This window comes from Lutjanus erythropterus, chromosome 9 (genome assembly GCF_056507025.1).
Source record: "Lutjanus erythropterus isolate fLutEry1 chromosome 9, fLutEry1.hap2, whole genome shotgun sequence".
NCBI lineage: Eukaryota > Metazoa > Chordata > Actinopteri > Lutjaniformes > Lutjanidae > Lutjanus > Lutjanus erythropterus.
The window spans coordinates 10,436,456-10,580,634 of NC_139325.1; the positions used below are offsets into that span (position 1 = coordinate 10,436,456).

General features: G+C 39.5%; 4 protein-coding genes across 8 annotated transcripts; 1 reads left to right on the top strand and 3 right to left on the bottom strand.

The window, feature by feature from the left end:
• Positions 1–21,066: 21,066 nt before the first annotated feature.
• Positions 21,067–97,703, bottom strand: bckdhb (branched chain keto acid dehydrogenase E1 subunit beta). 2 transcript variants are annotated; one of them, XM_084726127.1, is made up of 11 exons: positions 97,475–97,703; positions 94,702–94,779; positions 91,075–91,143; positions 84,652–84,785; positions 81,285–81,440; positions 76,134–76,242; positions 70,552–70,649; positions 66,877–66,987; positions 36,033–36,119; positions 23,909–24,060; positions 21,067–21,480 (listed from the first exon to the last, which is right to left on the bottom strand). In XM_084726127.1, exons 1-10 carry the CDS (start codon positions 97,668–97,670, stop codon positions 23,920–23,922), a joined length of 1,179 nt encoding a protein of 392 aa, XP_084582253.1. In that variant the 5' UTR covers positions 97,671–97,703; the 3' UTR covers positions 21,067–21,480; positions 23,909–23,919. The 2 variants fall into 2 exon arrangements, with proteins under 2 accessions (XP_084582253.1, XP_084582252.1); XM_084726126.1 differs by having other exon boundaries at positions 21,067–21,543; positions 97,475–97,702.
• Positions 97,704–98,619: 916 nt separating this feature from the next.
• ttk (ttk protein kinase) lies at positions 98,620–109,128 on the bottom strand. Of its 2 annotated transcripts, none has more exons than XM_084726130.1 (24): positions 109,002–109,128; positions 107,507–107,594; positions 107,193–107,415; positions 106,939–107,045; positions 106,707–106,847; positions 106,435–106,549; positions 106,264–106,345; positions 106,017–106,132; positions 104,996–105,074; positions 104,541–104,857; positions 104,073–104,179; positions 103,671–103,814; positions 103,393–103,568; positions 102,931–103,076; positions 102,710–102,836; positions 101,839–101,931; positions 101,251–101,408; positions 100,882–101,033; positions 100,664–100,788; positions 99,876–99,950; positions 99,611–99,787; positions 99,156–99,252; positions 98,974–99,050; positions 98,620–98,896 (listed from the first exon to the last, which is right to left on the bottom strand). In XM_084726130.1, exons 2-24 carry the CDS (start codon positions 107,592–107,594, stop codon positions 98,828–98,830), a joined length of 2,991 nt encoding a protein of 996 aa, XP_084582256.1. In that variant the 5' UTR covers positions 109,002–109,128; the 3' UTR covers positions 98,620–98,827. The 2 variants fall into 2 exon arrangements, with proteins under 2 accessions (XP_084582256.1, XP_084582255.1); XM_084726129.1 differs by having other exon boundaries at positions 98,974–99,059; positions 109,002–109,127.
• A 730-nt stretch (positions 109,129–109,858) lies between these two features.
• Positions 109,859–117,666, top strand: ebag9 (estrogen receptor binding site associated antigen 9). The gene is made up of 7 exons (XM_084726131.1): positions 109,859–110,185; positions 110,707–110,801; positions 112,195–112,276; positions 112,473–112,628; positions 113,759–113,869; positions 115,196–115,287; positions 115,731–117,666. The coding sequence occupies exons 2-7, from the start codon at positions 110,719–110,721 to the stop codon at positions 115,846–115,848; spliced, it is 642 nt and encodes a 213-aa protein (XP_084582257.1). The 5' UTR covers positions 109,859–110,185; positions 110,707–110,718; the 3' UTR covers positions 115,849–117,666.
• A 2,438-nt stretch (positions 117,667–120,104) lies between these two features.
• sybu (syntabulin (syntaxin-interacting)) lies at positions 120,105–137,966 on the bottom strand. 3 transcript variants are annotated; one of them, XM_084726133.1, is made up of 8 exons: positions 137,797–137,966; positions 129,721–129,768; positions 129,297–129,483; positions 127,349–127,495; positions 125,240–125,339; positions 124,679–124,834; positions 123,212–123,367; positions 120,105–121,946 (listed from the first exon to the last, which is right to left on the bottom strand). In XM_084726133.1, exons 2-8 carry the CDS (start codon positions 129,742–129,744, stop codon positions 120,761–120,763), a joined length of 1,956 nt encoding a protein of 651 aa, XP_084582259.1. In that variant the 5' UTR covers positions 129,745–129,768; positions 137,797–137,966; the 3' UTR covers positions 120,105–120,760. The 3 variants fall into 3 exon arrangements, with proteins under 3 accessions (XP_084582259.1, XP_084582258.1, XP_084582260.1); XM_084726132.1 differs by having other exon boundaries at positions 127,349–127,549; positions 137,797–137,965; XM_084726134.1 differs by lacking the exons at positions 127,349–127,495; positions 129,297–129,483; positions 129,721–129,768; positions 137,797–137,966 and adding an exon at positions 126,709–126,839.
• Positions 137,967–144,179: the final 6,213 nt, after the last annotated feature.

Here is a 144,179-nt window from a genome sequence, read left to right on the forward strand (position 1 = left end):
AATCAAGATTCTGTCACTGTATTGCCTATTTCTTGCCTCAGATGTTTTCAGAAATACATTTTAGTGTGCTGTTTATTTGTTATTTGAGAAAGTTTGTCACCCAGCCAGCATTTATTCCTGCTTGAAACCAGACTGAGCACTGCCCCAGTGTTTTGTCACACCTTTTCTTGTAGGTCTAACCAGTTGCGTCCAGACGCGTTTTTGTTGGAAATAAAAATAAACTGAGAGATCCAAGAATAATTGAGGTTTGTGAATTAGTCAGGTGATGCCAGGCTGTGACAGACCATCATTCTTTTGCTAACGTTTGTGTCTCTCTGTTCGGCTCTGTCGGGGTTGATTGATCAGGTCTTACTCTCCTCAGGTCTATTTGGGGCAGGTCTGACTGACCTTGAGTCCTTTTACGACTGGGTCTTTTGTTAGCCGTATAACAGCAGCTGGATGGATGTCAGTCTGTCGGAGGGTCAGTTCATCACTTTGGTCCAGACTGAAATATTGTACGAAAAACTGTTTGATGGATTTACGCAGCCAGCTGAATCCTACTGACTTTGCTGTTGTTGATGTTGACTCTGGTGCTAAAATGCTCACACATACTAAACATTATATTTGATCAGCATCAGAATTTCAGCCTTGTCATTGTGAAAATGCATACTGACATAAGTGTTAAGCTCAAAGCTCTGCTGTAAACATGTACAGCTTCACAGTGCTGGCTGAGGACTCTTGGTCTTGCTTTAAAAATCTGTGGACATCAGATTTGGGGATTGTTGAGTTTCCTTTCCTGGTTGCAAAACAGTTGCATTTTGGGAATGAGACTGAACTTACCTGTAGTTGGCCAAAGTCTTCTGTCACGGGCTTGATTTTCTAAAGACTGAAAAAGAGGCAAGAAGAGAAGCAGAAGTTGAGTTTTCTCTGAGACCACTTGAATTACATGACGGTTATTGTGGAACTTTTTTTTAAACTGCTTTAAGACATAAGGGATCAACCCATGTTGACTCCATGACAAATAGTCTCCCATGCAGATTATTATTTTGGATGCTCGCCACACAGTTGTGAACAATGACTGAGCTTAGCAATTACTGCCAAGAGAGCGCATGATTATTTCTAGATCTTTTAGAACCAGTATAATGCTTTTTTTAATGGAGTGATTTTCCAACAAATTCCTGTAGGAAAACTAAAAGGAAAGATAAGTAGTGATATACTCTAATACGTTTTTGGTGTGGTAAGCCAAAGCTGTGGGAAAACTCGTGGGGCTGCTGAGTGAAGAATTGTGTTGTCATGCCACCACCTACACATTGCGTTGTTATTTTGACACCCTTTTATTTCAGGCTGAAATCTAAGCTCTCACTCGGGGTATCATTTACTGCAAAGCTGCCATACGGTTTTCAGGAAAATTAAAATTTATGTGAATTAATTCCCCCAAATTATAGTGCAGAAGAAGTGGAGTCCCCTACCACTTACTCATTTGTGGACCGCAGACAAGTGAATGTGTAGAGGCTTTGATTCAAGTTTCACTTTTTAAAGAGTCTCGGGGTGGAGGGGGGGGGGCAGAGGAGGGCAGGGGAAATGTCGCCAGCCGCACCCACACTTCCTGCACAAGTCTGCCTCCATGGAGGACCGAAAAACCCAAAACAGCCATCAGTATTAAGACACAGCTTCCTCTTATCAACACTGCCACAGGGAGATTAAAATAGTTTGTTCCCAAAATGTCTATTATTACGCCTTAAATCACCCATGTCACCCATGATTGGGGGAACAAACACTTGTCTTAATTACAAGCAGCCACACCATTCATAATTTAAGCTATGATTCATTATTATTTATGCAACGAATGTGCCAAAAACATTTGCTTAAACTAAATCCTTACCAGACATGGTACCACAGCTATTCATAATGTGTGTAAAGCCCAGCAGCACAACAATCAACTCCCTGTCACTGAAGAAAATAAAGCCTCTGCAATGAGTGGGTTGTTTTACAGTATCTCAATTTGAACCGGACTGTCACAGTGAAGAGATCTGCACCGAGTCAGTGCTGTGAAGACCTCGCCTGGTGCAGGCGGCCATTGTTTCCTCCATTGTTCTCCCCGGTGACTTAAATAAAGAGAGTCTCCAAAGCCACACAGCTCTAAATATGTATTTCTGCTGTGCTAATTAGAGACTGTCTGTCAAGCGGGCACTGAGCCCAGGACGAGGAATGGCTAAATATACCAAAACAAAAACAAAGCTCCCAAACGGAAAATTATAAACATTTAGACAGAAGGTCATAGAGGAAAAAAAAAAGAGGCAAATATAACTGGAAAGGTGACTTTGTGTGTGTGTTTGTTTTATTGGAGGAGTAGCACGGGCGGCGGTGACGGGAGCCGCGTGGTCATGAGCTTCGAGAATGTGACTGCGGACGCTAATAGTGATTTTAGAAGGCGAGAAAGGTCACGCTGAAGCAGATGAAGCAGTTTGGAGAAATTAGACACAAGTGACAGTCATCCTCTTGTTTTACAACGGCTCAATTTGGATGTCCAGTTTCAGATGTTGGCCACACTGCAACAATGCAGCCTGGTTCCATTTCACATCTTAAACTCTCACATTACTCAAATAAATTGAAGAAGTACATTTTAGCAGAAGAAACAGAAACAATATTACACCCTGTCTGTAAATTATCATAATGTGTATAATTTTAAAGCAGTACTCATCATTTTATCACTTGTGGAAAGCAGAACATGCTGTAATCATAACAATGACATATTGTCACCTTATGTTTGCAACGTGTTAGTTTGCAAACATTTGCCTATTTACACATCCAGCAGACACTAAGCCTCATTTATCTAGAGGCTATCTGGATGAATATACACTAAGTCAAATATTCTCTCTGATTTAAGCTCTGTTTTGGTCTTGTGTTCCCTCAAGGTAAATATTTGTGCCTTGTTGTATAGAACCACTAAGGCTATGGTTAAATTTTCATCTAAGGATGCTTTAGAAACAAAATGTGTTTCTCCGTAGTTGCTGAGGTATTCCTTTATGTGATGCTGGGGGGTCTACAGAAACAATTTTCCTTTGAGGAACATATACCAGTCCCTTGAAAATAAAATATTCAATATAATAGATAACTTTGTGGTCCCTTCTTCTGCAATCCCAGCGTTAACAGCTGGTATATTTATTGTCAACATTATATTGTTAACATTGCAATAACTCTCTCATATAGTGACATTAGCAATATTGTTTTATTGAAACTCACCGGTTTTTGTTGACTTCTGTCGATGTTTTCTCTCCTTTTCCTTTGGCATTTCCATGTTAGTCACTTCTTCTGCTTGTGCATAGTTGTTCCTTCCATATTCTTCTATCTTCTGTCCAGTTTTGCGTTCTTTTTTGATATTCTCTTTGTTGTCCATTTTAGAGAAGCTAGCTAACATTAACAATAATGCTATCAAGTGACGTCAAAAGATGCCTCTAAACACTTCAGCCCAACTTAATGCAATACTCCTCAATACTGAAAATATTTTACATAAACTAAGCTTTAGCTAGTAGACGTTCCACTCCATGGTTCCACCCTTTTTTTAATAAAGAAACATTGATTGTGCAGCTTTAAAACTGCAGTTCATTCAAACTCTTGTGAAGTGAATAAACACAATCCTGATTATGCCTGTCAGCACCAGTTCTCTCTCTGTATTTCTCAGTATATTGGCATTTTTTAAATCTACTATATGTGGCTACATTCGACTGACATGACGGCTGTGATGCATTTTTGGTTTGACAGAGCTGAAGGGAGGAGCAATAGTGATGGAGTAGGCTGCAGCATGGCGGACCCTGAAATATAAAATTGCAAAGAGCACTGACAAATGTTAATAACAATGATGAACCTTGTGTTCTTTTCAGTACCTGTGACAAAATAAATGAAAATAAAAAAGAAAACTGACACTGGGATGCACACATATGACATTTGCGCAGGAGGACTGCTAGAATTGGTGGAGTTCGCAGGAAGCTACAATGATTTGCAGAAAAGTTACGGAGATTGTACAGAATTGCAAGGTTGTGCAAAATTTACAGGAAATGGTCGAATTTGCGCTAATGATTGTGACCGCAAGGAGGGACTGATGAGCACACATTGACAGTGTTTATATAATTACTCTCACCGGCAGAAAGTTGAGACTTAAGTTCTGCAGCGCAGCCTTAAAAGCTTACTTATTTTAAATAGTGATACTGAATGAATTGCGTTTAATATCCATATATTTAGTTTTGCACTAATATCGCTCTACTTTTTCCCCAGACAAAAACGAAATAATTCACATGCTATCATGTGTTTTGAGATATCAAGTAAATTATGAAAGTGCAAAATTCTGTTATGCTGGAGGCAACCCTGAAAACCAGTGCCAGATTAAAATTCATATGACATGCCTCTGAGGAAAATTGGCGCTGCATGATAAAGAAATTCTTAGCAGGAGCATACCAAAGTATGTCTGGAGGTCTACTAATTTGTTCAGCTAAATTGAATTTCCAAACCAATACATTATTCAAGTGAAACCATCAACCCTGGGAAAGATTCAAATTTCTGGCTAAAATATCTATCTGCAAACATTTGGATGCCTTCTCACCCAAACAGCAGCTATATATGGATCTCACTACTACACCCAAAATCCAGCAGTAATCCTGGCATCTCAGACAGTAAAGACATGCAATTCTCCAGCATCTCTCCAGGAGACTCGTGTTCACGTTTCTGCCTGTGAGTAGTAGCAGAAGGGTAATAATCTCATTTAGTCCTCCAGTGCGATCTCAGCGGTGTCACGGGTCGGTTGATTGCCATCACTTCTCCTGTCTCCCCCTCACTCCTGCCTCGCTCCCGGCTCAGATAGAAAGGCTCTGACTCAGCCGCTGGGAAGGTGAAATGTTTCACTGTTCACACATTTCCCCCTCGCTGACCTCGAATGGCTCCTCTCTTCTTCCCTCCCTGCAAAATAGCGTTCCTTGAGATCCTTCAGCACCACCGCTCAACGGCACATCTGACACATCTGGGAACCAAGAGTGGATTAAGTGCTCTGCGTCTACAAGTGTATTTGAAAAATGAGAGTGTGTCAAGGGCTGAAGACTGGAAGCCATACCGCATGCCCCGACTGGCATGTTCAAACGTTGGAAATATGTCAACAGTCAAAAATTAAAAAGCATATAAGCACATTTTTGAGTTTGACTGTGAGGCTAACCCTGAGTCATATGGTGATATTAGGCTGTGTTAATGGTCACATTAACCAGCCTGCCAGTGACACTTTATTTGAAAGGGTGTGCATAAGACTGTCTTAACAATATCATAACCATGTCATGGCACCTGACATGAACATAAATGAGTTTTTATGAATGTTTATGACTGCTGTCATTAGGTGTCATTTGCTCGGTTATGTCACTTTTAATGCAAAGTTGACAATAATTGAGATATTGTTATGACAATTTGACATTAACCAAGACAAAAATTTATTTGTTATGACAACTACACAATAGCCAAGACAAAAAATGTTCCTGTTATGACAACTTGACATTAACCAAGACAACATAACCTGTCAATGTATATGTTATGACAACTTGACATTATCAAACTATTTAGCTTTATGTTTTAACATCACATTACTTTACAACAGTAATGTCATGAATATCTTCAGTGACCTAAAAAAAGGTGGTACATTTTTAATTTTTCATAAAGATGTCATTAAGTTTTTTTACACTGTCAAATGGTTTTGTAATGGTGACATGAACAATTTCCTGGACTTCAAGTAAAGTGTTACCATTTGGAAATGTAATAACAATGTCATTAAATGATATAAGGCCAGTTTGACAACAGAGCGCAGTACCAAAGTGATTTAGCATACAGAGTTAGCTGATGGACAAATCACAGTTACCTAGTTTGTATGTTGCTTACCTGGTTTTAAAAAATCTGGTTAGTTAGCTTGATTAGCCGTGGGACTAGCCAGCTTTGTCAGTGTAAGAAAACTTCATTATGACAAGACCAAAATGTACCACTTTACTTGAGGTCAAGGAAAAGATTCATAACACACTTATAATTGTCTCACAATGGCCAGACCACCAATGATATAAGGTTAAAACATTAAGCTAGACAGTTGTCGTAACAAAGACATTTTTGTCTTGGTTAATGGCAAGTTGTCATAACAAAGACATCTAAAACACTTATAAACATTAAGAAAATGTAATCTAAAATAACATATAAAAAAAACTCCTTCATTCTTAACAGGTGTCATGACAAGGTTATGACAGTGTAATAACAGTTATATGACCACCCCTTTAAATGGAGTGTTACCAAGCTGCCATCACAAGCTACTGATTGATTCGAATTATAATAAAGTGCTGCTATAATAAATTCTGTGCAGTGATGTTGCTGGGCATTGTTAAAATATATCATAAAACACTTACACAGTGAGAACAGTGCAGTCTGGAGCTGCAGCAGCTGCATATGAAAAACAGAAGGCAGTATCAAATAAGACTGATGGTTTGAATACTAATGTAAATTGAGCTTTCCACTCCACCTTTTCCGTTTCTGTAGATAACGTCTGAACTGATTAACTACACACTCCGAAATGAGTCTGTTTCCCTGAGGAGGCTTTTTATCTTCTGGAATGCTCCAGGAAAAAGACAAAAAAAAAGCAGATGCAGCTTTATTCATCTGCAAATATAAATCTTGGACATGCAACTGAAATCAAAACAGCATTTTGCGAAGAGTGATACTCATGGTTTACACTTGTCCTTCTCATCGTGAGCATTTCCACAGATGGACATCAAAGTGTTGGACGGAGATGAACCGTACGGGATCCACTTGATAGAGCATTTCCACACTCTTTTACCTATCTCGAACTTCGCTCCAAGCAGCTGCTGAGCAGAGTCAGGCACCAGCTGACCACACACAGCAGATAGTATACTGATTGAGACTGTATACACACATAAAACACAATATACTTAAAACCTGGCAGCGCTTCATTCACAGACATTTGTTCACTGAGTCATAACCCCCAGCTGAAACCCCAGACCCGAACACACACTAGCATTTTACAGCTGAATCCCAAAAGGAATCTCACATAGGACCAGACACCCCCACTCTATCATTTGACTGAGTTCAGTTCATCAATCAGCCAAAGCGGAAACGGTGGAAACGTCTGCACTATGTGTTCTGGTGGAACCATCATGTGTCTAATAAAAATGGTGGAAGAAGCCAGAAGGGAGGACGAAACAATATGGGATAAACTGACTGTGACAGCATCAGATTTAAAGCCACTAAGTGAGAAATTTGAAAAATCTGAAAACTCTGGCTCGTCCCACTGTACCTTAAAAGACTCTGAGGTGACAGTGCTGAAGCTAACACATAAACTATGCCAAGTTGTCTGACTTTTCTTTAAACAAAAATCGTTAAAGATGAGAGATCCATCTTGCAGCAACTTTTACTCTCAAAGATGCCCCTCCAGCACTTCATGTCCTCAGGGCAGAGCGCCCCAGGCTTTAGAGGAAGCTGCAATGGTCAACGGGATGAGTGGTTAATACACCACACACATACACACACACACACACACACACACACACACACACACACACACACACACACACACACACACAGACCATTGTCCCCACTCAAAAGTTATTTTCCATCATGCCTCTTTGCCACTCTCTGATATGAGCATCATGGTTTCAAAGATAATGAGCTCAAAACTCCCTGTGGAGTTCACAGATGTGTTTTGTATATCATGTCATTGTAGTCAATAGGGATATTGGAAAACTATGAATGGTTACAGGATTTTCTGGAGGATTTTTCTCCAGTGAATGAGGTTTTTACCATCTGAAGGGCCGTGCACGTGCATCTGCAGTTGTACAGCACCCAGTGGGAACACCCTCTCTGTGAAATGACTGGTGGCTGGACAATGTCTCCCATCATGGGCTAGATTTTCTAAAGCCTGGAAATAGAGCCAAGAGGAGGTGCAGATGTCTTGTTTCCTGTCAAACCACTTGAATTATGCAGAAAGGTTATGGAATTTTAACCCAGTGACAACAAAAACAAATGGCCCACATCAGCTTTAACGGTAACCACAGCTAAATTGTTATGATGATATTTGACATTTCAATCAATACTCAATAAATCCAATAAAAGTGGTGGTCAATTCCATTTAAAAACCAGAGGAGGTCACTCAGCAGAGTGCAGATCCCCACTAGGCAATAGATGGTGAAGCACTTACTGCAATGCCATCACAACTGTCAGATGCAACCAGCAGAGATTTGCAAAGTTACACCAACATTAACATATTAACCTCCATATACACACTGTCCCGAGCTGAAACAAGATGTTCTGTCCAGACTCAAATAATGTATGTGGTGAAAGAATGTAATATGGAAATTATCAATATATTGACTTGTACCTTTGAAGGAATTTAATAAAAGGTATTAAGTGTATTATTTGGCTAAATGGAAGTTAACATCAGTACAGAGGGCTGATAGAGAGCTTCAAATGTAAACCTTTTGGATATAAAATGCAATCACCTCATGTTATTTGTGTGTAATTTTGTCATAATTAGTGAATGAATTATTTGATTTATAGCAAAAATGTGCACCAAGTTTGAAGAAATTCCTTCCCAGCATTCCTGAGATATCACCTTCACAAGATGGGAAGGACATGAGGTCACAGTGACCTTTGACCACTAAAATCTAACCAGCTCATCCTTTAATCCATGTGGTCATTTATGCCAAATTTGCAGAAATTTCCTCGAAGTGTTTTTCAGATATTGTGTTCACAAGAACCCGGTATCCTCTGGCGTCCAGTAGCATTTGAGATTGGCTTTGGACAAGCTATAGGTCCGCTGATCACGCACTCAAACATGTAGATGATCACATGATCCCCTCTCCACCTGGTGGGGATAATGACAAGTCTGCTAACATTAGCTGAAAGTTCTGTAGGCTTATATTACTTCCTGCTAATTGGGTAAATAAAAGATTCAAGATGAGCATTGGAGCTTAGTTTTTTACCAGCCAATCATCACAAAGTGGAATTAGCTATTGAAATCCTGCTTGTTTTAAAGTGGAAAGTGGAAAACACCATGCATTGAGCTCTGTATGTAAAGACTCTTTAGCCATGTTTCATCAAAGTATTTGTATGCACAGGTTGATGGAAATGACGAGATTGGACCTCAGTTTCACAAGAAATAATAAATACAACTTGCTCAAATGAAAAAAAAAATAAAATCCTGGAGACCTCTCCACTTTTCTGTCATGGATGACCAAGGCGACTGGATTCACTTCTTCTTTGAGGTTTATTGGTGGGTGGCATACAACTGGTTTTGTTTCTAGTTTGTGACTCTAATTCAACAACTGTCTTTATTACAGCCATGTGCAGCATAGCCTATACTGCCAATTTCTGACAAAATTCAGACTCAGACTCACTCAGACCACCAAAACACAATACACTTCTCAAAATAAGCTGCAAACTGACAGTTTTCACTCAAGAAGACAACACTGTCACTGATAACAAACCGACCTAAAAACACTAACAGGCAGCATTACATCACTGATGAACTTTTGTCTTTGACATTTAAGTAAATTTTCATTGAAAGCAAATCAGTATTTCATTATAAGATATATATATAATATAAATATAAAGGTATGCAGAGTGACAGCTGCTGCTCCGTGCCACGCTCTCATTCAGAGGCACAGGACACAGCCACTAAGCAGGACCACGAATACTCTGAGCTGGGTGAGGAGTGAGACGTAAACAGCCTGCGGAGTCAGACTCTTTACAGACAGACTTTTCCCCCAGGAGTTAATGAGCCAATTAAGCTTGTCTTAGTTTGGTAAAAGAGAGAAGGAGTTGGTGTACGGTTGTGTTTCCCCGTTTTAAAGGGAAAACAAGTGTGAGTATATTTAATTTCTTGATACTTTGTAAGTTTATTTTGTTTATTGGACATAACAAATGCACACAGCGTGCGTAACGCAGTGAATTTGCTGTTTGCACACATCTCCCAGCTGAGGCCCGAGAGGACGGGAGGAGGTGGGGGAACGATCGCCAATCGCTGATTACTGGACTGATGATGGTCGGTTGGGAAATTTTAACCAGCTCTACCACACAGGCTTTTGTTTCGCGGAATGTATGAGGAGTTTTGACAATGTGACTTCTGTGAGTTTTGACCAATGCATATTAGCAATCACAAAAAACTTTTTTTTTACCATCCTTCAAACATTGTGATGACTTTTTCTCCACACAACTCAATTCTGACAAGACTTAGGTTTTAGTATCCATTTTTCTCATAAGTGCATTTAATAGATAAAGTAAAAATACTGGGGAAAGGAAATATAAAAGTTGGAACTAACTTTAAGAGGCTTTGCTTGAAAAGGTGGCTTTCAAGAAGCAGGCAGGCAGTCAGAGGCTCTGCCTGTGTTCCTTTGTACTGTAGGTAGTGTATACAAGAAGTCTTCTGGCAAAACATCCATCAGTTTTAATTAACTGTCCTGAAGAAACCCTGTTCAAAAATAGACCCAAATCTGTTTCTATTGCAACCAATGATGACATAATCTCACCAATAACTATGATGTTTCCTTCACCAAAAGCCTTTTGGGTCCACAAAAGTCAACTCCGAGCCGGAGCTTTACAAACATCATGTTCCCCTCACAGTCAGTTGGACTTAGACAGATGGTACGCATTTGTGTCGTATCAACTTTCACAGACAATGATGTGTTGCTCCCCCTGAGCTGGAGAATAGAAATGCTGCTCTTGTTTTATGAGGAACAAAGTTTCATCCCTGACTTCGAAACAGACTCCCTGTTTGCCATGGAGGGTGCAAGCGTGTGAGCCTGACATGCAACGCTCCTTCAATTAGGGCTGGAAATTATTTCGTTGCCACACAAACTAGAACCACTTACGTCAGATGAGACTGAACTACCCTCTGTGTCGAACAGGATGTCAATGGTACACAAACACCCCGTCAAGCCGACAGCCAGGCAAAATTACCTCCGTTGGACCAAGAGTGTTTTTGTCTCCCCCCCACCCTCTCGCCTTAGCAACCATTTGTCTGCCCCAACAGTCAGAATTAAAACCAACCCGTGCCTGATTTTCCTTTTTAAAGAAGCGAATGCTGATGATGAAGGGAGAGAAATTCAAAATATCCAGCTCATTTGTGTGTGAGGGAAAGGTCTGACAGTCAGACAGGCAGATGTACATGTGTTTTGTGTTTTAGTGCAGTTGTGAGCACTCTATTTGGGCTTAAAGAAGCAGTGGACCACAGCTTGGAAACCCAAACAGTATATGTTGTGCAGTGAACTCTTTCCATCTTATGGCACCACTGGACTAATGTACAGTGCATACTTTATGTGTGTGTGTGTGTGTGTGTGTGTGTGTGTGTGTGTGTGTGTGTGTGTGTGTGTGTGTGTGTGTGTGAAACCGTGAAAGCACGCTGCTTGAAGGTAAATGTTTGATGGGGTAATGAAGCTTTGGATAAACGGAACAAAAACAGCCACTGTTCTCCATCCGTCCCTTGTGATTCTAGAAGACAAACACAGCAGTCTGTGTTTTTGAAGGCAAATACACGTCTCGCATAAGAGCAGTAGTTTATAGGCAGTAAATATGCCTGAATATTCAACATGGTAATAATCTTCCCAGGTTATAATTCTGCCCTTAAGGGTAGGATTTGTATCAATAACACATCATAAGCTTCAGTTCTATAAAACACTGTGTGAATAATTGACCACAACACAACTTAACTCAAATTCCTTTATTCAAAGTCCAAGAAAGGCTTAGCATCAAATCTCCTCATCACAAGGAAGTAATAATATTAATGATATACTTCCTGTATAGCATTAGCATGCCCTAACTGGGCTCCAAAACCCTCTGAATTTGGTGATGCTGAATGATGGGAACCTAAACCCTGTGACCATGAGTCTCTCTGGGACAGTTTTGGCCTAAAGGTTGGCAAGACCCCCAACCTTAACAAAATAAAAAAGGTCAGACTCCAGTTCCACATAGTAATAAAAAAGAAAAATCAGTCAAAAATCCACAAACTCAGCTTTCTTAGAGAGATGTTGTATTAAAGATGACAAGGTTTGGTGTGGTGATGGTAAGTTTGCATCATTATAAAGTTTGCATGTGAAGTTCTACATTTTTAGTAAGGGGTGGAAGTAACTAATTACAAATACTCAAATGACTGTAATTAAGTAGTTTTCTGGAGTACTTTTATGAGTAAATGTTTAAGTCTGTACTTTTATGCATACTTGAGTATACATCACAAGGTGTAATCTACTTACTTACTTTTAAAAACATAGTTCAGTACAGAATTTGAATTAATAGTAGCCAATCAGGTGGTCTGATCACAAACAAGCCAATGAAAAAAATGACATACAAACAAAGAAACAAAACAAAATGCTGCAGTGTGAGTAAGGATGTTAATGATTAATCATTAATCGATTGATTGCCTGTAAGAATTTAAATGTATTCATGGATATGTAATCAATAGTCATGACAGTGACTGCACCTCATTTGACACTGTTTTGTCTGGCTGAGCCGTGTGTTCAATAAGGAAAATGTGTATGTGTGTATCTTAAAAATCAGTCATGATAAATCACTTGTTAGTGTTTTCTACTATTTGTTCATAAAAATGCACAAAATTTGCAACCCTAGTTTGGAAACGTGACTGTGACATCAACGCTCAAAAGCAACTAATACTTAGTACTAGTTTTTGCAACAAATACTACTAATAGTACTTTTACTTGTAATTGAGTATTATTTTAATAATGTATGAATACTTGTACTTGAGTACAGATTTTCAGTACTCTTTCCAACTATAGGTTACTACTTGCTACTTTCAAACTAGTCATTTAGTAAATTGAATTGATTACAAACTTGTCTTAGCTAGTACAGTTTTTAGTGATGTGTAAACTGGTTGCTAGGAAATATCTGTAGCTGTTCAGTCAAAAGCCATAAACGGTTTTATGGGGTAAGTGATATATTCCTAAATACATAGCTAAATGTCCTGCCTCATCACTGTTTATCACCAGAAAAAAACATAACTTAGCTAACTAGCATTGCGAGCATCACTTACACTTAGCTTAGCTTTCTTCATGCTTCCTTTACTGATAAAAGTTGGACATGGTCCCCGCTGGCGTCGCAGTGCAGAATTTACACACTGCTTTGTGTTTTCTTTTGGAAGCTGTTTTGCAGATGAACTGTTTGTGGGTTATGTAGTCAGATTTTATTACAGAAGACTTGGCTGACATCTCCTCCCAGACAGCCAAAACTTTTTCTCCTGTCTCCCATATTCACTTTCTTGGAGCGTGTGCACATGGGAACGGGGAGGGGTGTCAGCCAGTACCAGTCACAAAAATCTCAAATAGAAATTGGTCACGTTATTGGTTGCATTTGAAGGAAGCTTTACATTCGATAACAATAATGACATTAACAAATAATTAAAATTGAAATAAAAATCAGAGTCCTTGTCTAAGACAAGATTTTAAAAAGTTGTCTTGATCACTACAACAGTTGTTTCTTAATACGCATGCAGAGTTTGAGAAATATTTTGTTTTCCGAGTTTATATAATGCAGTCCAGAATGAGCTAACCTAGCTAACATTATTAGCTCATTTATCAAAATGTTATTGTCATAACGTCTTATAATTTGAAATAAGTTGTTCTACTTTTTTGAAATAGTGTTTACCTTCAGTAAATTCAATTGAATATGCACACAAGTTGAGTTACATTAGAAATATTGTTGGTTCAGTGTAATCATCACCAAACCAATTATACCAATATATTGCTGAGCTGCTGTTAAAATGTTAAATGTTAGAACTTTAATTGGCTCAGCTGTTGCAGAGTGATGAAACCAGTAATGTGACTGGTCAGAGACAGACAGAAAACAGAAGGTGCCCAGATGCACAGTCCATGCGTCAGATTTACCAACTTGCGCTTGACATTTATTATTCTAATTTCAAGGCTGCAAAATATGCAGAAACGTCGGTGGGGCACAGTGCAGGCTTTTGCACCCTCACAGCCTCTTTAAATGTGATGAAAACTGGGACACTTTGGTAGTGAATGTTCAAAACCAGGACATTTTAGTGGGACTTGGGACAACCGGCTTGAAACCAGGATGTCTGGTCACGTTAACAAACTGTCTGCTTTTTGGTTCACACTAAAATGGGTCACGTATTAAGTAACAAGCTAACAGAGGTTTTGTCAGTTAGTGCAGTGAGCTGCGCAACAGTTAAACCTGGCAATTTGAAGAAACATATGAGCTAGTCTCTACATAAGACATGGGTTGTGTGGTGAAACCTGTTTTAATTTTGTGATGCATGAACCTCTACTTTGTGAAGGCGTAAAAATAAATAGGATAAGTATGAACTTACAAAGAGCTGGAGCAGCTTGCTAAAACTGATATTCTCTGGAGGATTATGCAGGGTGACTTTTTATTTGACACGACTGACTGAGTCAGTGCCAGCAGTCATTACTGCAGGTATGTTGAACACAAATTTGGTCATGTAAATCTGAACAGTCGAAAGCTGTGGGTGTGATACGGTGTACTGCTCATTTGCTGTTTTCTCACTAGCGTTTCTCTTATCAGTGAGAATGAACATGTTTTTCAGGAATGAGCTCCTAATTCAATTACTGCAACACTGTAAGTAAAAGGCAGACAGCCTTCAGTGATGCTGAACTGAAATAAACTGACTCGGTATAAAACTTTAAAAGGTATTTTTCTGTTCACCACACATCATTTATTTTATCGTCATCATAATTCTCCACTTTAACCTCAAGACAAACTATCCCAGACTGTATCTATCATAATTACCAATCAAAATAAAATATCCAAAGGAATTTTGTCTAAATACAATCATAGCAATCCAACAAATGTGTAATGATGCTGTAAAACATGCCCCAACAACCATTAAAATGCACAGCAGGCCACATTACAGGCTGAGTGGTTCTACAATCTTCAGTAATCTCTGGTTGTATGGTTCGACATGCACCAGAGCATCTTCACCCCCCGTAGCTTCACGTCGTGACCTACCACCCCGGGTTTTTGCGTTTCATGTAAATATAGTGTGTAATGACACACTGTCAGAGCACAGATGCTATTATGGCCTTCCTACCAAGCAGAGGTCATCTTTGCCACCCCGCCCAAAAAAGGGGCCGCCTCACCACCGTGGTTTAAGGCCCTGCTTTCACCCAGACCAAAATGACAGACATGATTTTATCTTTACATTTTGACCAGGGTTTGTGGTGCAGAGTGCTGAGAATCCTATCTGAAACTTTACAAGGATTTAGCAGATACTCGCTGATTAGTGGAATTGTTTCAATTTTTTTTTTTCACAGGGTAAACCATCCCAATCTTTGCTCTCTCTTTCGCCTGGCGCTGATAATTCCGGGTGCTGCAAACTGCCCAGATGTTAACATAGGTGTCACACTGGTGAGGAGAGAGTGGCTCCAATGTATTTTTTACTGTACACAGGTGGAAAAAGTACACACATTCCATGCTCAAGTGGAAGTACAGATACTACTGTAAAAAAAAAAAAAATCTGTTAGAAGTAGAAGTTCTGATTCAATTTCTTTGCTCCAGTAACCAATCAAAGTACAGGCTTTAAAATGAACTCAAAGTGTTGTGTTTTCTGCTTACAGCTGACTGAACCTCACATTTCTACCATTATTGAGTCTCCTTCTCTGTCTCCTGTTTTCATCTTTCATGATTTTCATCATGTTAAGTCTTTTTTGTCTTGTTACCTCTTTTATGTTGTTTTTGTCTTGTTAGTAATTTTTGTCTTTTTTTTGCTGTAACATTTTTTCTGACGTGTTACATCATTTTTCATCATCTTTTTCATCTTGTTTTTTCTCTTGTTGCTTCTTTTACGTAATTTTCATCTTGTCACATCATTTTCATCTTGTTATGTCAGTTTCATGTTATGTTATCTTGTCTTATTACACCTTGTTAGTTTGTTTTGTCTTGTTAAATTATGTCCTTTTGTCTTGTTATGTCTGTTGTGTGCGATACACACTGATGGATACACCAATGAATTGTCTTTTCTATGTTATTGTCTCATCCGTTTAGATTGAAATCACTCTTGATGTTGGGAAGGTGGTTCACAATGATGCAAGATAAAATAATCAATAAATGCCCTCAAATGCATTAAAAATAAAATAATGAGCCTGTTTTGAAAATGTAAGCAGTAGAAAGTACAGATATTTGTGTTAAAATGTACAGAGTAAAAGTAAAATAAACTCATGTGAAGTACAGATATCTGAAAACTCTACTTAAGTAACAACAAAGTATTTGAACTACGTCTCACCTCTGTTACTGCACATATGATCATGAGAAACAGGAAGAAGGCTTTTGGTGCAGACGCATGAATCTGCATTCCAGCTTTGGTCCAAGAAGACATTTACAAATGTCTCCCTTTGAAAGTTCCCATGTTGAAAAGCCGTGTATGTACTTCAGAAGGGGCCTCCTCATTGTTACCCTGAAGTACAACAGTTCAGTTCTATCACAACCATCCCCAAAGTATTTATTTTTACAAGTCACAAGTCAAAATACACGCTGCCAACTGGTTTCATTTAGTGTATTCCTTGGATACCCAAACTTCAGAGACGCAGTTTTTCTCTACTGCACACAAAGCCGTTTCCATCACTTTCACAAATTGTTTACAAAGTGACATATTGAAAGCAGTTGCTCCGAAAAATAGGCATGGTGTGCACACTGCAGCGCACATCTTGATCTCTATACTTTAAAATATTTCCAAATAACACAAAGAAATAGCCAAAAGTACAAACTGTGTAATGTTCGTGATTTTATCAGATGATTTTCCAGATGGCTGAGTTACATGAAAACCATGGGAGCCTCTGGTGTCCAGATTTGAATTTAAGTCATACTCAAGACATCAAGACGTTTTGCACTGTACTCTTCAAAAGCTCACAATGTAAAAAAAAAAACAAAAGAAAGTTGAGACAAATAATGATTCCAAGGCATCCTTCAACTCTTAAAGGAGCAATATGTAACAATTAATTAAAAAAAAGAGGACAGCAGTCCAAATAGCGAGTTGGAGCCACAGACTGTGTAAAAATAGTTTGAAATACTGTTTAATATACAAATCCTCCTCAGGCTCGGGGAAGCTCTGCAGGAGTGTAAGACAAGCAGAGCGTTGATAAGAACAAGTGATGATGAGTTGTACACTGTAAGTTGATCAACTGCTCATAACTGTCAGTTGTCTGTCGATGTGAAGCGTTATCCTGAAGACAAAAAGCCCATTGTTCTGAAAATACACACTACCTGCCAGACTCCATTAACGTATTACTCCATTTAACTGATACAAACATCTACTCCTTCTTAAAGATTATTAATGATTTGTTATGACTCATAAACAGACAAATTCTCATTTAGCGAACATTCTGGGCCAGAATAAAAATTTCAAAGGAGAACACCACAGCTGTAGTGCTCTTATCATAGAAGCGAGTTCATGTTTCCTTGTACTCTGATGACATATCAAGGTCATTTTATGATTTATTTTAGTAAATATATTACAGATTTCTCCTTTAAGTTTTGAATTAAACTTAAAAAAAGGTTTTGCTACAGTCTGTGGTTGAGATAATTTACTTTTCTTTAGATGAACTTGAATCTTTGAGTTTCAGATACAACACAATTTGTATCTCAAAAACTGAGTAAACTCACTAAAGTGAATAACGGTTAATCATTTTATATTTTCAGTGTCAACCATTTAATTTTCAAGCACCCAAATAATGACAAATCACATTTGTCACCTCACTGAGAACAATATTCAAAATGAACTCAAAGATTCAAGTTTATATAAAGGAGAAAGTAAATGATCTCAAGGTAAGCAAAACTTTTTTTTTAAAGTTTATTTTAAAATATAACTGAAGAACTTGTGAAGGCTTGTGAAATTATGAGTTTTCTCAACTTTTTTTTTTTTTTTTTTACAGTGCAGTTTGAGCCGCAGGGAAAACATCACTCTGTTAATTTAATAGTCACACTTTGAAGTCGTTCTCACCTTTCCCCTAAACTCCGCTGATGGGTCGAGTTCAGCACTTGAAACGCAAATTAAAAGCAAAGACCTCGAGGCACGGGGCCATCTGGACTCGCTGGTGTGTCTTCTGCCTCCACTGTAAACGTTTCATTAGCGAGCTGATTATTCTTTTCCCACAGGCTTAAAACTGCGTGAGGAGCGAATGACCATAAGGCAGCAATGCTGTACACAGTGAAGGAGAGAGCTGTCACAGCTACATCAACAACAACTACAACGCTTGTTTCTGGATTGCAAACTGAACATATGGGGAAAAAACTGGCACATGCAATACCACATTAAGGAATAAATAAGTCTGTTTTGGTTTACTTTTAACAAACATCACTTTCCACATGTTTATGTTGATGTCAATGTGTGGTTGAAACTGTGCAGGAGACACCAGAAGAGACATGGCTGCAGTATTGTGAGAGCTGAAGTGACGTGTCTCTTCAACATGCTCTTCAAATAGGATCAACAGCACACACGCAAAAAAAGAAGGCAAGCATGGAACAAAAGGTACAAGAAAAGGTGCTTAAGTAGAAACCACTTGTAACGCTAATTTATAAAATGATGATGTGGAAGTGAGGAGCTACTCTTAAGCTCTTGTACTGGCAAGACCTCAGAGAATTATTACCAAAACTGCAGGTCTTCTCAGCTTGGCGGAAATTTTTTGTGTCTTCTGAGTGTCTTTTTTTTTTTTTTTTTTTTGGTTTAATGGCGTGCAACTTAACTGATTTTGGTTGACTCTTATCAACACCATTTCCACACTGTACACTACAGTCCTCCAACCCTGATTCCATAAACGTTGGGAAAAAGTTGTGTATAATGTAAATAACAGAGAGCAACAACTTGCAAATTATTTTCAACCTATGTTCAATCGAATATAATAATGAAGACGAGATAATTAATATTCAAACTGGATTTGATGCCTGCAACATGCTCAGAAAAAACAAACAAACAAAAAAAAAACAGTTGGGACTGTGGTAACAACAGACAGAAGTTGTGGGATGCTCAGAAACACCAAACACAACAACAGAAACCCCAGACTGTTGACTGAAATCATATATAAAATCATTCAAAACTTTATCAATTAGTGCCCTCAGTTCCCAAACACTAAATGTTAAAAGAAAAGGCGTTAGAACACTGATAAACTGCCCGTCCCAACTTTTTTGTTATGCTGGCATCAAATTCAGAACGAGTGTATATTTACAAAAAAATAATAAAGTTTATCAGTTTGAACATTAAATGTCTTGTCTTTGTGCTGTGTTTAATTGAATATAAGTTGAAAAGGATTTGCAAATTGTGGCATTCTGCCTTTATTGATGTTTTTCACAGCGGCAGCTTTTTTGCAATTAGGGTTGTCGACCAAATCTACCAGTGAGAAGCAAATACGTCTCTCAGGCATTAATAGACTGAAAGAGGGTTAAAAGGAGGGTGAATATTGGACTTTTATTCATCAAGTGACCATAAACACAACTCCACAGGAATGCTAATGTCGCTTTATATCTGCTGGTTGTGTAATAATGCAACAGTGCAGCAACAAAACTGTCAACTTTGCACACAAACTGTATAATTGTTTGGTTAAAATTTGTTGTAGGTACTCATGGGCCCCAGAGGATGCACCCTAACGAGAGCCTGTCTTTTCATGCTCCCCAGAGGAACTCTGTCCAGTTTGATGATCAGTCAGGCAGGTAACTGATTTTTACTGGCTGTTTAGCTTCAAATTTGCTTCCTCCAGAATATTTGTGTGCAATTATTTTTCAGTGCCATTATCTTGAGATTATGAGCTGCTTATTTTGATATTTCAAGCTTGCTTTCTCGTGATAACAGGTTAATTTATCATGTGATCTCAAGAAAACTGCCAATTTCTCAAGACAATTTATCATGAGAAAGCAATTTTGTTGTCTTGAGATGATGGGATGATTATGGAGAACTTAGTGTGCAGTTGATTAGTTCACACCTGATTTCAGACTTCAAGATCACTGTCATGACTGTCGGGGAGGATTCATCAATGAACAGTAAGATGAAGCATGAATGCGTAGTTTTGTTTGTTGTGGTTACGTCATTAGAGCATCATCCACAGAATAATAGCTTGTTTTCTCGTGGTAACGAAGTAATTAACTCATGATCTCAAGATGACAGCATTACATGAAATGATCACAAGCGTAGCCGTTCTCAGCTGCCGTAGCTGAGCACATTCATAGTCTCGAGGAAGACTCCTTTTCTTCTTTCTTTTTTAATTCTGTAATCTCTTCTCTAATGCCAGCTTGAGGTCAAATCCTGCCACAATGCAATGCTGCAGCCTCTAGAGTTTGGCATGTTTTACACTTTTGCTCTTTATTTTCTTACCACATTTGTGTTTTTTCTGCACAAACAAGCTGTCAGAGTGGTGGAGGAGTTGAGGACGCCATCATTTCTCACCAGTGTCTCATAATGGAGGCACAGGCAGAACTCCAACCCCTGACAGTCAGTTCTCATTGTCGTTGAGGTAATAGTTTACCTATGATTCAAGATTTCTCTGTAACGTGCAGTAGAAGGACACAGAGTTCCAACTACGGCCCTGATCGATTCCATGACTCTCCATATCAAAAGTTTAGATGGCAAGAGATGGACAAGACGTTTAACAAGGAAAGGCAATATTCTCATGGAAGCACTGATAAAATGGAAAGGTCTTAAAACTTTACAGTAGGACAAAAGTTCGCACAGTGGCCAAGATGTAAAATTCTATGACTTTTCCACAGTTTTACAGTTTTTCATCTTTAAATCAAAGTGCTTCTGTAACCGAAAAGCTCTTCTGCTTTGCCTACAGGGTGAACAGCTGGCTGAAAAATCAAAAGCTAATGCAATAAATATGTTCAACAAGTTGTAAAATTTGTCCTGGGATTGTAAAACTCCCAGACGTCATCAGAAGATTTAGCAAGTTTGCAGACTTTGCCAGCCTGACGTATATATTTATCTGAATCTCAGGATGAGGAGCAACCTCTTGGGACGGGTAACTTGTTGGCTTTTTGCTGCCAAAATGACACTGGAAAATCCTAACAAATTCAAAGCAACGCAAAACACCAAACACCTGTTTTCACCAATTCTGATTAGTTTATTATCCTCAAAACCCAAAGGTCCATTGTATTAGTACAATAAGGGTCAGTTCTTGTCAAACTTAATAAAGATTAGAGCAGAGTGCAACACATTCAATCAAAAGTAACAGCACAGAAAGGCAGACAGTCACAAATTCAACCAAATAATCCCCACAGTATCCAACTCTTATGTGAGAGGAAATGAATTTATGTGCATTATATTGATGATAAGGTTGAGCTTCACCATACAGAGTGGATGAGGTCATTTTCCCTTGCAACAGAATGAGGTTCCCTGATCCAGAGGTACTGTAACAGTCTTTTAGCTGGAGGACACACAGGGACATGGAGCCCATCTGGATGCTGCTTCCTGATTGGATGGTCAACAAAGTGTCTTTTCCTGGCTGATCTCCACTGATTGGATGAATGAAGAGGAAAAGGAGAGAGTGTTGAGTTCAGGGTGACCAGAAGTTGGCTCTGAAAGAGAAGAGAGGTTCAATAAATTGAGGGGAATAACTTGGCGATCCGCGGGGGGATGGCAGATGAGGAGGAAAAGTAGAGCTGGATGGAGATGGTGAGCAGTGGGGATGAGAGGTGACGTGTTGGATTCAATTAAATGTTTTATTAATGGCTCTTTCCACCTTATTAATGGAGACCAATGTCATAATGGCTATAACTCAAGATGACACCGAATTAGGAAGGGATTACGAAAGAGTCTGGCTGACTGACTGTCCCATCTCGAAGGATTATTCAACTTCTGCAACCAATGAAAGACAATAACATGCCTCCAGGATGAGATAACAGTGTGAGTCGCACGACTAAATGGGGCATATCCACGACATGTAGGACCTGTTAACACTTGGCACTGAAATCAGACTTGGGTGGTCTGATTACAAGCCGGCAGCTCTAAATCCAGGTGTGAATCCACCCAAAACAGATGCTGCGGAATCCTCTGAACACTCGGAGGCTTTAGTGTTAGCGAAGCATGTCTACATAGGGAAAGCAAACAAACACATACCTGAGCACACTGACAAGTTTTGCTGGGGCTTCTGTCTCAACAATCATTATTGATTAATCTGCTGTTTATTTTGTTATATAAGAGGTGACTAATTTGGTCTATAGAATGTCACAAAAATTGTGAAAAACGACAGAATTTTCCAGAGCCCAAGTCGACATACAAAAAGTGTAAGATTTTGATAATTTATTGGCAGAAAAACTAAGAAATGTAAGTGTTTTTCATTGATGTAAAATCACTTGAAAATGAGAATCACTGCGTTTTGTGACCTTGAATGATTACTTTATATGACGGGCCCTCTTCCTCAAAGCCTGCCACGTTTCTACCATAGCTCAGAATGGACAAACCCAGCAATGCCACTAGATACAGCCTTTTGCATTTTTCAAGTTTTGAGTCCTCCACAGTTTCTCCTACACACTTGGAAAAAGAAGGTGATGATCTAACACAGTGGTCCTTTATACGGCTTATTTTTTTTCTACTGATGGTTTACCATCATGGAAGACAAAGAAAACTTAAATTTTTGCATTTTATCGCTTGACCGTTCACTGGATGAGATAACCGTTTTGTAGCCAGCTAGCTGGGCTAGGCTGTGGTATGCAGAAGTAAGATAGGAAGGTATGTTAGACAGATGAGTTTAAAATAATAATTCTATTAAAACAATAATACTATTAAACACCAGCGTGTAGGATTTAGTGACACCCAGCAGTAAGACTGCAAACTGCAAAAACTTTGTCTCACTCTTCCCTTCCAATCATGTACAAGAACCTATGTGGCTGCAGAATTCATCCAAAATGTGTAGAAACATGGTGGTTCAAAATGATGGCCACAGAAGAGAACCTGGGGTTTGCTCCATAAAATGTAAAGTAAAATAAAATAATGAAAAATGTTGCTCAATTTTTTCCAAACAACTAATCAATCACTCGAGACCATGATCGACATATTAATCAGTAATGAAAATAACTGTTAGTTGCATCCCTAAAGAAAACATACTTGTGAATATTATATCCCATTTCTATCTTTTTCTCCCAATAAATCCCAGTAAATCTTACACACTGGACCTTTAATATTTGTAACTGAGCTGGACTTATGTATTTAGTTTAGCATTTAATTTTGTGGTGTCCAAATTTTTTGCTTAATTATAGAATTGTATTTGATTTTTCCATCTTGCACAAATCTTTTAATGGTTTATTTAGGCCTTTGGTGTTGGCTCCTGGACAGTATGTTGCATGACTCCCAGAAAATGAAATTATTACATAATTTACTGCAGGTGGCTGAACAGAAAGAAAGTCAGTGTCAGTAAATTCCAGACTCTTAACCAACAGTCAAATTTGTAGAGAGCATACTGTATGTTTGAAAGCATCCACACAGTTTTTAGCCTGATTACAAATGCTATATGGCCAAGGGCAAATGTGCATTTTCTTGTATTTTCTTTCCACAGATAAAACCTAATGTGCTGGGAAATAAAATATAATCCCATTTGGTCACTAGAGCTGCATTTCAGATACATATGATACAGTGTCTGGATAGGACCCTGGAGTGTGTATACACCTGTGATGTCTGGATAAGAATAATCTATATGTCTGGGGGAGGATTATATTCAATAGTAGGAAAAGAAAATATGAAATGCAATTAAACTGTCTGTCTAATGCGGTTGTTTGTTACTGATGGCAGGTTATATTTTTCCTGTCTTCGCAACTACATTACTGGAATAAATAATGCCGATTATAGGGCAATTGTTGACAGGCTTTAATATACACTAAGTGTTTGAAAATTACATAATGTGCCTTCATAAATTTGCTTCAAAGAAAGCTGTCAGATCTTCACTACCTGACAGGGCTTCAGTAGTTGATCATCCTCTTGATTGCCTCAAAGCACTTCCACTTGTCTGGGATGTAGAAGGGTTCAAAGATGTGAGGGAAGGGGGTGTCGTAACCACAGACCCTACTGATGGGAGCCTCCAGGTTGAGGAAGCACTCCTCCTGCAAGGTAAATGAAAAACACAGATGAGGACAAATATGCTGTCAGTGCTCAAACATTCACTCGGGTGAGCTAACGTTTTCAGGCTGGTGGTTTCTTAAAGGCAACAGCTGCACATGTAGGATGCAGTTGTAGGTAGTTCCTTCAAACGTTGCTACTTTTTTCTTTTATCTACAAGGTTTGGGTTTATTGTCAAAATACACCACCTGTGGACATCGGAAAGTGAAGATGCAGGGTTTGACTGGACCTTGAGGCGATCAACAAATGCAGTTAGCATCTTTCAAACATGCAGTTAGATCAGCTGGGTGCACCGCCATGGGTGACTGCTCCAGGAGGAGAGGAGGTGAGCGGATAAGAGCCATGCTACAGCTGAAACTTGAGAATGCTCCTGGATAAAGTCTGGCCAGAAAAATGAAATGGGACTCAAGCTGGCCCTCAGGCCATTGCACCTGAGGGGCGGATGACATTCTGAGCTGATGGCGATGCACAACACAAGAGTTCGACGGGAGGAGGGCTCTGTCTTTATGTTGATGCTTCATTCTGAAACACATGCACACTTGATAGAAACCATTTCCCAGATGTTGAACTTTTAATGTTAGGATGTCAGCCAAATTATCATCATCTTATTGTTGCTGCTGACCAAAATTCAGAAAAATGCACTAGAACATTATCTGTGTGTATATGTGCATATACATATATATTACATTTTCACCCTATTCCACTCTGAATGTAATCATTTGTGTTGTGTTTTGTGTATATTATGAAGGACCTACAACTCTAATTTGTCTGTACAACCCTGTGTTGTATAATGATAACAAATGTCTTTGAATCTCTGAACATCGCCTGCTGCATGTCACCAGTATGTTCAGTCAGGACATGCATCTAATTTACCTCATCTCAATCATTGGGCATATCCCAAGTTTCCAACACTATCAAGAGTGGATTTATGATATTGATTGGAAAAAACAAGTATAAAACAGCTACTTTGGAATATATCAAAGAACTTGACAACATAATTTCATTTCCATATCGGATTTGTATGCTAAAAGCCAAAAAGGTTCATTCAGGTTCTTCAGGGCAGGCCAGTGTTCAGGCAATTTGAGTGCAAAACAAGCCATGACTCGTGTCTTTATTGGCTTTTGACCTCCTCCCATGGAGACAAAGCAGAATGAAGTTGGCCAAAACACTCCAAATGGGACAAACCCCCTGATGAGTTAAATGAACACACTTGGAAGTGAGCACACAGATTTCCAGACAGAGACCTGAAGTACCCTCTTTCAAATTAAACTGACCTGCAAACAACTCAAACAACCAAAACAAAAGTGTACTAGTTGACTGCGAGGACGTTGCACAGCACCCTCTTTGTGTATTGCCTGTTTATGCATGCACAGTCTGTCTCTGACAGACACACAGAACAGATTTTGACCTGTTTCTTGCGATACTGACTGACTGAGCATCACCATCCATGTAATCACACTTTACCAACCCACCAATTGGCTGCCATGGAGCAGTTTGGCAGGGCCGGACTTGTATGTTTCACTCTATGTTTTTCATTTCTTATAAAACCTCTGGCAGAGTCCAGGAGAATGTCTAACTTCATGAGGAGCCTTTTGTGCTTTGGTACTTTTATAGCCTGTAAAAATGCAACATAACAAGACAAAGGGAGCGACAGAGCAGCAGAAACTTGCTGATCTGTCCGTCTATGGAATTGACATGTCATAGTGAGAGCTTTCCCGTCTGGAAGACAGGTCTTTGGTTGTATCGCTGAGTTCAAACAATCATTATTGAAATTAATGGGATGATACAAACATAACCATGTCTTTTTGCACCAATAAGAGAACATAAAAAGAGCTTTTCATACTGTATTGCCGAGGGTCAAAACCATTCTTAGAACTGTCTTAGACCAAGGCTGAGGGAGTTGTTAGGCCCGGGCTAAGAAAACTTTGACACTGGCACAATCCTGGCACATTCAAAAGTAAGGTGACCCCGACTTAAGCCTAGGATTTGTTGGCTTTGCTTCCACACTTCCTCCCAGGTGGCCCCAACAGTTCACACAATGAGTCGCATGCCCCTCTAGGTGTTAACAACCCCACATAGGTTTAATACCTGAACTCCCAATCAGTCAGTCAGAACTGAAGAAGCTTCTTGGATGAGAGGCGAAACGTCTTCAAGAACTCTATCAAGTCCAGTTGCCTACGACATCCCTTGCTATGAATACCATGACCTGGATGACTGAGAATCTTCAGACACTCAGTAGGCATTTGGGAGGACACTAACTGTTTAAGTTTTGAACATTTTGAACAATTAACATAATTGGTTTGAACATGGAATATCTTCTTTGTACTGTATTTGATCAAATATAGATTGAAAGGGATTTGGAAATCATTGCATGCTGTTTTTATCTGCGTTTCAGTGTCCAAAATTTTTTTGAATCAGGGTTGTAGAATGTAAGCAGTTGTGTGTTCCAATGGACATAACCCAGAGCTAGTAGAAGTGCAGTGTGAAATGCCCAAATCATCAGTCAGATCTTCCAATTGATTCTCTGACACAAAGAGGCAGTGAGGAGAGGCCAGCCCTGTAGTCACAAGGTCTCTCATTTTGTTACAAATGAAAACCCCAAACCAGGGGGAGCTCCCCCTGATATCTATGCCACTGGCACTTCTATCTGCCTGGCAGCTGGACTCCTGCACCCTTGCACTTGCAGTCTACTCCACCCGCCTAATTAACTGTGATTAGCCTTAATGAATGTACACTAAATGGAGACAAGTAGTTCAACAAACCCTCCTTTCCTCTTCACTGCTTGGTTTCCTTCTTCTTTGCAGACCTCAGAGGAGCCTGAGACTGATTCTCTTCAACAGGTTGTGGCAGATCCTGACAACAGCCAGTGTACTACTAGTGACGTGAAAGCCTAATCTTGACATTTTTTTTCTTTCATGTTTTCATAAGCAGATTGCATTCATGTGCTGACAAATGTTCATGGCCTTAGGGTCTATGAAGTGCATTCAAAGCCGGTTGTATATTTAAAAAAATTGTATGTGAGTAGAGAGTAGAGTGAATAGAGAATAAAGACAGTGGCTCTGCATCATGAACAGATCATTCTTTGAAAATGTGAAGCTTGCTACAGTACACAATACAGACAGCAGGTGTGACCTGCATCTTTGCTCATGTAGCCTGCAGCAGACTATGCCATAGGTTTCTTTGGGCATTGATCATCAGCAGTGAATATTAACTATAGATTGACTGCATGCTCATGAGCTTATAAAAACAGTTCAGTCTTGTTTAACAGATAAATTAAACATCATTAATGCATGCCATAACTGGCACCTAGCTTACAAAGATAAGTGGTGGTTTCTTGGGCAAAGTTCAGCTTCATCTACTGGAAACACAAACTTGGGAATGTTGAAGCTGAACAGGAGTGTACTTGAATAGACTCGGCCTGGAGCAAAGCTGGATGTGGATGTCATCCTCTTTGCCCGCACATTACACTCATAACAGGGTTTTTTTCTTGTCAGGTCTAGATCCACACACAATCACAGCATTGCTATAAAACTGCTTCTGTGAATGCTTGACTGAAAAGCTCTATTTTTCTACAGTATTTATTTGATAGCATGATATGCAGTGAGTGAGCTTTTGACCAAGGTATTTATTACACTGTGAACTTTGACCATGGTGAAATTCCTGCAGGAGAACAAAAAGGAATCAAAAACTTCCTACCAATGACCCAAAATAACACGACAAGGTATCTTATCATCTCAGTTTATTGATGAAAGTGACAATGTGATTATCTGTGACCATCGAGATTACAACCTCAAGCTCTATTCTCTACCCAACTACAGACAACCAGTCAGACAGTACCAGGGAGTTTGCTCTTTTGTCTGGATCACGTCTGTAATCTACTCTAAATACATTTACTGGAAGTGGGAGAAAAGTACAGTAGTCTGACTGCCTGCCACCACAGCTGGACAGAGAATGGCCACACAACTCAGATTTCATTCAAATCAGTGTTTATCTTTGGGGAAGTGCATCATTATATGTAATATGCTTAAAATGTCAGAATAAAAATATGCCAAAATGGCAGTGCCAAAACACTTGCATCCTGCAGTGGCGCAGGATTCAAAAATACCTCACAGCAGGGGCTTAGAGTTGCAGTGATGATATTGTGTCTCCTGTCACACAAAAATTGGAATTTGTCAGAAACACCCACAGATTAGAGGTTGCAGTCAGACAGGGTCAGAAAACTGCCAATATCACTTGCTACATCAACTTAGAAATTCCAGGCCTCCAAACCAGCAAACCAACATAAAACATAATGTTTTACGTGGAATATTCAACATAATTTATATTTTCTCTGTATAATATACTGTAAATGCTCAAATAGTGGTGGAGAGAACCGGGCCCTTATTTAGGATGTTTTTGAGACGCTGAAACAAGTTTTTATCTCTACTTCCCCTGGTCCCCAGTTAATGTAACCTCAAACTTTCCTCCATGTTTCTCTGTTCTCGTGATAAATTCAGTATAACTTCTCCACAGCCCTAATTCCATCCATACAGCAAGAGTCTCCCCAACAATGTAAAACTAACATGAACAACACTCCCATCAGAATTTTCACATCAAGTCTTGCCACCTTCCCTCTTTCACTAGGATTTTATGAAAACAATTCAAAACAATTCAAATGACATTTTGATGGGTACAGATGCTGGACATTGATCGGTTCTGGTTTAACTGGACCTTAGCACAGCATCTGATAATGTCGACCACCAAATTCTCATCCACATGGTGCACATTTCTGGCACTGCATTTGAGTGGTTCTTCTTCTGTCTTCTAAACAGAACTTTGTCAGTCTCTGTAGGTGAACTTGTGTCAGACACTGCTGCTCAGCCATGTGGTCTCCCCTAGGGATTGGTTTTGGGGCCCGTTTTATCTTCTATTTACATGCTCCTGCCTATCATTTGTATGCTGATGACACCCAGTTGTATTTTTATTTAAACCTGATGAAAAATGCACTGATCATTTAATCCTAACTGTCTGTACTGAACAACTGTTTAAATGCCATTATGAACTGGATGACAAATCTGTTTGTGCAGTTAAATGCAGATAAAAATGAAATTTTCATTATTGCTCCTGATAACCTTCAACCTACAATTACGCTGTACCTTGATACCCTTCCCTCATACTGTCAATCTAGTCTGTGTAAACTTGGTGTAATCTGTAACCAATCCATGAGATTTAAATTAAATTCTCAACTTAAATTAGGTTGCTGACTCAATCATGCTTCTTTCAAAGAAGCAACATAGCCAAACTTGAATGAAATAGATGCTAATACAATGCTAATGCATTCATCAAGTCATATTAAGACTACTGCAATTCTATTTTCGCCGGCCTCAATAAATCTTCATTACACAGTCTAATAACCGTCCAAAATGCTGCTGCTAGGGTCTTAACACAACCCAACAGATCATCAGATCCTACACCTATTTTGATCTCTTTGCACTGGATTCCTTTTAACAAATGGTGAGGCTCCACAGTACATTACTGAATGTCTACACTCCCACACAAAGAGCCAAGCTCTTAGGTCCTCAACTTAGGGTTTTCTAAGTGTTCCACAGGCACATTTCAAGACTCTGGGAGATTGTTCTTTTCAATTGGCAGTCCCTAAACTTTGGAAAAGTCTTCCATTAAGTCTCAGACATTTGGCCTCTGTGAAAAACCTATCTTTCAGAATAGGCATGTGGGTAGCATATGGCATTTTATGTTTTAATCTTGTGCTTTTATCTGCTACCCTGAATATTTTTTCTGGTGTTTCATCTCTGTTTTTTTAAAGTTATATTTTTGGTCTTTTCTTGCCTTTATTTGATAGTACAGCTGAAGAGTAGACAGGAAAAGGGGGTGAAGAGAGAGGGGATGACATGCAGCAAAGAGCCGCAGGCGGGAGTTGAACCAGCAGCTGCTGCAGAGAACTAACAGCCTCCATACATGGGGCAGATGCTCTACCAACTGAGTTAAACAGCCGCCCCTCATCTCCATTTTATTTCATTTTATTTCTTTAATTTTGAAGCACAATCTGATTCAGTGTGCAAGAGAAGGGAGATTTATCTTCCAGCAAGCCAATGACCTGACACATACAGTGAAAGCTACACAAATGACTTAAAGACAACAAAGTGAATGTTCTGAAGTGGCCAAGTCAAAGCCCAGACCTAAATCTGATGAAAAGAGCTGTTCTCGCCCGATCCCCATGCAACCTGACAGAGCTGCTGCAGTTTTGCAAGGAAGAATGGAGTAAAATAGCAGTGTCAAACTGTGCAAGCCACCTAGTAAATACTGACTTAAAGGGGGTGAATATTAATGTAATCACTTATTTTACATGACATATATTTATTTAATTGACAGTGTTTTCATTTTGACACTTAAGAGTTTTTTTTTGTAATTTTTTGGTCAAAAAAGCCAAATCATATTGACCATGATTCCATTTTTAAAAGCAATAAGAGGGGAAAACATTCACAGGGATGAATACTTTTTATAGGTACTGTATAACTTGTAGTGCTATTAAAGATGAGTTTTCATCCATTCAATCATCTTTTCTAGTGCTGAGCTCTCATCAGGCAGCCAGTATGGTAAGAGTTCGTCTTTTTTCCTTCAGATGTACCTCAAGGCTATTTCTGCAGAACATGAAGTCTCGATAAAAGATTTATTTATTTCCTGACAGTTTTAAACAGAGTGAAAATGACATTGAACTCCACTGATTAAACGTCATTGACTTTTATTAGTGATTTCACTTCTGAAGTTGAGAAATGACTCCTGCAGTTATATGAAGAGAAAAAAAGTCTTATGAGTCAATCAGGCTTTAGGCTATTGAGCAGGAATGAGCAGCAGCAGACCACCATTATATAACTTCCATAACCCCCCCTACCCAGCGTGGTGGTACCTGTATTCAATTCTCCAGCCTTTTAAAGGAATCCTCTTGTATTAACACTGTCCTTTGAAAGCAGTTTAGTGTACTATATCACCTGATGAAGACGGACTTTTACTGTTAGGCATGATGCCCCAGGCCTTGGGCCTACTCTGCTTCTCATTCAGATAAGCCTAACCGGCAGCTACGGTAGTCTGATTTAGGAAGCCTTCGTGGCACAAAACATGCAAGCCTCCATCTTCATCTATCACTGACTGGGCCAGAGTGGAGCCAGCAGTGTGTGAACCATGTCCCAGAGCAGTGCCACAACTCAGTGGGATATGCTGGGTGGGACGTTGGCCTCTGTTGGTTTAGATTACACAAAGATAATGGAAAGCACCACCAGTGGAACTCAAACCAAGCAATCCAAGGGCCCCGCAGATGACTCTAAGACCCCCGGAGTGACAATGCACTATAATTCAATGCAGTGTGATTATATGGTTGTGCGCAGAATAAACTATAGTTAGGAACACTATAGCTACAAAACTACTATAATTAATAACATACTGTAGGCCTACATTTGGTATGTTATCTGCACTTTTTAAAAAAAAAAATTCTCCTTAGCAGCCATAAGTTCTTGTACAAGACAGTGGTCATAATCATACAATATTTAATTATTTTCTCTCACTTTTCATTTCTAAAACCAAATGATCAGCTTAAGTGTTTACCTTGTGGAATGTGAATCAACTATAGTCGAGACTGTTGTGGTTTGGAGAGTTAAGTGAAGCAAGATGATTCACCATTTCTCTCTGTGCATCCCTGAGGTCCATGAAAGCATTGTCTTCAGCCTCATCTCATTCTGTCCTACTGTGTCCTATCCAGTCATCAGCCAAACTCGGAAACAGGCCAGTCAATGACACATTATTAAATCACTAGCGCTGAAGCCAAAAGTTTGACAAAGAAAACTTGCCAAGCCCCACCAAACTCCCCTCTGCTCTTTATACAAAGAAGAAGTTCAAATCCATAAATGGATCTTTATGTAGGTGGCCTGAGGTGGATAGGTAGTAGCCGAAGACACACTTTCCAGGAACAATGGACAAAAGTGCTTGACTACTTAGGTTATACAGGCTACACTGACAGCCAGTTTATCTTTTTGTCCCTTGACTCTAAGCATGTGTGCATGCTGCATTAGTTAACCAGGAGGAGTGGCACAGGTCAGGATGCTTAACATCCACACTGCTGTTGATCTGTAGCAGTCTGACTTCAATATACTGAAACCCAGGATGTCATTGTACTTTATGAGGACCTGTGACTCAGAGTCTCCCAGATAAAAGCTTTACTTTTATGAGCATCCCCTTCACATGATCAAAGCTGACTTGGACTGTGCAGTCTAACTTTAATTGCCACTTTTCTATTGTTTGTCGTTTGTTTTTGAGTTAGCAGCATAAGCTGCATCTAACCAAGAACTCATGACGTGGCCTCAAAATCCATCAACAGATGAAAAAGCTGCATTACATCAGTGGTTTCTAAAACTGGGAAATATGCTATGGTAACAGATACGCATGTAGATGGTGCGGCCAGTAGCTCCTCCAATTTTCAATACTTTTCTCTAATCAGTTAGTTTATTGGTCTTATTGCTGAAACAGGTATCACCTATACAGAAATACACTTGCAGGCATTGGAAAATGAGTGGTTTGGATTAACGAGCAGCAGACCGTGAGATGATAAACAAGTTGCGCACAGCATCTTTCAACAGCCAGTCAGATCAACTGGACACAGCACCGTGGATCACCCCAGGAGGGGAGCATGTACAAGAGGCGTGCTGTAGCTTAGATTTAAGGCTGCTCCTGGCTAATGTCTGGTCAAGGAAATGAAGAGGACAAAATAGGACTCCAGATGGAAGCAATCAGCGACTGTTGTGTCCACAAAAAGACTTACTCCACAGCATATGACAGACCAGTTCAATGCTGACAGGATACAACTTGCAAGACTCCGACAGGATGATCGCTGGAGGACTCAGTGTTAACACTGACGATGCTTCGTGCACAAATGCAGCCAAAGTTGAGGCAAATTCAAAAGAGGCACTACAAACTTATTTCCTGGGTGATCAAGGAGGCGGATGACAGAGGAGTTTGAGACAACATGTGGGGTCTTCTGACACCTAGTTGATTAATCTATATGGTTAGTTTTTTTTTCAGCAGTTTATACTGGTGTTGTGTTGAAGAGGAAACATTATTTATATATTGTAACAATTAAAATGGTGGTGGACATTATACAAAAAAATTACTGGTTACAATCATATTGTATGTTGCTCTTCTGTCTATATTGAGACTAGAGTTAATCCCATAAATGTTTTAATTTAAAAATGGCTTCCTCAAGAGTTGTATGAGAAAGTCCTGACCATAATATTCTCCTGGGTGAGCAAATGATGATTCTCTTTTTCTATCCAGAAATGTGCAGCCCTAAAGTGCAGCTCATACCACATCCCACTTATTTTATGGTGAGTCATTGAGGTTATGACCTCACTCTCCTATCTGGAAAGAGTTAAAACAATGCTCCACCCAAAGTTTCATCTCCCTGAGCACCAGCCGCTCACCCCCTGTAGATGTGAAAGATGTTTTTTAAATGCTTGATTTAGCTTGGTCTTTTTGCAGGCTAAGCTGTAGTCTGCTTGGATTCACAGTGGTTAAAATGGATTCCAATGTTGACCCAGATTCAATGTGGAGGAAAAACAATCAAAAACAGCCACAAAATCCTCTCAAACCACTCAAGCAGCATAATCCACTTTTTTTCTGTCCATCCATATGCCTGTTATATACCAGACATTTGTATTTTTAACTAAAATATGGCAATTTGAATCCTCACTTACTACCACTTCCAGCAAAATACATAAAAAAGCAAACAGCACTTAAGAAGACTGCTTTTATCTGCTGTAAAAGGCTACTGTGGGCCATCATACCTTTTATTTGTGAGAAAGTAAATACAAGCATATCACTTTCTCTTTGAAGATGGAATATCTATAATTCAATGCAGGGTTTAACAGTGTAACAGAGGCCGGTAGGTCAAGCTACATCCTTTTAAATTACAACTATCAACCAGTCCAAGGTTTTCTTTTCCAGTGAGTGTATCCAGATTGCCTGTGGCCATGTGAAAACTGCAGATCAATGCAATCAGTGAACACACCAACAACTTACATCACCCGTACACAATGTGAAAACATGGAAACATGGAAATGAGGGGGATGACTCACTGGCCATTTAAGCCCTCGCTGAAAGGGGGAGAAAGCAACATCTGACGTACAGTAAACGAGAAGAGGATCGATTGGTTTTACTGCTCAGGCTCGGAGTTCAGGCGCATTAACAAGCAAACAGTTCCAGGTAGCTCGTACAGAGTCGTGCATACAATTACCCCTGTGACTTTTGAGGAGGTGGGTGTAAAGGGGAGAGTTGTCATGGTTGAGACAATTTACTTGCTGAGAGCAGAGTGGCACTCACTACTAAGAGCCTCACAGGGAGAAAACACCCCACATACTGAAGATAATTATCTCACCATGCAGGAATAGATGTAATTAGGATGATGGGAAGGGGACGACTTTTCATTTACTCGTGCATCACACTGAGCTCAGAATTGGTCTCTGGCATGTCTTAGTTACAGTGTCCAGGCCTTTGGTATTGACAGCAACGAGCAATGAGCAATATTTAGTAAACCTTATATGGGTAGTTAGACCCACTGTATCAACAGTCTCAGATGAGTAACATAAACTTACAAAATACCCTCTGTGCAGCTATGTGTTGAGAAAGAAGCTGCTCCTCTATACAAACTAGCATTCATTAATCCATTGAACCACTGGGTGTTTTTTGCTTAGTTAAACTCTCTTCTGTTTAAAGACTAATCTCAAACTTTTCAAAATAAATTGAGTACTAAAAAATACCATTATTGCAAGTAATATTCTTGGACAGTGTTTAAAAAATATATTTGATATAATTGATTGATTTATTTTTATTTATTTTTGCCTGTACGTCTACATATTTTCAATGCAGGGTGTCTTCATATGAATGTAGTGAGGAAAATACCAGAGTTCCAGGGATATTAGATCCATGTTGGGATATTAGAACCATGTTGTTCAATTGGCACCATAACGTCCATTGAATTACTTTTTATACTGAAGAAAGGCTTCCAGTGATTATAAACGGCAAGATGTGAAGTCACGAGGAGGGTCTTTTTCCTATAACTCCTCTGCAAGGTTTGATTTGATAAATATTTGTTTGAATTTAAGCATTTAGACAATGCAAGATAGATAAGGGTAATCATAGTTAATTTTATGTCCTGTTTTTATAACCCTCTAACTGAGAATATGTGTGGTGAATTTGATAATAGTATTGAGGCAAATTTTTATGGGGATCACCTGGAAGCACCAACATTTGAGTCCCCTGACTCCTAACTTCCTAGTTGCGGGTCACAACTTCAGACCCATTTTGATCAATTGGCACCACTAACGGTATGCAGTTTGCTACTAGTAGTTCCTGTTTGCAGCGTACCTATCACTATATAGACAACTACCACTGGATTACTTAGATTCTGAAGAAAAATTATCTTTTTTACCATGCTTTTTGGGCAGGTTAATTTAATCTTATGAATGAATTGGAGAATGATAAACTTGGGAAAAGTGAGTCTAAAAATATGTCTATCACGACTGTATTCAGATTTCCAAGAAGAAGTACTATGTATTTTTTTTAATACAAATTGCAAGAATTTACAATAACTTGATTCTTGTTTTTAGAACACTGGCATGCACCTGCCCCTCTCACTTCACATCTCTTTGCCTCTCATCTTTCCCTCTGTGCTTCACTTCAACTCTCGTGTATCCCTGTGGGGAGGCAAGCCTCACAGTTTTTAAACCTCTGCCGTGGGGCATTCACTAAAAAGCTATTTTAGCTTTATTACAAAGTGGAGCTTTTATTGACAAAACCATTGCAACCTATTAAGACCAATACCTTTGAAGACCACCTCCTACTCCTGGGGGTTACAGATCCCAATAAAAGCTCATCAAATACAGAATGTTCTCATACGCAGACTGCACACACTCACCTGTACTGCAGTGCTGATTTCAGCAGCAAAGCCTCCGGTTATTGGTGCCTCATGACTGATGAGCAAACGTCCGGTTTTCACCACTGACTGAAACAAGAAAGACACATACAGATGATTACAGAAGGTTCCGCATCCCCCTCAATATCACTCATATCAAGTAAAGCCATTGATCATCTCATTATATTCCTGATGTGTAGCAAAGGCTCTATGTATTCATGTAATGTAGAGCTGACACCTTCTGGTCGGTTGGTCAACTGTTTGGTTGACAGCCTCTTGATCTCACCAAATTTTCTTTGGTTGGACAATCACTGGTGTTACCGTCATAAGAGCTCTTAATCCATTATTTTGGGAGGTGGTGAGACATATACTGATACTTATTTCTGAGTATTAAAGTACTGAGCACTAATGACTGCAAACCCATCAACACCGTGTCCAAGTCCAGAACAGATGTTAACGTTATATTGCCTACCAGCTTCAGAGAACAGAGTAGCTGAGAGGATAAAGTTTATTTTTGATGACAATGTGTAAGTGCATTTTTTCTGTTTTCTTAACAAAGGCCAGTGATGATCGATAAATACCAGCTGTTCATGACCCGACTTCAAAACTGAAAGTTTTGCCATGTTTTATGTTGTTTTAGTGTTTATTTTCTAAGGTTATCCTGTTGAATCTGGCGCATGTAGCAAGGCTAATGTGGCTATTCCCACAGGCTGGGGGATGTTGGACTAATGTTTTAATATTGAGGGACAGTCAAGAAAAATAGTGTGCGAACATTACAAAAGTTCATGTAGTTCATGTTGGGTTTTTTTTTTGTGAAAGTTTGCACTGCAGTGTGAGCTGTGTTAGCATTAGCTTTGTTGTTAAACACACTCCCGTAGCAGTGAGGATCAAAGAACAGAGCCAGTTTCTGTATGTGTTGTTGCTACGTTTGACAAAAAGAAATGGTCAGACTGCAGAAATTCATGTACTTGGCCATGTGACTTTCAATACCTCCCATTTAGGTTATCGGGTACAGAGCACTCAATGAACTGTGGCCGATTTAGTTAATCGATAGACATACAAATTTCAACCAGTTCACTGATTGAAGATCAGGGGTGTCACAATTCTCTACATCCTTGATTTTGACTTTCAATTTTTAGGTCACGATTGAATTCAATTTTTGACTGAAACATTTTTCTTTAGCACAGACAGCTGAGCATTGTTACACTGTGCAGTTTTGATTTGTGAAGATCAGCAGGTCATTGGTTTTATGCCCTGACAACTGTCATTTACACTTTCAAATTCCTCTTTAAAAAGATAGCAATATGGTGTAAAGTGTGATATGATGGCTAATTTGCTATGCTGTGACGTCTTTTGAAGTGGCGGGATAATGGGAGAATAATCAATTCTGCCTTGATGTGATTATCGAAATTAAAGCTCTTTTAGATCGATTTAAGTTTTTATATGGAAATGATCACACCCCTGTTGAAGAGGAGGTAGAATTTCAGTTGACCAACTTTTTCTATGGTTGATTACAGCCCTAATGTTACGTAAAAAAAACATTTCGACGAGGTTTTAAGTAAAATTTATCCAGACAATGTCACAATTACAGGTGGGCTAATGGGAAAGGCATAAATTCACGTACATACAGAAAGCTTTCATTGTGCGCTCTGAGAAAGTAACTGCCTGCTAAGATACAAAGGTCTGTGTGAGTCACACTCTACAGATTCACTGCAGGGGTGAAATCTTAACTACTGGAGGTGCCATGTTGAGGCTGTACGTGGGCTGGGAGACGGGTGTTACCAACTAAAGAGTGGTTCACATACTGACTGCTGTGGTATGCTATATCTGCTTACTACCCTCAGGCTGCATGTGTGTCTGGCTGTGTCGCTGCGTGTGTGTATGTGCGTGAATAAAATGGATATGACACAACAGTATGAGCTGGAGGGCTGATTTAGGCTGGTACGCAGGGCCAACGGGACAATCATGGACATTAGAGGTCTCGGACTCCCAGGCATTTGCATTTGGGTTTTCTGTAACCAGACATTACTGCAGAAGGATGCCTCTGCTCCACCCGTTATCTACCACAGCATAAAACCAATACTATACTATAATCTCTTCCACTTGCCACCGCTCCAGACCAAAGCTATGTCTGTTCTCTGCAACTTCAGCAAACCTTTCCGCTCCTCTACCCAGTTGTTGCGTTTCTGTTTGTTTCCAGCGATAAATTGGGTACACACCTCTGAAACCCATTGAGAATCATTACCAAAACTGATGTACAGAGAAAAATGAAAACTTTCAATTAGGGCTGCACGAATAATTGTAAAAAAAGAAAAAAAAAACCGACGATCTCTGTTCACACATCTATGTGATCTCAGTCCTGTCTAGACAGCAAATGTCTCAGATGTGTCAAATATATTTTTGTTGAGATAATAAGAATTGCTTGAGAGAACGATGATGTCAATTTTCAGAGGGATAAATTGTGATTCACATCTGACTAAGAATTGTAGAGCCCTACTTTCAAAAGGATTTAGAGACCAGTATGTGTGACTGGAATCCCTGTGCTTTGATTTTCCACTGAATGCACTCTTCATTTAAAACACAGGGGGGTAAATATCAGATACCTCTCCCTAAAAGCCACAAACCAGGCCACCAAGCAGCCACCGTAACTAAATAACCAGCTGAAAATAAGCATCATATGTCCATATGGCACTGTAAATTACGCTTGACATTCTTTCCCTCCGACAGGACCACATAGTATCAAACACAGGGCTTCATGCTGATGCTAAACAGGCAAATGTTTACATTGCTGAGGTCCTAGGTTTGGCTGTGAAGCACTAAATAACTGTGGCAAACTGTACCACTATAACAAACTGCATCACTCTTGGACACTAATTCTTGATGCAGTGCCAACATGCCTCTTCCTGGTGGGGCAGACTAGAAGACCTTGAACTGTGTTGCTGAGCTACTTATAAACTGGAATAAAAAAGATTTGTTAACATTTTTAGTGTAAAAAAAAAAAAAAATCTAAATTCAATGCTCATGTCAGCCAAACATTTAGCCATCTCTTTGACCAGTTGAGGTGAATGAGTTCAGTGTGCAGAAAATCACTGATTATATGACACCATCTTCAGGAATGTGAAAGTTAATAACAACACTGGAAGACAATAACAACAGTTGGCAATCTGTACACTGAGGAAGAATCGAGCGAGGGGCTGAGAGCGGGGTGATGTCTTGATATGACATGTTGCTGTTAGGTTCGCCTTAGTGCCATGACTCATACAGGTGTGGTGCTGCCCAATCTTCTACCCCGCCCTGAGGCTGAACCCATTCCTCATCTTACACACACGCACCCTGTTAACTTAACTTCCAATTTACACTGTGACACCAGCATCACCCTGATATCCCTGCTAGTCATCTCACTGAGGGGAGACCGATCGCAGTACTCGTGCTGCATCAGGAGTGCATTCTTCAGATGCTTTTGACACAAAAGGAGCCGGTCACTGTTTTTACAATATCGTGGGATAGAATTTCAGTCTCTGGGGCCTGGGGAAAGCTCGTGACCCAGTTAATAGACTTGTCCCAAAGCCCTGCTGCGTAAACACAAGTGACAGTCACTGGCAGAGAGTCCACTGGCTGGCACAAACCAGCTCAGTAGGCTATTCTAGAAGTGGTGCGGCATGCCAGTGCATAATGTGACAATAAGTTGAAAAAATGGCAAAATGCGGTAATGTCTGGGACAGCAAAGTGGCACCGAGTGCCCTAGTACAGTAGGTAATGCAGTTCATATGAGCTGAAGTCATAGAGAAGAAAGAAAAAAAATGCACACTACATTTCAAAATAATGAGTTTTTCACTCTACTGACCCCAAAAAATAGTAGTAAATGTAAAAACACAAGTGTGACAACTGAAAGAAAAAACAAAAAACATTCATAGTCTGTTACAAGTTAAAAATATCCTAAAGCTATGAGATTAGAAAGATAAATACATTCAAATGCAGCAACCGTGAAATTATAGAATCATTAAAAAGAGTTTAAATAAATTAAAAAAAAAATCATTAAAATGCTTCATTCTTCTTTGTTTAATTTTATTCATGTGATCTACAGAGCGCTCTTACTCTGACAGTCTGAGATTGACTGCATCTGTCCCGACTATATGGAATGCCATTTAGTCCATATTAAATAAATAAGGATACTTCATTAGGCATATTTGTTTATTGTATTTATTTAATGTGAACTAAAATGGGATTCCATACTACTGAAATACCTGGGCAAATAGAGTTAGAGGCATTAGAGTAAAGTTCTCGCATAGGAAACCATCCTCATCATTTTCACGCTTATGAGAATTTCTATGATGTAGATTTTTAACAGTTAACATGTCTGCAGTAACTTGCTAACTTGTCAAGAGCGCTGAGACTGTGACATTTTGAGTAAGTTAAGTTTAGTTTGGCTGAGAGTAATAAATTATGAGTGTGAGAACGAACCCCCGGTCCGTAACAAAACCCCTTAGCTTCACAGAGCGCAGCTGCCATCTTGTGTCAACTATGAATTTACATGTACACATGTTAAGATATATTTCGCACTGTTATCTGAATAGGATGCCTTATGCACTTTAGCAGGATTCGACATTAACCATGGTCCAATGCCCACGGCCACAAAACGTTACTACGTGGCTACCAAATATTCCATGTAGGTAGCCCCCCTGTGGCCACCAAGTTTTATTCGCATACTGTGAGCCTTTGCCAACACGATATCACAATTCCACAAACATCCACACTTCCTCACGCCTTTTACTTTAACATTACAACAGTAAACAGTACTCAAATTTAGGGGTCTGGTAACCGTTGCAGCCATTGCTTAAAAAAGTGTCTATCTCTGCACTTTAGTGACTTTTGGGTGAGTTTTGTGAGAGTTTACTAAGTTCAAACTGCTTTTTGCTTGATGATAATATGAGGAAATGTGAAAATTAACTTGCATCTTGAATAGGCTGTGTACTCTATACTTTCCTGTAGATGTTTTAATATATAAAGTGTATTTCGTGAAACTTAAAGTTCTTCTTATTCAACTCACCTCAATACCTGAGGTTTAATTACACACAGTTTAAAAAGACACACTCGCACAGAGTCATTTTTACATCTCTGACGGGAGGCTGTGACAGCACTCTGACTTCTACATAGCAATTGTGGCTGTAGCCTTTAACCCAGTTGCTTCCGGTTGTTGGATGGGTTTTCAGGAGACAGAACCATCCAACCATCCACTCTCGTCGTGTGGTTTGACCCTTCTCTCAAAAAGTCATCCAGTCATATTATTTGCCCGTGACAGCCACCTTTCATGTCGGTCAAATTGGGACTCAGAACAGGGGCAAAGCCATTACTTTTAAGACAGCGGTGGAGCCGCAGGAAGTACATCGGTAACTGTAAGAAGATGATCAGTTAGATGCATCCAAGGAGAGAAATTATATGCCCTGAGTGAGGACAGGACAGTTGAATATGTCATGAATCTTTCTATATAACCTCAGAAGGACATGTTGGCAGGTGTGTCTCTTTGTTGTGGTTTTACACCATGGACTTGTGCCTGATGAGTTTATTACTGAGTGGCTTTTGTCCTGAGTCAAACATCATGCTTTTACCAAAATAAGAGCAGTGAGAAGAGGCAGTTTAGAGGAAATAGCAGAATATGCACCAACTTTAAAGTAGATGGTGACAGTGGAAAATGGTAGACAAATGCTGACAGGGAAAAACAGAAGGTGAGTTAAGGATAGAGGCAGGAACGGAGTGTGAGGATGAGCAGGTCCTGAATGTGACTTCAGTTTGGAATAAATTCTGTCCTGCAAGTGAGGCAGTATTCTTTCAAAAGTTAACCAAAGCCAAAAGGATGTAATGTAAAACAACAGCAGTGGGTGATGAATGATGAAAGATGGATATGCACACAAACACTGAAAATGATTAAATGAATAAAGAGAGCAAATGTGGTGGAGCCGCTGTATTGTACAATTCCAGTGAACACTAAGCTGATTTGTGTCATAACAATGTGTTAATTCAATAGTTGTGTTTGTGTGTGTGATCAACAGATCTGTAGCTTGTCCGCAGCTAATCTCAAATACTACTGATACGATCAGCCTAGTTCTTTTTGGTGCACATTCATGACTGCATGCTGTAGGACCTCTGTGATACAGAATTTTTGAAAAACATGTTTTTATGGCTCCACGCCAGCAACAGCTATGGCCTCAGGCACTATATTTTTCAGGTGCTGAAAGTGGTTTCTCAACAACACCTTGAAAAAGGTGAGCAAGAGAATTTCTTCAAACTGAGCGCAAACAACCACGTGGACTCAGGGATGAACTGATCAGACTGACTGATAGATTGGTGCTCAGAGGTCACGGTGATCTCATGTCCACCCTGTCTTTGTGAAAGTGATATCTCACAGTTACAGGTCAAATGGATGTGAACTGAACCTTGACTGGTTGGTGGGGACATTCAACTGCTTTGTTTTGTAGGATCACTGACAGCTGACCTCTCACCCTTCTTAACTGGCAGCTAGGGGCTGCAACTGATCAACAACTGCTTCAGTTTTAGTTTCATCTTGTTTCAGTTAGGGACAGTGTATGTGGGGGTCATGCTAATATTTGGCAGAAATTGCAAATCTCTGCTGGTTGCATGTGGTAGCTGTGGTGGCATTGCAGTAGGTAATTCACCATCTGTTGCCTGATGGGTATCTGCATCCTACTGAGTGCATGCATTTAGATAAATTCTATTTTCATTAGTTCACATGTTGATTTGCCCTATGATTCCTCGACTGTAAAGCAGAATATTCTTGGACTAAGTCAAGCATCAATTTTCAATGTTTCCTAAGACTGTCTAGCTTCCGAAAAAACAACAATCTCCAAGGAAGTCAGGCTATAAATTAGTCAACTTATCATTTACTATGAAAATTTTTCCCAGGCAATAATTATATGACAAAACAAAGATACACACCCAAAGCCGTGCTTGATTTAAGTGCCAAATAGCACACTGTGGCATCACCTCAGAGATGCCAGTTTCTTCTCAGTGTGGTTGAGGGGCCAATGCAAGTCTCAGTAGATAAACTTGTAACTGCTGCACGCAGCATTTGACTTTATGTCTAAAAAAAAAAAAACTTGTGCTGCTGTTTGGTAACAAAATACAGTATGTGGGGCCATGCACACAGTTGGCAAGCATTCACCCTAACATTAGATGGTACCCTTTTCCTAATTGGTGGAATGTTTGAGGTCCATGACTGTTCTGTATTTATCAAACCAGCATCTCACTTCTGCAAGTTGCTGCCTCTACATCCGCCTCCCTGCCTGGGCTCCGAGTCAAAGTGAGGGCTCCTGGTTGGTGGCGGCTGGTGGTAGTTGGGCAGGGCGACAGCTCTGGTGGCTGCAGCTTTACTACTCATTGTGCTGCAGGGCTGTCATTAGATGCCGGAGTCATTCCGCTGGCTGCAGGGGAAATGTCATGTTTATTGCCATTCCCATACACGCCCAAACCTAATGAGCAGCATGGAGCTCGTCCTGCTCCTGTGTTCGCTCCGTCTTCACTAGAATCTGCCTCTTCCTCCAACTGGCTCCTTCCTTACCGACTCCATCGTTCCTCCATGCTGCAGTTTGTCTCATCAAGGGTTGGGAATCTCTTGGCACGATTTGATTATGAGGGCTATGATGCACCTTGATGCATCAACATTTTTCATTTCTATACATAATTTATTTTTTCCTTAGTGTGTGACCACTTGCCACTTTTAACATAGCGTACTTCAAATGATATAAAATTAGTTTTATTTAGACACAATTTGCATACAGTTTAGCTCTTGTCCAGGTCCATTTTCCCTTCAACTTCATACAAGTCAAAGTGCTTCCATGTGCTGGCTTTTAAGCCAGGGGGGTTCTAGTCAGACTGTAACCATCTGACACACGTTTATGTCCATTAAGTTTCACCACCTAATTGGTTCAGCTGAAAAAAAAGCCCAATCTTACACAGTGATCATAATATAGAGAACTAAGTTTAAAATTTCCAGTTACTGGTAGTAAATCATAAAATGGTGGAAAATGCTATTTTTAGCATCTTAAATAATAGATTTCCTTCTTTTCTCCATTTATTATCATATTGAATATCTTACCTTATATCTAATATCATTGGGTTTTAGACTGACACAACAAATCATTTAAATACAACACCTTACGCTATGAAAAACTGAGATGGACATTTTCACTTATTCTGACATTTTATAGACGTTTCAGCTCTAGATCAAATTAAATATGACAATTAAGTTCAGTCTTTGATGCTATTTTGTAACCTCTAATCAAGAAAACAATTTATACCAGGGCGAGTAAAACTTTGGGCAGGTAAATTTCGTTGAACCCTGTATAATCTTTCAAGAGAGAATCGTGATGCATCTGAAAATCTATTTTTTTTCCACCCACCCCGGTCTCATCCTTGTCATCCATTTTTCTCTTTGCTCCTCCCTCCCTGCATCTGTCCCTCAAACCATCCACTTATCCTTCTCTGCTTTCATGAAGCCTGTGCTCTCAGGCCCAGCGCTCCCCACTATGCGGCCTCAGCACTCAGAGGCTGGCGGCCAGTGACCTGGCATAGCCTCAGAGGCTAAGGTCACGGCTGTCACTCTCCCATGGCATATATACTCTCACACAAAAGCAGATGGGGGCCCCACAAAGGCATGTGCATGCATGCCACAGAGCCACAGAGTATGCACGTGTATATAGTGTGTAAGAGTACACTCCTACACGTGCAGACGCACACAGATCTTCATTCGATGCTCGTTCAAGATTGATTGATATACATTTTCTGACAGCGACGGTGAGTTTCACAGGTTGCCGATGCTTTCATGGTACTTTGGCGTGAAAGTGTTATCTTAGCAAAAGCCAGACAGGCATAAAGAGATCTAGAAAAGCTGTGGCATATACTGTTGCACAGTATGTATTCATGACTTGACATTAAGCTTTTTCAGCTCAATATTTTACTTGCCCAACAGCCAAACATCCTTGTCAAATATGGTAAATTCAGGATTATTACTTATGCTTTTACCTTAGTAAGGTTTAGTATGCAGAACTTTTACTTGTAGTGGAGTATTTTTGCCTCAGTAATGGACCTAAATACTTCCACTTCTGGTAGGGAGACCCACAGCCTAATTGTACTTATGGGTTTCCGGCTGAGCCTTCCCCCTTAAGGAAGGTAGCTTTGTGGGTAACCTCTATGTGTGATGTCACTCTAAAGGGGTTTGTTGTGAGAGTGAGCTAGGTAGTTAGCAGCTACAAGTCAAGCTAAAGACAATTAAAATATCCTAAAACCGTGGGTCTCAGAAAAAAGGTTTTGGAGCTGTGGAGCTGGAAGCCACGAGGATCAGTTTTCGCTCGAGATTTTTTCCACCATGGTGAAACAAACAGTAATGACGCATAGCTGCTAACTAGCTAGCTTTGAGCTCAGTGGAGCAGACAGCTCCGCAGAGTTGTGTAATTGCTACGTCATGACATTTGTTAAAATTCTAAAGCAGCTGTTGAAATAAATGGGATGTTTTAACAGAGACACTGGCCAGTCTTAGGTGGATGAGGAACACTGAAAACCAAAAACAAGACAGTTGCTTGTTATTCCGCTACACAGTCAGAAACACGGGAAAATAGATAACATTACATTTATTTTTCATCTGCCCAGATGGACAACTGCGCAAGGCACTCCGCTTGCCCAAACAGAGAGTTTACTTGCCATGGACAAGCAGGCAAGCGTTAATGTTGAGCCCTGGACAGTATGTAGTTATCACAGAGCACTAAATCATTGTAAAAGGACAGTGTACAGACTTGGGGGATGAAAGTGAATAAAAACAGTCCATACTTGGAGCTAAACTGGGTTGTGGTTTGACTGGTGCAGAATCACATAATGTGCTTTCAAAATTTTCAAAACACATGCAAGTCTTTCCAAGAGAAGTTGCCAACACTTATTTGTTGGATCTGTATTTTTACGCCACGAAATTGGTCGAGAATCATTTAAAAATAGGGGTGATGACAAAAACAAAATCTGTCGTGCTTTTACTGTATGTACACACACATACACATGCTAGACTGTAAGTGACTCCCCACTTTCTCATATAGTATTCCTCCTCTTCCCTCAGGCCGTCCATCAAAACGCGACAGGAAGAGAAAGTTGAGTTCTGTGCCGCCACCGAGGAGTCGTCCTTGCCGCTGGATCCACTGGCTTTGCTCCCTTCCGCCGACCCTGTAATTGCGCGGTCACCGCAGGGTCCTAACTCATGCGCCACCATGTGATCTCCGTGACAAATGAGAGTCGGGACGAGGCTTGACTACTTGCTGGGGCCTTTAAAGTGGAACGCTACGATTAGCGGAAAGGGGTGAGTGTTCGGCGAACCGGAGGCCCCTGTTAAGTCACAGCGCTGAGAGGGAAAGTGGGGCGGGAGGAAACACAAACACTCACTCACTCTTTCGGTGCCATACAATCACTCACCCTCTCTCTCACGACAGAGCGAGGGAAAGTAAGAACCAGCGAGAGAGGGAGGGTGAGAGAGCACAAGAATGAGAGAGCAGAGGAGAAAGTGTAGAACAGCCTCAGCGCTGGGCGGAGGGCCAAGCCATCCTCCAGAGGAGCCAGGACGCCAGAGGAGACCTCAGACAGAAATAACTCCAAACATCCCATAAAGACCCATTAAAACCAATTCATCTCAATTACTCCCTGACACACACACACACGCACATATACACACACACTCTACCTTTCTGCCCTATAACCACACTGTACCGCCTACCGTTCATCAGTGTGTACAAACAGACACACTACAACTACTACTGCACACACTCAAACTTGATGACAGCTCTTTGTGAGCATCCCGCAGTCAGCTGCATGTATGAGCAGACAGTAAGCTAATAAAAATCAATCAATGACTTTTAAAGATCCTATAAAACGGTGTATAACATAACAAAAGGGTGGTTTCTGTGGATGTAACATCCAAAGTATTTCTTATAAGGAGGATATTTACTCAGCGGGATAAGTTGTAATAGTAGTTGTAGTATATTTGAAGCAGATAGATGGGAATTTCCAACTTAGATTGGAAGTCATGTTAAACACAAAAAAGTAAGACACTGTGAAAGCACCGTTCTAGTCTACAGCGACCTTCCTGTTTAGGCCCTGCGACTGTGTCATTATGATTATAATCGGTTGCATGCATATGCTGTAAAGTGCCGCTCACAGAAAAGGAATTTATTGTTGGTTTGGATGTCGTTCCACTCGTCTATACATTGACATTTTTATTTGGTTTGTAGACTAAATGTGTTCTTCAGTTTACTCATGTGACATCATCATAAAACATTTTTTCTTTTTAGAACATTTTGTTTACCCCATTCCCCACCTTTAAAAAAATGTAACACAGAAATGTTTACCAAGAATAAATTTGAACTGACCACTAACCCCCTTTCACTAACCCTAATCCTTATCAAGCTATATTTTCACATTTACTTGTGTAAATTATTGTGGCACTCTTTCTCGCTTTGCGTTGTGTTGTTGCGCTCTAAAGTTGAACTGCTGGTCCAGTGAACTGTTAAAAATAATTTTAATAATAACTTTATTTATATAGCATCTTTTAAAAACAGTTTATAAAGTGCTTTGATTGACAAAGCAAAACAGCAGGATACCCATGAAGCAATGTTGACAACACAAAGCCAAAACAATGAGGCCAAACAGAAGCAAGACAGAATCTAAATTGAAGTAGACACTAAAACTTAAAAAATGAGACAGAACAGGAAAACAAGCACACATGTGAGTAAGAATACGTAGAAATAAAAACACACCAATAAGAAGTGGAATAGATACGACGACATCACGTAATGTCAATAAAAATAAACACAAATAAAAAGATTTAAAGAAGAAAAAAGATTAAAATGGTTTTAACAACGACATCACACATGTCAAGTCTATAAAAAGGGGTTTAAAAGAAGTGATTTAACACCCAGAAAGCTTTTGTTGTCAGCTGTCCAGATGCTGTGGTGGAAGCAAAGTCTACCTCTGAGTGTGTCCTTCAAATTCTCTTCAAAAATCTCGAGAAGCCGAACAAAATCAAAATTATATTTCTCACCCTCTCCCATCTCCCACCCTTTGTTGAGCTTTTTGGCTGGCAGCCTACATCACCTGCCCCAACTTGCCACATGTACACTCCATCATGAGATCGCCTATCTAGGTCAAAAAACAAACTGCATCATGCAGTGACTTGAATTAACAACTGTAATATCATTACTGTTTTGGAAATTATAACACTAATTATTACCAGGTAATGAGTAATGTGTTACTGCTCAACACTGCTGACACAATCAATTGCCTAAGAGTACAATACAAACTACCACTGTGAAACTCATAGTGCTGAGTTTTTTGAAAGTCATGTGACAGTGTTCATCTGTCTCTACTAGTGGTGAAATGATTAATCAATTAAGTAATTAGTCAACTAATAAAACATTCACTGGCAACTGTTTTGCTAATCAGTTGACTCATTTTTCAAGCAGAAATAAACATTCTCTGCTTCTACTTTCTCCAGAATGACTATTTTGTTGATTTTTTCAATCTGATATTTCAGGTTTTGTACTTCTAGTCAGACAAAACAAGCAATTTAAAGACATCACCACCTCAAATTTAATGGTCACAGACTAAATCATTGCAAAAAATCATAATCTGCTTAACAATTGATGATGAAAGTTATAGATTGTAGCCCTTTAGACTTCCAGAGTTTAGAATGATTCTTTTTTGATAACTATCAAAATGTGTTTCCCTTTTTATGTGTTTCTGTGTAAAACAAGAAAAGGCACCAGTGAAGCCAATTTTCTTTGCCTAAGGGAAATTTTAAAAGCTGATAACAGTAGCATTTGGCAGTGTTGTGGAAGAATTCATATTTGTATTAAATTTTTACTGTGATGACAGGCTCACTCCGAATTGTATAATCTTCACGTCATAAACTGCTTTGATTTTGCAGCGTTTGGATTTGCTTGACTCTCAAATAAAGACAATCACCACAATTACACTGCAAATATTTCCAACTCACACACAGTGATCAGAACACAGTGTAGGATAATGAGAAAAGGGTTCATTCCACTGTCTTGGAGTTTTGTGAAAATAAAGACAACAACAATCATCAGAAGCAGATATGATGTGCAAACAGTGGAGCTGTATGGTGCTAGCAACATCACAACACCACTGTTCTATTAAACCACATTAAAAGCCACCACAAGATAAAATACAATATGAGGAGGCTATGAAGGAGAAAACTAACACAAACCCCCTGCCGCAGCACTTCACAAAACTCCACAACAGGAAACTTGTTTAATGCGTCCCAGTACCCGTGACATTCCTACAGGAGCATGGAGGAGACTGCATCTGGCTCCCATAAATTCTGTGCAAATGGAGAAAAAACATCCATGTCCAAGATCTAGTGTCTTTTTTTTTTTTTTTCTTTTTACAAACAGTCACTAAGCCTTTTTGTTATGGAGACGTCAATGTGACAGTCACAACAGTGAACATAATTTACCAGGATACTTTTGGAAAAATTTTGATTTCTACATCAACTGCTATTCTGCATTTAGAGTATGTTAAGGGAATTAATATGTCTATTATCTGACATTCAATGAAGGATCCTAAGTTTAAGGGAAAAATCATCAGTGCACAATACAACACAACAATGGTTACAACTAAACTCAATATGTAAAAGCTTTCATATCCAAAGTCAAATAGACTGGTCCATGGAAAGACCCCTTCACTAGCAGCAGTGGATAATATGGGTAAAATCTATGATCACTGATAAAGTGAAAAAAACTTATTAGGCCAAATTTTAATGACTAAAAAGAAGAAATTTAAGTTGTTTTTATTTTGCAGTGATAGCACTGATATTAATGTTGTTTGCTACCAACTGACAAAGTCAGTACTGTAATTTGATTGGTGCAGTATTTGTGTGGGCAGGCAATAAAACAAGTTTGTAATATTCAGTTCTAATGGCCACACAGGCAATTAATCAGCTGCATGGGACGACATTGTCATGTGTTACTTCATCTGTTAAGTCTCCTACTGTGTGTCTTAATTTATATTACAGTACAATGTATGGAATGCTGAGGTTACAGGACAACATGCTGCTGTCAGTTTTAACCCTCTGGCTACTTGCCATCACTGCAGCTGAATTCATGAAAGACAGGCAGCTAATGCTAGCCAGACTCCTACATAATGTGGGCTCCGTGTGCAGGAGCTAAAGATGAATCTGTTATCATTCTACCAATCAGAGCTACCATTAGCAAGGGCTGAATGATTTTGAAAAAAAATTTCTCACCGCGATTATTTCGACTGATCTGCAATAGTGATATGATTTGTGATATTAGAGGCAACGATTATTATGATTGAAAAACATGTTAAAATGACTATGGTGTGTTTTTTTTTTTCAGGAATTTGCACCAAATCAAGATTTTTTTTTAAAGTCTCTAGACTGTCCTTTGGGGGGAATTAGCCATTAGTTTGTGGCATCTGGTGTAGCTAGTGTGCATATCTGGATAAAAGAAAACAGATACCCAAACAAGGTTTAAAATTAGCTTTTTGTCCAACAGCCAAATAGCTAGTGAATGTTCAAATTTTGAAAGCCACTCAGGGTGCCATTTGTTTTTTTCTGGCTGGTGAATGAAGCCAGTCTACCAGCCACTTGCATATTTTATGGGCATTTTGCTAGTGGATGGTGCTAATTTTGGACGCTTTTATCTCCCTCTCGCATGTGCCGCTTTGTGTTTACGGACTCATTAGCAAAGCCAGACCCAAGAATGGTGGGACACAAAAAAATACAAAAAAAAGGTAAATTGTCATCGGATGGTAACCAGAATGCTTCCAATACCAAAACCTTGTCTGTATTCATATGCAGATATCTGTTTAAAAAGACTACAAAACCTCTAACTTCAACAATTTCAGTATAAAAGACAGCAGGGTGTTAGCCAAACTGTGAACTCTGAAGTTGTCAAAACAAGTTGTGAAAAACTTTGAAACTGATCTCAGTTAATTAAAGTTTAGAAACAATGAATGGAAAGTCTTAAGAAATACACGAAAATAATTACAAGTTTAAATAATTGTGAACAAATATCATGTTTGAAAGGGAATTTCAAAATATTGCAAGTTAAAAAAACACAACAGAAAATGTGTTTTCTATTAATCTTAAGAGCTGTTTTGAAAATCCTTTATTACTTTTTGGTTTGGTTTCAGTTTAGGTCAATAACTTCACGATTTACAACTGACTTTTAAAGAATCTGGAGAATCCCTGGGCAGCAGATGTGTGGTGTGTGTTGTATCTAAGTGGACCTCTTGGATGTCTCTGCGCCCTTGTGACTTCAGACACTCCTGCCTTTTCCACTCGGTCCTGCTATCGGCCTACAGGCTGACCTCGATGATCTCAATCTGCCCACACCTCTGGCCAAGGCTCTTTAACTAAACCGTCCTCTCCAGTGGAAAACTGACGACCTGGCCCAAAAAAGCAGCAAGCGGTCCAATCTAAAGTGCCTTTTGCTTTTAGAGGCCTTGTTTCATAACAAAATTTGTCACCGCCATCATCATTATTATCATTATCATATGGTACCAAAAGGGTGTTTGGCCAACAATCACTGCATGAGAGATGGGTTTCCTTGCCTCATTTTGATTTTTGCACCCATTTTCAACAGTCTCTGGTAATTAATCTCATCTGTTTGATCTTTATGGGAGACTGATCTGCGGTAATCACTGGCTAGTCTGTCTCTTTCAAAAACAACAGAACAACCATCGCTAACACTCACACTGCATCTTATTCTTTTAGAGTCTAACAGAACTATCAGCCTATATGATTTTTCAATGCGTCTGAGTGTGGATTTGGCCACATTTCGTCGGTGAGTGACACTGGGAAGAATTTGAGAAATCTCCAGTGCCTAGCTGTGGAATGTGAGCAGTAGCCAGCCAGGAGGATGGATGGAAAAGAAGTCAGTAGCAGACAGTCAAGTGGGGGGTGGGGGTCGGGGATTGGAGGAGACACAGAGGAGAGATTACTATACCTTTGAAATTTCTGGTAAACCACAAATGACCTTCATCAATTTGCACCTCTAATGCAGATACATTACACAAATGCGGAAAACTGAAGTGCTGGTCAAGGATTTATCCTTTTTGCAGCGTTGCATTACAACATACTTTTCACCAGCGACATCAGGAGAGAGAAAGAGGAGCTGGACCGATCACCGAAAAACAACCATGAGTAATTTTCCACTGATATAACCACCAAAACGCTGCTGCAGCACCACACACGACAGGGTTATGACACACACAAATCAGCCAAAAGGCACGTATGATCTCCCCTCACTCCAAATGCCCCTTTTCCCCGACTCCAATCTTTATCCAGCTCTCTATACCCCCACATGTTTGCTTTCTCTCCGTAAAGTCCCGCTGGTTTGGTCCACAAAACGCAGTGTTAACATTGTAATTACAGACGTGGGCTATAATAATAAGAATGTGGGGAGTGGGGTCCAAAACCTCTGGCCACTTTCTTCCTGTGCCATTTTCTTCTACTTTGATTGTTTCCAGTGTGTGTGTGTGTGTGTGTGTGACAGCAGGCCAAAGATATTAGGAGTGTTGTGGTGGGCCAGTGAGCAGATACTGGCTGAGACCCCTCAACTGAAAGGGAAACACAGGCATAAGCCCGACCTGTCTGCATGCTAATCGCTAGCAGACGTCTGCCCCATCCCCTGGCCCGGCTCCAGACCCCAGATTCAGATAAAGGCAGCGTCTGCTCGGAGCTAGGTGGCAAATCTGGCTCAAGTCTCACCACAGCAAGGGAAAAATCCACAGCCTGAATCTACAAAATCTGTAGGCTCACGATAATGTTCCATGACCTTCTTGTTTCAATAATCTCCCATCAATTGATATAACAAAAGGGATTGAATGTACAGCCAGTTCATCAAAAGTTTTACATCTGCTGTTCTAAACACACAGTGTCTGGTATGTTTTTCCTGGGAACAGTCCTCTGGCACAACGTAGGGGTTCCCATTCTGTCAAAAAATCATTTTCCTGCACATTTCCAAATCCTACAGACTAATAATGTTCTCTTTGTGGATTTCTCATTTGTTGAATTTTCAAACATTTGACATGTTAATAGCAGACTTTGAGAGCAGTTGTTAGATGCTGAGACGTTATGGCCAATCACCAACGGGTGTTAAGAGATTCTAGACACGCACACGAGCATGTTCTGTGGATGGCTAGTGCTTAAAGGGATCACTTGGATTACTTGATGTGGGGCTGTATGAGGTGCTTTTCAATAGTCAGCGTACTACAGTAGATGCTGGTCAGCACGCACTCAGAAGCAGAGAGGGTCACTAGCACGGGAACTAAGTAATGTACTGTTGTGGAAAGGGTCAGCGACAAATAGGTAACCACTTCAAAAAAGGTCTGGGAACCTGCCATTCTACCAAACCAGCTAAGGTGCTGCTTCTAAAGTGCTGCTTCTTCAAACTGTGAATGTGTTGACTGACTATCAATGAATACTTCATACAACTCCACATGTAATAATCTGAACTCACCCTTTAACATTTTGACTCTTCTTTTCCCCTCTTTCTCCGATTAGCTTTAAATTGAATGTTCCTAAAGTAAATACACATACCACTCTCTTAAACATATTCAGTACTGGAATAATAATATAGCTTTGCTTTAAAAAGAATGAGAAGAATAAAATCACTGCAAGAACAACTTGGGCTAAATTGGCAAGACAAATTATATAATATCCATATTTGTGGCTGTGTTACACAATGAGTACAGTTGAGCCACACTGTACATCCATGACCTAACAAAAACACATATTTTTTTTGAGTTTGATCTGCTCCATATGCTCCATATGCAGTGGCTGGACTGATCAGGGATCAGATAAAGGCTACAGCAGCTCAGTGCAGTTTGTATTCACATGTGTAGAAGTTGTTCAAGCCACTTTTCCTTGGTGCTTAAACGAGACACAAAACAAATGACTAATTTCAGTGTAACTTTAGCTGCCATCATTACAAGGCCAGAGGACACAAACCATGGATGTATTAAGGAAAACAGACAGTGAGAGGATATTTCCACAGACCGCTTACTGACATAGTTACACAATGAAAGGAATAAAGATTACGTCGGCCTCTTTGAGAGACCAATGAATTTACACCTTTCCAACATCTGGCTGGAATGTGTCTCACACCACTTTTGGATTTCAATCACTCTTGACTGCTTCTTGGATCCACTTGGACCCTTTGCTCTTTGGATATTCTTTTTTTTTTTAACCAAATCATGATTTATATTCTTTCAAATTAAGTGAGAGACACCACAATCTTTCTACATACCCCCTGTGGTATAAAAACCCAGGTATGAAATCATTGCTCTATAAATCATCATCCCATTAATCATATCTGTAATTTTAGAGGTACTGTTACACAAATATCTTGACTTGTCTTGATGGATCGTTCCTTTCTACAACAACCACAAAATCTTAAAAACAGAAAAAGAACATCTACAAATCTAAGCTTATGTTTGGTGCAATTACTAAGGCTAAGGCCCTGTTTACACCTGACATTAACATGCCCATTGGAAGATCTGATCACTACTGGACAGCTGTAGTATGTCAGTTCACACCTGACATTAAAATGCATCTCCACGTGTCGAGTGACCACATGTGAACAGATTTCACTTCCCCTCTCATTGTGCAAAGAAACACATACATCATTTCCTTTTGCAAAAAGCAAATGCATTGTTGCTTTTAACCAGCAGAAAACATTTCTCATGCATGGTCCGCCAGCAATTAGATTTGAAAAAAGTTTAAAAAGACCTTGGTGCATGAGCAAAATCAAAACCATTACCTCAAAAGGAAATCAGACAGTATGTTTCATGTGCACTCTGTCCATGACAAACTATTTTGCTTGTTGTTATAGCTTCTTATTCTTGTTTCACACTTTAATAAAATGCTGTTGGTGCACAAATGAGTTTGTACTCCTGCTGATACAGGAGAGGCCAGTTGAGTAGATGGTCCTTTAGTGTGGCCCAAGATGCCCTGGCATATACACTGCTAAAAGAATATGTCCACTTGCAGCCCAGACTGCCTCCAAAGGTGGTCTGAGCGATCAGATCTTAATGTGTCATGGGTATATTCACACCTGTGCTATTCTGATCTGTCCACCAAAGAGCAGATCAAAAAACTGGGGATCTGTTCAATTATGATGATTTGATTTAGGGAGCTGCCATATGATTGAGGACTGCCCAGTTGTTATGACCCAGGTCATGAGGGACTTTGTATTGGCAGTATGGTTTGTTCTTGGTTCCCCCTCCTTGCCAGAGGGTGGTGTTATTCTCTTGTTTGTGTTTTTCCCCCATGCTGGTGTCGGCTGATGATTGGCTCTGAGATCGAGGCCACCTACTGTAAAATGGTACCTGCTGGTATCAGTGTCACTCCTGTGTCCTGACTCCCAACCAGACTGTGCCACACCATCCAAACTATTCCAGCTGTGCTGTGCTGTTTTGTGAAAGCTGGTGCTGAGATTAACTTGTGCTCTTCTTAAAATGTAAATACCTTCTAAAAAAACAAAACAAAAAAAACAGCAGTCCTGGTAGCTATAGAGGTGGAAAGCCAATTTGTTTTTTACATTTCCCTTTTCTCCCGTTTGTTTTTGCGGGTCGGTGATTTAGTTAATACTCCCCAGATTGTTTTGTTTGTTATTTTGGGCCATATTCACCCTGATGTCTATTTGTCTACCATGCGAATGACGAATAAATCATTCTTTGTGGCACTGGTTATCCTTGGGAGTGGGGAAAGAGAGGAATCGCTTTTATGCTGTGCTCAGGTTTTCCCTCCGAACCGGGCATGACGCTAGGAAAACCCAGAAAATTGTCTTAGGAACTGTGTTTGGTTTCTTAATGGCATTTACCATTTAATTCTTTGAGCAATGATTACACCTGTAGATCAATCTATTTATCTCACAAAGTCCAACAAAGTAAGAGTTGATGATTTTTCCTGAAACTTCCTCAATCATACAGTGTTTAGTCATCCACCAAAATATAGCTTTAGTATTGGTGACAGAACATAAGTCCCTCAACACTTGTGGGGTGCCATTAGTTTCCATGCAACCAGCAGCTTTCTACAAGTTGCATTCACTAACTGATCATACTCCCCAATTATTACACCAAAAAACACATCAAGTTTTGTGCCTAATACAATTTCAACAAGTATCATAAACTCATATGGTTACAATTTCACTGAGGCTCATTTAACCCACCCTGCTTACAGTATGTCCCATTACTACTGTCCAGATGGTTTTGCGGCTAATTTTTTCCTGTAACCTTGATCTTATTTGAATAACACTGCTCTAAAAAACAGTGGAAACAAGCCCTTCTTGATAATAGCACAGGTCTTAAAGACAACAGAAATGGTCCTGGGCCATCATCTGGGGGCCACCTGTTAGTAGCCGTGATCTGCTGTTCTGCATTATTACCATAATGACAAGCTCAAGGCTCATCTTTCTAGTTGGGAAATGAAGCAAAGAGGATCGGCCGTCATCTCTACTGTATGTTCTTCAGTTTGATTTAATGGAAATGCAGAGCTCATAAGAAGCCACGGCTGGAACAGGGATGAGAAGTGATGTCGCCAGATGATGCTGAAACCCAACCTTGAAACTTGTTCAGCGTGGTGACAACTTAAATAAAACCTCCTGTGCCATGTTCACATGCAACAGGCAAAATGGGATCAAGTAAGCGTGCTCTGAACCGGGATTTGCCAGCAGACGCGTTTCAACAAATTTCCATGTGGCCGTTCAGAAACCTGGCTTCACTGGACGGGCTCCATACATTTTCATAACTCGACGTGACTGTAGCTTAAAACACAAGGATAATGAGGCAGCTATGAGTGGTAGATGTCAAGCAGACTTCTTAAGTGGTGGGATAGGGAGAGTGTCCAGTCCTCGTAAAACATAAATTTGTCACTTTTCTCTGGCTGCTGCACAATCAAAATGTAAAAATAAGTTGATTTTTTTTTCCAGTGACCACCTGACAAAAAATAAATGCTTCAAGTTGTGGGATTGCTAATAAGCTGACATCATCATCATTTACTCTGTAACTGAGCTCAGGGTCTCTTGTGAACAGAGTAAACCTCTTGATTTTATTATGGAGTTATTAAAATACGCTCCTGCCAGATGTGGTAGAACAATCCTGTGTCAAAACTGGGTAAAAAAAAAACCCTGCTGGCAGATTCTTGCCATAAGGAAAACTGATCATCAAATTGAACCACAATAATTCTGCGTCTCGAACATTTTGATATTAGATCAAATTTTCCAAAACATGTTCAGATGAGGCTGAGAGGAGAGCGGTTGGGGGTAAAATTCAGTGCATTCATATTACTTGTTTTGTTTTCCCCAAAGAAAGCAGCAGCCAGACTACTTTATTAGTCATAAATATTTAAGCTATGGTTTAAAGCAAAGAAATGCTTCAGAGGCTTTTATTCATTATCTTAAGATTGTTTCCATCTGAAGAAACCAGCATCAGTTCTACATAAATACAGACAATTAAATGTGTTTTTTTTTTAAGTATCATCTTTATAGTGATTGTGTTCCATATTAATGTGTGGTGGCAATTTTGGAATATTTTCCATCACTCCATGGTGCACTGCTCTGCGTAAGTCTCTTAAAGGCAAATGACATTTCAAATGATATTTCACCCCATATAATTATGGTAGGTGGTATTAAAAACAAACAACCACAGCTGTCAAAATTAGAACAACATGCTGAACTTGACATTGAGCAGAAAACATTGCTGGCTCCCTGAGTCCATATGCTTTCACGTTCTTTTTTCCACCTTAGCGCATGACAAACAAACATATCTGAGAGTACGGTGTCCCGCCTGACTCCCACCTGCTTCCACGCGCTGTGTTTACCTGCTGTCTTTGGCTCAGGACACACATTATAGCTTGAAACCATTAAGTGAGAGTGAGGGGGTAAGCAGAGCTGTGATAAGGAGGTCTTATCTGTACAGTGAGTCAACAGACGCCAGAGCACTCAGAACACGCAGACATTGCAACCTGCATCACTTCCAAGTATCAGAACAGATGCTGCTGCACATTCCTCCTTAAACACCCCCACCTTCGTGCCCCCCTCCTCGATCAACCATCCGTTAAATTCTGCCTTTGTTCATGATTCAGGCAGATATGTATTTATATGTTGTAAGACTTGAGATATTGGTGCACTTGTGAACTGCAAGTCCTCAAGTGACTCCTCCTGCATGTGTTTTTGAGAGTTGAACAGGTTCAGCCAAATTGGTTGCATCACGACGAGGGCTGAGATCCAGGCAGCGCTGCAGTCACAGAGACTTCAGCCGCAGCGCAGGCCAAGAGACACACATCTATTGAGGGAGGAAGTTTACACACATTTGAGAGAAGACAATGAGCTGGAGAAAACCGTTACCAGGCACAGCAGGGACCTGCAGGCCTTCTCAAGTCCTGAGAGCAGAGAATCAGAATCAGCACCACTCCTGAATATTCATGCACTGTTATACCAAGAAATGTGATGACAGATACTTTGGCAGGATTTTCTATTATTTGTCTGATGAGAATAGGAAACTGCTTAAATTCTCACAGATTCAAACAATAGCTGAAACTTGCAAGCAAAGCAGCTATTGTTTAAAGTATTAATCTTGGTAATGTCTCTTAAATTCCTTTTTGGTCATCAGGAATTAGTGTTGGGCAAATTAACATTCTGATTAATAGCAGTGTGTGCATTTACACACAAGACAGCAGCAAAACTTGTTTGATTATTTAATTCTGTTTCCTCTGTAGACTGCCTTTGTCTTGTCGGGTTTTAGCTGGGCCACTTGAATATTCTACATATTCATTACTGACATTACTGTGCACATATAAACGAAAAACTAAAAACAGCTTTTCCACTCATTAAATTGTTAAAGAAAACACCCAAACATCAGTGCAATACACAAAGAAATCAGCTCATGTTGCTCGGCATCATTAAAAAGGTAACACAGCCTACAGAGGTGAATAGTGGTGCAGGTCTCTAAGTTGGAGAAAAATAATATGTTCGAGTGGGTGCTGGGTGGATGAATGCAGACATGCAGACTCAGATGAACTGAGAGCTCATTTGCATATCACAACGTCGGACAATAAAACCCAAATTGCATCTCACAGTAACTTGGATTAAAAACTGAAACGTTTCACAAATTGTAATCTCTTCCACTACTCATTATTGAGAAAAGTAATAATATTATGTTAGCAAGTCACACAATAATGAATGAATACTGCCATACACCATCAGGAATAAGGGTATAAGCACTACATTAAACTATTATGCATACCAGTGTGAATAATATTATGCTTCTGTGTCTAATGTTCAAATTCAAAGTTCCTGTCCTCATATAACTTAAGTTCCTCTGAGTTTGCAGCCCACATGTTCATTGTTGTGCTGTGGTCCAGGGATACTTGCTAGAAGGCACGTAGCCACAGTGTTCCTAACACAGAGACAGTTTGTGCTTCTGGGGACACTCGCTGTTGTCACCAATAATATATAATTGAAAACAGATCCAATTATACAGTGATTTTAATGCATGAATTCACTTTTAAAAAAACAAAAAAAAAACATCTTATTTGCATGAAAAGTCCTACAAAATTCAGCACAGTGGTTCTTCTCAAATGCCTTCATCCTGCCAGACAGGTGCATGCTGGGTAAACAAGGCCACACACTACACATAGAGGTGGACAGCTGAGATGAGAATTATGCTGGACATGAATTCAGGCTGACCTCAGGCAGTATTCATGAAGGAGACAACTGAAATGTTTTTACATCCGCCTTGAGGTGATGGTTGATGCTCAAAGGACCGGATTTTGGATGGATGGATGGATGACTTTTATGGGAGCAGATGGGGACTTGCAAACTTGCAAGCTAGCACAGACTTGTTAAGAGGACATGCCCCGACTAACCTACTCCCTGTGGTTGAAATGAATGAAAATCTGTGGGATGAGTCCAATAATAGTGAGAGGCAGAGATAATCGGGAGACACATGCAGAGCAGAAAAACGACAGGCCAAGCTCTGTGCTCAGTGAGTAACTAAGAGATATCAACACAACAGCGGCTATAAAAACAGATTTGTTTCTGCAGAAGATATTACCACTCCTTACACTGACAGCCTCTTGGCCCACTACAATGTGTGCAGTTACCTTTTAGTTTAAGTATTAGTGTTGTCACATTGATTCTTTGTATACATCAATCAGAAAAAGAAGGAAGAAAAGTTCTTCAATATTCTCTGCACAAAGGCAGTGTTTATAGCTCACTTCAAGCAACATAAAATATTGATCAGGATTAGAGCAGTCACATTTTATTCAAAATTCTAACTTTTGTTTAAAATATATTTGAACTGTAAGCATAACAGATGGTCTGAAGCAGCCTGCAACACTGGTCCAGCAAAGGCTCTTAAAATTCAGCTTCACCTTTTGCACACCCTGTTGACCTGTCAGTAAACTAAGCTAATAAATAAAAATGGCCAATCAAAGCTTGACTGATTGGATAATCACGACACCAAAGCATCTGTGTGGAAGACTGTAAAATAGCCAAGAAAGATAAGGCTGTTTGTCAACTTCGCAACCTGCCTTATGCCTTTGTCAGACTTGGTCTGACCTTCAAAGTCATCAGATCTCTGTACTGTTCACACTACACAACTTTCTGTCTTGTAACTGGGAATCTTAAAGTCACTGTAGTTTGCACACTGCATGACTGATTAGCAATAGGCAGTCACACAATAAAAGATCCTTAAGGAACTTTGTCATGCGCTGTCATGAAAACAATACTAGTTTGAACTAGTACACCAACAAATTAAAAAAAAAAAAAAAGTTGGGTTGCTGTCCAAAATGTAAATAAAAACATAATGCAATGATTTGCAAATACTTTTCAACTTGTATTCAACTGAATACAGTACAAAGAAAATATATTTAATGTTCATACTGATAAAATTGTTTTTTGTTAATATATACTCTTTCTGAATTTTATGCCTGCAACACTTTTCAAGAAAGTTGGGATAAGGGCAGCAAAAGGCTCCATCATTCACATGCATGAACGGGACATTTTTATATTGTTTTTGGAAATCATGGACATTGTGCCCTCTAGGCTACAGAGGAAAAGGATCATCCAGGTTACCTGTGTGAAGTTCAAAAGCCAGCATGTAATAGTATGTGGTTGTGTTAGTGCCCATGGCATCATGCGTAACTGTCACATCTGTGAAGGCCCCGGCAATGCTGAAAGGTACACAGAGGTTTTGGAGCAACATATGCTTCCATGCAGACAATGTCTCGGATTGCGCCTTTGAACAGTTTACACATAATAATCAAGTGCCAAGCAAACACAGATTTGCCTCTGGTCTTTGGGCTTTTGGAAGATCAGGGTTACAGCATTGTAGTTTGAACTGGGCATTACTCTGTGACAACAACGAGTGGAGCAACTCCAACTGTACATCCTCAGGAGAACTGCCAGAGGCTCATAAGTAAGCAATTACGTTACCTTTAATTTTTTTAACTTGACTGAAAAGGTGACAGCTCTAGGAGGAAAAAAGGTAGGGAACATCCTATTTGTCTACAGGCCTTCGTTAAAATGGAAGATACACAATGTGACATGAAGTGATTTATTTTGCTGGTGCAAGTTAACCTCTTCTGGGGCTTTCCTAAGTGTTGCAACTTCGTCTTGGCTACATCTCATTTCACATCTTGGCCTGCTTAGAAGGGCAGATGTGCTTGGTGGTGGACAGAGCGGTCACATTATCAACAAATTACAGTAGGTGGGGAACCTTCGGGGGGGAAAACATAGAGGCCTTTTGTAGGTTCACAAGGTATCCCAAGTGTGCCGGCCGCTGCCCAAAAGGACCCATATGCGGTGGTGTGGGAAGTGCCATCTCTAATCATGGTTTAAGAATCAATGACTGTATTACAGACCAGCCTTGGCGAGCCAGTCGGATTGTTCACTGGCCGGATGTAGAATCTGGAAAACCTGAGAATGAGGCTGAATCAGCAACGATGGACTAATAAAATAATGAGTGGGATTTTTTTAAACTGCTGACTGGCCAACTCAAGGCCAAGTCATACAAACGTGGATCCATGTAAGAACGGACCAAAATGTAGGCTAACTGGCCATCTGGTCAACAATACAGGCCATTAAACAACAGGGGGTTAAGCAGACCACTCAGTGAGGATTTAAAAAACTCTTCAGTAGCAGGAGCTCTTAACATGAGCATCTCAACACAACTACATTTACACACATGCTCTGACCGAGCACGACAGGAAGACTTTCCACAGCATATCGTCTGAGCCATTGGTCTGGCAGAGGTAAACCAGCCATTTTGTTTATCCCTTAAAGAACAAGTAGTACATTTACTGGACTGCTTTAGATGGTGGGACAAAATGAAATACACTCACTTTTTCTCTATGTTCACAGTAATTTCTGCCCATGATTCCCTTTGTCAACGAGAGAGCTGAATATATATTTAGATCCAAGTATAGCTGGTGGCTGCCAGAACGGATCCCTCAGGAAACAGAAAGATGCCATGTTCCTCCAGAGCGCTGCCTTAATGATCTCTCATGTTGAAAGACACATCATTCTTCATTTATGGTACAGATCCACGCTCAAAAGCATTACGCCGGCTACATATAAATCAGCTCGCCATACAACACACACGGTCTTTCACTGAAAGATATGCGAGGTAAATGTGACTCACAGGAAATTTTAATTGGCTGCCAGCAGCCGGATGTGCGTCTGCGGCCTATCTCACTGTCTGCACATTCACCGCATCTGACAGCGAGTTAATAAGCAGTACAAAAGGCCAGCTTTACAGAGATGCGTGCATGCCGGAAAAGCTGGACACCAGGTGTACAATCTTTTGAATTAAGAAGTTGATAGAATGTCTTGGCTACTCCCTTTCTAAAGCTGTGAATAGCACTGGTCCAAAAACTCTATTCATCAGAGAACAACCTTTACAAAAGACTCTGACAATGCTTATTTGGTAAGCCAAAAAACATGTCAGCTAATGTGAGGTTTTAACACCATGCCTCAGGACTACACAAGGAAATCATCAAATGCAATGATGAAACTATAATCGTGTCACCTGCCAATACTTTGTTATTATGGTCTGGTATTATCACTTTTGAGAAAAGCCCATGTTTAACTACTACATTTCTGAGAACATTAACAAAATAAAATGCATACAACTGGGGTCTTGTCAGGATATGTAAACTCTGTAGGGCTGAAGTGATTTGTCAATTCACAAATGATTTAATTGACAGTAAATTAATTGTTAACATTTTTGGTAATCAATTAATAGTTTCGGTAATTTACATTTTTAAAAAAATGCTCAGCAGAGCTCTATGGCAGCTCAGTTGGTGGAGCATGTACTGAGGCCGAGTCCTCTGCCTCAACTATGGGTTTGATTCCAGCCTGCAGCCCTTTGCTGCATGTCTTCCCCTCACTTTCTCTCCCCCTTTCCTGCCCTACCTTCAGCTGTCCTATCAAATAAAGGTATTAAAAATGCCCACAAACAATAATAATAATAACAAAGACAACAACAACATTTGCTTTGGATGGGCGTGATTAACATATCAATTACTAATCAGACAGGTACCTGGTCATCTGTTTTTCCCTATTCAATCTTTTTTGCTTTAGTATGTCTGGATTGTGAGCATGTGCATACAAATACAAAAACCACCATGTGTAAAGGCCATGATGGCATTCTAAAAATACAGTATTCGCTCAAATAGAAGGTGGTATTTTTTCTTGAAATAACCTTTGAAAAGGCAGGGGTTGTATTAGAAAGAGTATCTTGTGGTATGAATAATGGCCAACGTAATTGTCTGGTCCTAAAATATGAGTGCATAGTGTTCTGAGCGTATCGTATAGCGTGTTGCTGCCACAGAGGAAATAAGTTCATGATGAGTGAAAATGAGTCAAAAGTGTCTCTCAACATTTTTACACCTGAGACGGAATTGTCTGTCAAAGAGCAAAGAGTTACTGCTGTCACAGACAATGAAGAACTCAAACAGTCATGCCGGAAAACGGACAGGTAACTGTATGTGATTGATAGACTCCAATGATATTATTTGGGTTCTTAACATCAAAACAACCTGAAAACATCAATTAGGCTCTTTGGATTTATGATGTGACTTTTTCACCATTTTATGACTAATAAATTAATCAGTTTATCATGAAATAAATGACTGATAAATCTACAAAAAAAACAAAACAATTGTCATTACTCCCATCCCTACAGTGTTGCCGTATATAGATAACCCATTTAAACTAGTTCTGCATGGGTGGGTTTTGTGTGATGAAACCTCTAATGTCTGAGCGTCAGCAGAGCTGCAGCCACAGAGCCATCTAGATGTCGTGCCAGCCCAGAGCAGCTGTGCAGCACCCAGTAGTTAGGGCACCACTGTGCAGGGTCACTGAGTACACCAAGGGCCCTGTTTCTCATTTTATGCGTCTGTCCATTCTCTTCAATGTTGAAGAAATGTCCACATTAATCTTTGGGGCGTAGTGTGTCGTCCTATGGATTTGAAGAGGAAATTTTAGTTTCCCAGAGGTTCAATGAATTATTTTGCACAATGCAATTAAGCCCAATTTATACAATTGGCATGTGCATGGCTGCAAGGGAGGGACTGCACGCACTGGCACGAACATGTCTGCAAATGCAGACACCCAATGTAGTAGACAAAGAACCACGTGTGCATTTGCTGATCGTGTGCAGCTTGGAAAACATCCAGGGGCTAACACACCAGTAATAATAGTAATCTGTATAATTTTGTCAGAATGGTCACAAATACCCATTGCAATTCCCCCCCAAAAACTAAGGAAAATTGGCTGTTTCTCATCTTTGAGAAGCTGGAAGCAGATACCTTTTTTTGAATTTATTAATCTAATCAAATGAATGTTTACCTTTGGACACCAAATGTTATCTCAGCATTAGGCCATTAGGCACCTTTTTTAAAATCAAAGGAATAGTGCAATCCAGTGGATTGGCACTGGGTGTCAGAAGCTTGTGAGCAATGCATCCTGGTATATGTAGGCACCGCTGGCACAGCTCGGTGAGCAGAGAACACCATTTTCTCTGTCAGTATAATACTCACTGAGGAATTTATTGCTTCAATTGACCACATTTAACAAAACCAAAGACTGGATATCCACATAAAGAGCGATGAATTTTCCTTTTAACAGCTCCCCAGCACTCACATTTGTTTTCATTCTGACTAATGCACATCTGGATATTTGTCTATATGGTTCAGATTAATTAAAAGATAAAAAATAAAAGCCCTTAATGTGTATTCCTATGCATTAGTCTGGGCGATAAGAATCATTATTTGGCCTGGAATTAAATCCGGGCCTTCACTGAGATTTGATAATAGCTTGATTAAAAGGCTCTTTCTGTGCTCAGCCAGCAGAACACAAAGACGGGGTTTCAATGGAGGAAACAAAACACTCTAGGGATACCAGTGTAGCACCGTAATGCAACAGTGACTGAACTGCCGAATGCGAAAGTGTGAACAGGATCTGTGTGTATGTGTTTGCGGCTTGTGGGGAAATTGCTTTTTATCATCGAGAGGGCATTTGGCTAGAGGAAATGACAAGGAGAGATGTTGTTGACAAGCCCGAGGTGACAGACCTGGCATTAGGCCCGCTAAGCAGCACATAAACACTCTATTCAATTTCATGGCAGTTGCTTTAATGGGGCATTACTTCAGGAAAAAAATAGGAATAAAAATTACCACATTCACTTGAGAAGTCCCCTCTTTGAGCAAACAATCTGTAACTGACTACTGCTCACATTGAGCTGCAAGTTTGTCAGTGCCAGCTCAATACTACAGTCTCTGCCTGCCATCAGTTCCAATTGACTCCCTATTAAATTACTACCCTCCCACCGCAATTTCATCCTGTGCCTTAACTGTTGGTTATAAGATTTGCTTGGCAGCAGAAGCAGCGTGGTGCTCACTGACAAAGTCGTACACTTCACCAGAGAAGCATGAAAAATTGGATAATAAATATGCAAAATTAAAGTGTATCTGGTGATTCAGCTGCAGAAAGCAGACGTGTTGACACAAGAAGACAGCATGCGATATATTCAAGAGCTGTTAAAAAAAGCAGATTCCTGAGAGCAGGGAGGATGCATGGACACTGTGAAGCTCCTTAAGGCCTTGGTTTTCATTTCCGAAGAGCTTTTGAAAACATCTGACTCTCTCCTGGTGGTTTAGTCTACTGACACTCTCCCAGCGGTGACCAGGAAAGAATCCTTCTATGTCGCCATTCCCAAAACTGTCTTTCTCCCTTCCCCCATTTCAAAATAAATAAAGACTGAAAGCCCTCCCAAATAAATGGTTTGGTGAGTACCATAAGACTGCCGAAGGCTGAGGCAACATAAACTAGTAGTCGAGTCTTGCCAGCTGTGGAAGGAATCCTGTTTACCAAGCACCAAAGACAACCACACAATCCAGAGGATTATTTCCTCTGCACCACAATAAACACATCTACAGACAGAGGATATTCAACTTAACAACATCAATGGCAACATCATTTATGCCAATGATGATCTAAATGATCTATGGAAATGTAATTACATGGGAATGCAAACCCTGGCTACACAGTCTATGACGAAAGACGAAAGTAGTGATATAAACAGACTGATATAAAACTAATTTTAGAATATTGGTTAAGAGGCACCAGAAAGAAGCGCCACAAAAATAAACGAGTTTCTCGGCAGAGAAAGAGTGTGAGAATTTTTCTTCTTTTTAGACACATTCTTGCTCAGGCTGCTGTGTTTGAGGTTGTACACGTGTCTCTCTTACCTTACAAACGGTTTCGACATCCCAGGGCAGGATGGTCTGTAGGTCGATGAGCTCGCAGGACACGCCCAGTTTCTCTTGAGCCATGTCAGCCACCTCTCTCATCACATGGACCTAAGTGGAAGAAAAGCCAAGGAAGAAAGCCTTTAAATATAATGAGCTAATGCAGCTTACAGTTTGGCAAGATTTTATTTCTCACATCTGCTACAACATAAACTCTTCCATAAACCCCTACATTTGTTGTGCATTATATGCATAGGCGCCAACTCTGGGCAACTTGTCATGTCAGGGCTTTAGAAGACTTAGACTACACCAGACAAGCAGTATGGAAGCATTTTATGTTTTTTTTCCAGTTATTTTTTATGTTTGAAAACTGGTCACCATTCATTTTTTGGGAGATTCTGCAATGCTGTTTTTCCAGAGAAACTCAAGAAGTGTTTTGTGGACTAAACAGACAATGACTGAATTTCCATTTTTGGGTGAACTATCCCTTTAAGTCTGACTTAGATCATGTGACTCAAGTCTCCCACCTCTGAATAACAGTGATAAAAACTAAATAATAAAAATAATATTACTACCTCTAATAATAAAAATAAATATAAAAAAGGATGAAAGGGAAACTAAGACAGAGAGATGCAATAATGATACTTAAATAAATAATTAACAAAGGAAAAAAATATAAATAAAATAAAACAAGGGGTCCACAGTAAAGAAATGCCCTCCCAAAGGTAAATGGCAATGCTCTTATGCGTTACCAGCCAAGCTGCCCATTATTATGCGTTTCAATTCACATACAATACACTAAAAACATCAAAACAATGTTTTTGACAATAAACATGTCAAGTTTCATATTACTTCCTGGTGCTGCAAATTTGCAATATTTATTAAAAGACAAGTATAGATCCAGTCTTATTCTCTGTGGTGAATACAATTTCAAAGCTGTTGCAAAAATGCACAAAAACACAAACAAATAAGTATATAACAGAATCATGTACATGGCTCAATTACATGCAGAATTGCTGCTCCAAATACCTACAGCACAGTGTTGGCACTGCATTAACACCTAAACATACTGAGATACACGCATGGCAATTACAAACACAAAAATGCACTCGGCACAACAGGATCTTTCAGTTTTTAATAAAAACTGACCCATGTTTGCTTTGGATTTGACGTTTTGACAGAAAGCTCATTCTTTCCCCCCATAATGCGTGATTTATAAACACTCGTTCACAGCTCTAATATTTACTGTATATTACACATGGAACATTAAATGTATACAAAAAATCTCAAGTTCAAGCTGGTATTTTATAACTCCATGCTCACATTAGCTTCTTTTTTAGAGTTATGCTTGTAAGCAGGAGGTAATAAAGTAATTTAATAATAATAACAGTAACATGGGTTGATTTTATTAAGCTCTCTGCTGAGAGACAAACAGCCTCTCACACATCAGTACCTAATAAACAGCAAGTTGAAAACAACTATTTGAGCCTGAAAACATGGCGTGCAAGTTATTCCTATTAATTCATCATTTGTGTAATAAAGCACTTGAGTTCACAGAGTCCGTGTTTACTGGCAGGCATTGTTGGCTGCTTCTACATAAAAATTGCTGTGATAAATCTGAATCATCATAGCTAAAAGAGTTGACAACAGTGGAGCCGGATTAAAAGATACAGCGCCTGGCCTCAAGCTAACAAATACGCTCAATTATTTTAAGTATTTATTGTGGAAAGATGCTGCCATTACAACATTTTCCACAGATAAAGTGGATCCGTCTGAGGGACAAAGCATGAAGTGAAGGGGAAAATCCTTTGTCTGAATGTTCAGAAACTCAGGATAGGACACACATCCTTTCACTCCACTCTAAGCCTTTTCTCACCAATTTAGCTTTGGTTCTTGAACCAGTTTCATTCAGTGTTCCTCGGGACCTCAGTGCAATCTAGTGAACCAGCCTGCATTCCCACCATTTTTGAGTGGAACCATTGTAATCAAGGATGTCATCAGCGGAGCCTGTAGAATATGACACGCCCACTTTGCTTCCCAAACCTGCCATTTTTTTGGTTCCAGCTGGGAACCAACTTTTCAGGTTCCAAACCAGTTAATTTTTGGTGGAAATGCTCCGAATGGTTCAAAATTAGGTTTCTCGAAATGGAATGGTTCCAGTTCCATAATGGTGTAAAAGGCTTATGCGTGCGAGTTGTTTTCTCTACTCTGATCTAGTAATAAACCTTTTACAGCAGCCATATTGATATGAAATAGTGTTAAAACAGGCGTTATCAATGATACTAATTAAGGTCCTGTTCCACTTAGTGTAGCAGTGTCTTTGCAGTGAGCCAACATGCAAAATCGTAGCACCCTGACTCTGTTTATTCAATTAAAAACACACAGCAGTGTGCAGGAAAAAAAACCAAAGGGAGTTAACTTTTTGGACAAACCCAATGTCACGCTGCGATGGCCAATTATGTTTAGAGGCAAACAAGATTCTCTACAGTTGGCCTTAAATACCTCTGAAAATGAGTGCTGTTCAGTTCATGACCCAAACAATGATACTCTTGCTTACAGAGCGATGGGTCAAACTAGAGAAAGACCTGAAGCTGAAGGTCAGAGTCAGGCTAGCTGCTCTTTGAGTAAGAGGTCTCACTTTAACACAATTTTTCCATACCAAAAACATGACCTACACAGTCCCTTCTTCTTTGGATTAGGCAGACTTAATGTTCCTTTAACCCGTTCCTTTATTCTGTTATTTATATTTGTACATAGTTTAACACTGTACAAATATTCCAACAGGTTCTTCATTTTAGTGGTGCTGTCCAGGTTGAACATTTTTCCAGCTGGTTCCAGGTCTTTGAACAGCTTTGTCCTTTAATGTGAACAATTATACTGTAATGTGTAATGTTTCTTTTTGTTGAGATGAATTTTATAAAATAGGTATTGTTTAGGAACTGGTATCAAAATCAAGGTATCGGTATCTGCACCAGTACACATTTTGAACATTTCTGAATGACACCCTCCCCTAATCGCAGCAAAGACTTTATCTGAATTCCAGTTTATCTTGTGGGTTTAATTAGTATCATTTGGAACACCTGTGTTTACTCCACTCTTTCATGTCAAAATGGCTGCTGTGAAAAACGTCTATGAGGTTGGAAAGCAGAGTCATTGCAAAAAAAAAAGGAGAGCAATGCTTTCCACTGCTTTACTGGATAATCTTTATTCTGCTCTGTCCATCCTTCAACAATAATACTGGCTTTTGATGAAGGAGTTTTCCGTCAGTGCCCTCAGACCCCCCTGCCATGCTCCAGGTACATTCTGGCCTGGATAAGCCTCTTAAAGTGGCTCGGTACAATCAAAGTCAGCGATGTCTCCCGGCGAGTTACGGGCACCTTGCTACCAAGCTGAAGAAAATAAAATCTCTTGGATGAAAAGGAAGGCAACAATGGAAAGTGTGCTGCAGACGTGTAGAGATGTCTGGGCAGATACAGACTGAGAGACCCTGCTGGGACAGAGGGGGCTTCTATTAGATTAGAAGTTAATGCGCTGCCTGCGTCTGTGCCTTTAAACGTCATTTAGTGGAGATGACACTGGGCTACTTTTATTCCTGTGGCCATGGAAAATGATCCAAAGATAGATGATAATTTAAAACTGCCTTAGAGTCTGTCAGTGATGCACGGGATCACCCACCTGTGTCCCCCAGGCAACCAGTGTGACGTCACTTCCTTCCTTTACGATATCGGCCTGTGAGAGTGGGATGGTGAAGGGCTCCACAGGAACCTGTTCCACTGAGAAAATACACACACACACACATTCAATAACACATGAATATTCCCTTTAAACACATTACATGCAAGCTCACACACAAAATAAACGATTCCGGACACATTCATTAATCATTTCACTGTGCAGCCTGTGGTTTTCATGTGAAATATTCAGACACCAAACTGACCGGACCCCTAAATAATAGACTACATGACAAACTGGTGAGATGACAAGGCCATCAAAAGAACACAAATTCCTACTCGAGAACATTTTAAATTGCCCATTTGAAATGCCTCCACGTGCTTTTTCCAGAACCTCATCTCTCACCAGAGACAGAGTGTGCTTTTATCAGCACAATCTAATGCATGACCTAATGATATACTTTGCCAGCCACGAGCCCATAACCCTGATTAATCCTGACAACAAAACATTGGTGGGATGGGATATCAATCAGAAAAGGGGCCACATAAACAGGACACCGGTCCAAAAAGGGGAGCCTCGCAGCCAGTCTCTCTTTGAATCAAAGTCCAAGACAAAGTGCATGTAAGTATATGGTTTGAATAATAGTTAATAATGTTCTGGAAAGCTGCGGCGTGGTCATGGAAATCATTACAATGCAAAAACTTATCATAAAGTCAAGCTGCCATCACTTTTATACACGCTGCTTATTAGCAATATTTATACTGTCCAGACACAACATATAACCACTAAATGTAGCATTTTAACTATCTTTGAATCTCATTCACCATTATGGCTTTGGCTGCAAAACACGTAGAGCACAAAGTGTGAGTGGATTCTGGGGGAGGCAAACTGCTAAAAGCATTCCTACATGGCAACGCATGAAGTCAAAATTACAATTAGGCAGAGTAATTATACTCTGGGGAGACGCTGAGTTTGAGACCTTTGTGGAAACCTTGAATGACTTCCATGATCCTTTCAAGCCATAAAGGAAAGAAAAATTGCCCATCTTGACGACTCACTATGTTAAAACAACATGAAGGGCTCGGGTGAATCATACGCAACTCCTGGTTTTCGGCTTCCAGACGAGACAGAAAATAGGCCGTTTGAGTGGAATAATAGCATTTTGCAGAACATTAAAATTGAATTATGAAAACTAGGTTATGGTTTAATAAGTGGAATCTCAGGCCTCACAAAACAGTATGGCCTCGATGAGACAAATGTGTGGTTTTTGTCCTGAGAGGGGCAGCTGCAATTAAAAACATGACTTCACAATCCAGGCAGGGATCATTAGAGGCATGTGGACCATTAGCACGAGAGCTCTGCCCCTTTAAGATATCAGAATACCGCTGAGAGGCTACCAATACTGAGATGAGTGATTTGTCACACAGCTTTGAAAATATGAAGAATTTAAAGTGGAAACAGACAAATTTTCAGCCCCCCTAGCGTTTCCAAGTGGTATTAATGTTGTGCCACTGTGCAAATACAGCAGGTCTTGTGCTGAAATCTGTTTTCCCGTCAATATGTGCCCCCCCCCCCCTTGCCTTCCTCTGCTAAGCCTAACCATAACCTACCCCTCAACCGCAGAAACACTATCTGATGGGGGAACACGCTTCAACACAAACCCGGATTACTTTCCATTTCCTCAGAGTAAGAGCCTCACTCTGTCAAGAAATGACCAACATCACTTTGGAAATAAGTGTGAAGAAAGAAGCACGTTTACTTAAGAGGTTCAATGAAATATTCATAATTTTAGGTTGAATTTGGGAATTGGCATAAGCTGTTGTAATTAAGTGCACTGTATAGTAACAATATTTGCTTTGCACCAAAAGGGGTTGGTGTCAGGGTAGAGTGTGAAGAAACATTAGAAAAAAACAGTAGGAGAATTTGTTCATTAATTTATTCTAAAATGGATTTTCCCAGGAAAAATCAAGCCTGGTGGCAGACAGATATGTGTAGTGAAAGCAAGGTTTTTAGGGTAACAAATTTAAATGAGGATTCATCTGCAATCAACATTTACTTCATCATGATAAGTCAAAGCAAAACATATCCATTTTAAAATCATTTACCAGAAATAAAAAGGAGAACACTCCTTAATGTGGGTGAAATCACAGAGTGATACGTTCATTTAACATCGACAAAACCAGCTGGTCAGTAAGCACATCCTCTGATGAACATGTCTTAACATACATGTTGACTGAATTGACTGGTCTCCCATAAAAAAAGCTCTCTAGCTTATTTGGATTTCTTTGAACAAATCACAGTTGTCCTGGGCAGCACCAAGCCCTGGCTAATATTCCTGGCAAAAGAAAAGGGAATAGCTGCTAGCTTGTTTAATTTCATACAGTTAGCGACCAGGTTCAGATAAAGACTCGTTTATGCTTGACCTTAGAAACACATATGGATATGGACAAAGTTTTCTGTCCGTGGTCTTTGTTCGCTTTGTCCATGCTTTTTGGAAAGCTTACGGATATGGACGAAATGGAGCAGTACCACCAGTAATCATGGGGACAGTGTAGCAGTGTAGCCAATAGTTCAAGCGAGACACGACCACAGGACACGACAAAGAATCCAAAAGTAGTGGAGTTTGACATCAATTTCTCCCACTGATTAAAGTAAAGAAAAAAATTCTCTGCCTGCTTGTCACCACGTATTTAATGATCACACAGACCACAGTTGTCTCCAACACTACCTCAGGTTTAGATTTTTTTTATCAAGAGGCACATTATTGCAACAGCGTCGCCATAACTCTGTGCCAACATAAAGGATGCATGGAAGTATGTGGGAGGTGATGGATACATCATTTGAAACTGATACATCTATTTTTGTATGTAAGGGAGACTTTAGTATAACTTTCAATTTGAAGCATGTAGGTTGCTAGCTCAAAGGTTGTTGTTTAACGTAGTGATAGTGAAAACGGTTACAGCAGATGGAAAGAGGAGGGAAGAATGCTGAAAAAGTTGGCAAATGGCAGGCTTATACCAACAATATCCCTCCTGTGAGCCAGAGTAGGACTGACTGACCCATAGCTTCTCATATCTTGGCTTCAGTCCATCTGGAAATGCTACAAGAATTAACTTGGCAAATAAAACCTTTTACAAACAGCATATCACTGATGTACCATCTCATCACTCCCCAAGGGGTCAGAAATCCAAAATCCATATCAACTAAGCAGCAATGCAAACAAAAACCTTGCCAAGAACACACACCTGCTCTTGGCTGCCCTCATGAACCACATCAATCTGACACGTCTTTCTTGTCTTATAGCGTCACAGCCACTGACTTGTTCCAATTAAGTGCTATACATTTTCTGACACACTTGATCACAATTTGATCAAATAAGTCAATTCTCTTCCAGCTGCTGAATCCCACACAGCTTTGACAGGTTATTAGACCATCGCAGCCATCATTAGCAGTAGGGTTGAGCCCTCCACCATCATTACATCGTGATTTAAAAAACCTTTTTGTATTTGAGAGTCCACTCACAGTTGCCACAGAGATGTTCCTTAAGTTTTGACATGTGTGAGAGAAAATGAAAAGAAGCTGTTGGCCATTGCACTACATCGCCACATTGTGCTTATTAATTTCTTTTTAAACAACTAAGTTACAGACGTGCCGAGTCCCTTCTACACTCATCAACGATATTGTTGTCCATTGCAATGTTACACTGCGGACATCATCATATAAAAACTAGGTGGACATCACCCTTATTACAATCTACATAATCTAAAGGCCTGAACACACGAGGATTCAAGATTCTGATGTTTTGAAGAGAAATGGATTTATTCCAATGAGTGAATGCAATCACTGAACTCACTCACGGATTCGTCTTTAAAAAAACTCTTCAGTGAATGATGGACAATAGGCCTGGGCAGTATCTATCAATTCATAGCTTCCTAACATTTCACTGAAGTACATGGTATATGAAGGTAATTGTGTAAAAAAGGTAAAGCCCAAGCTGCTGGTGACATAAGTCTACACAGCATGTATGACGTTGTCCATCTTACAATGCTGTGTCTCTGAAATGCAGTTAGCTTACCTAGACAAGTCTTGCTGGGTCTAAATACTTACAAAGGCCGGTTCACAGAATAATGAACAAATGGGAAATAACAGCCCTTCTCCCACAGATTCTTGCTAGAGGACAGGATGACACTTGTTGCCGTGGGGGAAACTGACACATCAGTAGGCTTAATGGGGATGGTGTGTGGATGGTGGTGGCAGACTGGATACACTGAATAAAATCATGTGACTAATAAAGGTAAATACTCTAGCCACAACTTTCTTAAGGCAAACAGTGCACACAGCTTCATCTGTGCTGGCTGGCTTACATTTAACGCCTGGAGTAGAGGCTTTTTCGTTTTTAACTTGTCCTGTCCACCACTTGCAGTCGGCATCTTTCTCAGCTCAGCTGCCTGATCCAGACTGACCTCTGGTGGCACCCGCTGTGCACTACATTGCCTCAATACAGCATTTCCGTATGAGATATTTAACAGTATTGAAAATCCTCCCTTCAGGATTTCTAAATACCCTGGTATAGCGTCATACCTTGATACCACCGAAACCTACTGCACAATCCAACAAACGGCCAGGGGGACTTCATGGCACAGAGGAGCTTGTGAATAGCACTTGCATGTCACGGCTCGCTAGCGTGTTAGCGGTTAGCTTGGCAGTTGTTTGTTTTTTGGGAGTAGTCACTATGTCACCAAACTTCTTTAACCAGTTTTTTTTGTTTACAAACATGTACACATAAATTTCGTTTTGTCTTAAAAGTTCCACATTTTGTTGTTCTTTTCTTATTCTGGTTTTAATATAAGACTACTCTGCAACATTAGAAATGTCTTGGGCTATAATCAAGAACTCAGTGCCATAGGTGAAACAATCTCAGCAGTCGACTGTAATATTTCACGATCTCATCTGGATCTTATCAAAGTGGGAAACTAACAAAACTTGTGAAAATGAGAGGCTTCGTTTCAAAGCTGGTAGTACCAATCTGTTCCAGGTCTGTTTTTTTTTTTATTACTATACTGAGCTCTAACATGATCTTCAAGCCTCCAACACGGTTTTAATCATGAATATCACATTGTTATCATGCAGCCAAGGCAGCAATGTTTTGCAACACCTGCCAACGGCTGTTAGGAGTTTATTACGACTTTGCTGGACACCTTTTTGCACGGCAGCATGCCCACAGCCATGCTGGTCTTAAAGTTTAACCATGCTTCCCTGAACACTCATGATCCCTCTACACAGCGAGGGGAGGGAGAGAGGATTCAGCTCGGCACTGTCAACACTTCACAGCCCATTTAGACGGTCGGCTACACACTTGTGGTCCTGCTGATCTCACACTGTTTGCAGTCAGGCATATTGTTTGTTTATCTTGCCTCACGCCTCTACAAGGGACAAGAACATTTGCTTTCAATAAAGAAGTCAGGCAGACAGATCGAGGGCCATTGAGGCATGAAGCTGAAGGAAGATGAACATCGGGGAGGACAAATGAACAAACCTAATGAGTACTCATCATATGTCGCCTTCAGATTTATAATCCAGCTCACCTGCTGCTCTGTACAGGATCTTGGGCTCAAAGAATATGCAGGGGTTCTTGTCAGCGATGCAGGAAAGAAGCAGACCCTTGGCCTGCACTGGACTACGAGGTATTACAACCTGAGGAACACAGGACACACTTTATTAGACATAGTAATAACATCGGGACAACTGAACTTTCACCACTACTGAAAAAGATTCCATTCTGATTTTTATAATATTTCACTTTTGATCACATCTACTGTCAAAATGTGTAATGTAAAACAGCCCCAGATGAAGACTGTAACAGAATCACGTAGGCCAGCATGCCTTAAACTGGACCCAATCCACCTACCGACATACGAAAACACAACAGTCAAGACAACTATGCAATGGATACCACATTATATCCTTAAGATTAAGATCTCAGTTAGCAAACTCGCTGATTTTGGGTTAACAACAGGACAGACTCATGTGTATCAGAATTCTTCAGTCTGTTGGGTTTAAATGGCGGGACTCGAAATCATCTATTGAAAGGGAGAAGCTGGTATTCACCATTTAAAACATGAAGAAGAGTCAGAAAAGATACTATTAGCTACCCTAAGCATACTCTTGTTGTGAGATTCTTGGAAAGCGTGTGCCACAGGTTGGCCAATAATCTTTGCAGAAGTTTGGATTTGATTATATGGTTTAGTTTTAAGTTTGACAGATCATCTGCTGAACCAGATCGTACTGCAGTATTGCATGACACACTGAGTCACTGATTTAAAAAACAGAAAAATAATCTGGCTACTAGCTCAAAAAGATTTGAGTCTACCAAGAAAATAAATATGCTGTTATATCTCTTACAAATAAGGCCTATATGAGGAGTCCATGATAGGGTGGCATCTATCAGAACTCCCAAGAATTTGTAATAAAAAAAAATTAAAAAAAAAGAAGACCTGTTTAATTTCTTCGTTGTGAATTGTCACTGAAGGCAGCTGACAATCAGGAGGAAGACCATAAATAATTTCCTCTGTCTTTTTAGTGTTGATGATAAGTGTGTTTTTATTACAAACAATTAGCCAGCCCACATTACACTGTTACAGTCTGGGGTCATTGCTGTCAGTCAGGGGTATTAACGTGGAATCAGTATTTTAGGACTATGATATTTAGCGGCACTTTAATAGGAGTTAGCAGGTCAGCAGTATGTGCCACATACCCGAAGATTAATCTGATATGTCCAGCCCTGTGTGTAAAGTGTTTCTAGTCATGAATCTGTAATAAACTGTGTTTTCTTGATGTGCCTATTCAAATCTTGAAAGTTGAAAGTGTATAAGGGCTTAAAACATAAGGATGAAAATACATGATGGACATTCACATGCTTTATCATGTTTCATATGCTGTTGCATAAGTTTCTGGGTTGATACCATTCATTACACAGATTTGGTGCACAATTTAACCACTTCTGATCCCTTAAGAAGACTAAGTCAAAAATCCCTCCAAAATACCACATTAAGACACCAAGACATTGAGGAACACCATAGAAAAATTCCTGCTGCGATTTGGCGTCAAAAACTGCATTTTCCTGGATCTCACAGCGAGCACTGTTCTGGAAATTAATCACGAAACATCTTATTGCCAATATACCTAGGAAAGCCACTCCATCCTCTGAATGCCTCATGTCTCTGGTTTGTGGTTGTGAAGTTTCATGAGGCTGTGATTATCCTCGTGGTCACTATAGGTCATTTTACAGAGTGAGGTTTCCAAAAATGGTCTCTATGATCAAATGGCTTCTATAGGGTCTAAAATCATTGCAGATGAAAACAATTGGGCTCGTTGATGCCACAAGAGTCTCAGCTTTCCAGTCAGTCCATTTCAGTCAATTTATGCCAGTGTGCAGGCATATTCAAATAGAACGGGTGGAAGTGAAACTTTTATACTGCATGCAAAAAACATGTTTTTTGTTCATCCAGATGTCTTGAGATGAGAGGTCAAGGGACCTCTGTGAATATGGACATGACACTTTTTCCCTCGCCAAAATTTAGTCCAACTTTGGGATGTTATTTATCTCCTTTACAAGCTAACATGACATGATACCAATCCATGCCTAAAGGTCTTCTAAAGTCTGCTCAGATGTGGGAATCCCAGTGTAGTTGAAGGAGTTAATCTACCAAGTGGACTAAGACCCAAAGACTAAAAGTGATCATAAATGCTGCATACCAACTTGCTTAACTGTACTGCAATGATATTTCTCATCTCTTCTTCTCTGTGGCATTTTAATTGTGTCAGATATTATATCTGTTAATGATATTTAGGTCAGAATTGGGGTATCACGACAACACTGGGCCGAAGCTGAATCCAGCCTGTCAGGCTGTGTGCTGGGACTGACCCTCAGATGGAGCTGACAGCGCTGATAGTTTAAACAAAGATTAACATTCATCAGCCTGACCTTTGCAGGGAGACAACATGTTTATTGCTCTCAGCCACGGTTACTCACAGTGGATGAACTCTAGCTGGAAACCATACATACAGTCATCCCCAGTCTCTGGCTTATGATGTTTTATCTTGACATTTCAACATAGACTTGTTTACTTTGAGCACATGCTGTTAATTCCATATCATTAACACTACCAGTATGTCTGAGAGAAATCATTCCTGTCCTCTGGCTTTGTTCACAAACTGAAAGTAGCAGAAGGCTTTCTCTTGCCTTTTAACAAGCCTAAACCATGCAGGTCTGATTAGTTGCGAGTGTGAAGTTTATACACTACTAAAGTTATATGACTGGACAGTTATTTTCTCCACTTGCCACTACACCGGTGCACAACAAAGTCATTAATTTCCAGAGTGATCTGTTTCTCTTTTTCCCTTATTCAAGTGCCCCTTAGCTTGGTTATACCACACTAAATGGGAAAGCTGTTGAGCACGGCAATAAGGGATTCCTCCAGTTTATTTAATGTACTCTTCCTTCATTAGGTTGGAGTAGAAAACAGCTGTGCTGCCACCTGTGAATGGAATCAAAACGAACACGACTGGTTGTCTCCAAGAGGCTGGTCCAGTGTGTCAGAGGAAGTTTGCATAAAGCTGACCACCACACCGCTGGGTGATATTTGAGGCTTGAATTGTTGTGGGCGTTGCGACAATGTTGTTGGAAGGTTTAATTAATAACAACTAACAACACCATGTCAGAAGTCACAAGAAAAATCAAAGGTCTACATTTCAAATAGCTCAGAAAAAGCCTAAGAACTTTATTTTTGAACTGAGTATACACAGCATTTACACAGACTAAGATGTTATGTGGGGCAGAGAAGAACTATAATGCTGTTAACCATAAGAAATGTGTCTATTCATACCAAGCAAGAACACTATTTTTTGGGATTAAGTTTACACCTCTATTGCAGTTTTTATACCAAAATTAGAGCATATGTATAAGTCTTTTAATTCCGGTTAAACCTTCTAAAATCAGGTGACTCTTAACACTCCTAATAGTCAAGTTGGTTGTGCAGGAGAACAGAGAGACAGAGGTTTTTAAAAATCTCAGTACTTTAGTAGCTTCTAACTGAATCTCTGTGGTTTAGTTTTTCTCCTGTGTTGCCATTTGTACTTAAAGGTATCAGCTTTATTTACCGTTTCATGTTTGTTTTCAGCTGTATAGGACTCATGTTAAGTTACTGCTGAAGAAAACCCAAGATCTCCCGATTTTGCAGTTTCATAATAAAGCATTTAAATAACAAAATACCGGGGAAATTCTATTGTGAAGAATTTATAGGAAATAAAATGTTCTTCTACTGTTCTACATATGTTCGACTGAAGATGAGCAATTCATCAGAAAATACACCTTCAAGTGGGTGCAAACTGCTGTGCCGAAAACTGAGTTAAGCCAAGTAACACCTGTATGAAGGAGCAAACCAGTCGCAGAAGTTAACAGCTACAAACCTTTATTGTGGAGAAGGACAAAAATTATCTTGTCCACTTCTTTAACCGGTCCTGGTTGTACTGTTGTTGAGCCCATTCTTAAAACAATAGGCTTGTAAAGCTTTTTTTGTCATTTGGATAAGGTCGTAGGGGAATAATACACCTGGGGGCCTTGTAACAAATACGATTCATAAAATTTATAAGGGGGCAGCCTCATTTGTGATTGACTTGATAGTTAGTACAGAAGCAGTGAAGTTGATACAAAAAGGTTTTAAGTTTTCAGGCTTGTCTGCAAACTGGAAAACAGATGGAAGGGTTGTAATGCTGTCAATTTTTATGTCTTTTTGGTCCCTTTAGATTATTTTATCCCCAAAAAATTATTTCCCTAGAGGCCAAAAATGCCTGAAAAAGCAGATACTGCACTCTGTCTTTGGATCATCTTCAGAGTACTCAGAAAAACCGTAGTATCTACCAACAACATTTGTTATCACAGCTTTCTTTCCATTTAAGTACTTCTATGTTTCTATCTGAGCAAGTACTTTTAATATTTACAATATAATATAGCAATTTTATGATTTAATACATTTATGTATGTATGTGATTTAAAGATAACTTAAACACAAAAACATGAAATTCATTGGAGCCAAAATTTTTTCTTAGATCTGCTACGCCAGCTACTTTTATCAATGGAATAACGGACTAATAACAAATCTAGAAAAATGTAATAATGGATATTTGTCATTTACAGATAACAAATAGGGGAAAACAACTAAAATAAGCTTTGGTTTGAGCTAAGGCTAGCAGGAGCTATCTCTCAAGCTAGTTTTCATGTAATACACCCCTCTGACTTTAGCTGTGTAGTCAGCTGTCCTTCTATGGCTAAGTATGGTGTAACTGTACAGCCACATTGCAGATACATCGTTTTTGTTTTGTTTTATAGTTCCAGCTAATTTAAGAGGCTGTTTTCACAAAAATTACACCTTTCGATCACATAATATTCTTTTATATGGTAAAAGAGATGTCCAAAAGTCAGATACAGGTTATAGCTCATTTTTTTAACCATGTATGTAGTTACTGCTTCGTGCCTTTGTAGGACATAACTGATAACTACTTCACTAGTGTAATCAGACCATTGTATACGCCTTGATGGTCTGCCAAAATAGTTTTTAACATATCTGGGTACAAGACGTAACATTTCAAAATTGCACAAGATCCCAGCACAGATGAAAAACCTAAAACCAAATCAGCAAATCAACAAATCAGCATCTGTAATAAAGTACATGGCTTACCTTAATGCCAGGGCAGTGGGCGAAGAAGGCCTCAGGGCTTTGAGAGTGGTAAAGTGATCCGTGGCCGACACACCCCCACGGAGCGCGAATAGTGAGGTTGCCGCAGTCGAACATGTTGCCAGAACGGTAGCGGAACTTGGCTGCTTCATTGACTATCTGGAAAGAGACCAACATGGTTCATGTTAACACCACCATACATTATTAGTTGACATAAGAGGACAAAACTTCACCAATCTTTATGGGACACCTGGGTTGTAGCAAGGTTTTTTAAAATGTATGATGGTTTAATGATACAGAACACTAGAAAACCCCACAAAATTGAGTGTTTTCTTTTATTCTTAGGAAGTAAGACCACACTAGTGGACACTGTGTCTAGGCTTCCTGTGTTGAGCCACTCTCTCCGCTATTCCCCTCTAAGCTTTTAAAAACCTCATTTTATTTTTAACGAGCAAAATCACCTCAAATGTCCGGTTTCTTTTACCTACTTCTACAGTTTCTGATACTGGGATTCCTCCAGAAAGGTATCCCAAGTTTTCCTTCCTGAAACTCAGATGGGCTGTTAATTCAGCTTTTATGTCTCTCTCAGGTCGGTTTGGACTGCATGATTTTAAGCGAGAGCACAGAAGGAGAGAGATGAAACCTACTCAAACCCCGACGCGAGATCTGATCTGCTGTTGCTCTGCGCTGCACCAGGAGCATCTTAGAAAACTGGCTGAACTATTACATATTCGGTTCTACATTGCCTTGACACATCAGGGACTCGCATTCATCTTGTGGAGGGCGAGGATAAACAGAATGACGCTCGTGTCAACATGTATACATGGTGAAACAGCAGCGCTGTCCATTGTCCTGCTCAGATTGTTAATACCACATAAATCTTACACAGGAAAGACTCACAGTTGGAAACTGCTGCTGCTGTTCAGCAGGTTTGTCTGGGCTAGAAGAATAGTAGAAGCATGTAGAATATTCTTCATGCAACAGTAAGCTACACAAACAAGTAAAGGACAAGGACAAGTCAGAAAAATAAATAAATATCACTGACATTAGTGTCTGCCACGTGACCAAAGAGAATTTATGTTACTCTCTTTCTCAGTCAGAGTGTTTTCTGAATGTTGCATCTTTTGCTCTGAGAATTCATTACTTGTATACAAATAAACTTGCACATGCATAACTGGTTATTTTTTTTTTTTTTTATAGTACTAAGAAAATCACATTGATGCAAACCAAAAACATTCCACTGATCATTTTGTTGAGTTGGATTGTGATGTTCAGGAAAAATGAAAAATGTTGAATAGTGTTTCCCAAAGCCCAAGGAGACATCCTCAAATGTCTTGTTTTCCCCCAAACCCAAAGATACTTTGTTTACAGTCATAAAGGAGCAAGAAACCAGAAAATATTCACATTTAAGAAGCTGGAATCAGAAGATTAAAATAGTTGGGGATTAATATAATAATAATAATAATTTCTAGCTAATTTCCAGTTTCTTTTTCCACCCATGTTGTTTTTCCTCTACCACTACTTCCATTTGTGATTAATGTGTTTTGATTTTTGCCAATACAGATCTCATAATGCTTTGAGTGATGCAGACAGGATGTTCAATGTTGCCATGGAGTCAGCAAGATGGCCATTCGGGCCTCTTTTTCAGATACACAAGAAAATGCTTTAATTTGATGAGTGTTAAGCATAAACTGAAGTTACTGGGAGCTCCTTTAAATAAAATTTATTCCTTGAGGTATAAGAGAGATATCAGAAAAACATCACTGGAATGATAAAGCTGGGCTGATTCTACCATTAACTGTATGATGCATTTGCATTTTACACAGAGACGAAGGACTCCTGATGCAAAAGGCAGGTTTTTGGAGGTACGTCAGCGTACTTTCCTTCATTCCAACCCCTGCATCTTTAGCCAAGCACCTACAGAGTGCCAGTGCATGTGATCCACTGCTATGAGAGAGGTTCCTCCTGGACAACATCAACATTAGTGCGAGAGTAAGAGGTCTATAAATGACATTTGGATTTCTAAATGTTACTCTGCAAAGTATTAACATATTTAGGGACTTTTTTCTCTACATCATTAGTTCTTATTTTACACCAACACTATATCAAGTGTGTCTAAGAGTGTGTCTTCCCTGTAGAGCTGCAATGATTTGTGAATTTATTAACCAATTAGTAAACTGAGAAAGAAAGTTCATCTTTTTAAAAACTGAATAATTGTTTTACTTTTTAAGCAAAAATATTACACAGCATAGGGAAGTAACAGAATATGAGTAACGGCAATATAAGTAATTCTGTTAGAAATGTATTTCCCATTAACAGATTTTAAAAATGTTCAACAATATGTGCATGTGCAGTGCACCTGACATACACCACATGAGGAGACACGCAGCCAGGACACATTTTTGGCCTGGAAATATAAAGAACACCTACACATATGGTCAAGAAGGTCGCAACAAAAAGGTGAAGTGCAGTTATGTTTGCAATCAACCAAGCTGCTTTCCATCAAAAGGGTCCACACATCTTGAGGTAACTTGGTAAGCTGATGTGCTCCGTCAGCCTAGGTCTAACATTAAAGAGAAAGTGCACCCCAAAATCAGAAATGTATGTTTTACCCCTGGCCTGTAGAGCTGTTTATGGATATTTATATATTCTTCTGGCGTGAGATGCAGAGTTTTGGAAATATCAGCTGTAGAGATGTTCTTTCTTGCAGATAAGAAGTAGTTTTAAAGTAATTCCAGTAGATTCTACTGCAGTAAGAAAGAAGTTGCTGCACAAAATTGCTCAAAACAAGGTCTGCACATTATCTTGATTAACTGAGTCATGATTTTTGGGAAGAGACACTGGTTTTAAATGTTTGTAATTTTTTGAGCACCACAAGCTGAGTGCCATTTAGTCCCATTATACTGGAGAGAAGGCAGACATCTCAAATGGCAGTTATCTCCAAAACTCTGCAACTCACACCAAAAAATATAGACTGATAAACAACACTACAGGCCAGGGAAAAAATATGTATTTTTGATTTTGGGGTGAACTTTCCTTCATGTGTTACTTAACTTCAGTCACTGAATAATGAATGTAATCTTAGGGAATACACTACAAATTCCATTTAGGGCATGTATTCAGCAGTGTGCAGTGGAAGTAATCCTCCAAACACTGGTCATACATGAATGTATAATATGTAAAATGTTGAGATTTTGGACTGCTGATCAGGCAAAACATGACATTTAATGACGTCACCTGGGGCTCTAAGAAATTACAACAGACTTTTTTCACAGTTTTCTGATGTTTTATAGACAAAATGAATCAATGAAAGAAAATAATGTTCGAATTAACGGATAATGGCCGTATTCATTAGTTGCAGCCATCTTACCTGATCAAAAGCAGGATAGATGTAGTCAGCAAACTGGATCTCAGCAATGGCTGTGGCACCAGCAGCAGCTACACCAATACCAAATCCCACAATCCCCTGCTCGCAAAGGGGAGTGTTGAAGACTCTGTCCTTACCTGTGGAGACAGGAGAAGAGAGGATAAAAAAAAAGTAAAACACTGCAGTACTTGAAGGAAACCAGAGACTACTGGATGAGGAAGCTACACACAGATGTCTAAAGTGTGGCAGCCACTATAAAGGCAGGGACTGTGACTTTTACTGTACCAGCACTGTGTACAAGTTGTTAATTATTATTTCATGGCTTTGTTAAATACTTTGTGTTGGGGTCCTGCTTCATGTTATCCAGGATTGCTTCATAATAATCACCTGCTCACCGTGCATAAAAAAATACTATAAGGAAGAAAATTCTTTTGTGTGCCTGACTTTCTTTCTTTTTGCAGCGGTATTAAAATAAGTATTGAGTATCTTTTCTTTTGTACTAATATAGTATAAAAGTTTAAAATTCTGATACTGTGACAGCTCCAGACAGAGTGTGCAGTCTTGGCTGACAAATGTGTCTCTTCCTTTATTTTCCCCCAGAATGAAGAGTAATTTCTCTTTTTCTGATAAACTTTGGAATCTGGGGCTTTGTTTTTTTTACATTTTGGAAAGAATTCCTCTCTACAGTTTTGATCATTTGGACATGTGTTAAAAAGTGCTACTGTGCGTCTACCACTCCCTCATCACAGAGACAGCACAGCCTGTCCTCTCTGTGCAGCCAGGTCTGCCTGTGTCCGCCCTTCTCTACTGCCAGACTATGGTCACTCAGTCTTTACATTATCTATGTCTTTCTAATTATCCGGACCCATACTGTCTGTTTAGAGCCACATATGTTTGGCAAATGCTATCAGCACATAGGTTGACTAACCAACGTGGCTATTTGCACACAGGCTTGAATAGATGATAAAGTTATTTACACCCTGGTGTATATAGCTTAGCATGGCAGAGGCAAACACCCAGGTGTCCATTGCCAACAATGCTATTCGTACCCAGAGTGTGTAAATAACTAATGTGGCTATTTACATCGCGTGGCAGAAACGAACCATGATCTTTACCTAAACCTTACCAAGTAGTTTTTTTTCATAGCTTGACCAAGTATTTGTGTTGCCTAAACCTAACCATGCATTTTTACCCCAAAACTGAGTAACTGAGTAGTTTTGTTTCATCACCAAGTATTATTGTTTCATGACATAATCAAAGTGTGATTTAAAATTAAAACTAATCATTTTAAAAACTGTAATTTACAGCTACCAGTGACATGTTATTTCACACTGCTGTCAAACTGCCTATGGTGTGTAATTATTTATTTAGGACCACTGACCACAGTTGTAGAGGGTGTGTAAGCAGGGTTGTTCTGATAACAGAGAGAAGCCCATGCTGCACGCTTGAGTGATGAGATTGCAAAGAACACTCCTCTCTTAAAATGCCATGCAATCCTAAAATAAATGAAGTGACAAGCTGATGACTCCTCCTCAGCTGTAGCTAACCAAGCCTGCGATGCACACACAACCCCCACAGAGTAAAAACAGAAGAAATTTTTTTTTTCCACTCTCCACCCTATAATCTGAAAACGAGCCACAAGAGAGAGACTCTAAATTTGGGTCGAGAGTGTTATTTTTGCTCTCATCTTTGTGTATTTGCCAATCCCGTCTTTTACTGTTTTGCTGGGAAGTGTGCTTCTCAACAGTGAGACTTTGCCCTCATGTGCCCCGCTCTGCGCTCACAAAGTTCAATTAACAACCACAGTGCCACAGACCCTGGGAGGAATGAACAATTAAGTGATCAAAATGTAGTGCCGGGCTGCTCAGACTGAAGCCAACCGCAAATATGCAGCTTCATGTGAAAGTGACATATGTGACAAATAACACGTGAGAGTATGTGTCTGCTTCTGTGTGTCATCAAAGCACCGGGTAGTAACTCAACTAATGACGAGGAAAATACAACCAAATGGTGTTGGAATAACACAATGTGCGATTAGAAAACACATGACTGTGTTGACGTGTATGCCCCAGTTTTTTAACACAAGTTTAGAGTAGAATAAAAACCCAGTTACAACATAGTTGGGATGCTGTGTAAAACAAATAAAATCAGAATGCAATGATTTGCAAATCCTTTTTGATCTATATTCAACAAATATAGGACAGAGACAAGATATTTCATCTTCAGACCACTGAACTTTGTATTTTTTGTAAATATACACTCATTCTGAATTTGATGCCTGCAACATGTTTCAAAAAAGTTGGGAAAGGAGCACAAAAGACAAAAGCCTGGAAAAGTTTCACATTCCACAGGTAAACAGGTGATGGTACCATGACTGGATTTAAAAGGGGGCATCCTTGAAAGGCTCTGTCATTCACTATCAAGCTATACTGAAGTGAAAGAGATACATCAACAACATTCAGAAATTATGGATGTTGTGTCCTCCAGGCCACAGAGGAGAAGGACCATCAAGATTACCAGCACAAAGTTCAAAAGCAAGCATCTGTGATGATATGGTGGTGTGTCAGTGTCCATGGCTTAGCTAAATGTCACATCTGTCAAAGACCTATTAATGCTGAAAGGCACATACAGGCTTTGGAGCAACACATGCTGCCATCCAGACGATATATTTTACAGACACATCCCTGCTTATTTCAGCAAAACAATGCTAAACGCATTCTGCATGTGTTACAACAGCGTGGCTTTGTTTTTAAAGAGTTTGGGTACTAGACTGGCCTGCCTGGAGTCCAGAACTATCTCCTATTAAAAATGTGTGGTGCATTATGAAGCAGAAAAAACAACAACAACAGCAGCAGAAACAATTAGTTCCCAAATGCAAAAAAGTGAGAAAAGTGAGAAAAGGTGTTGGGTCACATTTTGGGTTGGGTCGATGGACGATGCCATCCTCTGCGTTGTGTTTAGTATCTTCTTTTTTAACACAGCTAAGTTACAGTCCAGATGAAGACCCTCTAAGACCCAGCAACGATGTCGTCATCCATCACAGTGTTTAAATGTGGACATCGTCATGGTAGACCAAATAACAGTGGTAAACACACTCCTGCCCTGAATACAATTCAGTTTATCACTTTGAGGATTAAACATATTGTTTTTGGACTATGCTTACTTGAATATAGGCTGAAAAGGATTAGCAAGTCACTGCATTCTGTTTTTTTTTTTTTTACACAGTGTCACAACCTTTTTGAATTGGGGTTGTATTTAAACAAACAACTTTTACAGTCAGTGCTGTCTGACACCAACGATAAAAAAGGCTACACACACGTACACACACAGACACGAGCAGCAGAGCTAGTCAGAGTATAGGTTCAACGTGTGCTGTTGTTTTCAGAGAAACAGCCATCAGCAGCGGGAGAGCCGGATCACCGGGGTGAGCGCACCCGCCTCGTAAAAAGCCATTCATATAGTGTCAGACCTGCATTAACCTCTGTTCCGTATAATGGCCGTGGGTGGCAGAGGTTTGCACCATCCCTTTCAGTAGTGAGAGGGATAAAAACAGCTTTGCGCTCGTCATTGTACACAAGGATGAGATGGAAAATAATGATCCCTCTCAAAAGGTCAACACTTCTGACGTCAATGAAAACAAAAGGTGAAGCCAGCTACTGTAGGCTGGATTTGAGACTCCTCGCTACTAAAAAGAAAGACACCAAATAATCTGAAAATTAAGTCAGAACAAGAAAGCCAATCTGCTGACATGTAATTGCCTTATTCTGCTTCATACCACGAAGAGCAGGAAGAAAAAAATAAGTACTGTCATTGCATTCTTTATTGTGCAGTTTTAGAGGACCCGAGTTTCACTGGGCTGCTTAATGTTAGTTTGACAGAAAAAATAAATAAATAAGAGTTTACAAATTGGTCGTTCCCAGATTTTCATCAAAATATTGGATACTTTTCAATAATTCTAGGGGAAATTGGCTAAAACCACCAACTTTTCCTCTACTCAGCATCAATCTTGGCCATGCCCTCAGCCTGTTTAATAGAGAAAATAGCTTAATGGTATTACCATGTCTCTGGTCACTTCTGTCCCCATGGACATTTATGTTTTATTGTCTGTCAACTACAGAATTTTGAAGGGAAAATCCTCGCTGACTAATACTGGTTAGAAACATAAATTACTTGCATAATAAAGTGCAGATGCAGTGCTTTCTGTGGGTTCAAACTTCAAAGCAAGTTGCAGGAGAAAGTGCATCCCAGAAAGCCTTTTTCATGGACGGCGTTTTGACACGTTACAGAAGGGAAAGTACAGGTGTAAATAATAAAATCAATGACGGCTGAATTCCATTTAGCTGCTTCAGTTTTAGGGTCTTGGACTGGTATTGTGTATGATGGCTTGCTGTCACGACTTACTGGGACACTGGGAACAGAGCTGACGTTAATGTTATTAGTAACACCTTAGCATTTCTCATTAAGGCAAGTTAAAATGTCTGCTGGGAGCATATTTTAGGTCAATATTGATACTTGAAAAATGTGACAAATTGTCTTATATTCATATTTTTTAACAACATGAGCATCAGCAAGCATAAAACATCTTTGATGAGGATTTCTGAAGTTTGTTTTGAAAGAACTGTGAGCATGAGTTGGACATTTTACAGCTGAAAAATGAACTTGCTCTGGTGAACAAAACACTGTTTTTGAAGCGACTTCAAACTTATCTTTGGCATTCCTGCACTGAAATTTCTTGCTACACATGTTAGCTGACACATGAGTTCTTTTATATCTGTAATAAGATGTGCCACAACTGCTTCGTGCTGGAAAGACTGACTCTATAGAACAGATCAGTATCCACAGGCCTCTATGTTAATGTGTTATTTTGACTGAGTGGGCAAGGGGGTCTGAAATGTACATGTTCCTTTGTACTTGCCCTTATACAAATTGTTTTATTCATTAGGAGTTATCTGATAACAACAAAGACTAAAGCTGATCGTCATGTTAAATCTAGGACTAAAATGTCCATAAAAAGGCCTTCAAATGAACAATTTCTACCATATGTACTGTAATTCAGCTGATTTACTCTTTAAAAATTATCAGTGTACAAGATTTAGTGGCGTCTAGTGGCGAAACAGCAGATGCCAAGTGTGTAGGAGAAAGCATGTGAAAGGATGAAGACCTGCAGACTATGTAAATATAAACAGCTAATTTTTAGGTAAAAAAAGCAGTTCTTACTTTCAGGTGATTATATACTAATAAAAACATTTAGATGAATATTATAGTCTATTTTTCTGTCTATAGATACTCCCAAATGTTACACACTTAACCTTTAAAGACTCCAATCATATACAGATTTCATGCATATCAAAATATACAATAAAATGCAAACTAATTAAAGGGCCCTGCAACACTATTTCAACAACAACTTGGACAAATTCTCAGAGGGAAAAAGTGAACAATAGCATGACAAAAAAAATGATGAAGGCCTTTATCACAGCAGAAACAGACCTTTTTGACAGCAGTCATTTTGATATAAAATAGTAGGGTTAACACAGGTTTTACTAATGATACTACTTAATAATTTGTTCTATTTATGCAAAAACTTTCAACTGGTGTAAAAAAAATGTACTAAATATTAATTTTGATACAAGTCAAATATATTAAAGATAATAAAACAGGATTTTTTTCTATTGTAAAATCAACAATCTGCATGCAGTGCTGGTACAGAAAAATGTCACTGAACAATGTCTGGATTCTTTTGACAACTTTACTTCCTAGTGAGCCAACATGCACAACAGCAGCAGCTAGACTCTGTTTAACCTGAATGGAAAAAGAACCTTCATTAATATCATTGGTAACACCTGTGTTTACTCTACTATTAATATCAATATGGTGGCAGAGAAAAACGTCTATTTGTATTTGACATAGGTGTTACTAATGACATTAACGATGGCTCCTCTACGTTTGATCGTCCCAGTAAGATATGTTTGTTTGTCAAGAAGCACAATACCAGGGCCAACCCAAGTATGTTATTAAATACACCTGTGCTTTTCCTGCATGTCAAACTGCCTGTCTATATGCTGTTTCTGTAGCAAATGGAGGAACGTGCCATTCCAAATTTAAGCAGAATTTGAGCGCCAGAATAAAAAAACAGCAGACTCCAAACCAAACTCAAAGCCGTGAGCATGGACATGCTATAGCCATTCACTGTATCTAGTTTGTAAAGCTACCCTGCTACAATGGACAAATACGTGCAAACAGATCCTTCTGGTCCTCCAGGTGAACAGTGAACAGTAATATGACCTCGCAGGAGACAAGGTGGTGAGACTCTTTTTTTTTTGCAGTCCTCTGCTGCCATCTAGTGGCCAAATCATATAGAGGCAGGTGTTTTTTTTTTTTTTGGAAGCTTTTGAATGGGGCAAATCTGGGAATGAAGCAGCTTACCATACTTGTCTCTCAGACCCACTGTGCAGCGGAATACTCCACCGAAGGCAACATCTTCCCCAAAGATGACTGTGGATAAGCAAATAATACAGTCAAGAAAAAACTCACAACATGAGATGGCAGAAAAAGAAAGCTACTCATCATGAGCCCCGCCTATAGCTCTCTGATTGGGGCTTGATAGTCTTTGGCTCAGAACTGATCAAGCAACATTTCTTTATGACAAACTCGTACAAGGACATTGTTTTGAGTCATGACTATGAGGATGCAAATTGAGATCTGAAAACTTCCTTAACCACTGGCTATATTCACCCTGTTGTGTACATCTTAGCCATGTTGAAATGCAGCAACACACCAACAAGAAGCAGCATGTGTGACTACCTTTTTTTTAAAGGTTTGCAAGACATTCAGTACATAAAGACAGATGAATCACATTTACATAAGTACATAATAATACAGACATAACCCAAATAATGGCATTAAACTTAGTCAAAATAAAGCTTGTCTCCTTTTTATTTTTCTCCCTTCCATTTGATATGAATTTCCCACCAGTAGGATGTAATTTTGGGGCAATCCCAAAATAAATGATAATGATTGCCTACATCTGTTCCACATAACCTCCAACAATTCATTCCAACACCTTGAATCTCTTCTGGGCAGGAGTTATGAAAAATCTCATGATAATTTTTCCATCTGCATTCCCTCCAACAGTGTGAAGATGTAGTTGTGATTTACATATAGCCCCCCACTCGTCTTCAGATATGACCATTCCTCCCTCTCTTTCCCATTTATTTTTTTACATGTTGGGTAGTTGTCTTTGAGGAGTCCTGAAAGCTTTTATATAATCTGCATATTATTTTGCATCCATTTCCTGATTTGTGAGTTGACACAAAAATATTAAATATAGCATTGCCTGCTGTCTCCAACCCCTCAGCCATAATTTCATTTGCCTTGTGTCTCACTTGTAAATATCTGAAAAAAAATCTTGATTCTTCAATCCATAATCTTTTTTAAGTGTTTCAAAGCTTTTCAATGTTCCGTTATGAATACAGCAGCAATATGTTGTTAGCCCTTTACTCATCCATATTTTAAATCTGGTATCCGTCTTGTTTAAGATGAAGTCAGTATCACAGGCACGCCATCTTAATAATTTCTCCACGCCCTTCAGGTTATACTTTTTAACTACTCTCTGCCAGGTGTTAAGAGCTACTTGTATCCAGTGGGTGTTTTTATCTGTCAAGGTGTCCATCAATTTACTGTCTGCAATCATGTATTGATGATCCAATACATTTCCCAACTTCTATTTCCTTCCACCTTGCCTCGAACTGTGAATTACAAAGGGACACCAAGGGCCTTAATTGAGCTGCACAGTAGTAATCTTTCAAATTTGAAAAAAAACCAAAACACTTTATTTATGTTTACTGGCAGGGACTGGAAAAGGTATAGCAGGCAAGGCACCTGAAAGTATCAGATTTAATTATGGGGTTTATAGGTGTGTGACTGGCTTCAAATAATTTTGTAATAATAATTTTGAGTAAGATGAACCCCTAGACACCTCAGATCATACTTTTCTAGGAGGTGATTTAGTGGATCATAGTTGAAATTCAAAATTTGGGCTTTTCGATATTCAGTTTATATCCTGACAACTGACCAAACCTCTTCAAAGATGACATCAAAGTTGGTAGTGATACTAAAGGCTGAGTCAAAAAGATCAATACGTCATCTGCAAATAACGATAATGTATGTTCCCCTCCCGCTATATGTATACCCCTGATCTCTTCATTTTGTCTAATATACTGGCTGAGAGGCTCTATAAAGAGAATGAAGAGGAGAGGGGAACAGGGGCAGCCCTGCCTGCAGGAACGTTCCAATGTAAACAATTTTGGGACGCTGCCATTGATTTTAACTCTTGCTGTGGAATTATTATATATTGTTCGGAAAGCCTCAATAAAGGTTTTGTGGAAGACAAACTTCTCCAAAACTTTGTACAGAAAGGTCCATCTGACTGAATCAAATGCCTTCTCTGCATCTAATCCTATAAGCATTGCTTGCGTCTTATTTTGATGTATATGCCACATTATGTGCAGCGTCCTCTGTAGACTATCATTAGTTTGTCTCTGATGGATAAGTCCTGTCCGGTCCAGGTGGATAAGGGATGGTAGGATTTTTTCTAATCTTCTAGATAATACTGAGGTGTAAATTTTATAGTCCACGTTTAACACTGAAATTGGTCAATATTGTTTACAGTCTAATTTATCTTTACCATCTTTTGGTATTGTTGAGATTACAGCTTCCCTCCATGAGGGGGGATCTCTCCCTTTTTGAGTGCCCAACTGCAAGTTTGGTGCAATCTTGGCGTTATCTGTTCGCTAAAAGTTTTATACCATTTGGCCGTAAAGCCATCAGAGCCTGGGCTCGTTATTGCTGCCTTAACTTCTTTATCAGTAATTTCAGTAACCAGTACTTTATTTTGTTCCTGTGTAACTAGAGGTAGATTCAGAAGTTTAAGGAAATTATCTACTTCATTTTCTAGTCTAGTCTTGGTTGTGAGTATAATTCTTTATAGTACTCCTCAAACCTACTGTATTTTCTTTATTTTAGGACATCTTGTTTTATTTATAGTATTGTCTGCTTGAAATTTCCTTAATTTGCATGCCAGCAGTTTTAAAGCTTTACTTCCTGCCTCATAATAACCCTGTTTCAGAAATATATATATTTTTTTAATTTCGTCAGAATATATCGCATCTACCCCATTTTGTAGTTTCTTAATTACTTATCTGATTCTGCTCTACTCTTTAGCTTTTCTGTAATTCCTTAAGTTTGCTGTGCAAATTGGTGGTCCTCTCTTGTTTGAGTTTCTTTAGTGATGAGGAACGGGAAATTATTTTCCCCCTTAATACTGCTTTATATGCATCCCACACAACAGGTGGGGACATCTCTCTGTTATTGTTTTATTTGAAATAGGTTTCCATTTCCTTTTTCATTTCTTCTTTTACCTGGAGGTTATTTAATATGTTTGAATGTAATTTCCATAGTGTGGATTTTAGATTATTACTGACGTTAATTGTCATCTCTATCAGTGAATGATCTGACATATCAATAGTTCCAGTATCACATGATTGGATTCTGAACCTGTCTCTCTGAAATATAATGAAATAATCAATCCTTGAGTAGGTAGAATGTGGTGATGAAAAATGAGTCCAGTCTCGGCTAGTTGGGTAAAGATCCCACCAAACATCAACAATACCAATTTCTTTCATGATAGAATTTACTTTGTTAATTATAGAATTACTTTGTCCTGGGTCACATTTGGATGAATCCATCTTGGACAACCTCAAGTTCATATCTCCTCCTTGATTAAACAGGATTTTAATGTCCTGGTCATACAGTCATCCAATTGTAACACAGACTAAGATTATTTTAGCAGGACTACGAAATCTTTTAAAGGTGAAAGATATATCTACTCTGTAAATACTTCCAACATTTTGCAAGGCTATTCTTCCAAGGCTATGAAAATGATTTAAAAGCCAGTGCATTCTTTCAAAAACTGTATGATGGTAAATAAAGGTAAAATGGTGGACTTTTATTTTCAGAAATAAAATTCCACTTCCCGTTTCTGTATCATCCTACCTGCTGTTGGATCACTGGCGAGAGTGTTGTCCAAGGCACTTGTAACTGACTGGAACAAGTTCATCTTTTGGGTGGGTCCTAAAAGGTTTAAAGGAAAAAAAACATTATTTTAAAAAGGACTTGACACAAGCAACAATTCATTATTGTGCGTTTGGATTTGTGATCACACCAGTTATTGCAGGGAAGAAACCACATTAAGGAAACTTGGCAGAGATTCACCGCATGAAATCAATGGGACACAGACTTCTTTGTTACAGAGCAGGAACAAATGATACTAGAGGTTTCTCGTTACTGGGTTGTGTTTCTGGATTGAGCAAAAATGCCTGCAGCTGCTTCAGTACCAACATCCTGGTCAAATGATCTGTAGGAGAAACAGTGAAGTCATTGGGACTGTAACTAACCATTGTTTCTATTATCAATTGTCAAATATTTTCTTGATTAATTGATTAGTTGTTTGGTCCATAAAATATCACTAAATAGTGGACAATGTTGATCTGTGTTTTCCAAAGAAACCAGAAAACATTCACATTTGAGAACCTGACATAAGAGAATTTGGACATATTTTTAAATCAGAAAATGACTCATGATTAATGGATTATCAAAACATTTGGCAATTTATTTAATAGTCTATTAATAATTGATTAATTGTTGCAGTTGCAGAGCTCATACATACAAGGCCACGACCAAACGTTCTATCATGTTACAACAACCAGACACACTATGAAGTGTTTCCATTTCAACACAATGTCAACCTTGCTGATGAAACTTTTTTGGCTATTTCTCCTACAACCTTCAAGTCGTTAGCCAGTAATGTGAAATAAAACATTAAGTTACAATAAGTTATAACCCAATTTATTCAGTAGTGCTGCTATGCTTTGCTCACACTATGTGACTTTGAAAGTCATCAGATAGCGGTACTGTTCAAATGACACAACTTTCTGTCTTGTGTTTGGATATACTGATTTTGAAATTGTTGTGCTTTGCTCAATATACGACTGAACTGCAGTGGAATCACACATAAGATCTTTTACTACATGCGACATGAACAAGTGTGCAGCACGTTACTGTTGTAGTCGCTGCAGGAGGAGCTATTTTAAACTGTTCTGGTGTTCCTCCACCTCTCCTTCCATAGCCTGTGACTGCATTAATTGGCTATAAGTTGATGCTTGTCTCCCAACCTGTTCCTGACACAACCAGAACTTAAACCTGCTTAATAGCCATCAGGTTCTGTAAGGCATCAGCAAGCTTTCTGATTGTGTCTTTAAACAGTTTAGACATAACTATTGTGCAACCATTTGCCACTGGTCTCTTAGCTTTTGACGGCAAATCTCAAAAAACTGCCAGCAAGTGGAAGATTGGGATACAGCCCTGTAGCGTGAACTTAAACGGTCACTTGTTGGCTGAAACTTTACCAACTGAGCCTGTCATCTTCTACCATTAGCCATGGCACTACTAAATGTATATTTCTGCCACCAGGGGTATCTCAATCAAAACAACAACAAAAGAGACTTTGACATAAGGCTCGGTGGAGTCCAACTGCACCTCACTTAGAAAGTGAACAAGATCAGGTGGCCGCAGCAGGAAACAAAAACCTGCAGTCAAGTCAGGCAGTTTTCTAGCAGGTGTCAGAGAATATACAGGAAGAGGCACTAACATCCTGTTACATCACTTGTAGACTACAGACCATGTTATACATAGGCCTGGCTCATCTCAAACAAGCCGAATGTTGTAAATCTGTGGGATCATGAGAGATGTTGTCTTCATTGTTAAACAGCCATCATTAAAGATAACACTCTAATATGATTCAGGGAGAAATCCTGTTAGTGGACAAGGTAATATATTTAAGTTTCATTCATGTTACATTCGTCAACTTGTGGTGTTTCTCTGAAAGTTAGATCAAATAGAGCAGGCGAAGGAAAAATGATGACACTGACAGACTGACTGACACAATAAAGCCCCAAGGCTTATTTCAATTTTAAAGTTTGGTGTTAGCCATAACCAACATTACTCTGCACAAAGGACAGCAGATAGCATGATTAGTAACCAGCTAACTAGTAGTTAATGTCCCTCTCACTAGCCAAAAATGTCTTACTTATTATTGCTTACCCATGTGACAAGCTTAACTCTAGAAGGAAGTTTTCACATAAATCAGCTTTGGGGGGGGGGGGGGGGGGGGGTATGCCCACCTTAGTGTCACGTGATCCCACCTGCAGGACTTTATGACATCTCAACATGCAACTATACAAACTGTGACGTGGAAACTTGAAATCTCACATACACATACAATTCAGTGGAAATTATTTTTTTTCAGTGAAGCAGGAGGCATATTATGTGTACTAGTTAAAACGATCAACATTTTGCAGAGTCATAAGTTATGGATTTTTCAGTGAGAGACAACGTGTAGAAGTAAATTAAAGAATTTCAACAAAGTAACTCAGCTTTCGGGTGGAAAAAAACGTCACATTAATTAAGATTTATCATTTAACGCGCAACACTTTCAAGGGTTTTTAAAAATGTCTAGATGGTTATTTAAATATTTAAGTGCTAACCCTCTACCGACTATGAGGCTCAATGACTGACATTGGACAACTGCATGGACATGACATACACAACCCTTACATATCTCTTGACCACAAATTATTCTCTATACTGAAAGGTCACTTGTCTGTTAAACAGCCAGGGTTAACTTTTGTAAACTTCCATTTCTTGCAGTTCTGTTCAAGTCTCCCCTGTGACTGCAGCTAACGTTAGCCCCGGCTAGCCCCACACTTACCATATTGTGTGGGGACGGGGTCAGGATGGAAGGTAAAGTGCGCGGCATGTCTTCGTTGTATTTTTGTTCGTGAGTTGCAGCTCGGCGACAGTCTCAGCAGAGTGGCTCCAAACGAGTTCTGAGCCCCGGAGCCGACACCGGAGATGGAAAGTTTCGAGTTTGCACCTCGAATGAAGAACCGTGCAGCAGCCGCCATCACTGTTGTTATGGCTGACCAGGAAGGGCAAGAGGAATTAAAGTGTGAAGATCGTCTATTAAAGCGAGACAGCACACTCAGGAGCGAATCCTGGTATCGAGCTGAAATCCCGCCCCACTTATCGGTCCCTTCTTATCCTGTTTTTTCTTCCCTCGGTACCTCCTTTAATTCACCACTGTATTGGCTAATAATATTACAGTACCGGGTGCGAATAAACCAAAGCTTGTATTTGCTGAAGTCACACTAACTTAACAATAATATCAAATGTAGTTCTGAAAAATGTATTCTACAATACGCCTTTATGTTGACTATTACAGTTAGCTTAGGACATGTCCAAAAAACTTTGTCTTGTTGAGAGACCGTCGACAATGGAAAACAGAGTGGGAATTGAATGTGAGGTCTCTGTGGTATCCGCGAATGGTGTCAGAGTGAGACCTCGTGTTTCTTTCTCTCCGTGCCAGCCTCCTCGAGCAGATGACGGTTGTGATTGGTTAAAAAGGAGGGCGGTGTGAGTGATAGAGATTTTGGATGTGTCCTTGCGCACAGTATGCAAGTTGACCATCTATGAAGTGGAAAAATTCCCGTCTCCCAGACTGGAAATAAGTGGCATGGTCTTTCTTCGACAATATAAAATATTTTTGCAAACAGGGAGGTTTCCAGGATGCTATACAATTTTTATTTCCCTGTTGTATTATTGTCACAAGAAGTTAATTCAGGGAATAATGTATATTAACCCAAATAATTTTCCCATAGACAGTACTGAAAAAACAACAAAACGCAAGCATTTACTATTTGACAGTTGAAAAGTACTTGCAGAAAGAAAATGCCCAGTCTGTGCTGTTTTTGGTATTTTCATTCAGTGACCATATTGAGCTCTTCTCATCTTAAAGACAATGTTTTATTTTGTCAGATATCTATTATGATCAGCTGAGACAAATGAACCAACAACTTCTAAAGATACAGTATGTTTATTTGACGATGCTGTATCAGACACAAGTAAAAAAGAGGCAATATAATGATTTTGTTTCAGGTAAACAAACATAAAAATACAGATTTGTTAGTTCTACAGCTACAGAGAGTATCATCACTGTACTGAAGTGGTTAAGTGGGGAAGAAAAAAAAGAGAGGAAATATCCACATCACATTTTCAAAAATAGTTAAGTCGATGACTTTGCACACTCTGCAACATCCAACCTCCTGCCGCTGCTGCACATTTTTGCCAGATTCTGTGAAGAGCGGAGAGCAGAGTTAATATTCAAGAAACGTCTTGTTGGAGAAAAGGTTTCTGCAGAGCAACTCTTACATTAGCGGCTCGGATGATGCTGTTTGGAGACTGCAGGGCTGCGAGGTCCGTCAGGATCTTCTGGAGATCACTGTTACCTGGACGTTCTGAAACGGGTCAGTTGAGGTCGGGTCAGTGCCACATGGTGAACAGTAAGGTGGCTTCCAAGTACAAAGGCTCTGAGTGTGTGTTTTTGAGTATACCTGGCTCAGGTGATCCCTGTGGTTTCAGCTGAAGGTATGGATGCTCCAGCAGCTCTGCAATAGAGATTCGCTCTTTGGGGTTTCGTACCAGGCACCTCTGGAGCAACCAGACAGCAAAAAACAACTTATTTGTCTTTTACATCACATCAACACTTCAGAGTTAATCTGTGGAGCTGTGGTTAAAAATGCAGCTCTATATATGATACAGACACATTAACCATTCTTGCCAACCCTCCCAGTTTCCCCAGGAGAATCCTGTTTTTCGTTGTCCTCACCCTGTATCCTCCTGGGATCACAATTCTCCTGTATTTCTCCTAATTTCTTATCAAATTTCACACATTTTTCCATTATAATGATCACAATGTGTGTTCTGACACTGCACTGCATGTATAAGCCCTATAACTCGAGTGCTCTAGAGCACTCCAGTGTCTCTTCTCTGCATCTCTTCACCTCACCTTCAAAACGTCCAGCAGATCCTTCTCCGAGATGTCTGGAAATTCAATCTTATGGGAAGGATCGATGATGGCGTGCAGCTTGGCGATCTGATTGGTGATGCTTTGGAACGGAGTTTTCCCGTAAGTCATGCAGTACAGGATACATCCAAGGGACCATACATCACCTTTGGGGCTGATCTTTAGTGGGAGGAAAAAGAAAATAACCTTTCCAGTGTAGTCCAATCAAAATCGATTTCTGAATGTTAAACTGACTGAGCAGGAGTACCTTTGAGCGAGCTTTTCCTGGCTGAGACGAAGTGTCTTTGATGGCTTCAGGGGGCATATAGTTCAAGGTTCCAACCTGTGTTTGACAGACAACTTTGCGTTACATGGGTGGAACCCTTTGCCCCTGGAGTCTACATCTGATACAAATGAATTATCTTTCATCTTAAGACCACTGTCAAGGCAAATTAAGACCTCTTTCATATCTCCATACTGGCAAAAGTACAATAATCAATGTTTTATTAATCAGTGTTTTTGCTGGTTTCAACAGTTTAAATTTAAGACTTTTTAAGACTATTATGAATGCAATGGAAAACCTATTTCGTGTCCATATTGGCAACAAAGGTATGAAGGATATAACGACCCCAGAATGTTGTTAGTGCAGAGTAGGTCACCTGTAGCTAGACTTTGATGATGCTCCTGATGTGAATACAGAATATCTACATATGTGTTAAGTCAAGACCACCGTCACTTTTGATTTTGGCAGAGATCTAAACGCTGTCCACAGGTCAATTGTTGGAGTTGCAGAAGTTCAAGTGTTGTTGTTATAGTGTTAAAAGTACACATTTTTTCCAAAAACACATTTAAAAGTGAGACTGAAGTAAATGAAACTTTAGAAAAAATTAACGCTAGCTTCATAATCAAATCAATTTTTAAAAAGGTCAAAATCATATGTAAGATATTTTAAGGATTAAAATTCAGATTTTAGACTTTTAAGGACAGCCAGTAACCCTACATTAACAATTTATATCAACCAGTTGCAGCTAGTGTAGACTTGAGCAGAACTCTTACCTGTGAATCCTTCATGATGCTCGTTACATCTGGTTGGATTCTGTTTGCGATGCCAAAGTCAATCAACTTCAGCGAAGCGTTCACAATGACAAAATTTGCTGGCTTCAAGTCACTGTGGACAATTCCTGCGCAGAGGACACAGAGGACATATCTGGAGTTATTCAAAGCTGTTTGGTTAACAACAGTAAGAACTGATGAAGGAAGAGTAAAAAGAGAACCATGTTTGTGGATGGTTTGGACGGCCTCCAGCATGTTCTTCCAGTAGAACTTCCTCTCCAGCGGATTCACAGATTTGCGGTTTCGCAACCAAGTGTTCAGATCTAAGTTTCCACACTCCATCAGCATGTAGATGTAGCTGTCGGTTATTTCACTGCAAACACATACACAACCATTGTGTTATTTCAAACTGAAATCATATTTACAAGTAGACCAAAGAGCTATCAACTGTAATATTTCTTTTAAAATGAAAATATGACTGACCTACTGCATCACCCAAACTAAAAAAAGATTAATTTAATCTAAAAAAAGATTCAAGGTTTCTATGTAGGACATTGATATATTATTTTTTAGAGAGGCCATCTACTCACTACTCATAGAGCTTGATAATTTGGTCGCTGTACTGCTGCAAGTGGTTCAGATGTTCAATCTCATTTTTGTAGCTTTCTATTGTCTGAGCGTCAGCCTCCATCAGGTCGACATATTTCACAGCAAACAGCTGCTTCTTGTGATCAAGGACCTGGTAGACCTGAAACAAACAGAAAACAGTGCCCATTAGTTATAGCTACAAACAACAACAAAAGCAAAATGCATGAGGCCACAGCATCTGAATGTAAAAAGCACACAACAGATGATCATGTGATATTATAAAGCTAAGGTCAATGGGCTTTACTAATGCCTTTTAGTGACTGATTCAAAATTCTGCTTTTTGACCCAAGCTTTGACCTAAAATATTGGGTTTCTGCAATTTCCAAGTCTGATTCTAAATTAATTTATCATATCTTGATGTACTTTTCCTACAGGCTACATTTGGATACATACATGCATACATTTAATCTACAAGACCCACATTAAACCCAGAGCATCAACAAACAAACAACAGCCAACAGTTATCCATCAAAAAATGCCTAATCCCACAGATTGCCTCAGGACATGAATGCTGGAACAGAATGTTTTACCTTGCTGGATCCACCTCGTCCAATCATCTTGAGTATGAAGAACTGTTTGCCCTTGATGGTGATGGATTCATTTGACAATGCAGGGAAGGAAGCCTGAAACAAGATTCAGACACAAGTACAGCCGGTTACAGTTTTCATGAAAAACAAATTCCCTCTGTAGTTCAATTCCAAACGTAAAAGGGTCTTTCTACATCTTATACTACAAGACAAGATACATTGCTCTATACATGACCAGATAAACTATCGGATGCATTTTCATTCAAATTCATTTCAACCTTTATTTAAACTTGGAAATACATTGAGGTAGAGACCTCATTTACAATGTAGCCAAGTAAAACAATAGAAAATAAAAGCACTTTGGCATAGAAAGCCAAAGAGAAACTTACATAAGGGTGGCAACCAGAATAAAAAAAAAGAACACACAATAAAACTGCAATTAAAAATGTTTGAAAAAACAAAATAAAAAAAGTATTAATTAATAATTAATTTAATTGTATTCATCCATTGTGTAGGACTCAGAAGGCCCAGACGTCATCTTATCATGTGACTCACTGCAGCTACTTAAAGTTATGGGTATTGTTGTAGATGGAACAGAAACATAAGAGCTTGTTGGTGGAAAAAATTATTGCTTTATATCGTGGTTGAAACTTTTATATCAGCAACAGAACAGTGAAAAGCACCACACAAAAAAAGTTCCCCAATTCACTTACAGCCTGAACTTGACTATGTTAAGTTGTTTTCATTGAGCCAATTAAAACAGGTGTTCGGTGTCATGGAAAATTGATTATGGACACATATATGTCCTCAGAGTCTAAAAAATTAATGTAGTGTGTCAAATAAAAGCAAATATGTCGGCATGAACATGCTGTACCTGTGGAGTCTGGAAACGTGGTGTTTGGTTTAGTGGTGTGAAGGGCTGCTGAACAGGTCCAGCTCTGTGCGATGCCACTGCAGAGGAAGACACCTCTGGGCCTCTCTTTACAACAGGAGTAATAAAACTGAGGGGGAGAAAGCGGAGCACGTGAGACTGGGCAACTTCGATGACTGTATAAAAAAAAAAAAAGCACCTAATTCCTAATTCCAAGATCATACCTGCTGGCAGAGGGGTTTCTGTAGCTGTTTGGCGTCTGACAGACTGTTTGTGGGTTCAGTTTGGAAGGAAGCTGGAGGGACGGAGTGGGAAGTGACTCCGGCACACGAGGGACAGGTCTGGGCTCAGGTGGTGTTGTGCGTTTATCCTACGAGGAATATAATTGGGAATATTTTGATCACAGGGTAAGGTTTTGAGACTAAAGCAGAATCTGATTCAGTTAATAAATGACTGGTGATCGTAAACGTAAAGAAATATTATTATATTAGAATGGATTCAGCAAACTAAGAAAAACGGCATCATCTCATATTTGTAGATATTTTTTGTAAATTGTCATCATAGTGATAACAATGGTTACCAAAATCCTGATGTAAGACAGTAAAATAACTTCTATAAAATACATTAAATCTTCGCTCTGCATGCATTGCAGAGAAAACAGTAGCAGATAGAGAATGTCTTCAGACCTCTGGAGAAACATGTCGGTCGACGAGAGCTGGTATCTTCCACTCTGATACAGGCTCTTTGTTGGCAGGTTTGGGCTGGTCCACTGAGCGGCTCACAGGGACCCGAGCAGGAAGCTGTTGAAGTTCCTGGTTTCCCCCACAAGCAGACACACTCACTGGAGCAGCTGTCTGCAAATCTACAAGAAAACAGTAGAAATTAAGACAAACTTTCAGTCACAAACTAGGTCCAAGTCAGTGCTTTCACCTGAACAGCAAAAGACTCCTCGGTGCATCTCTACCTGCGGACTCTTCCTCCTCTCGGGTGGGCACAAGCTGTTTCTCTCCAGCTTTCAGGTTACGAATTGCCGTCTCCAGGAGCTCTACGGGACGGGCATGTAACGCCTGGGCTTTGTGCAGAATTGAGGTTGCTTTCATCACATTACCTTGAAAGGAAAGGTGGAGGAAAAATTTGAATTTCACCATATTTTACAGACAGACAAGTATTCATTTCATTAACTAAAGAAAGTTTGGTTTTCAGAGTATTAGGATACTGGCACATCTGTAACAACAGCCTGCTATTAATTTTATTGCTCTTATTATGAATGTTGCTGAAAGTAAACCTGCACGTATTCCATTAAATATGTATTTAGAAGTGTGCAAATTCCATATATCAGACTTCTGGAAACTAAAAGCCTTTGTACCTTGAGAAACCTCAAACTGTGCGTGTGCTATGTGGACAAAGGCAAAGCCTTTACAGTTGGATCTTGCCACTATAAAGTGGTCTTGGGCTTCATCTGGGTCTTCGATCCTTTAACAGAAACAGAAAGAAATGAGGTTACATTTTAAAAACATCTGAAGCTGCGATATTAGAATTCAAAGATTAAAATTCAACATTCTGATAACAATAGCCTTGAGGATTGTAGGCTTACAGAGCAAGAATACACAGTTACATCAAGACAGAAAATATTCACACCTGAGAAGCTGAAGTCAGAGAATTTGGACATTTCTTCTTACAAAATTACTCAACAGGATTAAATGAATATCAAAATAGTTAATCATTAATTTAATAATTGATTAGTCCTTGCAGATCTACAGTTAAATACCCCCTAACACACACACAGCAAAGTCCCAGTGCTGTCTTGCAGATTCAGTATTCCATCCACACTCACCCCTTCAGTTCTGCGTATCTGACCATTATCCTGGCGTAGCTGGCGTTTTTGCTGTACTGTCTTATCGGCAGCCTGGAGAAGATTTTAGAGTAGCAGTCCTTGAGCTTATTGAGGACGTTGATGTCTGTGTGAGGGTTTCCTCTTTTCTCCAGGTTCATCAGGTATGTCCAGCATGACTCAGGGGAATTTGTGCTGATGACCTGGTCGAAGTTGAACGTTACATCTGACAGCAAGTCCTTTGTGTGCAGGAGGGTGGTGGTGGAGTCCACAGCTGACTGGTCCTCCCATGGACAATACTGTGGGCTGACAGCTGGTGGCTGAGAACACAGTAACACAACAGAGAGATTTAACACTCCTTTACTTAACTCAAACTGAACATCTTTGCTTTGAAGACCACTGATTATGAACCACTGACCACTGCTTGCCCTGAATTATTGTAGATTGTTTATACTCACTGGAAGATCTCCATCAACAGCATTTTTCTTCGAGGATGATAGCCCAAATACTGGGTTCACATTTGATCCAGATGTTTGCCTAAGACAAAGTTAAATAAATTTTAGTATCAACTACACTTGCAAAAGATTTATTACACATTTTTTAAAAATATTTAAGCATTAAGCAAAGTGAAGAGGGGATGTAACCAATCACAGAACTGCATTTCTTACATTACACTAGTGTGATGTACAAAATAGAATTTTATGTATTGAACAATTTTCATGGGGTTTATATGCAGTTTATCAGGAGTACATATAAAACAACAGCTGATGTTGCAACTCTAGATTAAACATGACAATTAACTGTAGTCTTTGTTGTTTCTCTACAGCTGCTAATAAATAAAATTGTTACAGGAGGTAAAAATTGGCTTTCGACAAGTAGATTTCTGACCCACGTCCTGACTGGACAAATAAAAAAAAAAATAAAAAAAAACGAACAAAAAAAACACTGCAACATTATGTTGAACCCTACATGCACACAAATTTTCCCTTATTATTCTGAAGATGACAATATTTCAAGTTTGATACAGATCTTATTCTTAATGTCAGATAGGTGCATTCAGATTCAGAGTATGCAGCTGAGCCTCCTACTTGTTTACAGTCAGCTCCATATGTTGCAAACAAACCAACTAACCAACACTTGCATGCACAAAAAGTAAAGATTTTTATATCAATCTCTATCTTCCCTGTAGTGTTCATTATGTATTTAAATCTGACCAAACAAATTTGGGTTGAGGTACATATGGGCTATTTTCCCCAAGTCCTTGTAAAAAACATTTCTCCACATGCTTTCACATAGGTTTCCGCATGATGACAAACAAACCACCTAGGTTAAGGTAGAGAATGGGAGGGCATGCGCACTCTGATCTACGTCACTACTTTTGGCTAACAGCTGAGCAGGAGTTTCCATTTGGAAATCACAGAGTTAACTGGAGTCACCATTTAAACACATTTGGAAATAAATGTTGGTGTAAAAATGTACCTGGATAAACTGGTGTGGACTGAAGCATCACTCCTCTTTGAGGGCTTCTCATATATGTATCCATCATCGTCATCCTTTTCTGGGATAGAGAAAGGCACTATGGGAACTCTCACTGGCTGAAATACAAAGGGAAAGAGCACAGTTAAAACAAGGACTATTTGGTACTTAATTTCAATTAATCTTTGAAAAAATAAAGTAAAATAAAATAAAGCATGTTTAATGACAGTAGACTAAATGTAACTCTCACCATGCCGACTGCTCTCTTGCGTTGAGATCCAGATCTCCAGCCTGGCAGCTGGTCATCTGATGATCCACCAAGAGGATCTGTTCTGTGGACCAGAGACCAACACAAGATGTCACCTTCCCTAAATCAAACTGAGGTCTTATTAACTGCTGAATGCTGTTGTTTTCTTCTTACCCTAAACCAAAAATACTGGAGAGCTGCAGATCACCTGTCCCATCTGATGTTCTGCTTACTTTTTGGACTGCAGAGCCTTTTTTGACAGAATCGTGCATATGACTGTTCAGTCGTACTGGCAGACAGGAAATAATGTGAAGAAAAGTGAAAATTAGACAGTAAAAATTAAATATATCCTTTGATAATATCACATTGTGACAATAAACTTTTCAGAATTGCTGTAGACCAATTAAGTAATCTAACAATGTAATAAAACATGATGAAATACTCACGAGGTACATTTTCTTTATCTTCTGAACAGTGTATTGTTTTCCCTGTCTGCATGCTTTGCAAGGCTGCCTCCAGCAGTTCTTTTGGTCTGGCACCCAGTTCAATAGCATTCTGCAATATGGAAACACCTCTCTTTGTGTTGCCTGGTAAAAAAGATATAGCCAAAACTGAAGTACAACTGCTAACATGTCATGAGTGTGCGTTTATATTAACAAAAAAAGCTCATCTCTCTACCTTGAGAGTGTTCAAACTGTGCATGTGCGATGTGAACAAATGCAAAGTGCTGGCTGTGAGATCTCGCCACGTTGAAGTTCGCTTCTGCCTCATTGACATCTTGAATTCTGATACAAGAAAAAGAGGAAAATGGAGATTAAACGCACACCCTACTGATATTTTAAAAGCATATCAACATGTTTTTTTTTTTAATCCAGCCTATTTAGAAAACAGAGGAGTTCTTTGATCAATAAGTCACAACTTAGGTTACTCACGCTTTTAGCTCTGCAAATCTGACCAACATCCTGGCATAGCTCTCATTCTGACAGTGTTTCCCCAGCGGCATATTGGAGAACACTCTGGTGTAAAAGTCAACAAGTCTGGTGAGGTGGTTGTGATCCAGGTGAGGGTCACCTTTCTTCTCCAGGCCCGTCAAATATGTGAGGCATGATTCGGGTGAGTTGGAGCCAATAACTTGGTTAATGTTGTCCGTGTCATCTGTAGCAAATGCAAGGTGTCATGATTACTTTCTATGAAGTATGGAAATATGATGACATTATAATGAAAGGACTGCAGGGCATACAATTACCTTCATTGAGAGACTTTTTGATTTTGTTGAGCTTTTGATAAAGCATGGCAAGCTGCTGCTTTCTGTCTGTATGCTCCTCTTCCTCCATCTGAAATTGAGGGGTAGATGCATTCAATCAAAGCTCCTCTATGTAAGAAGATAATACCTTACAAGCTGTGCCAATGGTATGAAATGGCATATACTTCCTGTCTCCTAAGTGGGCGTGGTCAGAAGTGTGTAAATGTCATGCAGATAGATGAAAGCAGATACAAAACAGCAGATACAGAACATCATTTAGTATCAGAATGGTCAGAAAATACATGGCTTGTGAGAAATTAGTTCAATATTTACTTCAGTGACTGTGGGGCAAAAGGATCTGTCATAATCTGTGCACTTGTTCACTTCTCCCATTGGTTTGAATAGAAACAGAGCCTGCCACTACTCTCCTAAAGGGGCAGAGCAGCAGTGAATGCCACATGACAATGATACAGGAGATTACTCTTCAGTGCACCATCTCCTTTTTGAACCCTCTCTGATTAAATTAGCCCAGATAAGGTTAAACATGCTCTCTTTCATTTCAGGGAAACTTCATCTCACAACCAAAAGTATTTTTTTTCATAGTGCTATTTAGCCATTTAAATTGTTTTGGTGAGTTGGAGAGTTTTGTAGACGACAAATCTACGATGGCATCTCTCAAATATAATGGAACAAATAGCACTCGTTTTTTTTTTTTTAACCAAATCATGCAGCCCTACTCCTACTCATGAATGAGAGGCTTGTGTACAATATACACATTAATGACATACTTCTTGGCTGAGCTGTATCCTCTCATCCATGAGTAGATGCACACTTCTTCCTGCACAGTGATATGACTGGTGGGTGTAGTTTGGTAAAAAGAAGAGAGCTATACAGCCGACATGTCCAAAACTCAACTACTTATACTAAAACTATTCAGATGAATAAATAACACTAAAAATAAGAGGAAATGTGTTTATTCGATTTTGGGGTGAACTGTCCCTTTAATCAGAAACTATACTTCCACAGATGCCAAAGAATTAAGATTTAATAACTACTGAGTCAGTATAACAATATGTATTAATGATTCATATTATTTCAGACCTTTTAAAGCACTTTATTAGAACGACCCCAAAATGTCAATTGAAACGTTACGTTAAACTAGCGTTACCGCAATAATATGCTGTAATTTGTTCACCTTTCGAATCTGTCGAAAAATATGTTTACCTGGTGTGTATACATCCTGCGAGGCAACAAATAACTTCAGTAACATTTTCAAGTCAGATAACCAGCCAACGTTCTTGCCTTTCAAAGGACTTTTCTTTCGTGTTTACAATCTGAGTTAGCTCAGCTAGCTATCTAGCTAGCATCTTGTTAACGGTATACTAGGTTAGCGAATTGGTTACCCTGTGGGCCATACGAAATCAAATAAGGTTAAATATGCATTAGGGCATCTTCCAATAACATTCAAATAATATGATAATGTTAAAAAATATCTCACCGTGTTACGCTGTAATTAATCCTTTTTCACTTATGTGGCAGGAGAAAAGGCTCGACTTCAACTGCCAGTTTTAAAATTTGCCACTTCCGTCCTAGTCGCGTGGTGATTGGATAGTTTGCGGTGACGACAGGGTGCGTCAGGTTTACGTACTCGGAATAGCATTCAGCCACGATGAAGGCAACTGTCCTTACTGACATGTAATGCGTAATAATAGTCTTACAAATATTCACCATAAGGAATTTTGCACATTTTACATTATGATTTATTTCCATTCTACGGGATTTATTCTCCTATTAACATTTTTTTTCAGAGAAGACATAATAGTTGTGAGCCTATGTGTCTGAGACTTCATTTTAGGAGATTTAAGAGATTTATAGACCTTTTCACAGGAAATATTTTGACATGGAATAGTAGGGTAAACACAGTTATTACCAATAGTACTAGTTAAGGCTCTGTTCCATTCATGATTATGACTTACATTAAGGATATTTTTCCATAAGAAGCCCATTTCCGCCACTGAAAGAAAAATATATTCCCAAGGTAAGTCATAATTATAAGATAAAAAGTCAAAATTATGAGATAAAAAGTCATAATTATGAGATAAAAAGTCGAAATTATGAGACAAAAAGTCATAATTATGAGATAAAAGGAATAATATCGACTTTTTAATCTCATAATTATTACTTTTGTTCTCATAATTTCGATTTTTTTAATCTCATAATTAATTATTATGACTTTTTAATCTCATAAATTCTACTTCTTTCTTCTTCTTAATTCTACTTTCTACATAATTATGACTTCTTTATCTGACAAACGTTGTTTTTCCCTTATTTCCCGACAGCACGTGAATGCAGCAGGAGCACGCTGTACTTCCCTGTTCCTGCTCCTCCCAGCTCAAAGATGGCAGCCATGGGACAGAGATGAGAGACGACACCAATTTAGGAGTTTTGTCATGAAACAGCAGCGGGGTGTACAGCTGTCACATGCATGGTTTTGACATGATAACGATATAATTTATCGCTGCCAATGTGTCGTCTTATGAAGACAATTAAAAGGTTCAGAAATATCATGTTTTCCTGTGGGCTAAGCTAGCAAGCAGCCGTTAGCAAATAAATGAACTTGTCTCTTCTGCCACACAAGAAGAAAGCAGCTGCTCTGCAGACGGTGTACTGACATCTTGCAATGTGAGTATCTATTTGTATTGTAGCGTAAACGTGCAAAAAGCTAATGTGACGATGTGGTTTACTTGCGTTAATTTAATATTGGTAGAACTTTCATTATATCTAGCGTTAATTTTACCTCAATCCTTTTGTTCTATGTTGGGAATTGCGTAAAAAACAAAGGTATAACGTTAAATCTGTCAGTATATTTGCACTTATTGGTATTAAACTATGATCATTGCATCTGTTGTTGAAATTTGCATAGTCTGCTGGCTAAGCGTGTCACAAGGCGGTAGCATTTTAATAAAAGGCTCTCCAGATTATGAATAATATGACTGGTCGTTGTTAATGTTCATACACGCCAACACATTGCTCTTTAAAGAGTAATTCCAGGCCAACTGTTCTCAATTTCATACTGCCCTTCACATTTTTTTTCTGATAGACATTTGCTGTGGTGTACATCCTGGTGCTCTGGAGCAAAACAAGACAGGCAAGCATCATTGTGAATCCAAATGCTAATTCTTTTCCCCGTTCTTTCCCACCAGCTTAATTTCGCCATGGCCATCACTCAGTTCCGTCTTTTCAAGATCTGCACATGTCTAGCCAGCTTACTCTCCTTCTTTAAAAGGTTGATATGCAGGTGAGCACAACTGAACATACTTGCATGTGTAATAAAAATGTAATCCAGTCTAGTACCACCTGATACATATTATTCTCTTTGAGTTAGATCTTGTTAATGCAACACTGCTTTGCTTGTTGGAAAACATAAATATGTTGAAGTCATTTGAGAAATTGATAGGATACACTGATAAGATTTGTAAGCATCTGATGTCAACCGATCTGTTTTTTTTAACGTGGTGCCAGTGCTGATATTTAGAGGACCAATGGCTGATACATGATGCTGATATCAAAACAAAGAAAAGTCATGCATGATTCCATTATTTCATGGAAATTATAATTTTAATAGACATGGTTGTCTTGGCCATCAACATGTTGTTTTAGAAGGAATTTCTATTAATGAAATAGAAATTAGATAGAAAAGTGAATTGGTTATGCTGTAGATTTTACAGTGTGACAAGTTTTTAATGGAGAGCAGGGCACAGTCTGTCAGAAGCAACATCATTCAACTGCATTATTTTATATATTTTAACATAATATGTATTTGACAGGGATGAAATTCTAATCAGTTTCATGATAGAGTGTTACAAAAACCCTGACGATTACTATTACTGTTTCAAATTTTAATTATTGTGATAACCTTGTTTGTTTACTGTGATTTGAAAACCTCACTATAAATATTGTCCAGCATCAACCAAAATTAGCAGCAGTCTCTCAGATGCAGGTGCAGCATTCAATGTGGTTTTGTTTTGTATCACTAAAAACATCAGCATCACAAAGGACGTGGTGCCATTTCAAATTGTTAATAGGTTTTCAGTACAAAACTTGAACTTGGTGAAATTATTTCAATATATGTTTCAGTACTTTGTGAACATTATCAGCACATTTTAACAAAAACATGGTAATAATGATAACAGTGTAATTTTGGTCACTATGATTGTGATATGAAGTTTTCATGCTGTTTCACCTCAATACAAGCCAGTAATGGTTTTGATTGTATTTGCTGTCATTTAGGATGGAAGAAACATGTTAACACTTAGAAAAGACTGCAGTCACTGTAGAAATCTGAGCAAACATCAACCCTCAAAATGCCAGACAATCGGCCCAATTAATCAGTTGATCACTAATCTGATCCACAACTGAATACCACGAGTTTGTGGTACAAACCAGATCACTGATTGGTGGATGACATGCACGCTGATTAAGCACTGAAATCTAGTGATTCAGAAAGCTCAGTTCATGTTCTTAGGGGTGTGCATCTGTGATGCTAAAAAAATTAATCTGGCAGTGGATCAATCTCTCTACACTAAAAAGATCTGACCAAAGTGTGTGAAGACAGTGTTCCATCAGCTGCTGCTATTTGTGGTATTAAAGTAGGTCCTTGTGACTTGTTATTTTATTGTTTTACTTTGCAGGACTGGAAGGGGTCGCAAGCTCAGTGGTGATCAAATAACTCTCCCGACAACAGTGGACTTTTCATCAACTGTACCAAAACAGGTCAGTATTGCGTCACTTAAGAGCGACTGGCCTGACAAGGTCAGAGCCTGGAGTTCAATATTTGGAAAGGCAAACTACAGATACAGTCATGGGGCTAAACTTGCATGTATTTGCTTGTACAGATAAACTACTCAAACACCTGCTTTTAAATTGCATGAGTAAAAATTCATAATATTTTATTGTGTCATCTGCACAGCCGGAGATCGAAGAATGGAGTTCTTGGGATGAAGAGGCTCCTACAAGTATTAAGATTGAAGGTGGTAACGGGAACGTTTCCCCCTCAGCCAACGAGGTTGACGAAGAGCCCGACTACTTCAAAGACATGGCTCCCACCATCAGGAAAACACAGAAGGTATGTCCGCAGACAGTGTGGCCAATCCAGTGTTAAACAAGCAGATGCAAAATGAATGATAAACTGAATATCTGGAATACATTTTTTTCCAAGTTGGTGATATTTGTTACATCTCTCTGTCTGTGCTGTATTGCTGCTTAAAAGGGATTCATTATTTAGGTAAAGGGATATTTAGACGTTTTTTTGTCTTTTTAGATAATTTAAGTTTCATTTTTGCACATTCAGTATGGACACTAGTCCTTGATGTGTCTGTCTTAACTTAGCACAGAGACTAGCAGTGCAGAGTTTCTCCCAGATCTTGACACATGTATCACTGTAGTTTGGCATTTTCTATTTGAAATGGTGCATATGGTCTTTATACTCTAAAGGTTAGAGTCTCTTCTGCTCAAGTTAGAAGTAGGAAGGCAGAGAAGGGACCAGCATGCACCTGGGTAGGCAGCAGGAGAGGCATGAAGGAAACATTCATCCTTCTTTTGTTTGCTTGCTTGCTTGATTTGGATAAATAAACCACATGAAATGTAGTCATTTTGCATGGACCATGGACTTGTTTTTGAGTACATCACATGCCCATGGTGCAGCAGAAGCCATTTGATTATAAGTTTGATAGCATTTTTATTTGATAAATGGAAAAAACAATATTAGCAGAATCTTTTTTTTTTTAACAATTAATTGATCGTTAAAAAAAAATACAATCTTGCCACAACAAAACCACAAACTAACTGATGGAGGAGAAGTTTAATACAAACACATAGCAGTGTGACACGCTGTCAGACACCTCATCCAGACACACCCACAGAACTCACAGACCAGGTGACGCTTACATGTTCGCTTGTTTTTGCCACTGACAGGCTCAGCACTGTAAAAGAAAGGACATGTGTTCGTAAAGGACGGCCAAATCTGATTCAGCGTAAGAAAATCTTAGTCAGGGATAGACCTAGATGATATACATGTAAGGAAATGCGTTGGAGCATTACATAATGCACAAATCTGTGCCTCTGAATAGTTTAAAACAGTGTAACAAGGCTTGAATGTAGTCAGATTTGACTATAAAAATGCATAAATTTGTTCTTATAATCGAGTTGTAATGCATTACAAAGTTTCATCCTGTTTCTCTGGTTTCCACGTTGCAGATATTGCTGAAGAAAAGGGAGCCTTTGAACTACCCGGTGCCTGATGGCTCAGCAGGTTTCTCCAGCAGACTGGCAGCCTCTCAGGATATGATGACCTTCAGCCCACCCTCAGTAAGTTACAGCTTAGTACCATCTGAAGCATCTGGCACGTTTTCTTTGAAAAATTTAGGACTAGCTACTGTAGAGTAGAATAAAAATAATAGAATAAAATACATGGCTGTCCATTTTATACAATCATACCACATAATAAATGTGAAAAATCATTATATTACACACTAAGCCAGAAAGTAAGGGTTGAAAAATGGGGCTTCAGTCTTGTTTATGCAGCCTATATAGGTCATACTCTCTGTCTGTTACTTTCCAAATGCACATTTATCAGGTTTTGTTAAAAATATTAATATGTAGCAAAGTAGCTTGGATATTAAAAGGAAAGTAAAACTTGTTGTGTAACCTGTTAGGCCTGTAAAGAACTTGAGTTAAATGTTCAGGAGGGAAGACTTGAATGTTGGATCACACCCATAGCCTTCAGCAAAGAGTATCATATCACATTTTATTCACACTCGTAGTCCACATAAAACTTTGGTGTAATTTCTGAATATTTATCAGAACGTAGTAAATGACATACTCAGACATTTAAAAAATCTAATGAATGTGTTGAGACCTACAGTTTTACAGTGGAAGGTCAATCACTAACTCTCCCTGTGATGCTTGAACATTAGATGATTCAGTCATTGCATCATGTAGCATTTCTGCATTAAAATGTCTAACATTTTTTAAATCCAGAAAAATGTTTAATTTTATTCAAGGTAACGGTGAATTTCAATTGGTTGCCGTAACTCCCAGGTTAAGTATTGTGATTGGTTTAGCTTGATGCCAGCACATGATGGGAAATTAGCATTACGATCTGCTACGCTGGTGTCCACACTGACTACAGCAACCTCAAAGGGTCAAACTCCCTACACTGGATAATGCTTTATTACTATCCTACCAGGTAAATTTAAAAATACAGTCACCACTTGGTGTAGACATTATTTGACAAGTGAGTGCAGCACATAAATCTATATTTATATTTTCTATTTTATTTATTATTCTTCTGGCACTAGTTTGATGAGTAGGACCAGCTGAATATCATTTCAATGATGCTGCTGAAATATAACTTAGAGACTGTTTATCAATGAAGACTCCCCAGATTCCACGCCTCTTCACAACATCATCAAACTCTTTTTTGTTTTGATTTAGAGACCTCTAGTGGCAGAAATTGTGTGTACTGTACATTGAAGGGGTAATTAACTAAACTAGAGCGCTGAATTAGAAACTAGTAAGGAGGCAGCAGTATGAACTGTACAGTGTCTCCGTACAGTTAATCTCTGGTAAAGCTAAAGGAGACATCCAAAATAATTTGTCAAGTGAAGAAAATTTCTTTTTCTTTTTCTGTAGGCTGAACTGGGAGAAATGGACAACTGGCAAGAGGACGCTAATGCCTGGGAGGATGAGTCTGATGCTGCCTGGGAGGCAGAGGAGGTGCTCAGGTAATATTTTAATAGTTCTGTCTGTTTACAGTACATGAATGTGCAGTAATACCAGTTTGTCTGGATTTTTCAGTTCATCATTAGTAATAATGCACCAGGCATAAAAAAGGAACTGGAACAAGAGCATGGCTTGTGTGTAAGACAAAGGAGGAAATTAAATCTAAATTAAGTCCAATTCTCACATGAATCAGTGTGCAAACATGACAAAATAGGACAAAAAAGAAAATTATTCTGTAAGCTCACTTTCACTTTTCATTTTCACTCTTCTCTGGCGAGTGTAGTTACACAAAATGGCCAGCAGGTGGCAGTGTATGGTCTTACATCAACACAGAGCAAGGAACAACAATGTGTTTTCCTCCCTCCCAGCTGAGCTAGCTACCATCGATGAGCGCTGTAATGACACTGCTTGCAATCTTATGTTTGTCTTTCCTTTTATTTACCAGACAACAGAAGATGGCTGAGAGGGAAAAGCGGTCCCTGGAGCAGCAGAGGAAGAAGATGGAGAAAGAGGCTCAGAGGATGATGAAGAAGGAGCAGAAGATTGCCGTCAAGCTCTCGTAACATTTTAGAAACGCTCACTTTTGAGCCAAAGGGATCGGGGGTTGGCTGGGGGCAAAGACACTAAATCATTCGTTACTCTGTCTTTGAAGTCATTACACCGACCCGGATCATTGCCCTACACCACTTATCTGTTAGCAAACTGTCCTCCTTCTCCGCCCTGTTTCCACCAGCAGCCATTTTAGTCTGTTTTCCAGCTGCAGCAGTGTAAAATGCATCATTCTCGGGCAGATAACACACCTGATGTACTTGCTGTTCATGTGGCAAGGTCATTTTGGTCTTCAAGGGAGAGCTGTATTTATACAACCCGGTTCATGTTAGGTTTAAAGTTAGATGCAGCGTTAGAATTCACCATTTAGATTCTGATCCAATTTGTCAGGTAGCGTAGAAAAAATGTTCTATTTTGGTCTTTCCCAGGAACATTTGTAAATAAACAGGTACCTGTGCTACCTTTTGAAACTCAAACAGGGAGTACAAATCCTTTTCTTTGTCATATTTATAACCTGAAAGGACAAAGGAGTGTAATTAATTTTAAGCATCACTGTATACCAGTGACATCCCTCAGTTTGCTTGATTCTTGTGTTTTTATATTTATGTCTTTCATTGTCAGAAAACTGATTTTTTTTTTTCTAATGAATGTTGCTTGATAGCTCACATGATCTCCATGTGCTGTGCAGCCCTCACTACACTGGATATCTGCATTAAAATGAAGGCAGAAGTTTTTCAATACAAGTATAGATAAATGACCATAGACTAGAATCTAGCCCAACTATAAACATTAGCTATGGGTTCCTATGGTAATCTCATGGCTACTGATGTACCATTCATTTTCAAGTAATATCGAAGGAAAATATCCAGCATTGATTTTCTTTTTTTTTTCCAGGGGGACTTACTTTGCTCTTAAATAGTTGATACACTCACAGCACAGATGCTGTCTTTATAAATCATGGATAACCACAGTAATCTCAGACCGACAGTAATCTCCGAGCAGTTAACCTTGGCCAATAAGACGGTGAAAAATAGTTTTGCTTCTTTTCTCAACTGAAAACGAAAGGCTAACAGTTGACGTTACAAAGGGTTTAACTGAGCATCCTTTTATGCATCATTATAAAGAAATTACCAGTCAGTGTTGGAAACATGGGTACCAGTGCCAATAGGCAAGCTGTTGTCATGGTAACATTGGCAGGTGAAGAAAGGCCATTATAAATTTAAATGTGCAGACATGATACAAAGTGTCTCTGGTCTGTGATGTCTGATACTCGGGTGGAGGTTAGAGAGGCATGTTTCTGTGCTCAATGTTAGGATTGGAAAAGCTTTGCAGCTTTGTTTGACGCTTTTAAAGAAATACTGGGTTAACATTACACAGAAATGATTTATTGACATGCTCAGAGGTGCTGACTGTTAAAACTTCAATGATAAAATGACTGATTAGTGCATGATCAGGTGTAAGAGTTTAATTCAAAGCAGGCATTTATTTTAAGGAAATGCAGCGAACTCTATGTGTTGGTTTGTGTTTTCTTTTGAAATGCTCTTTTCCCTCTGTTTTTCATTGAGAAAAGCTGCATGTGCTTCAGTTTTGTTATTTTGCACAGTTAAACTGTCCAACCATGAATCACAGAGAACTCCTTTGTTTCTCACACATTTTTTTTTCTCATGGATGTGTAAGACCTGATGTTATAAGAATTGCTATGGTTGAGCACAAACGAGTCCACCAGCTCAATCAGTCCAGAAGGTTTGGCAGATTGTACACCTGCTGTATCAGTCCTACACAGGTTTTTAATAAAATGATTTGATTCATACCTCCAGAGGTGAAGAACTTTGGTCATGAGTCTGCTGCCTGATGTGTCATTTTGGGAAACTATCTGAAGTGTTGTTGTTGAAGTATCATTATAGATGGATGACACATGATTATTTTTGAGCTTTGTTGCAGTTACAAGTTAGTTTCGAAATTTTGCAATCCATGCTAGTGGCATGGGTTGCACAAGTTAGCCATCAGGGCTTTCTGTCAGAAAGGCTTTCTAACATGTTGTTAACATAAAGGATCAATCTTAACCCAAGCCACCATGATTTTTAGTGCTAATTTGTGAATATTAGCATGCTAATATGCCAGAATAAGATGGTGAACACTGTGAAAACTGTATCACTGCTAAACATCTGCTTGTTAGCATTGTCATTGTGAGCATATTAGCATGCTGATGTTAGCATTTGGCTCGAATCACTGCTGCACCAGAGTACAGCCTCACAGAGCTGCTAGCATTGACTCTAGTCTTGTTAATATCACAACATTATAATGTCTGACAGTAAGGTGGCCTTTAACCTGGATTGACGGACAGGTTGTCAGCACTCGTCTGACCCCCATCACAACGATGTCACTCCCATCTGTCTGGGGACACTGCCTGCCAAAACCTCTTGGAGACTGACCCACTTTCAAAAAGGGAAAATGCGCGTCATCAGTCTCCAGAAAGGGAACAAGCTATCTGGGTGAATAATCGTCCTGTAAGGAGAATCAAACTGATTTTACGAGACTGCTGTGTTCTTAGCTGGTTTGACTTAGAACCACTGCAGCACACTCGTTTTAATCCAGAGTGCACACAGTAGTGTGGGGATTACAGCATGTGATAACTCATTAGTCTGATGTCTTATGAACTGAGAGGTCATGGTTATGCAATTTAAGATACACTGCCATATGGCAGAGTGGAATATGGAGTAATCATGACAAAGAAGTGTTACTTCATCTAGACTTAATCAGCTTTTTCTTTCATTTTCCTTGAATATGGGTAGATGTTTTGTAATGGCTAAAGAAAGCATTTATAGTTATTGCATCTGCTCTGGCTCTGACCCAGATTTTATTTGTGTATGGGTACAGACAGCATTTTACAGCTTCTGAGAGATCCCAGTAAAGTGGATCTAATGCACTTTACATTGTCAGACCCACAACCCAAGGGATGTCTGAAAATACAGGCTGAGAAAGCTTTTACGTAAGATGAGCTGTCATGAGAGCACCGCTTGGTTGCACTTGGGTTCATATTTTTCTTTTTTACTAATTTATGTGAACATCTTGTGCAAACGAAGACACTTGGGCTCTCCTAGTTTTTCACTTGCATTTTTAACTTACAGCTTACATAAGCCGAACTTTAAAGGCTGTGTGCAGCAACAATAGATGTGTTCTGAGTTTGTTACACCATAAAAAACATGGTTTTTTAATAACCCAGTCAAATTTGAATGATTAAAAAATTGCTAAGTACATAAAATTTAGGTTTCAAAATCAAAAAAATGCAGTCTTAAATGCCACTGGGACTCCCAAAAAAACTTAGTATTTTTGCCTGGGGGTAGAGCCTCACATCCTGCATCACACAGTGTTGCAATCCTTTGGGTCATCTCATCACTCTCTGGATAAACCAGCAAAACTGTGACATAAAAAGTTGTTTATTAACCTAATTTTTGCCTTAATTGCAAAATTAAACCTACAGGTGACCTCCTGCCTTAATGTAACTTCAAACAGAAATCTTTTTGTGATCGTCAACTTAGATTCTGGCTCCTTGTATATCTGCACAGCTGCAAACTCAACAAACACTGGACTTCACTGATTTTCTGACTGTAGATTAATTCTCAAATTGACCATCTTAAAGTTATGCTGGAAAATTTAACTAAATCGGCGGTGTAGTGGTAAAAACAGATGTATGTTTCCCCTCATTGATTCAGTAAACTCTTAGCCTCATTTCCTTGTTCTAGTTTGACTAATTTCTCAAGCTTTATAAATAAAAACACACCCATCTGAGCAAAATACCATGTTTTTAGGAAATCCTGTCAAATACCACCATGGCCTGAAAATAATTTAAAAGATGGGCACTGGGTGTAGCAACTTTATTAAACATTTCCAGACATGTTTGAGCCACAAGAGTCAGACAACGGTATTTTTTCCCTTCTGTGTCAGGCTGATGGAACTGAAGTGAGCGGACATGGACTGCAGGGCTGATTTTGACTGAGAGTTCCTGAAGGTACGTTCATAACTGACCATTAGGAAGGACTACGGGAGGGGGAGGCGGTGTTGTCCATGAGTTGGTCCATGGCTCTGGCATGGCACAGAGTCATGTTTCTGGTCTGCCCAAAAATCCTACGCACAGAAACTCAACAACCATTTGACAGTGTGACTCCAGAATTCAGTACTACGTAGCTAGAAACCTTAAATTGTCCCTTATGGTCATTTTCTCTCTCATAATAAAATCTGTCCGGTCAAAAATGTCACAAGTCACAATACATGGCCAGAATTTATCATGCTTTAATAATAAAGATACAAGGACATTTGATGTAAACCACCAGTATTGCACATAGCTCAGGCACATAACAAGTGTCAGTTGCTTTGAAGCGTCAACTTATTTCTATGAACAATACACAGGCTGTACCAAATAAAGCTCTACTCCCAGGGAGGAAAAAAAATATACTTTTCCACAAAACAGTGAACTCACATTAAAGCTTTGGCTGAAGGTTTCTTTTTGAACAATACCTCAAAAACAGTTTCGGAACCCATCAAACAGAAACAAACATTCACTCTTTCACCTCCTAAAAATCTCATCCCAACATAAAGAACTTTGTCTTTTCTGAAACACAAGGACAACTAGGGACACCACCAGACAATGATAACACATAACCATCTACCCAGATGATCAGCTTATACATGTAAATGATAAATAAATATATAAAATAAATAACCCGTTAAAAATAATCCCCTTCACGTCACCATTTTTGCTTCCCCTCATGGTAACTGCACAGTGCAAAGTAACAGTGTTGGAATCAAAATAACTGCATTGATATCATCAAGTGTTGAACAAAAAAACAAATCTCACAAATACTCTTGAAAAGATGCTTAAGTGCTTTTAGTTCAAGGTTAGGCGTGTGCATGCGGGGTGGAAGCCTTTTATGCATCTGGCCTGTGAGTGACGTGACGAAGAGAGTGCAATCCCATGATGCAGCAGCCCCTGATGAGAGCAGCGATGTTGTACACGGGGGCACTTCCGTCCACGCCGTGCCGCGAGTACAGCCAGGCCATGGTGGGCAGCACGGGGGCTGCCACCGCCACCAGATCCACCAGGAAGCTGTTGCTCCAGTAGCGCTTGCCGACCGCATCCAGCCCCGGCGACAGACAGGTCTCCTCCTCGCCGATACCGAAATCCAGCTCCTCCATGAACCGTCGATTCTCTGAGGGATCAGAGCTGGACATGCCGGAGTCAGTGGAGGTGTCAGGGCTCTCTGGGGGGGCAGGACTGGGCACGCTGAGTGGGGGAGGTGGTGAGGTGCAGAGATTGGCAGTAGTGGAAGTGGATGTTGGCAGGTTTTGGAGGCCCAGGAGACTGCTGGAGGCTGATAGGACAGTGTCCCCTGCTGTTGCTCCGTGGAACTTGAGCAGCTGGAGGAGCAGAGCCTGCAGGTCTGGAGACATGGGTATTATGTCGGTTTGGATTCCTTTGTCTTCTGCGATCGGCTGGGAGGGTGTGGTTGAGGAGGTGGTGGTATTTGGTAGAACTGGTGGGGGTTCAGTAGATTCATCAATCAACTGTCCCTCGTCTGTCAGTGTGGACACCCCAGGCCCAGACTCCATCCCCGCCCTCACCTTCCCACTAGAGTCCTGACTGAAATCCACCGCAGTGGACATGAAGACCTGCTCCAATATGTCCGCTCTGTTGGCCATCTCGTCGTTCACCAGCAGCCCACTGTCCGCCATCGCCTCCGCCCCTTGTTCTCCCAGCTCCATCCCGCCCTCCTCCTCCCCCACCATCTTCTTCCCACCACTATCGGGGCTGTCGCACATAAAGTCCAAGGTGTGTTCGTCTTGGAGGTTGGCGCCACTCTGGGCGAGCTCCATGCTTTGCAGCAGGGATTCCAACTTCCTGTTCTGGATGTTGATATCAATGAAATACTTCTGGATACCCTTATCTTTCTCCATCAAGCTGCTCTTCATGGTTTCCACCACCTGACGCAGCTGCTTGATCTCTTTGCGAGCCTCTTTGAGGGACAGCTGAGCCTCCACCCGGTGACACTCCTCTTCAATCCAGTCTTCCCTCATTCTGCTGAGCTGCCCCTTAAGCTCCTCAATCTCTGTCTCTCTGATGAAGAGGGAGGAAAATGTCCAGAGTTACTTAAGGAATGGGTTCACAGTTTGAAAAACATGCATGATCCCCCTCTTGCAGGCAGGTAGATACCACATGTAAATCTATATGCTCGATATGAAGCTACAGCCAGATGAATGTAATGCAAAACCATTTATATAATTATTTAAAGATACAAAATAAAGCAAATGAATCAAAAAGCATATGGTTTGAATAGGTTTACAGTGACCAGATGTCTCAGTTTGTTTAGGAATGTGTGGGTTTCAAGCCGAGTGTCCTGACAAATATCATTTAAGCAATAAATATCCTAGTTTTCAACATTTGTTACCCAAAAGTACCAATTTTCACCACAATTAAACAGTAATCATAATTGTTTACAGCACTTACACTGACATTTATCATGATCTGTCCCACTCATTACCTAACCCAATATAAAGAGAAACAATGCACTACACTGATTCAACCCTGATTTGTCTGTATTTGTGTGCGTAAATCAGTGTGTCAAGGCTGTTGCTAGGCTGTGAGTCATAGTCAAGCGTCAAAGGCTATGATGCTTGGGTTTAAAAATATGGTCACTCTAAGGTGAGCTGCCTTTCTTGTCTTATGTACAGTGCATACTTCTTAAAGAAACACCGTTTATGGATCAAAAAGCTTGAGACAGAATCATTCCAATACAAATGCTGTTGAAATAATTTGTAGTCAGCTTACAGTGTTCATTTTGTGTCTTATACATATGGGAAACAAAAATTTCATAAATTTTCATTAAAAATTCATAATTCTGTGCTGTTGTACATTGAAATCATGCCAGAAAAAGAAAGTAATTTTCTCTGAATGAAAAATGTGATCTCCTTGGAGCTTATGACAAACTGCTAAACATGAGCCAACAAGACACAGCAGCGATGCTACCGTAAAATATCTAATATATGTACTATAACTTACTTGAATTATGCACCATATGGTAATTTAATTTGTACAGTCATTTAAAAGGTCTTATTTTACAGGTGTAACTGTATTTTCATTATTATAGTGATGTAATAAATACACAAATGTAAAACAGATGGTAATGTGCATGAGAAATAAGTAAATATGTTACATTTTCCGGTGGGTTCACAGTGAATTTTAGTCTTTGAGCCCTGCTGCAGTGGCATTACATCAAAACAAAGGGTTTCACTTACCCCCAACACAATCACTATCATCCTGCCTTAAAACCATAAAAAAAGATAAAGTCACAGGAGCGACTGTGCTGTTAAATCTTAACCTACCTGTCATGGACTCTGTTCTCAGACTCCATCAGTTTGGTCTTCAGGTGTCTGATGGCCACTTCCTTCTGCTGCAGAGGGGTGAGGTACTGCTCGGGGTTTGGGGGTTTGATGCCATGGTTGTCTCCACAGGAGTGGTAGCGGCCCAGGTTCGCTCTCCTGTTGGTGAGAGAGACAAGTAAACACCAGCAGAAAATGACCAATTTGATGTTTTTTTGTTTTTTTTTAAAAGTACAATCACTCTCCTGCAGACGGTAATTTGTCTGAAAGAGTGCTGTCTGGGCAGATGCTCTCTGAAGCCTGGAATTACTGTCTGACACGGGATTATTGGCATGTAGACTAGAGGCAGAAAAACCCCAAAATGCTGGTTTATCTAAATACAAGCAGAGTCGGCAAGGAAAGAAATCACATTACTAGAAAAAACCTTAATCTAGAAGCTAATTGCATTAGCATTCAAATGCCCTTTGCATGTCCTGTGATCAGTGTTTTGTCATGCTCAAAGAGAAATCATAAAAGGATTTTTTTTTTCTGTACAGGATGAGTGGGTGGATTTGGACAATATGCAAAGCAGCATGCAAGCCCCCCTCTCTTCCACTAGCACAATATCCTAGCAACCTGGGATACTTGAGGCTTTGATGCGAGCGCTCTGCATCCAGCTAGAAATAGAAACAGCCCAGCAGAAGGTGGCATGAGAGAGGGAAGGATGTCACATGACACTCAGCCAGGCGGAGGAAATGTCTTAAAGTGACAAGAGTGGAGATTTATGATGCATTTATGGAAGCTGTAAACATAAGATAAAGAGGGATGATTGTGCTACTGCATAAAAACTCAAAAGGCTGTGTTGAACATTTGTCATTTATACTGCTGCGAGAGGATCTTTTAGGTTAACCCTTATGGAGGGCTGAGCTGCCAACAAACATAAAGCGGTAAAAACCTTCCAAGTAATGTGGAGCCTGGAGCGCCATGTCAAATTCATGGTGGTCCAAAACACCCTTCAGACTGTTCAAATCTGCCATTCTGAAATATTTATGATCCTGCTCTCTTCACCAAAGGTGTGCTCACACTAATCCAGTTATGAGTCGCCTGCAGTCAGTAGGGTCTCCGTCTGGGTACCATATTCAGACATTTGCTGTATTAAATCGTCCTTAATCCCAACCGCAGCCAAATCACGACCGATATTAATCCCAGACGGGTGCAAGAGAGGAAATGATAACAGTCTGAGCTTAATCCAGCCACCCACTCGCTCATCGTAATGCTGCACATTGCCTGGGCTGCTGTCCAAATCTCTCAAGGCTCCAAAATTTATTTGTTTCTGCCTCAAGCAGGGAAGGTTGGATTTGTGGTGAATTTAAGTGGAGAAACGTTGGTCATGACCAAAGGTCACAGCTGGTCAGGAGCAAGAACTCCATCAACTTTAAAATCATACCCTTTGTTCTGTGATTGTAAATAATGGTAAGTAATATTTAGTACCTGGAGGTGGGGCTGGAGTTGCAGCTGCTGCTGTTGGTGGTTGAGGAGGCAGCTCTTGGAGGAGTCCTGTAGGGAGCGTAGAGCTCTGCATCGCGGTTGACTGTTGGGCTCCCGGCTGGTTTGAACACTGGGAGCGGTCTGATGTGGGGGCCACGACTTGACACAAGAAAGAAAAGGAAAATTATTGACTTGTTAATAGAGACATTCCAATACAACCTTTTCCTTCCTGATTCAGATACTTGAACTTTGTGTGTCGCCCGATACAGAGTCATTGTCACATAATTATTGCATGGCCTGGCTCAGGTTCTACTGGGATGTAACATGGTCCTGTTTCTGGGCTAAAAAAAAAAAAATCAGATTGGTACATAGACTCACATAGTCTTACTCGCCATTAACAAATCCAGCATTTCAGGCTGTATTGGAGCCATTTCCAAACCTGGTGTCAGTATTACCAAAAAGATGGATATTTAAATGCACGATGACCACTTCCATGTCAACCTAGTTCAAGTAGAACTATCTTAGTCTAATAGTGACCACCGTGCAAATATAAGGACCTCATACCTGCGTGAGGGAGCTTTCTTTCCAGCTGAACTGAGGCTGAGGTTCCCCCTGGTCTTTAGGCTTCCTGTGCTGCTGGAGGAGCTGAAGTCTGCCTCACTACCTGCAGGAAGAACTATCACCACATTAGCATGCTGGCTGACGTAAAGCTTTTAAAAGCGGATATTCACACACAATATTCCTCTTTCAATGAAGAGTTAAATTCATAAGCAATAATACACAGCTGTTCAATTCAACACACTCTGGGGTTTTGCTCCTGAAACCTCTCTTGGACTGGTATCACTTTATGGAGGTTAATGTTAACAAACTTAGCTTACATTAGCTAACTTTAATGTCTCCCTACTTGTGTGCTAGTGTCACACTGTATTTAAGCAGGTCACAGCTGAATAAAGAAAGTAAAACCAGAGATAAACACATCTTATATCACCAGGAAACATTCCCACTTGTGGTTTAATTCCACTCATGCTCAGTGGTTGCTGTTCAGGAAAAGCTACAGTCTTGCTTTGAGCCTCGAACATCAACATTTAGCCCAACATGGATGAAAATACACACTTTTTCTGCGTTATCACAGAAACTTAATCCAATTTTACTCTTGTCCTGTTTGTTTACACCAGCGTCACTACCTGCAGGGAGAATCATCTCTGCATTAGCATGCCAGCAGACATAAAGCCAGACTATATAGTCTGAAAGGTGATGTAACACAGTCTCTTTCAATGAAGAGATGAATTCATAAGGAATAAAACATCTCTTCCTCAATTCAACACACTCAGGGCTTGTGCTGTCAAAACCTTTCTTTGTCTGGTATGACTTCACGGAGGCTAAATTTAGCAAACTTTAGCCATGATAAGAAATTTTAGATTTTGAGGCTGTTTGCTGACATAAATGTCTCTCTGCTTGTGATAATGTCACACAATATTTAAGCAGGTCACATCTAAACACCAAAAGGAAAACATTTAGTCCAACATGAAGGCAAATATTCTTTTATCTTGTGGCATCTTGTGTCTAATTTTTACTCGTGTCCTGTTTGTTTACACTAGCATTTCCTTTAATTAGCACTCTCTCATATATTGACCTGTTAGCATCAAGTGCAGAATAAAGCAGGACTATCATGTTACAGTTTCTGTAAGCAGGACTTCCATTAAATCTCCCTGATGGAGAGACCGACCAGATATCACAGCCTGTAACAGATATTCTCATAAAACAGCTTTTGGCTGGGCCACTCCCCATAATGTGAGTTTGAAAAGCAGGGCATGCAGATAACCAACATCACATCATTACAGATTCCGTTAAGAGTCCATAATTAGCCCATAAAATCCATCCATTATGGGTAACACAATCTGTTCTGCTCAGACGTTGAAAGATAAGATCTCCTCAGAAAAATACTGAGTCTAGAACATCACCATCTTTACTGTATAAGCAGCAAAAAACTAGTCACTAAATATTGTGTTGAAATTCTGATTTTAAAGTCATACCTGAGTAGCATCTTTTTCCATCAAACAAAACCATATTACTGTGTCCAGTGCTGACAGTGACAAACAAAACTGTTCAGTGATCCTGCACCACTAGGTGAGTCAATGAGGGTCTGTGCACATTCAATCAACAAGTAACCTGCTGCTAATCAGCCTAATTGGCTAAGCTCTCAAACCTTTTCCTCAACCAATCAGCTTTCTTCCTCATTCAGACTCACGATCAAGCATTTTTTTTGCCCTCCTTGCCCAGATTAAAAGAGAGGGAAATTCTGCATTCTCTCTAAAATATGCATTAAGAGAGCACAGATGAGAATTCACTCCAGTTATTATTCTGCTTTTAGGCAAGCAGCTGCTTCCCAGCTAGTGTTTGCTCCAGTCAACAAGCAGGGAATCTGCTGCTGCTGATATGTCACAAATACAGTGACTGTACTTTGATCTTTGGGGAACCACAGGGATGCATCAGTACATATGCAGAGGTCTGTGCATGTAAATAAAGTTAAGGTAGAACCAACACACATAAATCAGTTTATTTTCATACAGTGCAGGTCTAAGGGGAAGATTTCAAAAGTCTTTTTGCTTTTTCTGACAAAAAAAACATACAATCTTTTTCATGTTTTTGTCTTCATTCTGTATTCTTCTTTACCTCTGGCTTTCATGGCCGATCTCAGCTCTCTCTTGTGCCTCGGGGTGCTCCGTGGTTCGCCGCTCCACTCCGCCATCACCCTGACCCTCTTCACCTTGGTCTTGCGCTCGGGGAGTACGGGCGAGCTGTGGGCACTCTGCTCTGAGCCTGACGGGGTTTTGGAGGGGGACACAGACTGACTAGTGGGGCAGCCGGTGTCATCTATTGTAAACAGGCACACAGACAGTAATAGCCAAGAACGGGCAGCGTGGGGCAGGCAGGCAGCGAACACAAGCAGTCAGTCAGAGCTCAAAGTTCAGCCCGGGTGTTATCTGACAGATAGCACGACAGCTCTCGCAATGGCTCGTCACTTTCATTAAGTAGTTTACACACAGTGTGCACACACATAAACAGTTTTACTGTACACACACACACAGAAATTCTTTGCTGCGTAGTGTTTGTCTGTGCTCTGTTGGTTAATGAGGACAATTTATATATAAAATAAACATGACTGAATTTTTGGTTTGAATTTTTTGGTTGTATAATCCAGCATTACAGATGGCAAGCTATCTGAATCAAAGGTTTTAACAGCTGTCATCCAGTGGAGAAATATAACAGAGTACACTTCATGCACTGCACTTAAAGGTACACTATGCAGGATTTTTCCTAAAAAGCAATGTTTAGACTCATACAAAAATAATCTCTCTCAATCATCACTAGAAGGCAGTGCCTGTATCCACAGAGAACCTGGCCTCTGTCTGTATTTTTGCTGACGTTTCTGGGTGTCAACCTTTGGGCTGTGGGTTTGTACCTCCCAGCCAAAAACAGCATGTAAGTTGCAAGGTCGGGGCTCTTCAAATACCAGTGTCTTTGTCTCTTTCTTTGAGTTAACAATAAGTTTTCTTCATCTGGTTCACTGATTTGTTCTTGCTAATGCCGCTCCCTCTTTTCATTCACTCTCTAGCTCTCTCCCTCTCGCTCATTGAGCCAGGGAGGAGGGGCCAACTTTGAATGGTGCGTTTATAAACAGCACCCAACAAATCCTGCACCGTACACTGTACCTTTAAGTACAATACTGAGATACTTTTGAGTATTTCCATTCTCTTCTACTTTATACTTACACTCCACTACATTTACTTTTACTCTTGAAGCCTACAAGTCTTAAAACAAGTGAAAAAAAAAAATCTGCCACTCGGTTCAGATAGTAACGTTTTATAAACTTTTTAGGACAAGGTGACTTTTTTCTCTATTTTTGAAACAGTGACGATCATATGATTGTCACATAAAATATTTAAAAATTAGCTCCACCTTGAAAAGCTAACATTAAAATACTGCTTGAATGTTAATACGTTGGTGATTAAATGTTACTTTACTCTGAAAAGTATCACTCTGCATAACTAGTACTTGTAATTTTGATACCTTGATTTAGAGCTGCAAAAATTAGTTGATTAATCAATTAGTCATTAATTTATTAATCATTTTAGTCAAGGCACAGACAGCAGGTTGCAGCTTCTTATGTGTGAGGATTTGCTGCTTTTCTGTGTCATTTATGATAGTATATGATGAGTTTTGGATTTTGGACTGTAATGCCAGAATAAATAAATTATTTGAAGATGTCTCTTTGGGCCCTGGGAAATTGTGATTAGCATTTTATAGACTAATCGATTAATCAATTAACCATGAATGAGAATAACTGGCAGATTGATTGATGAAAATGAAAACAATTTGTTTGTTATTCAGTATTTTCACACTGTGGTATTAATACATGTAAAGTTAAGGATCTGAACATGTCTGCCACCACTGCTTTTTTCTCACATACAGTGAGGATTTTATGTTTTACCAAACCAACCAAGAGTACTGCAACACAATCTTGCACCTGATAGCCTGTACATGGTGTTAAACGTATCTGAGTCCTTTTTTTCATTTCTGAATTCAGCAGCTGTCCTCAGACCGGAGCTGAACTTCTTACCAGAGCAGAAGCTGTTGGTGCTGATGGTCCTTTTGGAGTGGTCGGAGCTCATGTCGCACTCCTTCCCCTCCTCCTCTGAGAAAGGTGAATCAGACAGAGGCGAGCCTTTGTCCTTTGGTCGGAAGGGATGGAGGACCAAACGAGGGATTCTGCTGCGGGGGCTTCCTTTCTCCGGTGACTTCTTTTCCTGTTCAGAGCAACATCTGTCAGAGCTGCAGGCAGACCTAAACTGTGTGCACCTTCATTTCCTGCATGACAATGTTTTTAAATCCATAAAAGATTGAACTTTTCCCTTATTGCTGGCTGTTTGCTTTATTATGATAACTGTAAGGTCACAGTTTATCCATCTTTTACAGGCTACCTGTTCTTGGAAAAGACTCATTCAACATGCAGAAATCCATCACTAAGTGATGATAAGACTCACCTCATATTCTTGGAACGGTCCCATTGTGCTTCACAAAGCGTTTTTCCCCTGTTGAGTGAAAAAGAGGAGAAAAAACAGGTGAGTCATTTTTTCTATGGACTGTGTATGTGGCAGCGTTTTGACGTGGCACTCAAACTCTTCTCAAACAAGGGCCCTCTGTCTGAACTCTGTTGCGCCACTAAATCCCACCCACCACACACACACACACATACACACACATACACACACATCCTGCCTGGTACAGATGGCACAACAAGCCCAGAGCCAGCAATGACCGTCACACACTGAATTATGACCTTATGAAACAAATTCTACACGTCACCCCTAAAAATAAACAGCCGGATTAATTCTAAATCCAACTGTGTGAATTTCATTTACAGGGAAAATATGTAACAACTGTGCATCCAAAAATGACTACTGCAGTCCAAATAGGGAGTTGAAGCCACAGACTGTGTATAAAATAGGTTGAAATCCTATTAAACATACTATCTATGGTTGAAGCAAATTGTTTTCAGCAGCCCCCTCCTCAAATCAAGGAAGCTCAGGCAGGCTGCAGGAACACTGCAGGAGCACAAGACAAACACAACATTGTCATTTGATAATGACTTCCACTTGTCCATCAGTGTAAAGTTGAACCCGTTATCCTGAAAATAAAAGCCTGCTGGTCTGAAAATACACCTTCTGTGGTGGGAGTTTACTCACTGGGCTGGCTAACTTTCTGTCTGCCAGAGCCCATTAACAAATCACTCAATTTAACCGTTATAAACATCGGCTCCGTCTAAAAGATTATAAATGATTTTTTTAATGACACACAAACAAATACTTACTCATTCTGTGAATGTTCGGCATTAATTTGAACTTTAATTAACCTAAAAATAATAACAAAAGTTAAGTTAAGAAGCGAGTATTTCAACTTAGTATGTTTCCTTGATCTCTGATGACATATCATGGTCATTTTATGATTTATTACAGTATTATTATTATTGCAGTAAATATATTACAAATTTCTCCATTGACAATCAAGGGGAGGCAAGACTAAGAGTCCATAGCAATGCTAGCGGCTTAAGCCATGTTTGACAGGTTTATATTTAACATCTTAGTTAAGCGTGTTAACATGCTTACATTTGCCAATCAGAGCATGCAGCTGAGGCTGCCAGTAATATCATTGGCTTTGCAGGTATTTATAAACCAAATTATTGGATGAACAGAAAGTTTGACCTGAAGATGGCGCTAGATCCAATGGTTGTTGAGATATTCCAATAAAAACACTAAATACCAACCAAATATCAGAAGATCACAAAAGTCATGAGGATAGATCATCTGGGAAATACGAATGTCTGTACAAGTAGTTGTTGAGATATACCATTAAACCAACAGCCAAATGGCATAAACTTTGACTTGCTGGTGGTGTTACAGAAAAGTGAAAGGATCCCAAAGTCATTCAGATTTATCCTCAAGGAACTCTGAGTAGGTGTATGAAATTTTATCACAATGCATCCAAAAGTTGTGAAGATATTTCACCCTGAATCACAAATGTCAACCACATGGTGCCACTAGACGAGAAGACAGAGGATCACCAAAGTCTTTAGGGGTTCATCCTCCGGGGACCATGAATGTCTGTACAAAATTTCACAGCAATCCATCTAATAATGGTTGAGATTTTTCAGTCTGCATCAAAATCAAGGGCCAACCAACAGACCAGTATTGCTGTGGAGCCATGCAGCTAGCGTGGCTAAAAACAGTTTAAAAAAAAGATAAGACGAAGGAAAAAGAATAGATTTAAAATAACTAAATTAAGTCGTCGGCTTGTGTTTTCAGAGGAGTCAAGAGTTCAGAGTCTGCACAGTTATAAAGAAGAAAGACGGGTGTTACTCTTTTCATGTTCAGGTTTTTCATCAAAGTCGTGCTGGATTAAGACGATCAGATGAAGCACAGTAATAGATGAAAGGTGTCCGACTTCAGTAGATCACTCTGCTAAGCAAAACTTCACTAACTCTCCTTATCGGCCTTCTCTGCCAAAACTGTGGGGCTGCCTGCCAAAAACTGCAAAGTGCCTCTATGATTAAGATATAATGGATGATAGAGCGATATAATATCATCTTTCAGAAAAGAAGAAACCAAAGTAGAAATAAACTGTTATCTAACGCTGAACTTTTCCGTTTTGTACATGTACATTTAAACAAGAACAAAACATATTTTATTGATGCTTTGATGCTAAATAATGCAGATTTTCTCTCATGCTTGAATAAACTTTATACAATCACTTCACTTCCTCTCGCCTGTTGATTTTGTTGCCTAAGGGAGGCAGTTGCGTAAGCATATACACGGTTTTCCTTTTTTTTTTTGTTGCACTGGGAATGATGTAATTGACCCCAAGGCGTGTGTGCTGCTGTCGCATCAGTGAATCTGAACCTGTCTTCCCTCAACTCATCCAGATGGTACCTTTTTTTAACATTTTTAGGATCAATGTCATTCTTGTCCCAATCATCTAGCCTCACTGTAAAAATAAACTATTTGTTTTTACTTAATAAAAAAGAGTCTGGGCTGCCTTAAAAATTTCTGTTGACTTAAATTGAAAAGACAAGTTAAGATAATTTTCTAATGATTCAAAGCAAATACATTTTTGTAGTGAAATAAACTTGATATACTTAAATTATGTATGTGAGATAAAATGTTCAATAAGCTTAAGATATTAAGTTGAACCAACAGCTTAAACATTACAAATAAATTTGCTATTCTTTTGCAATCCAATAATGCATGCTGGGAAATCATATTTCTTTAGTAGGGATGTAACAATATATATAATATCACATCAAATAAAAAATGTCTCAATACAGTACCAGACTGTGACAGTATATACCATAATATTTCACTTTTTAAATTTTAATTTTATTTTATAAAAGGACCGCTACTGACTGCTACATTGTTTTTGTTCTGCAGTTGTACATACAAGCATTCAAGCATTGTCAAAGACAGTTAAGCCATTTTTTTTTGCACATGCTTAGGACATGTACAGCTACTATTTTATTAAGGAAGGAAAGTAGAAGTGATTCAAGTTCAAAAGAAAAAAACATTTGTTTTTGATGAAAAAAATGCTGTACACATCACATTTATTTTCTGACAAAGGACATTTTTTCAAGTTGTCATTTTTCTCTTTCTTTTTTAATATCATGATAAATATCATATAAATATCATAATATCAACTTTTTAACGTGGTATTATTGTACCATACGTTTTAGCTATTGTTAAATCCTTTAGATACGTAATTGAATGAGCTGGTTGATCTCTACCGAGCATTAATTCAACTCATCACTTCAAGTCAAAAGACTTAAAGTTATAAAAACTCATGTTTATAAATTCTCAAGGTGTTTCATTAACTTAAATAAATAAATCATGTATATTTAGATGAAGTTAATGAGAAAGTTGATTCCACTAAATTCTGGTATGATTTTTACAGTGCTCCCCAAAACAATCCTCCATCAATAACAGAACGATATCACCACTGGATGACCTAATATAATCCACGTTCCCTGTGTGAGCAGCCCAGACTCGTGCAAAATCCTCTTTCTCAAACCGCTGAGGCCCAAAGAGGATTGCAAAAAATAGAGCAGAGAGTCATGGGAATCAAACTCCACCTCCTTTTATCAGACTCAAAAATAGATCTGGTGCTCTGGGCGGCCGTCACCACCTTGCCTGCAGCTTCACTTTCACTTTCAAGCATCCACAGCGATGCACAGCCAGCCTGGCACACTATCACACAGCAGCATCAGGTTATAGGCACCAGGCAGGGCAGAGCAACCAGAGCCGTGCCCTAGCAACAGTCTTAGCAACCGAGGGAAAACGCTGCGCGAACCACTCCAGCTAGACCAATTATGTGTAAATCTGCACAGAGTGTAGGCTTCTGCTGCTCATCCTGAGATGCTGTCCTTCACTTTACTGAGAAAATATCTCGAGTGTGCCGAGGTGTGGGGGTGTTCATCCATTCAGCCGCACAGTGTTTCTATCAGACTGAATGAACATTCTGTCCTTGAGTCAGCGTGAGTGAGCTTAAAGAGCTTCTGTATTTACTTAAATACAACTGACTTATATTTCAGCTATTTGGAACATGTGATGATTTATTTGGGAGTTTAAAAGGAATGCTTTGCTTTTTTGCAACACATTTTCTTATGAGGAGTGCAAATAGATCAAAAAAGATTTTTAATCTAAAGCAAAGAAAGTAAACTAACAGTGAAGACTAAGGGTAAAGGAACAATGATGGATGTTAAAAAAACATCCTCCAATGAACCCTGAATCATTATTAGGAGTGAAGTGCTACAAAAGAAATATGAACTGAGATTAACTAGAGATCATCTTGCAATGGGACCACAACAGCCGTGAAGCCCGTTAAGTACAATACTCAGTAGTCAGTACTGCTAAGTCTATCTTCGAACTCGGCCTTCATTTTGATCTCACCTGCACACCGATGAAGTTTCATGACTGCATCTTGCAGTTGTGACGCTATCATGTTGACAAAATCTGTCCACAAACAGGCAGAATCATTAACACCTGGCAAAGCAGTCAAAACTTTGCCACACCATTTTTGAAAAGGTGTATAAGGGAACTTTCCAAATGTATCGGACTGGAAAGACATCCATTGCTAAGGGCGAGCGGAAAGACTTTGTTCAGCTCTGGGAGCCATCCATGAATATCATGAAAGATGGAAATGTCTACTTCACCTGAAAGTAAATTGTAAATAATGTAAGGAAATATTTTATTTGTATTCTATATTGATGAAAGGTGAAATTTTTCCTCATGTCTGTTCATGAGAGATTGAAAGTGATTAAATCTAGGATACAGTGATTCATTCCTATCCCCTTTACTTCCAGTGACCCTGTTGGGACCACACTTGTCTTCTAGCTCAACCTTCATTTTGATCTCAACTACACACCTGTGAAGTTTCATCTTGCATGGTTGCGACGCCATTACATTGACAAATTTGTCCACAGATATATAAACACTTGACAAAATATTTAAAAACGATTCTGTGGAAGTTCCCACTAAAGTAGGTGTCTTCAGGACCACATTTTGCCATGATGACACACACACACACACACACACACACACACACACACACACACACACACACACACACACACACACACACCCAACATCCACACAGCAGAGCAGAGCACAAGCCAGCCACTTAACATCCACACTGTAGTGGGTGGTAGTAATGAATACGTTGAGAAATAATTCAATAATCAGGGTGTGGTTGAAAGGAGAGAGATGGATGAAAGTATTAAGTAAGCTGAGGAAGAGATTTTTTATAAATTCATGCAGCTACATTCAGTCTAATGAAGAAAATACAGGAGCAGTTACATCAGACGAACAAAGAATCAGATCATCTGGCGTTAGCCAAACAGTATTATAGAATCTTCTCATCTCCACTGCTAATGATCACTCAGTGGCTTGTAATCTGAAACCGTGTGAGGTGTTTGGACACAGACTCTTGCTCATGCATGCTCTGCTACCTGTACTTACTGTCATTTCTTTTTTTTTTCATCTTAACTGTGGTGACATTCTGCCTGTTTCCATTAGGTTTGCACTTGTTCCTGTCCTGAAATAGCCCTTGTAAAGCAGGATTAATAACTCCGCCTGGATCTTCTTCCTGACTCTAGACAAAGTTGATTGGCTACCTGCTGAGGGACAGGCTAACCATTATCTTAGCTGCAAACACAGGATTTCCAGCTCTCTCAAGCATGACCAACAGCCAAATGGCTGCGTAAGCGACACAAAATCAGTTCAGGCGCTTCTCCGAACATAAGGGTGCCCTGATGTACAGGGAAGGGGAGACTTGGATGAAACCTGTCAGTGAGATGCTGAGATAAAATGTACATGATTGGTAAACAAGTCTTTAAGCCTCCACCGAAGCTTTTTCCTTTATCCAGATGGTCTAAAACAGCATGGAGTGGGCGTGAATAATAAATTCCCTTAATCCATCCCAGTCTACAGTGTGTGCTCTCTCATGCTCATCATGCACACGGACTAATGGGAAGCTGTTTATCCCAGTTTGATAAGAACCTCATGATGCACTCAGTCCATTTGTTCTGTTGACACGATTGTTAATGAGATGTTAATTTGTGTCATTTCAGTGGTGGAGACATTGGATGCTCTCTGATGAAGTGACAGACTCTTGTACAGTTATGAAACATGTGAGCTTAAAGGGACAGTTCACCCCCAAATCAAAAATACACATTTTTCCTCTTACCTGTAGTGCTACTTATCCATCAACACTGTTTTGGTGTGAGTTGCCAAGTTTTGGAGATATCTTCCATAGAAAGTACTCAGATATAATGAAACTAAATGCCATTCAACTATACTCAAGATAATCTACAGACCTTGTTGTGAGCTGCTTCATGTAGGAACTATATTTTTTTCTATCAAACTACCCCTGCCAACTATCACCATGCAGAAGGAGGTGTGCATCTAGTCATGGAGGAGAGGTTACAGCTCAGATGAGGAAGATGTCTTTAATGTTTACATCCTGTCACAATGTGAGATTTTCACTACATGATTAGTGTGGCCAAAAACATTCATAATAACAATATTCTTGTGATATCTGAGATATAAACTTTAAAAAATGTTATCAATCAAATTCACCTTTAGCTTTGTTTATTGCAAGAACAGAAAGACATGGAAATTATTTCACAGCATACAATATGCTAGATTATTTACATGATATTACCATATACCATATGTATCATTAACATGATATCAGTACATAATTTTTTAAATATCATGATTATCGTCAATACTGGCATATCATGCATGACAACCCTACACTGCCTCTTGTCCATGAGTAGATGCACGCTTCCTTCTGTGTAATGATACAGTTGGCTGACACTATGCAGAAAATAGAACATGAAACTGCTTGCAACAAGGTTTGTGGATTATCTTGATTTCTAGAAAAAAAAAAAGAAGTTGTTTTTCAAATCTATTTTTGGCACTTTGAAGACCACAAGCTGAGTGCCATCCAGTTTCACTTTATCTCCCAGACTCCGCAACTCACTCCAGAACTATCTAGATGGATAAACAGCACTTCAGTAGGTAAGAAAAAACCACACTTTTGATCTTGGGCGTGAGCTGTCCCATCTATGTACGAACACTCATCTTTCAAAAATTACTATGCCATGTGGAAAATAATTGTACTGTGAAAATGCACAGATCCCACTCTCCTCGCTCACATCACTTGTTCTAAGCTCATCGACCCTTAAACAGGCTGCATCATCACTGCATGATGTCATTACTGAGTAATCACTTTGACTTTCAGTAATCCGTCCAGGGAGCAAAAAACATCCAGAAACCAGCACCAACATTTATAACATGTTTCCTAACAGTACAGAAGGTATTCTACTATGGAGAAAACACAGCTGTCTGCTATAACAACCTCTGTATTGTAGCACCATATGGTTCCATATAGGACCTTTATAGTGTTAAAACCCTTTAAAAATACATCAAACTCTCATAATAAACTAAATGTGACAATTTTAAGACAGAGCCACTGCTCTAACCAAGCATCACTTGAAATGCCTCCCATGTGTTTACATGTTTACATGCCTCCCTTTGTTTTGCCACATCTCTCACTTCAAAGCCATTTCCATTGTTTTTAAAGGCTTAAGAGATTTTTGTGTCCCTGCATCCCCCTCACAGTGACAGCATCTTCTCCCACATGCCTTCAAATCTCTTGTTCTATATTTTATCATGCTGTATCCATCAGTGAGGGTTTGTTTTGTTTCATGTGGCGCCCCCGCAGCTGCTGGGGATGGGTTTTTTTTCAGCCTCTGGAATAAAGACAGAGGATGTAAACAACCAACTCCAGACCCACCGTGACCACATTTCACCCCGTACCACCCGAAACATTCGGGATTCGTGCGAACATTTGCATGATTTGACAAAAGACTGGCTCCTGAACTTGTAAACAGCTCCTCCTCAGCTCCACCTGCTCTCATCCTGCCATAGTTTCGTTTCGTTTTTTTTTTTTAACCTCATTTTAAATCCTGGTTGGTTTAGAAACGATGGTAACCTGAAATGGCTTGCCTGGATGTGTGATGGTGGTTCCCCTCAGAAGGATGCGCGTCGGTCGGTGAAGCACAAAGGGTCGTTCCGCTGCTGATGCTGCTGGTGCTGCTGGTGCTCCGGTGTGGCGGTGCCAGCCTCCTCTCTGCTCTGCTCTCTGCTGTGTGGAGGATGGAGGATGTCGGGTGGAGGAGAGCTGAGGACACACGCGATTGGACAAGAAGAGGCGAGACCACTGACAGCGCACGCACATATGACTCCCCTCCCAAGTGTGTTACATAATCCGTGAGGCATTACTTAACCACAGACCCCCACCCCTCCACAACATATAGAGACATGGGCAGGCTGGGGTAGAATATGAAGGTACATTTGCATGTTCGAATGTATTAACTTAACGATTATTTTCATCGGTCCCTTTAATGCTCAATCATTTACACACCTATTGTAATAAAGGAGTAAAGAAACCAGAAAATATGTCTCTAAAAAAAAAGACTAAAAATGATTAATCAATTATTATTTAATAGTTGATTAATAATTGATTAATCATTGCAGCTGTAACATCACTGTTTCATTTAAGATAGTCACATTGACACACAGCATATACAACCATGCATGCTGATATAATATGAACATTATTAATTCATTTCATATTGTAGAGTCTTTATCCAGGATGTCAAACATTTGCTCCTCAGTCAATTCTTGCGTGGATTTGTGGAATAATATTTTCACAGGTCTATGTTATTGGCTGAATCACATTGTAACGATGTCAGCCAAAATGCCCTGCATGACACTGGACATGAAGGCCCAGCATATGTTCAGCACACGCAGGTGGTGTGTGCATTGTGTGTACAGTGATGTGGCTTCCTCTCAGTGTCAGGGTGAGTTTGCTCTCCATGGTGCTGAAATGAGGAGGAAGTCTCCTGGTCGTGTCTGAATTTATATCTATTTATATACAGACTCTGTTATGTAGAAACATTATAATGTTTCCCTGGGCAACTGCACCACTGACTCAAATAAGGACATTGTTGCAGGCAGTTATTGTAGGACTCACGTGACGTCTTGTATGAAGTAACCTGCAGGACTTAATGTGTCCTGTCTCCTTGCACAGGTGTCCATCAGTACAAGTGTATCAGATTGGGTGCTGAAGGATCTCTGGGTGACACTGGGTGGTACTGAATCAAGTGATAGCATGTGACCTGTGAGCAGTAGTTTGTCTTCATATCACTGAGGCCCTCTGCTGGATAAACACACAGTAACATCACCATCACTGACCTAAATTACTACGGCGTCACTGCTATTTCTGTGCTGTGGTTTAAGCTGCTGTGCAACAGAGCTTTTTCATGGCAGCCACATTGGTATTAAACAGTGAGGTAAACACAAGTGTTACCAATGAGTATCGTTAAGGTCCTGTTCCAATTAGTGCAGCAGAGCCTTTCCAGTGAGCCAACATGCACAATAGCAGCACCCTGACTCTTTTTAACCTGAATGGAACCTTTAGTGTCATTGATAACACCTGTGTTATCCTACTATTTCATGGCAAAATGGCTGCAGTGAAAAGGGTCTATTACAGGTGAATAGATAGAGTTACAGATATCATGAAATATCAGGTGTTTGCTTAGATTAAGACAATTGGAGACAAACAGAACAGACAACAGAAACATTGGCTAAAGGTTCAAAATTCTTGTTTCATTTTGGCAGATTTGGGGCCTCCCCATGGCCTGAGTGGCACCAGTATTAGAGGCTACTGTTAAAAGGACAGTTCACCCCAAAATAAAAAAATACATATTTTCCTGTGGCCTGTAATGGTTTTTATCCATCTATAATTTTTTGGTTATCAGATGTAGAGATGTCTGCCTTGGGACTAAATGGCACTTAGCTTGCAGTGCTCAAAGCGCCACGAAAAAAAAAAAAAGAAACAAAGAAAGAAAAAAGAAAACAGAAAAAAAAAGTCAACACCAGTGTCTGTTTCCATAAATCATGACCCAGTTACTCGAGATAATCCACAGACCTTGTTGTGAACAGTTTCATTGGATTGCTTCTTTTTAAGTAGTTCCTACATTAAACTGCTCACAACAAGGTCTGTGGATTATCTTGAGTAGCTGGGTCATGTCTTTTTGGAGACACTTTTTATTTTTTATTTTGGTTTACTCTGAGCACCACAAGACAACTGCCATTTAGTCCTGTTATACTGGAGAGAAGGCAGACGTCTCTACAGCTGATATCTCCAAAACTCTGTAACTCACAACAAAAGAATCTAGACGTATAAATAGCACTACAGAGACAGCAGGAATTTATCAAACCAGTAGTATTAACTTGCCAGCCCTTTGACATAAAACTGTGTTTTTGTATGTTTACCACTGACAATAATATCACAGAAGACATTTCAAACTCTCTTAGGGGCCCTCTGGTGGCCACAGGGCCCCTAAGCAGGCTCTTAGTTTGCTTATGCCTCAGACTGGCACTATGTTGATATATCACTGTTTCAAAGGTTGTTACTGAGGGAATTTTAGATATCTCTTTTTATCAGACCTTTAATCAGAAAATACTGTCAACAGACAAAACAACATTTTCAGGTTTTAGGAATAAAGTGTTATTCAGGCTATGAACTTTGTATTATTTTATATTTCTGAATATATAAAACTGATTATAAAGCTGATGTAAAGGTGTGTGTCCCAGAGTATGACAAAAAAAATAAATAATAATAATTAACCTTTAAAGATATGTATTTTATAAATACATCCACTACATATTAATGTGCTAGCCTAGATATCACACTATCAATTGATTATTTAAATAATTATTGTTTGCATTACCAGTTTTCTGAAATTTGATTTGCAAATGAGTTACTAACTAGAAGAGTGCACTCGATAAATTGTTTAGCCACTATATATTGTATCACACCTGCAGCTAATTCAATATTGAAATTAGATTCACATCAACCCAACATCACTGAAGCTTGAAAAATCTCACAATACACAGTCACACTTTAAGATGCATGAGTGTTTTATTAAATTACACCAAATCAACCCCCCCCAAAAAAAAAAAAATATTAATACCGATATTAAATTTTATTTTTTGTGAAAATTTAATCTATAAGTATTTATATATATGAAATATATATAATTTATAAAATGTTTTTGTTTGCTTTAATTTCTTCAATTTCCAAATTTGCTTGGAACTGGAAAACACCCTTGTCCCAGAAAACAATTCACAACATTAAACAATTTAAAAGTGTGTTAAAAGTCTTCAAAATCTAAAGTAACAATATCTACTGACACAACAGATACAAAAATGTGCTATTATAATGATCTTTTTGTAAAATTGAATGGGGGCTGCCCGACCTGCAGGTTGTGGATCAACCCACGCATCACTTGTAGGCAGCTAGTTCACGGTATTTTAAGTTATCTTCTTGACAACAAATCAACAAATCAACATCTACATGACAGTATACCACAAAAGTCACAGCACCTCCTACTGGCAAAAGGAAATTACATGTTTTAGACTTTGACATGCTCCTGCAAGCAGGTTGGCAATATCCAACTCAAATCTTGTCAGAAAGGCCTCAAGACCATTGTAATGCTATATTATGAAGATCTTGATGTATTGTCAAACGGCCATGATGGCACAGTGAAGATCAGTGTTTCACCAAACACAGGAAATTGCATGAACTTCTGTTTACTTGGTCGAATCTGCCTGAAACTTCACATATTCAATAGTCATCCAGGCATGAACGCATGATATGAGTTTTGTCAATGGGTGCGGCCAAATGGCTTGGTCACGCCCCTCTTAGTGCAGTCCCGGTGGCATGTTGGGCACCTGACCTCGCTGCCACCGTCACAGCTCGGCCTTTGCTTCTTGGGGTACGCCAGCGGCTGTTGAACACACGACCTTGCTGCGACCAAGGTTGGACCACATGTCTCGCCATGAAACATGAAATTGTCATAATTTTAGTATAAATGATCCGATCTGCACCAAACTTCACATGTTTGATAACACTCCTGCCCTCAGCACATCTACATGACAGTATTCCACAATAGTCATAGCGCCACCGACTGACAACAGGAAGTGACATGTTTTAGAATTTAATGTGCTCCTCTAAGCAGGCTGACAAGATCTTTCTCAAATCTGGTCAGAAAGACTTTAGGACCATTGTAATGTTAGATTGTGAAGATCTTGACGTATCGTCAAACGGTGCGGTGAATGTTTCGCCAAAACACAGGAAGTTGCATTAACTTTCGTAAACTTGGTAAAATCTGCCTGAAACGTAACTAGTACTAGTAATAGTAACTACTAACTAGTAATTAATAGTAGTCCAGGCCTGATTGTATGATATGAGTTCTGTGGATGGAAGTGAGATGTGTACTGAGCCGCTGGATGACAGCAGTGACTGTCACTCTGCAGTCGCCCCAAAGATTGGCTATAAACAATTATAGATTCAGCCCATCAACATAGGTGACATTTTTATCAAGGTGCCCAACCACACTGTGGACTGTGGTTGTGAAATTACAACTGCAGACTGGAGCTGTTCTTAAAGTCAATTTCATTTACATAATTTTTTCAGTCATTATGCCTCCGCCCGCCGAAGGTGCTGGGCCGACTTTCAAGATGGCCGACTTTTTGTTTGCGCGATAACTTTTGAACGGGTGGTCAGATTTGCACCACATCTTGTGTGCTAACACTCTATAACAGGTACATGAACTGGTTACATTTTGGAGACCAACACTTTCGAGATGGCTGCAAAATGGCCGCCTGACAGACCTGTCTCTAAAAACACACTTATGCCAATAACTTGGTCAATTTTTTATATTTGACTTTGATATATTTTTGAATAACTATGTTGGATACTATTAGGTAATTAAGGTAATAGCTCTTTCCTTGCAATCTTTTCTCATTAACTGTATACTGTATCAATAGAGCCATAATTCTCAAACTCCTGGGACACTTGCAAATAGGATTTATAATGAGTCAGTGGTTTCAATCAGGTGTAGGAGACACAAAAAGTCACAGTTGTATGAAACTGTTGCAGGTTTTCATTTTATTTTGCTGTAAAAGTCATAGCATGAAGAGCCTGTCAGTGGCCTGGTGGCCGTTAATATTTTTTTTCTTGCTGATGTTGGAAGCCTACTGGACCACCAAAAAACACGATTTCTTTTGTCGTACCGACTATTCTCCCACTAGGAAGTTGCACATGATAGCTTGCCAATTCACTAACACTGCAGACTTAGTTAGTATACTGAGCATTGTTACCGGACATTTTGACCACCAAGTTTTTACTTCATCCTTTTAAAATACATTTTACCAGATAAAACTGGCAATTAGCACCTGTCATTTATTACACTACATACCTCTAGTATAAAGCTGCTTGCTAAAAATATCTTCACAAAAAGCCTCTGGTTTATTTTTATTTCTACAACGATCTGAAAACTGAAAAGACTGTAGCTAACTCACATAACTTTGCAAACTTTATTCTTACATTGAAGTTCAGTCCACACCGTCCTCTGTCAAGGAGTTTGGTTAATGTCCAACAGTCCCTGCAATTAATGGCGGCTTGCACTCGCTCGCGCCTCCCGCATTACCTTACTCTTAAAGATGCCTGGACACGTCCAGCTGCAGGTGGATGTCGTTTCAACAGCAGTGGCCATTCTTGTCAGCATTACTGTGATTCTTGTTTGCTACACTGATTAGATGAGCAAATAATTTTATGCTGTCTTGTAGAAAGCGGCAGGTTTATGTGCTTGCTCACTAGGGATAACTCAACTTATCCGTTATATCACCAACAGCATGTGGTCATACTGCTGCAACGTAACTAACAAGGATAAAAAATGTATAACCCAGGTCTTTGAACACTTTATGTAAATTCCTCACCTTTTGGCAAACTCAGTCTAAGTTCAAAACAAGAAAAAACAGTCAGAGACTACATTGGTATGGATCTGATGAGAAACTGGGTGGGGGGTTGGGGAAGAAGGGTGTTCAGTTCACAGTATTACCTTGTGCAGGTAGATATCTGGCCTCTACCGTCAACAAAGAGTACAGTGTCTTTGATATTAGTTTTGCACACTCAAGTAAACAAGTTAATCTAACTTTTGTGAACTTAAAATGCACAAGTTAGTCTAACTATTGTGCACTCACAATTAACAAATTACTTTAAGTATTTTGGACTCAAAGTAAACAAGTTAGTCTAAGTATTGTGGATTCATTGTGTGAAAATAAACAAATTATTTTTACTTTAAAATCTCAACTTTACTTAGTGTTGTTTTGAGGCAATGATTTTGAATTTTTTGAGTACACACAACTTATTAGATTTTACAGTGTAGTTAGTGGAAAAGGGTTTAAAAACTGCTATGTTACATTGTTACGTATGCTAGCTAGTTAAGTTAACAATACATTGCATGCTAGCAATGGTT

Bases quoted from the DNA above. Each gene is read 5' to 3' on its own strand.
- bckdhb (XM_084726127.1), bottom strand. From the start codon at position 97,670: ATGGCGGCTGCTGCACGGTTCTTCATTCGAGGTGCAAACTCGAAACTT. The intron at 66,988-70,551 runs GTGGGTGATCCC...TCTTCCACTTAG, and splicing joins TGGTTGCCTGGGGGACACAG to GTCCATGTGATGAGAGAGGT. The intron at 36,120-66,876 runs GTAAGAGAGACA...TTCTTGTTTCAG, and splicing joins ATGTCGAAACCGTTTGTAAG to TCAGTGGTGAAAACCGGACG.
- ttk (XM_084726129.1), bottom strand. From the start codon at position 107,594: ATGGAGGAAGAGGAGCATACAGACAGAAAGCAGCAGCTTGCCATGCTT. The intron at 104,180-104,540 runs GTGAGTGTGGAT...TTTCTGTTAAAG, and splicing joins AGATACGCAGAACTGAAGGG to GATCGAAGACCCAGATGAAG. The intron at 101,932-102,709 runs GTACAGCATGTT...ATCTTGTTTCAG, and splicing joins CACGTTTCCAGACTCCACAG to GCTTCCTTCCCTGCATTGTC.
- ebag9 (XM_084726131.1), top strand. From the start codon at position 110,719: ATGGCCATCACTCAGTTCCGTCTTTTCAAGATCTGCACATGTCTAGCC. The intron at 112,629-113,758 runs GTATGTCCGCAG...TCCACGTTGCAG, and splicing joins CCATCAGGAAAACACAGAAG to ATATTGCTGAAGAAAAGGGA. The intron at 115,288-115,730 runs GTAATATTTTAA...TTTATTTACCAG, and splicing joins GAGGCAGAGGAGGTGCTCAG to ACAACAGAAGATGGCTGAGA.
- sybu (XM_084726132.1), bottom strand. From the start codon at position 129,744: ATGGGACCGTTCCAAGAATATGAG. The intron at 129,484-129,720 runs GTGAGTCTTATC...TGCTCTGAACAG, and splicing joins GACCGTTCCAAGAATATGAG to GAAAAGAAGTCACCGGAGAA. The intron at 121,947-123,211 runs GTAGGTTAAGAT...CCTCTTCATCAG, and splicing joins GAGAACAGAGTCCATGACAG to AGAGACAGAGATTGAGGAGC.